The 144,179-nt window shown below is 42.7% G+C and overlaps 2 protein-coding genes across 2 annotated transcripts; one reads left to right on the forward strand and one right to left on the reverse strand.

The window, feature by feature from the left end:
- Window positions 1-2,534: 2,534 nt before the first annotated feature.
- Window positions 2,535-61,195, forward strand: NCALD (neurocalcin delta). Its single transcript, XM_036378574.2, has 4 exons — window positions 2,535-2,701; window positions 43,831-44,227; window positions 50,760-50,865; window positions 51,058-61,195. The coding sequence occupies exons 2-4, from the start codon at window positions 43,850-43,852 to the stop codon at window positions 51,153-51,155; spliced, it is 582 nt and encodes a 193-aa protein (XP_036234467.1). The 5' UTR covers window positions 2,535-2,701; window positions 43,831-43,849; the 3' UTR covers window positions 51,156-61,195.
- A 6,626-nt stretch (window positions 61,196-67,821) lies between these two features.
- GRHL2 (grainyhead like transcription factor 2) lies at window positions 67,822-120,845 on the reverse strand. The gene is made up of 16 exons (XM_054515264.1): window positions 120,733-120,845; window positions 115,341-115,530; window positions 112,332-112,399; window positions 110,383-110,767; window positions 107,838-107,890; window positions 104,488-104,644; window positions 102,118-102,229; window positions 97,441-97,535; window positions 88,617-88,775; window positions 83,017-83,104; window positions 82,791-82,930; window positions 80,797-80,828; window positions 79,610-79,704; window positions 74,506-74,591; window positions 69,173-69,237; window positions 67,822-67,943 (listed from the first exon to the last, which is right to left on the reverse strand). Exons 1-16 carry the CDS (start codon window positions 120,843-120,845, stop codon window positions 67,829-67,831), a joined length of 1,953 nt encoding a protein of 650 aa, XP_054371239.1. The 3' UTR covers window positions 67,822-67,828.
- Between the last annotated feature and the right edge of the window lie 23,334 nt (window positions 120,846-144,179).

The raw sequence follows: 144,179 nt of genomic DNA on the forward strand, positions 1-144,179 counted from the left end.
TCTGAAAAGGCTTTTATAAGAATTAAGAACCATTAAAATCTCTCAGGTGCATGCATTTTTGTCAGACCAATAGAAAGAAATGCACTACATAGTGTTGAGAGATAGCTTTTTAAACTGCAAACCCAAATTTTATGTAGTATTGTACAAGCATTGCCATTAAGTGAAAGAATACATCTGTAAGTTATGATACAATTTTATTGGTGGGTGTTGACATGAAGTGTCAGCCTTCTATATTGGATTAATATGTGGGATTATGTGCAACACATGTAGTAATCAGTGGGTTTTTAAAATACATCACATTATTCTTGTTTTGTTAAATAGTCACAGGTTTCCTAGCTAATTGTGAATATCTTCTTTTTATGGCATGAGTTTTAGACAGTGGGGGCTGCCTTACTCTATTGTAATAACTCTTTGTGCTCTCTTCACTGCTTTTCCCCGAGGCCCAGGGGCAGCTCAGGATCTCAGAGGGCTTTGCCCCCTAATACCAGCTGCCCAGGAAAGCTCCAGGGCAGTGCTGGTGCTGGAGAGGTTGTTGGTGAGCTGTGCTGGAGGTGCCCTACTCAGTAAATGCTGTGTAAACCAGCCTTGGCTGTTGTTGATCCCAGGCTCACAGAATGATTAGAAAGGACCACTGAAGGTCATCTAGTTCAACTTCCCTGCTCAAGCAGGGCTCCCCAGAGCACACTACTCAGGATTGTGTCCAAAAAGCTTTTAAATAGCTGCAGAGAAGGAGACTCCACAATCTTTATGGGCAGCCTGTTGCAGTGCTCTGTCACTCTCAGAATAAAGAAGCTTTTCCTCATGTTCAGGTGGAACTTTCTATGCACCAGTTTCTGCCATTGCCTCTTGTCCTATGACCTGGCAACACCAGGAGGAGCCTGGCTGCATCCTTTTGATACCCTCCCTTCAGATACTGATAGACATTAATAAGGTCCCTTCTACAGGCTGTACAGGCCCAGCTCCCTCAGCCATTCCTCAAAACTGAGCTGTTCCAGTCCCCTAATCATCTTTGTGTCCCTTCATTGGACCTATTCCAGGAGTTCCTTGTCTCTCTTGCACTGAGGAGCCCAGAACTGGACAGAGAACTCCAGATGTGGTCTCACTAGAGCTGAGTAGAGGGGCAGGATCACCTCACTGGACCTGCTGGCCGTGCTCTTCGTATCACCCCAGGATGCCTTTGGCCTTCTTGGCCACAAGGGCACCCTGCTGGCTCATGGACATTTTGTTGTCCACCAGGACCTTCTCTGCAGAGCTGTTCCCAGCAGGTCAGCCCCCATCCTGTACTGTGGTCCCTGGGTTCCTCACCAGGTGCAGGATCTTCATTTGCCTTTGTTGGGTTTCAGATGGTTCTCTGCCCATCTCCAGCCTGCCCAGGTCCTTCTGAAGGGCTGCACAGCTCTGTGGGGTATTGGCTGCTCCTCCCAGCTTTGTGCCATCAGTGAACTTGCTGAGGAGGCATCTGCCCCTTTGTTTCATTCATTGATGGATCAGTTAGATGATACTGGACACAGTATTGAGCCTTGGGGAACACCATGAGCTACAGGCCTCCAACTAGACCTTGTGTCACTGACCACAACCTTCTGAGATCTGCTGTTCAGTTTTCTTTCCACCTCACTATGCACTCATGCAGACCTGATGAGCTCAGAAGCATTTTCTTGTTGCTGACACTTTGTCTTTCCTCCCTGCTTCCCACAGGTAAAAGTCTTTCCCTTCTCCAGCATCTTCTGTGTCCTACTCCTGGCGTGTGCATGTGTGGTGGGGCTCTGGTAAGGTGGAGAGAGAGAGAGAGAGAGAGAGAGAGAGAGAGGAAAAAAGGAAATTAGGAGGAAGGAGTGGATTTTAGCTAGAGTTACAAGGAAATTTGAGACACTGGTCTTGTGTCTCTTCCTGCAGGAGAAGGCTGCACAGGTGAGTCAGAATCAGATGGAGGCACGCGCTGCTTTGTCCCCTTTCCCACGATGTTTTTCTGGGAGCAGCTGGAGAAGCATCACATGCAGGCTAGCAGAGGGACCAGGTACTGAGGCCAGGCAGCTCTGGGGCCAGCCCTGCACGGCTGCTGCCCTCATCACTACCGCAGAACCGCTGCTGCCTCGCCCGAATCTGGGCACAGTGTGGGTGACCAAGCATGTGTCACTGTGGCTATGAATAAAACTTCAGCTGTGTGTCATTTCGAAAGACCCTAATTTTAGCTAGCCAGCGTGTCGCTGAGGTGCCCCAGCACCCTCGCAGGGCAGCTTTTGTGCCCCATTATACCAGGTGTATAATGTCTGTTTTCCCGCGGGAGGCTGGGGATGCAGGAGGAAGAGGAGGAGCGGCGCGTGTTCCCACAGGGCCAGGGTTAAGGGAGCAGCCGGCGCGGGCAGCTCCAGCGAGCCCGCGGTGTTTGGCTTGTCCGGGCGCCCGCGCTGGCTGCGGCGTGCGCGCAGTGTGACAGATGACCTATGGAAATCATTTCGGAGCAGGGCTGGCGTTGCCAGGACAACCGCGGCTCCCCGGGCCGGGCCGGGCCGGGCCGGGCCGTGTGACGGCCGCCTGACGTCAGGGGGGCTGAGCCTGCGGCCCCGGCCGCGCCGGCAGAGCCGGGAGAGACGGAGCCCGCTGGATGCTGGAGTCATCCCCGCCACCGCCGCCGCCGCTGCTGCTCAATCCCGGGGGCTGCCGGAGCATGGACTATTAAAAACTTGCATTTCTGCAGTGTGAGGTAACCGTTTGCTTTATGTTCTCATCAGGTTTGGATTATTTTCCCTAAAAAAAAAATAGAATAGAAAGCAGCTTGTATCAGTGACTGATTTTTTTTTTCACTTGTTTGTTTTGGCTGGAAGTTTGCCTTGATGAACAAATCCAGCGCTATCAGATAAATGCAAAGCGGCTTCCAGTTACTAATTCTGTGTGTAGACGGCAAAACGGAGTTAAATATAGATTAATGATCCATGAAAGGAGAATAAAATGATATCGCTCTCATTTGACACTTTAGGGATATAAATGAACGTGAGTAATCCTAGGCTAATGCATTCGGGAGTTAAAAGAAATGATGTTTAGGCACTGTGTTTTTTATACCTCGGCTGGAATGTGTTGTTTTTTAACTCTGCCCTGTTCAGACGGGTTTGTACCCAGTGTGTCCAGTGAGGGGGAAGCCAGCAGCCAATGCAGCCAGGAACAGCTTAAAATCCAACTCTCAAAGTTCAGCATTTAAATCATCTTTGTTCACGCGGGGTCCCTGCACCCTGCGCGCTCCCCGGGCTTTCTGCCGCTCTCCTGGGGCACGCGGCACTCTTGACTGCATGGTATGTACAGAGGAAAGAATCAAAAGCTTCCTGAAAAATTGTCTGAAATATGCCAAGAGAGCAGCGTTGCTGCAACACAGGCTTTTACCCTTTTTCTCACAAGCGCGCACACACACACACAGGGCTTGTTTATTCTCTCTCTCTCTCTTTTTTTTTTTTTTGTTGTGCATTGAGATCAGTTAGAATAGCTAAAAAAAGAACTGCAGCATGAGCAGCATGATTTTTCAATCACCACAGTGATTGAAAAATGAAATGCTATTTGGGTCTTTTTGTCCAAACAAGAGGGAGTTTGTGTCTGTTTCTGTATTGCACTTACTCTGAGGTGGCTGTTGTGGGGAAGGATATCCCAGAGCTCCTGAAGTTTAGTGCCACAGGCTGAGTTTGTTTGTGTGGGAACATATAGATTTGTTTTAGAACAGATTACAGCTGAAGCATCATGTGTGTTGTTTCCTGGAAAAGTGTGTTAGATCTTTCTTATCTTCTCTAATTATACACTCCTATTCCCTTCCTCCCAAAGTTCAAAGGGTTTATCGATAATGGTAATGATTCTCTAAAGCAGCTGCTGGTCTAAAACAGTGTGGAGCTACAAGACAATTTAAAACACAGAGCAGTAAAAGATTAAAAAAATCTACAACAATTATTCTCATGTTATCAAATGCAGCCTAAGTAATTGTTTCTTAGAGAAAGAGAGAAAAGAAAGAGAGCCAAGACAGATATTAAAACTGAAGGCACTTCTCTAAGGAAGTTATGGCTTAGTGCTCTGGATTTCACTGCATTTGGCATTCTTAGCAGAGAACAAGGATAAATGCTGAAACATCTGAAACGTCTAAACCATTTCATTTGGTGTTATCTCATCAATCTTTTCCGATTCAACTGATGCCCTAAGACATTTTTGTTGGGGGGGTGAAATATTTCAAATGGTCTTTATTAAATTCTTCACCTGATGCCAGCCATTGCACCAGTGCATGGGGAATCTCTCCTGGCTCCTCACAGGTGAGTTTTGCCCAGGTTTGCAGGAGCCTGGCAGTGCCGGAGGGGTTGGCAGCCCATGTGCAGCCTTGCCACGGGCAGTGAGCGGGCTCTGGGTGTCCCTGCCCAGTGACCTGCCTGGGCTGAGCTGCTGTGGGGAGCTGTGTGTCAGCCCAGGGCATTCATCCCCCTCCATCTGCATGTGAGCTCCCAGAGTGCAGAGATGGGCTAGCAGGGGAGGACAGGGAGGTGGTTTCTACAGCCCACCACCCTCTGAGGTCTGCTTGTTCCCCAGCTTATACTGCTGGGGTAAGTCTGCAGAGGGAGCAAGGTGTGGAGCGTGGGGACAGATTTGAGCTGAGTGCCACCTGCCATTCAAGAGAAGTCATTCACCCTCACGTCTGCAGGAATTGACTCCATGTATAGCTGCTGTCTCCTCCCAGACTGAACTTGAGTGATGAGGCTCAGTGTGGGCTGAGGCTTATGCTCATTCATTTAGGCTTGAACGGTGTCCTGTAGCATTTGATGCCTTGAAACCACCTGTAAGGGGAAAAATAATTGATGCAACTTTTGCTCAAGAGCCATTCATTAAAAATACCTTCCTCATCTCCAGATGGAATAGAGATATCTTTCTTTAGTGATACTGAGGTAGTCTTAAAAAGCTCTAACTTGATCTTAGAGTGAAGGATGGTAAACTGCTTCACATTTTAGCAGAAGGGTCCTGTACATGCTGTTGCAAGAAGTCTGAGAGGCAATGTCATAGGGGAAGCAGGTAAGTGCCACTGAGGTTGGATGAGTCCTACCTGGCAGAGTGGCAGCTCTGTCCCCTCTTGATGAGTCTTTGGGGGCTTTTGGCATCCCATCACCAGGCTCTACTCATTTTGCCCCTGAGATGGGAATGAGCTGCAGGCAGGCAGCTCACAGGCAGTGCCAGAGTCTGCAACTGGAGGTGACACAGATCCCTGCTTAGGAGAGAAGGGAATGGTGTGTGAGAGTCATCCTGGGGCTGTGTGCCTCTGCTTGATGATTTCATGCTCTTGTTGTCACTGGTCAGCTCTGTAGCACACCCTTTGGACAAGCACTCGGGTTTACCTTGGCAGTGTGTGAAGCTGTCAGGCAAGGTAATGCTAAGCATCCCTCCCTCTCTGAGCTGCCATGCTTGCACCCACCAGGAGAAAAGAGCAAACAGCCTGTGGGTTCCTTCCCAGCACCGAGAGGGGAAGGTGGCTGCATCCTTCACCTTCTGCCCGACGCCACAGCTGACACTGCCAGCTTCCCTGGGCTTGAAATCCTCTGACATAAAGAGAAAAAATGTGAGATACACATGGGCTTGGCAACACTCCACCTTCTTTCAGGGAGTCTAGACTGACCCTCCAACTTCCCATCAGCCTTCATGTCGTTTGCAAATGTCACCCCCTTTGCACACACACGAGGGGGGGATGATCTCTCCCTCCAGACTCCTTGTCCATGGCAAAGGGAGAGCAGAGCAGCAATTCCCGAAGAACTGGAGCACTGCACCTTAGGAAATAGCTTGGCTAAAGTCACATCTGAGATCTCCTCAAGTCACTTCTCACACAACTGCATACAGCAGGGAAATCAAAACCAGATGTGAGCTGTTGATGCCTCTAGCCTCATAATAATAACAACACACTCAGTGTGCTCTACCTTGATCTGGTTGAGCTGATGGGCAATGACAATCTAAATTTAGGCCAGAATCATAATAAAACCTAAAAGCCCCTTGCAGTGCGGAGCACTAATCCTTGAATTTTTTCAAACAGAATGCAATTTCTGCTGTCTTTTTAAAGGTCCAAGCTACTGCTGAGGCAATATTTATGGGGGGAATAAAATCCTCTGTAGAGGGTGGCAGTTGTCAGTGGGAACTGATGCTTCAGTATGGAGTTTCAGGATCTTAAATTACTTATTGCAGAAGTTGGTTCCCACTCTGCTAAAAATCATTACATTGTGCTAATTTAATGTCTGCATCAACATTAGGAACAACTGGCTTAAATGATAGCTGATCTGCAGTAGATTTGGCATTTTAACCAACAGTTGTTTTTCCAATTAAACACAGATACCATACGTAGGGTACTCTGAATGCAAAATAAAAGCTGACCTGGCTGTTGGTTCCAAGCTAAAGCAACAAAAATCCTAACTCTGGAATGTTTTTGATAGTCATATTTTAGAAATAATCTTCTATGGTGAGCCAAAATCTGTACAGACAGCTGTAGTCAGATAACAGTTTAAAAAATGGACTATGTTTTGGCTGTACTTTTGTAGCTGTTAAATTTATCTTCTTAAATAGCAGGGGGTATGAGTTGAGGGTTGAGAAACAGTAATTTTGTAATTATTTTATATGGATTGAATTATTCTGTCATCAAATTTGCATTTCAGACAGCATTACAGTATGAAAATATAATTAGAAACTGTAATTCAGGAATTGCTGAATGTGATATTTCCCAGAGGGAGCACTGTGAAGAAGCTGCCCTTACTACAACTTTAGCAAATGTTGAAATCCTATAGGTGGAAAATGTGAAGGCTGAGTTGTAAAGTTCCTCTCCCTCTGTGGTCTTCATATACTGTCATCTCTCTGCTTAACTTCATTTTTTCATACGATTCATTTCCACAGAATCATCTAATCATTACGAGCTGAAGGGCTCAGATTCTGTTCTGCTGAATTTCAGACTGGCTGTGCTGATAGCTGCTGAATTGCTTTCAGCCACAAAATGACACTGAGATAATGTAAGGATCTGATTTACATGCAGAAAAACCAAGAAGCTTGTAGTTTGGTCAGAAATGCTGGTTTCAATTTGCCCAGCACCTGAAATTCCCAGCCACACCTCCTTTCACAGAAGATAGCTGAGGGTGGGTCTTGGTTTAGCTCTGTTTGTCTTCTTTTGTAGTTCACTATTTTTTGCAGTACCTGTTCATAGTGTTGTGCAAAGTTTTAGCTGTATAAAGCCCACTGATGTCAATCCCTATGTGTTTTATTCTTGTGGTAATCTATGGTTTATCATAGACATACTACCTGGAAACAAACATGTCTTGTGTTTTTTAGCTGGGCTTTGGTTGACAAATCCCATGTGCTTTTGTTTGAGACTTGCACTTTTTAGGAGAGCATCTCCATGGCCAATTTTTTTCTCATCATCTTGTTGGGACATTGGTCAGGTCCTTATGTGAAACCAAGCCTATGATGCACAAAGCAGGGATGGCAGTGGGAGGAGAGAGAAGATGAGGAGCAAGACCATTTCCCATGGCTGCCCAGGGCCACCTTCCTGCACCCAGCCCTGTCACTTTGCCTGGGTGCTGGGGAAGGTGTCTGTCCCATCACTCACATTTTGGGTGATGCACATCCTGCCCCCTGTGTCTGGTATTTGCAATATGAGCATAGGACAGGAGCTTCAGGGTGTCACTGCAGATGGCCATTTCTGTAAGGCAGGGTGCAGTAAGCCAGGTTGGCTCTTTAGGGACAAGTAGCCTTGCTTGAAGTGCAAGTGCTGGTTTACAGGTAGGACATGAGCAGTCCCTGAACATCACAGCTGCATTTTTGCACATTTACTTAGGAACTGCAAAGGAGCAGGAGGCAGCATTTCAACTGACTGTGTCTGCACATGGGAGCTGAAAGGCTTTGAGACAGGTTTATACCTGCCACATGTGTCACAAAGCCTCTTAGCTGTGTGCTGAATTTCACTGTCAAGAGAATGGGCTTTGGGAGCAGGCCAGAGCCAGGCTGTCCAGCCACAGGGGCATGGTGGACCAGGAGGGATGGGATGAGGGGGGAAGGAGAGCCCTTGGCAGGGCTCACTGAGTATGTGCTGGCAGGATGTGTCCAGGGCAGGCTGATGTTCTTGCACTGCTGCATCTGCCCATGCAGGGAGCTCTGGCATCTGCAGAACGGGCCAGACAAGACTTTTTGCTCCATGAAATGGAGCGGTCTGAAGGAGTTGGGGGAGTGAAATACTCTGCCTGTGTTAGCAGTGATGCAGTGATGTTGTTTAGCTGCCATGTGGTGTAGCTGTGACTAACAGGGCTGCTCTCTCTTCTGGGCACTGGCTTCAGAGTAGGGCTGGAGGAGCACTGCACACTCAATCCTTGGGCAGTGCCTGCTACTTGACAGCAATAATTTCATGCTTATACTACTATTATGAATAGAAGAGATCAGCTTTTGGAGACATCCAACATTACTTGTAGAGAGGTTTTATTAGACAAGCAGATCAGGTGGTGGGTTACAGGCTATCACCCAAGAGAAGACAAGTTAAAGCTGAAGAAGGTCAAAGTTGGCTTCTTTCCTTAGCAAATTCCCTCACTCCTAGAGCAGCAAGGTTTCCTGATCATGCCTCACACAATCTTTCTGCGTCTCCTCCAGGACTGCAAAACCACAATGGATCCACATATGAAGTGTCTAACTTCAGCTGAATAACACTTAAAGAGATTTCATGAAGCAATTCAGCCTGAGAGCCTTTAACTCTAAAGAAATATTCTGCTCACGTTGTGCTCGCAAATCCAAGATGCCAGGGGGACGTGAGCACAAAGCTGTTGATTATTTCCACAACTGCTGTGTGCTTCCTATCACAACAGTATTCTTTTGTGCAGAATGGCAGCAAGATTGCAGAGTCCTCTTTAGCTTTGCCATCTTCACAAGCCCAGGTCCAATTAGAGCAATTATATCTCAACAGAAGCACTGTCTGTTGTCCTCTGGACCTGTCTATCAAGCATCCTATTCATCGCTGTTTATCATGTATGAGGCTTTTCATGTAAAGTCATTCTGACCCTACTGAAACAGTCCCACTAGAAGGGTGGCCTATGTTTTTATTTCACAGGCTGATGTGGATGAGAAGTGTGCAAAATTATGGCTGGCCAAGGATACATCTTTCAGTCTAACCACGTTCTCCTCTCACTTGAATATTATTGCTGGTTTGACACAGTACACAGCTTTCATGTTCAATTATTTCACTTCATCCTTCATTTTCAATTACTTTACTGCTAAAAATTGAGAACATTATCAGAATTCACAGTTCTTCCTTGCCACGTTCAAGGGTTTCCTTAATCAAAATCCCCAATGTGAATTGCAAGGCATGTGATGTTTGATGGCACATGATATTAAACCACTTAGAGCTCTGATGTCTGTGGGGACTCTCTGGTCTCTTGAGTTACTGGGTAGTGGGAACTTTTGCAGAAAGACCACTTGGGTTTTGCTTTGCCTCTCCTGACAGGGCCTGATGAAGGAGCTGAATGACTCCTGCTAAGGAAGTCCCCTTTGTCACCACTAAGGTAGAAGCTGAAAAGCAGAACTCAATGAAAGGCAGAAGTGTTGGGACTTGGGAAGGTCAGAGGGAATGCAAAGAGGAACTCTTTCTGAACAAAAAATAGATATTTATTTTCTCATACTGCTATTGGAAAGGAAAATCCAGGGAGCAGTGTTTAGAGTCATCTTTATGAAACAAAGAGAATTCTTTCTGACAATTCAGAAATGAGATTGCCTGTGAGAGGGCATCCCCTGTCCCTGCTGCTACCTCCATGGCATCCATGGGAGTCCTGGCCAACATGCACAGCAGCACTTGGGCAGAATAAGATTGCTTTAGGAACTGAAAACATGAGCTCAGACTTCGGTTGTTCTTACTCCAGTATCATCAGACCAGTGGTTTCCCCAAGTTTGTTTCCTTTTTTGCCTCTCTTCTGCTAGGTTTTAGCCCAGAAGGGCTGCTTCTGTCAGGAGGAACTGCAGGGCCATCTGCAGTAGTGCTCCAGATGTCACCTGTGCCTTCCCTTGGCACAGGATGCTGCAGGCAGGAGAGCTATGCCAGCCCTGACCAGGGCTGCAAAGAGACCTGGCTGATTTGGCCACACCAGCGGCAAGAAAAAGTGAGAGCTGATGAAACAGCAGTATAACATGCTCCACATCTGCTCCATGGGGTTCTTGGTGAATTTGTTAAAGATGAGTTTATACTGCTTAACTGGATCTGCAGCCTTGGCAGGTCTTGCAGAGATGGTGTTTTTGCTGAGAGCCTGGGGCAGGGTTCTCTGCTGCTGTGCAGAGTCAGAACCCTCCACTCACCATGGACACATAATGTTTGTGATGCTTCAATTAGAAAAATACAATTCTTTCAGAGATAGCAGAAGGTGACAGAAGCACTAGCAGGGTGACTGCTTGCCTGACTTTCATTCTTTTTGTTAGACACTGGGACCTTTGCAGAAACCCCTGCCTCAATTCAAGGAATCTGATTGGAAATTGAGGAGTATTTCACTATTAGTTCACCATGTGCCAGTTATTAGTAGGCTGTGGTGTTGCTCCAAGAGCCTGTAGTTAGGCACACCCTTCTGCATGCCACTCCCACCAGGCTTGCAGATGGCACCCCAAACAGGGTGTCGGGGAGGCAGCTGGGAGAGAAGGAGTTAAAACAGGCCACAATTACCAGTTTGAGACTTTCTCAAAAATAGCAGCTTTTCTTTTGTTTGCTGAATTCCCCATGCTTTACAGTGCTATTCCCATTATTCATTTCTTTCCCAAAATAACATTTTAAGCAGAAGAATGACTTGAGTGGGGAGAAGAGGGGATCTGCAGGCTGACTGGGACAGCTGCATGCCCCTGTGTCTGCAGTGAGGCATATTTCAGTATTTCAGGCAATTTTGCTTCTTCACTGGCAAGCCCAGTAATTCCTCCCTAAGTCCGTGCTTCCCAGGGGCAAGTGCTCATGCTGTTGATTGTTTTTATAGCCTAACTTGAAGCATCTCTTGCTGGTGGATGCTGCTTTGAAGAAGAAGGAAAGGATGCTTTTGGAAAAATAACCCCATGGAGCCTGGCTCCAGGACTAGTGATGCAGGCAGATCCCACTGAGGTGGGATGCAGCCCTCAAAGCACCTTGTGTGTCCCACCCTTGACTGCTGGTCCAGGAAAGCTGCTGCTCTGGAGGGGCTCCGTGACAGCACCCACCAGGGCTCCCTTACCCCTCACAGTCAGGCAGGCAGCCAAACACAAACAAGGTGAGCTCCAGAAACAGGTGCCAGCAGCCTTCCCCTAGGGCTACAGGGAGGGATGGTAGCAAAGAAGCCCTGAGAGGAATTAAAAATTAAATGCTCGTGGCAGTGGCTTCTTGTCACCACATCTCAGCAGTTCACCTTCACTGTGGCTGGCTGGCTGCCCAAGCACTGAGCAGGAGCAGAGAGAGGAGCATCCCATTCTCACTGCCTTCCCTGGAGATCAGCCAGCACTCCTGTGGCCCTGGTGGGAGGATGAGGAGGAGCTGCTTCACTGCTGCATGCACACAGAACTGACCAGAACAAGCAGCATGTGCCTCTTTGTGGGAATCCCCTGAGCCCTGCTGAAGGCATCACACCCGGAGGTGGCCAGGCCCAGATGAGTCAGATGCCTCTGAACAGGTGCAGCTGTCCAAGTGTGGGGTGCTGAGAAGCTGAACTGGCCATACCACAGCCCTCTCTGGAGTTTGCAATAACCCCAGCAACAGGTGTGCTTAGTGCAGGTGGGGGCTGAGCCCACCAAGGCTGGCATTTGGGCTGCAAGGGTCAAGCCAGCCAAGGCTGGGATTTGGAGGTAGAAGGGCTAAGCTCCATGGGGGCATTTGGCCCTCCTTGGCATCCAGTCCAGCTCCTTGGTGTGCACATGCCCTGAAACCCCTTCAGAGCCCCAGCAAATTCATCACTGAGACCAAGGCCCCTTGTAGAGCATGTCCCAGATGACTTGAACTTGGGGTCTAGTTCATAATCCCCTCTTAATATCCCACACTAGGTAAGCATTTACTTCCCCCAAGCCTTGATAATTTCTTGTTTTTACACTAGCATTCAAGTAGGTGACAAGCTATCCAGCTTCTTGAGATATTGGCTGTGTCTGTACTATGGCCACTGGCTGTGTCCATAATAAATGAAATAGTGGGCAACCCCAGTACCAGAGCTCAGAAGCCAAAATCTCTCTCTGCCGAGCAGTCCCTATCCCAGTCCAGCTCCCAATCAGTTCCTGTCTCCCCAGCCTGCCCACTGGCCCATTCCAGGGGGCAAATGGCACAGAGTCAGTTTTCAGGAGAGTGCAGAGTTCAATAGCACAGACAAGGGAACTTGTGTGCCAGTTGGCCCCATGCTGGGCAATGCACCCACATGCCTTTGCTCCATAGTCACAGGTGATGTGGTAAATGTCATTGTGCATAACGGGGTGAGAATCCTTGGGAGGAAAAAAGAGCCTTAAAATAGAAAAGTGTTTTTTTCTGAAGCCCAGGTCTAGGTAGAGCTCATGAGCTGCAGGCTCTTGCTCCAGCCAGGAAATCAGCCCATTGGAGCATGACAAAAAGGCTGGCAACTCCAGTCTGTCAAAAACAGCAGTGGGGTTCTAATAGGACCAAAGTGGAGGAAATGAGGAACATGGCTGGAAAAAAGGATAAAGAAAAGCCTTTGGTCCACAGAGCACCAGGCTCTTTACTCCTCTGTTTGTACAGAGAAACATTATCATGTACACTGCTGACCTGACTCTTTACAAGAGTGGGTTTGATGCTGATTTCATGTTGTTTCTCAGTATATACTCTTTCCCCTGTGAGGCTCATTTTTAATTATTTTCTAGTTTACAAACCATTCATTTTTAAGATATGAAAAATGCATAGGTCAGTATCCACTACTGTTCTGCCATTCTTCCAGAATAAGTAAATTGTTATCTGTATTAGCCTTCTCAGCAAGAGACCAACATGTTCCACTTTTCTAATGCTGTCTCATGCCTAAAATCTGTTTCCCAAATCCTCCTTTGCCTGAAGTGAATGCTGTGCACTGCACAATGCACTCTCCAGCTCCCTAGGGACTGCCCAGCCCCACGTACAGCACTGCCTTTGCCACACAGCACTGTCAGGAATTTCACATTTCACTCTGCAAAGAGAAAAGTGATGTCCAGGTGCTGTCCTCATAAAACTTCAGGGTTGAAAGAGGTCAAAAGCAAAGGACACTTCTGAATGCAGTTTTCTCCCAGTACTTGTGGTTTTGTTGAATTCAACCTTTATGTTTTTGACCTTGGAGCATAATGTCAGAAGGGTTTGAGAGAGCCAGGGGAACATTTGCCTATCTCTTTGCCTGCAGCTTTTCAGGTAGGTTTGATTATTTTAATTACTTCCTCTGTTAGACATGAAGTGTCTTCCACTTTCCCTGAATTTCCCAGTCATGTCTGGTCACAGATCACTTAGTGCTACATGGAAGCCATCATATGCAACTCTGATATTATATGCAGATTTACATCAAAGTCCTGAAAAGCATGAGGATACTGGCTGAAAACTTTTGAACAGTGGGGTTTAGTAAAGCAAGACTTGGGCATGACTGTGTGAAAGTGTAAAGTTTTCCCTTTTCACTTGCAAACAGGAGTTACTGTGCTTGTATTGCTCCAAATAATACAGGGGATTTGGGAAGACTAGCATTAAGACAGTTTTTCAGAGTCATTGAATATGTTTTAATCCTTACTAGCCTTGAGCAATTAGCTCCCAGTGAGCTCACGGAAGGAGAGGTATAATTAAAGATCTGTCTTGCGTGGCCTGCTGTGCATTTATAGCTCTGCAACTGCTCTCAGTAGTAAAATAGAAATATGTCTTTCAAAGGAAAGCTCAACAACAGGAAATATTTCTTTCAGAAATATGAACACAAGTGTTTGTTCCAAGAATCATCAGATAAAAGCAAAAATGTTCTTAAATTTCTAGTACCACTAAGCACCTGGCTCTAATCTGTAGTTGCGTGACTTTGTTCATTTTTTAACCCAAATGGGATCCTATTTTAAGGCACTGTTATTTCATCTGATAATAAAAGTCTATTCAACCATTCATGTGTTTCATCAGTGTTTGCTTTTCTTGTTCCTTACCATATTTTGTATTTTTCTCCAACCTTTCCACTGAAGAATCAGTGTTGTCCAAATTGCTGCTGCTCAACTGGACATAACTCCCTGTTCCTTGCTCTTTGGAGTTGGTTACCTAATTCTGCTGGTAGGTAATTTTGATAAAGATTTCACAGAGTGCTAACTTTGTCTGCACAGATGATAGAATGACAGATTTTTCTCCCAGCCATTGCAGAGGTTTATGATTGCTCCTTCTCAGGTGTCTGGCACAAATGGAAGTGGCACCGTTGTGGGACATGCTTGTTATTCAGGCATTAGCCTTGAAAAACCCTGGATTACTGATTGCATGGTTTGTCATGTCTGTTTAAGCACACTATTTCTGAAACTGCTCCTCCTCCAATCAAGTAGCAACTCCGTTAAACTGGATGAACATATTAAGAAAAGCAAGAGATTTACTCAAGGAATCTTTATTGCATTTCATTATAACCTACTGAATCTAATATACAAAGAAGATTGCTTTAATTATAAATGGACAAAAGAAAGATTTACTCCATGTTCCCACTAGGCAACTATCAGCAACATGCACCTTCTTCATCTAATGCAGACATAACAAGTAATTAGGTTTGGTAGTTCTCCTGGGAACAGCAGATAACTGCATTACAGAACCCCCAAGAGACAATGACATCAGGTGGGTTTGTTAGGTTTTGTGGTATCTGCTCTCAGCTGTTTTTTCTTGCCCTGAGGAGGCTCATGACACAGCCATAATGCAGGCAGAGGGTTCAGATGGTGAGCTGTTGATCTCCCCATCTCATCTCCAGCCAGTTTCACTGCACTGGGCGCTGCCCTCTGGAAGCTCAACGGATGGCAGAGAACTCTGGTGGCCCTCTGTGCTTGCAGACACATGCATGGCTGGTTTTGGTTGTGCAGGGGGAAGTGCCTGGTGCCATTCACTGTTTTGTACTTTAGTACTATTTCAAACCCCAAGCAAACAGTTTTCAGAGGAGAAGAAGGAAAAGGTCAGTTCAAGGTGGTGTCCTAGAACAAGAGCTCCCTGCTGCCTGTGTTCTTCACTGTTAGGTGGACATTTGAAAAGTGAGTGAAGGTCTGATAAGCAGAGGAATTCCTCCATATCTGTCATGGTGTGGCTTGGGAGGGAGCATGGGGCAACATGGTGCCTTCCCAGTGTCACAACTGAGACAGTGCTGGGCATGCCTTGAGGCAGAAGGAGGCTGCCAGGAGGTTCAGGTGCCTCTGAGCCCAGGTAGGGTCAAGAAGTGCCTGATGAGAGTCTGTTCTGTGCCATCCTCCTGTGAGTCTCTGCCAACCCAGGAATCTTGAAAACTGACCCCAGCTAGCCCAGGAGCACATGGCCAGCGGATAAAAAAGTCATACAGATGAAAAAATCCTTTCTTCCCTCTTCCTGTGCCTCTGTTCAGTCAACACTGTAGTGCAGCTGTCACCCAGTAATTTTAGTGAAGTCATCAGAACTCTTCAGAAGAAAAGAATAGTATTAATAAATTATTGTGTTCCTTAGAGGAGACAAAAGGATGACAATAAAGAGGTGAAATTTTGTAAAAAGCTTGAATTACTCAATACTGAATAGAGACCAGGCACTTCAGTAATTCACTTTCGAAGAAAATATAAAACTTACTATTTCATGATTTGGACAACAGCCTGCTAATCCTCTTGACTCCAAGGTTAAGCCCAACCAGCTGTGAATTTTATTGAGGTTACTTGTAAATCCTAATTTCATTTAAATTTTTTGCAATAATGTATTGCTGCTCTCAGTGCTGTCCGATGCTTGATGTGACAGAGCTTGCCAGCTTTCCTGACCTGTCTGTTGCATCCTGGCACTTGTTCCTCTGCTTGCCCAAACCTCCCCTCACACTCCTGCCCATCACTGACATGTTGTGGGGGGTGATTACATGGTGCAGAGGAAGATAAAGATATCACAAACTTGTTTACTCAATATCACTGCCTTTGGCTCTCCTCATGGTGATCCTCTGTGCCAGAAAAACTGCCTGCTGTAAGAAGCATCCTTGATTTTTTTGGATGCTGTTTCACTTCCAGAAGTCAGGACAGTAGGGGCCTTCCCAACTCCCCCAGTCCACTGCAGGTATCCATGTCATATAGACCCTATTTGTGGAGTTTTTAAATTGCATTTTCCCATGACTTTGGCTCTTTGTCTTGTGATCTTTGAAGAAGGCTGTTCCACAGACTTTGCTGCTCTAGTGGTTTGAGATTTGCTTCTCATTCCCAGCCAAAATTTATTATGGCTAGTTTATACCCATTTGTTCTTTTGCCAGCATTGTCCTGCAGTTTAAACAGCTTTTCTCCTTCCCTGGTGTTTACCCCCTCTGATGTATTTATAGACTTCAACCATATCCCCTCTTGGCCTTTCTTTAGCAAGGCTAAACATCCAAGTGCCTCTGGTCTCCTCTGAGAGCACAGGCTTTCCATTCCCTTATTTGGCTTAATAGCCCTGCTCTGCAGCCACTGCAGGCCAAAATCCCTTTTCCTCAGCGTGTTTTCCTGGCTATGTACTACAGTAATCCAGGTGAGCCCTCATTTTTCCAAAACCTGCTCATTAAGAGTATTGGTATTTCACCCTCCCTGAACTCAACAGATTGGTCTCAGCAGGTTCATTAGAAAGCATCACTTGTGTCCTGCAGGACACATCATATTGGTATTTTCCTGTTACCTTGCGGCTATATAAGTCCTTCAGCTCTTCCTCCTGCTCCATCATTTCTAGTTAAGAACATCAGTTCTTTCCACGTGTCCCTCACATGCTGCATTTTGCAACAAGGAATTTCATCCCTTTGCACTATTCCAGTGATAAGATTGTCCCATTCTTCTTGTGGGGTATCCTGGTGTCCACCTGATGGTGCCTGTCACCTTGGTGTCATCAGTAACTGCACTGCTTTGAGATTATGCATCCTGGTTATTAATGAAAATGTACAACTACATGCATCCCAAGACTCAGCTTGGAAGAACCCTACTGTAACCACCTGCCACCTGAAATTTCTCTTCTGATTTCAATTCATGATCCTGAAAGAGGAAATATCTGCCTTATTCTGTCCAGCACACCCCCAGAGGAGTCATTTGCTTTGATTTTACCCAAGTGGATTTGAATCAGCCTTTCTATATACATCCATGTATCTATTAGAAATGAATGCTTATGTACTGGTTGGAAAGCCAGCACAGGCAGACTTCCTGCAGAGCTTCCATATAAGGTCAGTCCTGCCAAGAAACTTCAGTTTTAACCTCCAACGTTTCTACAGCTTCAGTCTGAGATCTCTCTTCAGCAGCACTTGCCAACTCTGGTGCTCAAGTTGGGGTGTTAGCAGATGTGTTTTGCTCTGCTTCAGTCTCCCAGTGGGTTACAAAGCCAAATTCGTGATTCAAATGACTACACTTATTTTTCAGACTTAGTACCCTTTTTTTTTTTAATGGGAGTTTGGAATGGGGTGAAAATTCTTTTGTGTTCTGGCAAGTGTCCCTCATATCTTGGCCTGCAGAGGAAGAGCAAAAATTATATTTGTACCCTTTACATTCAAAATGTGTGAGATTATAAATATCTTGTAGTTGTAAAACATTCCTGCTTGTTCTTCAGTTGAGAGATTTAACCTGTGAGACTTCTCCCCACACATCTCCCTGTGAAGTCTGACAGACATCTGACTGTCTTCTTCTTTGTGCCAAAGGGCTTAGAGACTTTTGGAGGAGTTGGTGGTGACATCTCACAAGCCAAATAACACAGCTACTTCTCTTTTGGGCTCAATACACCAACAGAGGAGAAATTACAGAATATTAAGCTGCCCTTTTGATGACAGGAAATTAGTCCTTGTCCTCCTTCCCATGAGTAGTTCAGGTTTTGTATCTCTCTCAATGTTATCAGCTACTTTTTCTGAATATGTTGTATAAATGAGAATTGAATGAACTGAATGAGAACTAGTTCCTTTAAAAAGAAGAAGAAAAAGAAGAAGAAAGGCCTTCCCTTCAGAAATAGCAAGTCAGTCCAGTTAAGTTTGTTCCCTGCTTATAATTTAACTATTTTATATGAACATTAGAGTATTCTCTGATCTGAGCAATAAGCTTTCACCTTTTCATATTGTGGGCTGGCTGAAAAGCCTTTGCCTAGTGCCTACATCTGAGATGTTGTAAAACCAAAGACCAGATGCTCCTGTAACATTCCAGACTTCATCTTACTTGTTTGGTGGACCAATTATCCTGGATGCTGCTCAAAGAATAATTGATTTGAGGATTTGTCAGCTGAGCAATCAGGTAGAAAAGTCTATTTTGTCATGAGGTTTCATTTTCCAGCTATTTTTGTTAAAATCAAGGAACTTTGCATCAAGAAGGAATTATATAACTCAATCTGACACTCCATGTTGAGCAAACTGAGACTGTGGTCTGCTCAAGCAATTCTGTGAAACTAGACTCCCATATTTCTGGTTCTGCCAACCATAAATTTGGAATTTGCTCACTCACTCTCTAGATTACATTTAGAGATGGTATTGACTAGATTTCTCCAGCTTGCATAGAGACAGTAAAATTTAGATTTCTGAATCTGGAGTTTTCTGTAGGTAAGTAATGTGGAGAGTTTGATATTAAAACAATCCCCTCCTGAGCTGTTGTTGGAGGATGTATCTTGCAAAAGGTTGATTCTAGATTCAGAGCACTCAGTGTGTCCCTGCACACATTCTCTGAGCCAGCCCAGCCCCCTTGTTCTGTTCAGGTAGAACTGGGGCTGTGAGTGCCCAGCGGTGAATCCCTTCCACCAAGGAAGCTCCCTGCTGATCTGAACCTTCAGAGGGAACACTTTGGCTGGTCTCTGCCTCTCCTGTCACTACAGGGCACAGACTGAAGATGAGCAGAGCTGGACAGCTGGGTCCCCAGCACGTGCAGAGCTCGTGGTATCAGTCAGAGAGGTCCCGTGCCAGCCCAGGGGCTAGTGCAGAGTCACAGTGTGCAGCCAGGTGCCTGGAACCAAATGTCTCCCCCCTTTTCTCCCTTCCCACGGCATCATCTCTTACTGACAGGCTTGAATGTAGGAAGCATCCAAACCAGAAGCAGAGGCAGGGGAGTCTGCCAGTCTGCAGCTGCTTAGCATCTCAAAAGGAAGGCTGAATTCCTTGTATCTGACGATCAAGATGCAGGCAGTCACTTTATTGACAGAATTAGTTCATATTCCAGTCCCTCGTGTGTACAGATAATGCACTGTGGGATTAAGCTACTGTAGCGATAAATTTCCTAACCTAATTTTAAAAGATAAAAGCTCCAGTGAAGTGAGGCTTCATGGCACACTCCACTCCATCCAATTTCCAGTCCTTCAGGAGAGCAGGCAAGAACACCCTCCCTCAGGTTGCTGCTCTGTGTCTCTGACCTCCTCCTACAAAAGCAAATTTTCCAGGGAAGGAAATGGAGCAGCACTAAATCTCCCTCCCTCTGGCTACCAGCATCTGCTGTCACTCTTTGCAGCTCACGTGAAAGGTCATGTGGAGCAGGGCTCTGAGAAGCCCTCCAAATAAAACAGGGAATGCTGTCTGGCCCCTTCTCTGCTTCCTCCCCTCTTGTGCAGCAGTTCCTGACCACCCTACTCTCCCAAGGAGTTTCAGAGAGCCACAAGCACTGCCAGTCCACTGCACCTTTGATCTGGAAGCAGGAGTGGCTTCTGAGTACTGGTGGCACATGAGATGCTGATTCCAGCCTGTGGCACAGTGATGCTGGGTAGACATCTCAGGCCTTTGTTCATGTTTTGGGCTCAGGGAGGGCTGAATGCACTGGGCATTGCACGAGGTCTGCTGGTGTCTGGGGATTGCTCAATACCCACAGGCCTCCTGTGGCAGCAGCTGAGGGACAGGCATTGCAGCCAGTGAGGAAAGCCCAAGAGCTGAGCATTTTAGGCAGGATGGCAGCTTACACCTCAGCAGTGCAGCTGCTGAACTCGTGCATCTCTGCAGCCCCAGAGATGGGAATGGCTCTGCTGCAGTGTGGTCAGGCCCCAGGGAGCAAGGTGGCTGCATGTGCATGGAGCAGCTGTGCAGAGGGGCAGACAGGTGCCCCTGGAGGCATCACAAGTCAGAATCAGTGAATAGCTGAGGTTGGGAAGGACCCTTAAAGGTCATCTAGTCCAACCCCCACGTCTTAACAGGTCATTGATTTCCATTCATGATTGAGCTGCCTTGCACTGCTAGTGAGACCAGAGTCTCTTGGAACTTCACTGAATTAAATTTTCTTCTGGCCAGGCTGCTAGGATGGTATTGTTAGAAACCACAGGCATGAAGCCCATGTAATGCTGGTGGCAGTAGCTTTATTTCTCTTGGCCGTGCTAGAGGAGTTCTCAAGCTCCACAAGACTTGTCTGAGAAATTGGTTGTCTTCATGTTTGAAAAGGCAGCACTTACATTGCAGCTCCAGCAATGTGCTTGATATGTGCTAGTTTAATATAATTTTAAACTGTTTATCAGGACGAAAAGGAATCCCTGTGTTGGTGTGTTGTCTTCCTTTTTGAAGGCCAAAATGTTTGATGCTCCAAACAGTATGCTAAAATCATCTGTAATAAGGAGACAGTTGCATCTCGTTCACTTGGAAACTCCTGGAAAAAAATTATTCATGGCTTCTATATTAACAAAATCCAAATAAATTAGTACTTTTTGTGCTGTTTGAGTTCTTAAAGGGCAGTTCAAAAGGAAAGTCACACCAAAAAATGTAACATTTTCAGGTGCTCATACCCTGCCCATAATTATTGCCTGCACAGAAGACTGCTACAACCTATTTACTTGCACCAGCCTCACAGCTGGCCTCCAGCCAGCAGCTGAGGCTCACCCCAGTTCTAGATGTGAACCTCAGACAAGGTTTACAGGAAGCCTTCAGAAAATACGAGTTGGTGGTTTCAGTAGGGCTCAGCAGCACCAGCTCCCCGGGCCTTCCTTTGTCAGCTCATTTTCATATCATATTTTACCATCTGCATTTCAAAGAGAAGTGTTTGCAATTTTTTTATGAACCAAGGTTGATATTAGACACTAAAATGGACAAATGCTGTTTGCTTGGATTCTTTGGCCAATGTGCACATTGCTCACAAGTTCCCATTTGAAACAGTTGTCACACAGGTGTGCAAAACACTCTGCAAACCCTTTCCTTCACTGCTGGCTCTTGCTGCAAGCAGTTCCAGTCATCATGCAGAGCTCCAGGAGCTGCTCTTCATCTCTGTGCACAGCACAGCCATGTTACCCACCTCCACCTCTGTCTCAGCTTATCTTCCCTGTCTCTGCTGCCATTCTTATTTTATTGGGCTTTGTTTGGTAAATGGCCTTGTTCTCCTCCACTTGCATGTGTCTGAGGAACTGCAGTGCCTGGTGGGGTGCAAGGTGGGATGGACTGTGGCCACAGACAGGACAGAGTTTGGGGAGGCACCAGAGGCAGTAGGCCAGGTAGTAGGGTGTGACAAGGTCAGGTGTTTTTGAGGAATCTAATCAGTTCTGTCAGTTCTCTCTCAGCCAGGCCAAGGAGGGCTCTAGGCTCAGTTCTGCAGGATGTTCCAGAAATGCTGCTGGACATCACTCTGATGTAAGCAGTGATTACTTTGCTGATGTGAGGGAGGGAGACAGCTGCATGTTAGGGAAGTCTGGCCCATTTCCATCATGCTGCATTGTCATTTTCCACAAAAGTATTTACCAGCAGTTGCTCCAGCCACTTGCCAAAAAAAGAACAGTTTTTCTTCCTCCAAACAAGAGTGAATGGAGCATTGGAACTACATATATATATTTTTATACTTGGTAGTTTCTCACAATAAATGTGCCACATGGCATAGGATGAAATTGTATTAGAGGAACCAGCACACACATCAAAGCTTTGATTGTAAACTTCCAGCTCAGAGAAGGAGATGAGCAATCTCTATGTTCAATTATAACTGCAGATATTTCCTTTTTCCTAAGCTGGTGTCTGTTACCATGGCCACAACCTTCAGAATTTTCTGACTGTTTTAAAGTCATTACTAGGAGTGAAAGAGCAGATGTTTAATTACATTCTTCTTATTCCATTCATTAGGTATAGCTGACATTTTAGAAGTCCTCAGTAAAAAAAATAAATCCTTTTTTATTGTTTATCATTTTCCTAGAGAAAAATAGCAGAAATTAATTAATGCCAATATGCACTTTGTCTACAACTTTTAAGTAGAGGTGAGGAAAGCAGTTTCCTGACATCTTAAGGCCTGGGTATTAGATTGGTATTAGCAGTAATCAGAGGTAAGTGAGAACCATGCTGTAGAAAATACACCAGTTGTTGTCCTGGTCACTGACAACCCCAAAGGATTGAGAATGTCCTTTGAACACTCTGGTTTCTACCCAAAGAAGCACTGTTAAGCCAGAGCCATGCATTTGTGCATCACCAGCAGAGTCCTGCACAGGCCCTGCTGCCCAGTGTTGTGACTGTCACTATCCCCACTGTGTGTGCAATCCTCTGGATTTATCAAAACACAAGACTTCACCAGAAACTTCTTCTCCACCACATTGTGGCATTCCTGGTTTGTGGATAGACACAATAATTGCTCAGGAAATTGCTCAGCCAACAGGACTGCAGGGAACGTGGTCCCCTGGATGTCTCATGGATTGTTCATACATGTTCCTCTTTACTTAGACAACCTGACCACTTGTGTCACAGAATACAAGATTTGTTCATTAAAGCTTCCTGTGCTCAGGGTTGCCTAAGTTTAGCATTTTGTCTGTAATGTTGGTGACTCTAGTATGTGATGCAGCCTTTGTCATTTCCCTGTGCACGCCCCTCCCCACTAGATTCTTCTCAGGCCGAAAGAACAACTTGATTATAAGATCAAGTATGAGGTAGGTCCTGAATCATACTGAGAATGGTATGTAACTTGGTTTATACTGAAAAATGTCACAAAAAGGCAGGCCTGTGATGTCAGCCCACTTCCAGGGCTGCTGAGCAGGGACTTGGGGGTGTTTGGCTTGAGCATGTTTGGATAGAGCAACCCTACTTCTCATCCCACTCTTACCTTCAGTGTCTAAACTTATTTGGATCTGTGTTTTGTTGCTCTGTGCCTGAACTCTTCACCAAAGACTTCCTTGATGTACTGAAGTGTTGGGAAGGTGAATGCACTAAAGAAATGAAAGATGTGAATTCATATCTCCATATTCAGGCTGCTCTCCCCTTCCCTTCTACAGATAGGTGCTCTAGACCAATGCTGTTAAACACCCTCCTAAGTTTTCTTGAATCAGAGCTCCTAGGTATCAGCTTCCTAATGTGTTATGAGATATCACTGTTCAGCTATTTTGCATAGCCCCTCTTGGTGGTGGAGTTTGCTCTAACTAGTACTGCTACTAACTTGAAGCTATTCGTGTATTAAGAGGATCATAATCTCATCAACAATTATGCTGATGAACACTGATTTAAAGATTTTGCAAACTGGAGCAAAAGACAGTGCTATCTCCCCCTCAAAAGCAGAGCACACACTATGGAGGGAGACCCAGAATGGGACTGGAACCCCAAATGGAAGCAGAGATGCCAAAAGAGGGAGTTTAGTTCAGGGTCAATGGCTGCAGAAAATCCCATGATAGGCAATGTGTTCAGTGTCCAGCAGCTTCTCAGCATCCTTCCTGCTGTGGGATGCTTCCAGAATGTCCACACACAGCTGCTGCTGGGAAGGCTGGGGAGAGCTGGCCAACAATGGACATGCCTCTCAGCCACTGTGAAGAGAGTGCTGGCTGCCCAACAGTCCCTTCTCCTCTGACCATGTGAAGCTTGGCTGTCATGTTTTTGCCTTTGTTTTTGGTTATGCAATTATTTTGCTAAGTTGCAATCTCTTGTGTTGCTGTAAAAGCTGCTCTTGCCTGTGCAGAGTCTGTAATTAAATATGATTCCCCCTCATATTGTGCCTACAGTACACCATGCACTATGCAAAACTCTCAGGTTCCTGACACTTTTTCACATTCACTTGTTTCTCAGAGACGTCAGTGTCATTTCTGTGGTTGCAGGGAGTTCAGCAATAGAAGGTTGATCTTTGGGCTTTAGGAACTATTTCCTTCTAGAATAGTAATATAATGCTGCAGACTTAGCCTAAGTAATCCAGCCACGTAGTGTGGCTGAGCCAGTGGAGGACAGAAACAGACTTCTGCCTACATAGAGGCATAATCACCCTTGAACAGGAAAGGAGACAGGAGAGCATCCATAAAGAGGACAGCACATTTTTAGGCAATCCCTTACTTAGGGCATGTCTTTAGTTTGCAGTGTGGAAGAGAAGTGCCTTGGTTACAACATCTGCTTCACACTCCATGCATGACTGATCACATCCCCCACTGCAGCAGCTCTGAGAGCTGCAGTGCCAAGGTCATGCGAAGGTGCAGGGGGATCTGTGCTGAGCAGCTGGGACAGCTGACCTCAGATCGGTCCCGTCCACCAGCTCTGAAGGACCCATTTGGTTCTGTCTTCAGGGCACTCACAATTCAGTGTGGCATCCACCTCTGCACCCTGCTCCCCACTCTGGGTTCTACTAGCCTGCATGGTAACCTAACCAGGGGGTGTCTTGTCTTCTCCTCTTGAAAGTGTGTCCCCCTAGTTAATGCTGTACATATTCACATATGTCATATTTGTAGTTCGTACATGTACATATGCATATATTTCATGAAAAGATAAAGGTGAATTTTCAAATTCAAGTAGTTGGAAAAGTTGAAATTTGGGTGATCTGTGCTTTCTCTCTCAACTCTTCTAGTGTGCATCTCTTTCATATAATAGGAACATATATATGTTAGTGCAGTCAGTTTCCAATATGCTTTCTAATATGCTTCATTTTTGTGACACCCCTTGGAAAGTGGTTGCAGAAATCCAAGAGTGGGGTCTGTGAGAGATAACTGCTCACTTTGAAAATTTAAAAAGGTTTATGAAACCTTAACAAAAATACAACAAAGGATTGTATGCAGTGCTGGGCACTGCCCCTTGCGCATACCACATGGCCAGTTCATGTTCAAAAGGGATGCTCAGTCTTTTATACCCCTGGGGGTTGCATCAGCCAGCCCTGGCCCCTCCCAAAGTCTGTCAGTCAGCTCTTCTTTGCCATTTATCAGTGGAGACTGCTTTCTTGTAACTTGATTGGAGGTCAGGTGTTGCCATGCCTCACCCCCTAAGCACCCCCAAGCTTTTCCATTCCCAACTGCCCCACGCAAGGGACACGTGTGCAGCTTCTTTGCACCTGTGCTGGACAACCCTGGCTGTCTGATGGCAACAATACAGGGGGAGGAAAAGGGAACTATGGGGAAAACAGAGGACATCTAAACTACGATAACATAACTATACATCACTAAAGCTTTTATTAATATTCACACAATAGTTATATTTTAATTGTGAGAGCCAATCATCTCATTATCCATCTATAACAGGTCTCTTTGTGAATAAGGAAGATGGCTTCAGCCAGGGGCAATCTACTTACAATTCAACAACTGCACACCCCAGAGTCTTTTATTCAGTGCATCCTCAAGCAGAAAGGGTCCTGCAGATCAGTGGAATCTTTTCAGCATCACACCACAACTCTCCCTGCAGATAACTTGAGTGTACAAGGGGCTTATATGTATTACTGTCCTTGAAAGTGTAACTTTGCCCATTGGCTCAAGTCCTATCACTATCTCAAAAAGTATCTGGAGAGTTTTCCATTTTGAACAGTCCTATGTGTCTTTCTCAGAATGAAGAAGATGCATCCTTGTTCCATAGTCATTACAATGCACCTTTCAGTGGTGTCTCTGTGTTTCTAGATCATCTCATCAAGGACCTGTAGTTTCTTCTGTGAATGTGCTATTCTTGACATTTTTGGACAAATTTTAGTTAAATATGCTTCTGTTATCAGCTAGCTTTGTAAATGAAAGGGATCAGAATATATAAAAGCTTCAGAGTTTCCAGATGAAAAAGTTGATGTCTCAAATGTCCATTCAATAGATGCAGGAGTGATAATGTGCTGAGATAGACTCCTGCAGGAAAAAAAAATCAACAGAATAATGCTTTTTTGTTTGTGACTGCTTTCAAAGTTCACATACAGAGGCTCCTTTCCTTTCTTTGAACATCTCACACATATTCTGAAGAAAGAATATTTTAATGATAAACCTGAGCTGTCTGATCTTCCCTGAGCACCCTTGTTTACTTTGGGCCCACTTCAAAGCTGTGCTTAAAAGATCTAGTATTTTTTTAGCAAAGAGTAAAACTAGCTTCTAGGTGAAATGTGTAAAATACTGGGATGTCCATGCTTGTGACTGTGCAAGGGCAGCTGGACAGCACATTGTGTGTTCAGTGTAAGCCCCACATGCTGCCTGGTGCAGAGGGCATGCAGAGGTTTGTCCCCACTGGGCAGGCCAGTTCTGCCTTCTGCCTTGGGGCAGAAGGAAATAAATCCCCTGCATGTGTTCATACATGAACAACATAAAGTTGAACATGAGCCAGCAGTGCCCTGGCAGCCAGGAGGGCCAAGTGTGTTCTGGGGGGCATCAGGCACAGCATCACCAGCTGGGCAAGGGAGGGGATTGTCCTGCTCTGCTCTGCTCTGGAGCAGCCTCACCTCGAGTGCTGGGGGCAGTTTTGGGTGCCACAATAAAAGAAAGATAGAAAGGCATCAGAGGGCACCCAAATGATGGCAACAGAGACAGGGAAGGGCCTTGAGGGGAAGCTGTATGAGGAGCAGATGAGATCACTTGTGTTCAACCTGGAGAAGAGAACACTGAGGAGACACTTCAACTTCCTCATGAAGGGAAGAGGAGGGGCAGACACTGATCCCTGTTCTGTGGTCCCCATGACAGGACCTGAGGGAATGGCCTGAAGTTAATCAAGGGAGGTTTAGGCTGGATTATTAGAAAAAGGTTTTCTCCCAGAGGCTTGTTGGGCACTGGAACAGCTCCCCAGGGAAGCGGTCACAGCACCAAGTCTGACAGAGTTAAAGAAGCATTTGGACAATGCTCTTGGGCACATGGTGTGATTTCTGGGCATGGTGCTGAGCAGGGCCTGAAGTTGGACAGTTGGACTTGGTGTTCATTGTGGGTCCTTTCCAACTCAGTTTATTCTGTGATTCTCTGACTAACACCTCCTAGTTGTTAAGATGATGGCAAAATCTGCTTGTCTGCAAGATGAGTTCCCATTCAGGATTGCCTTCTGCCTTTTCTTCATGCTATATTTCATTGTCATCAGTCAAGAATTAGAGAAGTGATCACATGGTGCATGGACATTCGTGCTCATACAGTGTGAAACAGGCGCTGTCATCAGGATGGTTTCACAGAAAAGAGACTTGTAAAGGAGATGATATATTTTTATTACATGAGTTTATAAGCTGTGAAACAGCAGAACCTACCTTTGGTGTACATTATTGAGTGTTGCAGGCTGGCATCTACATGAACAGATCATTCAAGAATTTCTGTCTGAGCTGGAATGAGGTCACACCTGGAAATGAGTTTTTTCCTCAGGTCTGTCACTTGGTTTCAAGCAGCCCCCCTCCTTTCCCAGTTCATCAGCTGAATTCAATTGTCCCAAGAACCAAGAAGTGTCAGGTGAGATCAGGCCTTGCCAAGGCCCCCAGAGTCTTCAAAACCAGTGGATTCCAGATGTATTTGTCACCAGATATGATACAGATCTTCTAATGCACCATCTGCCTCCTTTAAAATGAAGGTGGGACTGTTCCACAGAGGTCAGTGACAACCTCCTTCTCCACCTATATATCCATATATATATATCCATCCTATATCCATCTCTGCTCCAAATGTGCTAATTACCCTTTTCTGTAATGCCTATAGTGCATTAACAATGACAAATTTGCAGGCCACCTGTTTCTCTCCTATGTTTATCTCAGGGCTTACTGCTCTGTTTGACCTGCTAAGGCACTTGAGAGAGTCCATTTATTAGAGATCTCATTAGGGGGTCAAATAAAAGATTTGTTATGACCCTCCTTCACAAACACAGCTTCTTAGCAGCAGTATTTAACCCATCTCATGCAGTTCTGCAGTATTTAGCCTTTTCACATGCAGAAGTTGGTGAGGACACCCAAGCTCTGTGCTAGTGAGAGCAGCCAAGCTTGTGCTGGTGAGGATTGTCTCCTGGTACTCTGCCCAGGAGCAGCACATGCAGCCTCTCAGGAGCACTAATGCAGATCTTTGGTCAGAAGACAGCCCCATTATTGGATTCCCAGGTGAATAACTAAGCAGTGAGTGGAGAAGGGTACACAGAACTTGTTTAGAAAGACCTTTTTTTTTTTTTCCTGAATAAGGAACAGGAAAAATCTAAGTGGTGAGATGTGCATTATTTCACTACAGCTTTCCACTTTGTGCTTGAGGTAGAAACAACTGCTGTGCCAGGGCTCCATCAGACCATGTCACTGCCAGCACACGTCCTCAGCCCCTGGCCCATACAGGTTTGTTACCACTTGCTGGCCACATGCTGCACTTTGTTATGGCTAGCCAGCATCATGGGACAAGTCTTGACAAGCAGGAGGAGAGAGACATTTAAAATACAAGACCTTTCTTTTTATAAGGCATGACACAGAGAGTGCAAGAGGTTATTACTGTAGTAAGAATGGGTCATATGGGGCATACAGAGCAAGAAAAGAAACTGGAACAAATGTCAGAGACAGAAGTCCTTTGGTGAGATTGTGACTATGTAAGAGCATATGTCACTGAAAGGATCTGAATACTGGCCATCAGGTAACTGGTAAATCTTTCATTAGCCACAGGCAAAATATTCTCATTAGTCAGCCTCTCTCATGCCAGTAGTCCCTGCTAGGGATCCTAGCATGTCCATGTCCTCACCTCCTTTGGAAGGATCTATGGATATGTGGCATGAAGACTGCTGCTAGGTCTCTGTGAGATAAATCAGGATTTATTCAGGGACTGGGAATGGAGGGCTCAGCATGGGACAGCCTTGCCCACACAGCAGTGGTGCACACTTGTTTCTGTGCACATATAAAACTGAGAGCAGAGAGATCCCATCATTTAAGTGAAGTACATGTAGTCGAACTTTGGCCTCCACTGCTTTGACTACAGAAGAAAACAAGGGTCTAAAAATAAGGAAATGTTTGCCTCTTGGAAATTTTCTAAGCAATTAGTCTAAGAATTATTGATGTTTCTAATTTTGTCAGAAGAGGGAGGACCATCAGTCACACTCAAAAATACCAGCTCTTTGCTGATAACTCATAAAGTGGAATGGCTTTTTAATGAAGTTTTAGAAGAAAGGTTTGCTGCCAAAATCAAGGATATTGCTCTATCCCACTCATACTGCTTCATCAAGGAAACTTCCAAGAAAATTTTGACTTTCTCCCAAAGCTGTTGTGTGGGATTTTTCTTTTTTCCTTTTTATTTTCTTTTTTTTTTTTTTTTTTTTTGAGTGCCTGAAAGCCAACTCCAAAGCCAACTTTACTGCCAAACTTTTAAAAGAAGTAATGACAATATATGCTAATAGGAGGTTTCACAAATCAGTATGAGATCACTGAAACCAGTTCCCATCTGATCACACATGAATGAACAATGTGTGGGTTTGAACTGTGTTCATGATATGTTGATAGCTCCACCTTTCATTCCGATTGAGATCAAATGACTATTGCCAAGTGCTGGGTGGTAAACTGCTGATAAGTCACTGTTTTATCATCCTGTGGAGACTAATTTGAAAACATCCTGGTTTTAATGTAACCGAGAGATAGATTTTAAAGCACCTCTCAATGAAATGGATACTGTTGCTTATTGTGGCTCCCTTCCCTAGCACATTCCTTTAAAATCAGTGAGCCTCATAGGGTACATCCTGCTTTTAATAAAGAAAAAACAAGTAGAAAATCAGAAGTTTTTGGTATATATTTGCATAGTTATCAATCTTTAAATCTTTTTTGGAGGATTCCTTTGGTAATTCACAGGAGGATCCCTGTGTTGCTCTCTGGCTTAAGTGACTTTTCAGTGAATTCATTAGAAGATCAAGATCTGAGACTTGTTTGGTGGAACAGGATGTGCTTTCTTTATTGAATAAGTGATTTATATGGTGATTTTATATGGCACTTTACAAACAGTGGGCTGATTCTTCAGTGTTCATCCTGTTTCTAGGCAGTGGAGCTTCACTGGTTTTCATAACATGGGTAGCAGAGGAGAGAATTAGGAAATACTTGATGCATGAAGTGAGAGGAAGCATGGAACGTCTGAGGAGTGGGTTGGGACAGAAATTATTGGTGAAAGTGATGTGGAAGGGAGAATTGTCAGCTGAAGATAATATAAGGACATCTTAAAAGCTATATGTAGCAAGCAGGAGGAGAGAGACATTTAAAATACAAGACCTTTCTTTTTATAAGGCATGACACAGAGAGTGCAAGAGGTTGTTACTGTAGTAAGAATGGGTCATATGGGGCATACAGAGCAAGAAAAGAAACTGGAACAAATGTCAGAGACAGAAGTCCTTTGGTGAGATTGTGATTATGTAAGAGCATATGTCACTGAAAGGATCTGAAATATTGGCCATCAGGTAACTGGTAAATCTTTCATTAGCCACAGGCAAAATATTCTCATTACAGTCAGCATCTCTCATGCTTATGTACATTTTTACTCCTCTCCATGTCTGAAAAGTAATGCTTCCCAGGAAAAGGAATCAGATCATCAAAATCTGAATTTGTAGCTGACATTGGTGATGATGCTGTTCAGAGTTCAGAAACTGCTCTTAAAAACAGCAGTACCAGTACTCTACCATTAAGGCAAAAGCAGCAAGGCAAATCATGGTAGATGAAATGGTAACAGTTTTCTATTAATTAGATACCAAATACATCTTTGCTACATATTTCTTTTGGATGATTTAACCAGAGAGAGACACAGAGATTAAGCTATAGATGGTCTTCTTCCAAGGTTTCCAACCCCTGCTGCTTCAGAGATTATATATTTCATTGTTAGGATATAGTTTTGATGGTGCATGGCATCAAAAATGCCATTATTTGCAAATGCTAGTAGTAGGAATGGACATGCATGGGAAATGGAGAAAAACTTAAGAGAAATTATGTGACAGAGTTTTTCAAAGACAGTAGGAAAAATAAGAAAGATTGTGTTTGTTTTAGGGAGCTAAGGAATAGTAGTGGAAAGTAAGAGATAGGAGAAAAAGAAAGAAAGGACAAGGTTTTATATACTAACACAATAAATCAAAGTTCTAGAAAATGAAAAATGGGGAAAGGCACTAAAACTCACATACAAGAAATCTCAGAGAAGCTGACATCTTGAGAACAGCAAAGAGGCAAAAGTACACTGGCCTAAAAATGTAACAGGATCAGCTTTTCTGTTTATTTACAGTCACTAGGAAGTGGTGAATAGTGACATTTTGTCTCATGTTGGATAGAATCTGGTTTTCCTAAAGTTAAACTTTGGAAAGAAGCTTTCTACTGGCACTCCTTCTTTTCTACAAGAGTGATACAAATTGTTTGTTGTTCACATGAGAAAAAACAGTTCGTTTGTTTGAAGACAGTTATCTGATGGACTTTGTTTACTTCCTCAAAGGATGTTAGTAGTGAAGGAAGAAGTGCTGTTAACCCTTTCTTTTGTGAAGGAGTTCATCTTAGTTGAATTTACTCAAAATTTTCAGTGATGGCAGAAAATATTTCAATCTCATAATTCCTATTTTTCTGTCTAGACTTTGTCCTGGGTTTTATACATTATTTCTTGTTGCAATTTGTGCAATGCTATAAACTTGTAAAAAATTTCTTGAATTCATGCACACAATTTTTTACTACACTCTGTTTAATGACTGTATGATTCATGACATTTCAAAAGTCCCTTTGTAAACCAGTACTGTATATGAGTGTCTACTACCTAACTTAATATTGAGAACTGCTATGGTTTTGTTTACTGATAACAAACAATAGTAACAACATCAAGATTATACAAGCATTTGTTTACATGTGTGTGACAGACAGACAGAGAAGCATGGCAAATTATTTTTACACTTAATTTGTCAAATGTTTTTCTATGCCTCTTAAGGGAGTTTGCTTACCGACCTTTACCATGTTGTTCAAACTCCCAAATTCATTCCTGTTGAGTAATTTCTAAAATCAGGCAGCACACTGTGTTATGCATGAAACAGCAGTTGGGTAAGACACAGCACTGGGTTTTTCACAGCAGGTTGTCAAGACTGGATGTCATTCTGACTTTCAAAGTGAATACAAATCAAAATCTTCTTCCAGGAACTTTATAGATTATATCCAAGCTAAGTTTCCTGAGCTAGGGTTTTTTCAGGTTTGTGTACAAATGGCGCTCAGAGGGAGCGGAATCTCCCCATTAAATGCCTGCTGTACACCCCCAGATCCATCCATCCCTCCCAGGTCAGCTGTCCACATAGAATGTGGAGGAGGAGGTGCTGTATGGTGATTTGGTTAATCATCAGATTGTCAGGAAAAAGAAGAGATACTGTCATCACCCATGGTAACCACATCCTTGCCCATGGAAACTTTTCAGGGGGCACAGCAAAGCAGCTGAACGGGGACCCATGGCTGAGCTTTGCAAGCTGACTGCATTGCTGGACCAGCTCAGGGGCAATTATCTTATACTCTATGGTTTTCCTGTACCTTATCTGCAGTGCAAAGGTTGTATGTGAAGACAGGGAAGAGGTCTTAGGAAAAAACAGCAAAGACATTGTTTTAAAACAAAATTTAAATATTACTTTCATTTGTGCTAAAATCCTTCATGTCAGCATGTCTTCTCAAATAGAATTCATATTAGGACTCATCTGAATGAAGTTAACTTTTGAAATAAAATATATTTATTTAACTGTTAATGTTCAAAAATGGGCATTTATCACAGAGCAAATATTCTATTTAAATTATCAGTTTAAAACCTTTGTAAAATGGAAGTAGCTTGCTGCACTGCAGTTTGGGAATTACGAGTTCCTTTCGAATGTAGGAGCTGTAGGCTGTGCCATATGTCACTGGGAGGATGTTTTCTCATATATTCACAGGAAAATCTTGGATTTGCAAGATGAATCCATGAACTTGGCAATAGAACATGAGGAATAAAATAGAAGTGGCTAGCCTCAAACTCCCCTAGACAACCAGAAGCTAGAAACTTGCCATATGTCATTGACTTCCATGAGCAATGCTGAGCAGTGGAATATCACCCTCTCTTGCAGCATTAAACACTGCCCTAAGTCATTAATACAAAGCAGATGGCTTTGTTGTTGATTAGAGCTGGTTAGGATCTGAAATTCCCATTCCAAAGGAAATTTTGACATTTGTATTTATTTTCACTGCCTATTGGAACAAAACATCAAAATTTCCCAGTGGGATGGATATTAAAACTGCTCTGGAAATACCAAGTTATTTCACTTCATTGGTATTGAATTGTTTTCTCAATAATACCAAACCAGTGTAATTCTAAAATTAATCAAATATAAATGCCAGAACAAAATTAATAAACATATAAAGTAACACTGAAACATTTTGCCACGTTAAAAGGAAAAGATTAAATTAAAAACATAAATTCTGACATTTTTACAAAATTTGTTTTCTTGAATGTGACAAAACATTTTGATTTCAGCTAAGCTGCATTACCCTAATGGAAATGGGCTCTAGTGAAAAAATGCTCACCCAGTGCTGTTTGTCCAGGGCCAGTAATGTACAGGATCATCTTGCAAGTTCAAGGATGTAAAAATTCTGAGAAATAAGACATGCACAAAGAGAAAATTAACACTGTATATGCAGTTTGGGAACATCTTTGAAGACTGCCTTAAAAATTCCTACAACTCCCACAAAATTGCTTTAGTCATCTAGATGTCTCTTACATTAGCTCTCTTTTGTTCAGGCACACTTGAGAGTGTTAAATGCTGGACAAATCATCCCTGGCACAGACCTTCATATTTATGAACTTGTAAACTGTGACATTATCTTAGTGAGTCTTGTTTCCATCTCCTTAGCAAAATTCTGGTCCTGACTGCCAGAACCTCCCACTCCCAATCTCCAGTTGCCTACTTTCCTGGAGAAAGTTCCAATAACTCTCTTCAATATGGAACAAAAACTCACAGTTACTGTCCAGGTAGGAACCTTCACAATCATTCCTTTCCCTATCATAAGAACATCTTTAAAAATATCTAGTTTGCCAGCTAATGGCTCCATTTTTTCCAGTATCACGATTTCTTTTTTTTTTCTGTCAACACCAAGTCTCTGCTGTGGGATAGGAGACCATCTGGTAACAATTTTTTTAAGGGGAGTCTAAGCACAAATGTCAGTCTTTGGGAGTCACATGCTATTTATTTACAAAAATAAAAAAAATCAATATCATGAATTCACATCAGCTTCTCGTCTTACTTTGTGCAACAGTAGCTTTCTGCTTTAGTTTCCACTACCCTCCACCGAGGTATTGCATATAAGATTACATAAAAGGACCAAACAAGATGCAGGACAGATTAGAAACCCGATGAAGTAGCTGCTGGATGAGTTTGGTGACTGGTGTGCTCAGGTGCACTGGGGAAGATTATGTTACTACTGGTGAGTGCCCTGCACAAAGAGAGAAGCCCTGTGGAAGAAAGGAGAATGAAGTGGGTTTGACGTGGCTGGACATGTGAGCATCAGGATAAGGACCAACAGCAGTGACGCAGGTGTAGGAAGGGTGGCCTTTCTAAAGCACTCAGGCCCTCAGCAGGTACCAAAATCAGTGGTGCTACTTTCTGGCAGGTCTCAGTTTACTGGATACAGATGCTTTTTGAGAAACTACCTATTGCACAGGTGCCCAAAGGGAAGGTGTGTTCTGTTTGAGAAGCCCAAGTTTAATTGTGGGTACTAGGAACTTCGAAAAATGTGACCTTGAGCTTTTTAGGAAATGTGGCCCAGAAAGATATTGTTAACCAAAGAGACTTTAGGCTCACAAGTTGCTTAATAGGAAACACAGTAACTGCAGAAAATTTCCATCATTTGGATCTTGATGTATGGTGTTCTGAAAGAATGTTGATAGGTAAAGTCACCTCCAGATGGAACAGGTGAGAGATTTTGCCAACTCCCCTGCTGTCAGCTTAACACTCATGTTTATAAATACTGCAGATGTCCTGTGCTTAATGAAACAGCTGAATGCAGTAAAATCTGGAAAGGCAGCCCCTTGAGGGTGGATGTTCTAATGCACTGTTAGCAAAGTCTCTCTTGCCCTTTGCCATACAAAATTAGGCAAAGGCAAACATACTTTTACAAAAATACTATTTCCTTAGAGTTTTAAGAAATCAAATACATAAATATATATATCTAATTCCCAAAAGAGTCATCTAAAGCCTGCCAAGACAAAGAGTAGTTATTTTAAAGACCTTAGATCGTTCTACCCAGGGTTAAAACAAAATGTTGTGGTTTTTTCTTATACACCATATGGTAAAGTGTTGTTTCTCAACTTCACAAATGAATGATTATGAACCAAAAAAGCATGTGAATATTGGCATGGTTTTTATTGTTGTGAGTTCTAAAAGAATTAGGAAGAAATGAAATTAAATAGCAAGACCTTTTCTGAGTGTAAGAGGAGGGGTAAACAAATCTGTATGAGTTCTTCCTCTTTTGCGTGGTTTCTCTTTTTTTTTTTTTTTTTTGTTTGCTCATTTCTCATTAAGGAAGAAAGGGTTACTTTCAAGCCTTTCTGGATGGGTGAAGCCTTTGCTGGCCCTGGGGAATGACTGTCCACCACTTACTGCATCATTTTTTGCCCTGCTCATACAGTGATGGCAGCACATCCCATAGGGACTGCAGACAAAGCCAGGACACTGAGAAAGGCTGAAGTGCTGGATGCCTCACTGTGTGCTCAGAGGAGCCCACATCTACACCCTCTTACACTTTGGAGGGTCACTGTAGGATCTGGAAACATGGATTGCTTTATTTGTTTCTCCAGCAGCCCCTTTTCCATGTGTCTCCACTGCTTGATGGTAACTGAGCAGACAATCTTTTTACAGATCCCTAGGTATGCTGTCTAAGCAGCAGAGATTTTGTATAAAGTGAGAGAGCTTCATCCCCCTCTGTGGTAGCCAAGCTGTTGATGCAGCAGCAGCAAGTACCTGACTCCAAAAGGTTAATGACAGACCTGATTGCCCCATGCAATCCAAATCTAATGGGTAGAGGTAGCCCATTACAGACACTCCTCTTTGGTGGATAGATGCACACCAAATTTCAGCCAGGAGCAGCTTCAGAAACAAGCTCTGAGTCCTACAGAGCTTTAAGATGGGAAGAGTGATTAGCCATGAACGAGAGAGGACTCACTGCACAGTGTGACATGCAGTACAAATGCACATAACATGCTCTTTTCCCCAGCTCCCAATATTGGAAATACTCGTGTGCCTAGTCATGCTTCTTGTGCCACACACTCCCCCTTTCAGGAAATGCTTTGGAAACAGAGACCTTTTCTGGAAGCCCCAGTGATGCTGAAGGTGATGCAAAGTGAGGGATGTGCACATCAGCCCTTCCTGTGACTGAGGCACTGTGTATTGGTCTCTAAACACCTCCAGCCAAGACTGGAGCATTGCTGAGAGTAACATGACAAGCACTAGGCTGTTGTCTCGTTAACCCAGTGGTGCTGAAGACCCCAGCATTTATTGATGGGACACTGCCTTTCTGCTGCATCCCCCTCCTACACCCACCCCCACACCAGCCCTCACTGCTAAAATGCATAAAGGAATTATGATAAAGAGAAACAGGAGATGAAGTCCAGCAGCTGTAGCATTTCTCTGCCAGAGCAAATCTGAAGGGAGAAGAGCCTGGGCTTTTGATGTTACCCATGAGTACCTCCAAGTCTGAAACATGGGAACTGTGCAGCTGCTCCTGCGTGGACTGCCCGCCTCAACCAAAACACAGAGCTATAAAGGATTTGCTTTTGTTTCTTGTTTTGAGTTTCTCCTGGGGTAGCAGGAAAGCAGAAATTCTGTCAGGAAAGAACAAATACTGTCAAAGGAGAAGTTAAGGACACCTTTGGTAGGGGAAGGATTCCCAGTAAGGGGCTAAAGAAACAGGAAGGTGGCACTAAACAAAACAGGAACTTAGAGCAGTGAAAATGTCAGGATCCTGGAACCAAACTAAGATCCTAATACAAAAGATCAGTAAATACTATGATGAACATGTTTGGAAGTGCTAGTGGGCAACTGGGTAGCACATGACCCCTCTTCCTTCTATTGATAAATAAAGCATAAATACTGAATGATTATCCTATCCACACCTCTTCCTTGGGTTTTTTCCTCTTTATTTCTTCATCAGTCTTCATTCCTCTTCTTTGATGTCAGCTATAGTTTTAGCCAGATGTATTTGTACTTGTTTTACTCCACTGCAAATCTGTTTACTGCTGTTTCTTCTGAATACTGTAATAGAATGTCAGATTTTTTTTAATCTTGCTCATAAATTTCATTCATTTTTTGCTTTTTGCCAATAGAAAGAGATAAAGGGAGGGTGGCAAGGCTCAAATTTTTTTTTCTGCATGTATTTATTTTTTTGTTAAGTCCCTGTGTGGTTTTTAATAAATTTGTTTTTCTTTCAAAAATATGTTCCAAGATGCTGTTAAAAAAAATTAAGCAAAAACTTTTCTTGGCAAGCATCTCCACACTGGTTACTCAAATGAATGTGTGAAAACAAACTAGAAATGGCCAGAAGGAAGCAAAGTGGCTGCTTCCAAGAGCCTGAGCGGTTGTTTTCTGTGGGATGGAAATAAAAAAAAAAATCTCTTGACCAGGTAGTGCTTACACGTGACAGCAGGAGACTGAAACCAGAGGATTTGTTCTTCCCAGCACAGGTGCTGCTGCTGCTGCTCTCACGATGCACAGTGTCCCACCAGCGGGATCCTGCACTGGAATTTCCAGTGGGACAGTGGAGAGTGGTGGCTCTGAGGCTGTGAATGGGGAGCTCAGGGACTGGTCACAGAGTCTCCTGGGCTGGAGCACACCAGAGATCAATGAGTGCATCCCTGCTTTGCTCAAGTCTCACTGGAGAGCCCCAAGATCACAAGACAGTGCCTTGTCCAACCCAACATTTACTGTTGGGTTTGCATTCATGATGAGGCCATGGCCACATTGGTGTTCCAGCCACAGGGAAGCAGCACTCACAGATGGGGAGGGAATGTATTTGAGATAGCTCTTGCTCTGAACTGTCTCATTACATAGCTCATACAGCAGTTAGCAGTATTACAGCCCAAAGGAATAACTGACCTTATGAAAGAAACTTAGCTTTTATATCAGATTGTGTTCACCAAGCCTTGACTTTTGTAAATGCACATAACTTCCCCCTTTCTGTAAGGGCATGGACATAGATGAACCAGTGCTGCATTTGGAAGCATGTGTACACTGTATGTGTACAAATAACAACAGAGTTTGCAGACACTGACACATTGTGGTGAACTGGTACTTGGTATTATCTGAAGCTTTACCAAGCAATGAGAGCAGCTGGCAGAGGGGAAGGAAGATAGTTGTTCTCATGCAGTGAAGTTCAATAACAGGGCAAAATTTTGGCCAGGAAACCCTGGGGACACATCCCCAGACAGGTCCCATGCTTTGAGATGCACCTCAGTCTCCCCTTGATATCCCTCCACTTATTGCAGGGGTGCTGTACTGCAAGGTTTGGTCAACCAGGACAGAGCAGCACCCCTACTCTGAGCTTGTGACAGAGCTGAGTGGCACAGTGGCATCAGAGAAAGAACTGGTAGGGGTGCCAGAAAGCGATGGCAGAGGAATTTAGCTTGCCAGAGCCCTATCTCTTGTGCTGTGGAGGCTGGTATGCAGTGACAGGAGAAGACTGCTGGTGGGTAGAACATGAAAGAAGGTGAGATCCCTGCCATTTCCAGATGTGCAGGCAGCTTAAGAGATAGATGGTGTATATGAGTCCACTTGTCACACATCCAAGTTTTCAGTAATGATCTGACAGGAGGAAAAACCACAGCAGTGATGGTGAGTGGAGAATCATACATGCCTCAGAGTGCCATTGCCACAGGGGACTGACTCATGCTGGAGCATTGCTTTCTCACCATTGTCAGGTAGCAGAGCTGGCTCAGTGATGCTGTTGTCCTTTTCAGCCTTTAGTTCTTTCCAGCAGTCATCAGGATCTTGTGCAGCTGCTTGGCAGAGATTGAAATCCCACAATTGCTAGTCTCGGGAAAATTCTCAAATTATGTGTTAGAAATATATTAAAGACAGCATTGCACCCATAAGTGGATTATTTCTTGGAAACAGGTCAAACTGTGTGTTAGAAACCAAGAAACAGAAGTTTCTGAAGACAAAAATCACAAAATGGAACTTTCATAGCTTCTTTCTAAAGTTTTCTGCTTTCATTTTTACAGAATAGGTGTCTGTAGCCAAGCCTGTGGTGATTCACCTTGCTGTTCCCACCAGAAACAGATCAGGCAGGACTTGTTTTCAAAGTGGTTCTTTAGACCTTTGAGGTACTTTGTGCCCTGTTAGGTCTGAAGTACCCAATAGCCTAAAACTTCCATTTTTAGAACAAGGCTTCCCTGCACAAATACCCCCTTCTCATAATGCTTTTTCCCAGAAGGGGACTTCCCCTCAGATTTAAGCCTAAATGAAAATGAAGAAGTCTTGTTGTCTTATAATATGTTTAGATGTTTGCATTGCATTTTACTGCACTCGTTGCAGTGGGTTGGCTGCATGCTGCATCTTTCTAGCTCCTGCAAGGTTGTTGCTTAAGCAGGCAGTGTTTGCCTTACTCTGAGGTTTCAGGTTGAGCTAACAAGTGTGTGTGAGCAGCAGCAAGCTGCTGGCAAAGAGACACGTGGTAGCAGAGGTGTTCACTGCCCCGGTGCCTAGTCAGAGCTCCCTGTGTGCGGAGAAGGCTGAACCTGCCCACACCGGATCTGCTGCACTGCAGGAAAGCCATCGGTGCAGGGTCACTCTTGGCTTGTGCTGAATTGTCACAGGCCAGCTGTCTGACAAACAACTCTGTCATCTTTACCTTAAAAACTCCACACGTGGACCTGAATAGAGGAACCTGAAGTATTTCCTTTCAGGAGCATCTCCTATGACATTTCCTCCCATAATCAGTGAGCAGGGATTCCTTCCATAGCAGCCGCACAGCAGTGACGCTTTACTTGCTGATATTCTGTAGTTGTTGGCTGAAATGATACCAACCTTTCAAGCCATAAACACATCACATTCTTTTACCAAAAACTATTGCCTTAAAAATTAAGACCTTGATATTTTAATATGTTGTTCTATGTAGCAAGTCATTAATATATATTATATCTAACACCATTGTATCAGAGGAAGAAATTGAAGAAATGCAATTAAACATATTCACTGAACACTTAATTTGTCTTTCTTTTTGTACTCCTACAACATCAATTTCTCAGTATTGTCAATATTTTACTTTGCCATTATGATTGCTGTTCACTATTTACTTGCTGTATTTCGAACTTTTAGTCATTTATTAGAGATTTGAAAGATCTACAGGAATGATAAAGTATGAAAAGGTGTGAAAATCAATTTCATTTTGTTTCAATTTCATTTTGTTCTGTGCATGTATTGCTGTCATTGTTAGCAGACATCCTCTTATCTTACTGCACTCTGCCCACAATCTAATCTATCTTCAAGAGTCAGACAGCAGTCTATGAAGTAATTGTAAGGATCTTCAAGTGTCTTCAATGATTTTCTGTACTAGGACTGCAAAAGCATTTTGTTGTTGATAGATAGAATAGGCACAATAAATCCCATTGTCGTGGTTCCTAGAACACCACCTATTAAAAAGGAACAATCTGGAAGGCAAAGAACATGATGAAAATTCATCACAAGTGGACTGAGGAATAATGCTACGAGTTTTGACTGCGTCACCTGGCATCACAACAGCTGTGGATTTCAACCTCGTACTGCAAGTCACATATGGTTAGCTCTCCCTTTCTGCCTGGAGAACACAGGTGCTCTGCAATGCACTGCACTCTACTCTTCTGTGGGTTTTATTATTTGGTGAAAATATATTGCACCTACAACACTGGGCAGCTCTAAAGGCATTAATTTTTAGAGAGAAATACAGTCTTTTTGACCACCTCTTGAAGGACACTGCCTGCATCTTACCTCAGAATTTCATTTTTCAGAAGACTCTCAACTAGAAATGTGCAAGCTGAGTTTTCCATTTTCAAATGTTTGAGTTATTAAAAAGCAGAGGGGATTATATGGCTAATTCTAGCTCATTCCCACCACAGCTGGCTTGCACCTTAGTCAGCAATCTTCCCTCCCTGCTCTCTGGTCTGGAAAGTGTGCTGCCCCTGGCACTGGGGAGGGACTGCTGGCCAGGGGTGTGGGCAGCTGCTCCCTACGCTGGGGATTTTACTGGGGGGTTTGTGTTAAACTGCTGCCACTATAAACGGACCCTGGCCACTTCCAGTTGCTCTTCCATCCCACTGGCAGACCCTGATCATGTTGTTTTGCCTGACATAAAGCCCTCTGGCTGCTCTAATGTAATCAATTCCCTCAGCTAATTCCCAGGTTGTTTATTATGGGCCCCATCCAACACCCATGGAAGGCAGCACAACATTCAGCTGCCTTGGCAGCTGTTGCACTGGGCCTATGAAACAAGGACTTTTTTGCTATTTTCAGGGCATGAAGAGCTTGGATTGCTTAAAAACTGTACAGCATGTTTTGATCGGGATGAAAAGACAAAAGGTAGCAGAAAAAATTATCTTTGAGGTGGCATCTTCCACTTTTCAAGTATTTTGGAGGCACTTTGGAGGAAAATATATTGTTTGGTCAACATAGTCAACCAAGCCCCTGAAATTGCCAGGAGATGGACAGGCCCCCATGGGGCAGAATTCTTTACCCTTCCCATCCTTCTGTCTGTGAACAGGGAAGCCTGTTCTCCATGAACCATGCAGGCAATGTGTTTACAGGACATATAGTTACCAAACTATGATTCCGTTCGTTTTTTGCCTTTTTTCATTTATATGTTCTCTGTATTCTTCACACATATATTTGTAACTCTGTAGCCTATTGTATTAGTGACTAGTTTTCCCAGTACTTTTCCATAGCCTTTCCCTAGGCAAAAAGAACAAATTCCAGAACTCCAAGCCCCTGGAGTACAAGGCCCGAGGGCTATCTTGGTTCTTCCTGGGAACCAAGGCTGAGAGTGCTGAGGAGAAAACTCCAAAGAAAGGGCTTCACCTGAAGGAAAATGGCATCATCACTTGCATGTCCTCCTAACTGATGCTTTTTATCAATGATGCTAATTTCCTAAAACCCATAAAATGTATTCACCCCTAGAGGGGGTAGACTTTTGTGGACATCTTTCCATAACTGCCCCTGAAGGCCTTCAAATAAATATCTGCTCTTACATTACCTCGTTACTAAAATTATGTTGAGTTTCACTCCCAGGCTGGGAAAAAGGCAACAACTGTATGCTACCAGACAGCCATCAGTGAATCCTGGAGACACAGATGGATCTAGGATGGATCCTGTAGTTTTCCACTTGAGAAATACAGCTTTTTGGACATTCTGGTCCAAGAACACAGGAAATTAAGGAATCAAGCCTCTAGCTGCCTTGGGGAGTTCAAAGTCCTTGGGGAGAAAGGGACCTTCCCATAAGAAAGAAAAGTAGCATCAACCTAGGAGAAGCTCAGTTTCTTCTTCGCAGTGTCAAACAGAAGAGACAGTAGATTAGCTTCAAATGGTGGTGCATTTCTCAGTAGCTGCTTCTGTGATGTATCAATATTGTATTATTCTTTGTCTTTTAAAAGTAATATCTTGGTTAAGAAAGGACATTTTATTAAATGCTCATTAGCCATTCCAGTCATCATTATTAAATCCATCTCTGGGCCAGAGACTCCATTCTGACAACAGTGTGAATCATGTTTAAATTATTTTGCAATTCTACTTAGTTATCCATACATCATATCTTAGTTGTGACTGTCCTTTGCAGGACAAATTCTCAGGCAGGTTTCTGTCAGTAGAGAAGGGCCTTCCCACAAATCAGCACGATGTTAAGCTTCCAGTAAAACTGATGTTGCCTTTTGGAGCCAACACACTCAGGCTCCAAAACTTAAAACCCAAAGGCATCCATCATTAGTAAATGTGCTGCGCAATGTGATATGTACCAACCTGCCTCAAATGAAATATAATTAAGGTGATTTAATAGAGACTGTATCCAATAATACTTCTTAATGGTTAATTTAATGGAAATGAATTTTCAATTTCATTGCCTGGGTACAAAACACAGTAATAGTTTGAGTGGGGGAATCCACTGTTGATAAAATCTCTTCAGATTTTATCTTAATTTTGAAATAAAATGGGAACTTATCTGTGCCAAACAAAAGAGGCAGTTTCTGGGTTGCTTTCTGGTTATAAAGATATATGTAAAAGAGCTTTGGACCTACTGGTGTCAGCATACTCTGCAGTTGCACCTTGATCCCATTTTGGAACAAGACCAAGGGAACACAGACCTTAGTACCAGTCTGGCTTCCACCAGAGATACAAAAATTGTGTCTCATTAGGGCAGGTCCTCAGGACAGTTGGGTGACTGGGATGGAGGATGTGCTGCAGCACACAGCTGCTGTTGGCTGTACCTTGCAACAGCCTTTGCTTGCCTCGTGATTTCAAGGGCAAAATAGGATGGCAATGAATTCTGTGTAATTACTGTTCTCCAGACTCTCAAAAGACAGTTTAATCAACATGTAGATTACGTTTATTAATTTTTCCAGAGTATACCTGTAGTTCTGGACATTGTCCAAGGTTTTGGCTGATTACCAAGAGTGAACAAACTATCATCAGAAAACTCAGAATACAGCATACTGTTCTTCTACAGCCTCCAAGCTAATCAGTATCAATAATTAATAATAATTCATATGTGTTTGGTTTTGCTTTGCAGGTAATACTTTAACTCCAATATGGGAAAGCAAAACAGCAAACTACGCCCTGAAGTCATGCAGGATTTGCTAGAAAGTACAGACTTTACAGAACATGAAATCCAGGAGTGGTACAAAGGCTTCTTGAGAGACTGTCCAAGTGGACATTTATCTATGGAAGAGTTTAAAAAAATATATGGAAACTTTTTTCCTTACGGGGACGCTTCTAAGTTTGCAGAGCACGTATTCCGCACTTTCGACGCCAACGGAGACGGAACAATAGATTTCAGAGAATTCATCATAGCCCTGAGTGTCACGTCGAGAGGAAAACTGGAGCAAAAGCTGAAGTGGGCATTCAGCATGTACGACCTGGATGGGAATGGCTACATCAGCAAGGCAGAGATGCTGGAAATCGTGCAGGTATGTGCTGCTCAGAGGCACCTGGGCTCCCTCCCTGAGAGCGGATTGTGAAGCAGTGTTACACTGAATGAAAAACTGGCAGCACTAGTTTACAGTCTTCTATAACTGCTTGGATATAAAATTGTGTCACAATTCAAACTACAGCTTAATATCCACTGCAAGTTCTTCCTGAGCAACAGGCTGCATGGATATTTCCTCCCTGGGAGCTCTGTTGAGCTCAAGCACAGTAACTAACCTGCTGATAAATGTGATTCTCTAACCTTGTCAATTAATTATGATAAATTGCAGTTGAACCAAGTAGGTATACTAGAGCAACCAAACAGTGTACTTGTAAGAAAGGCAGGCTCCCTCCACAATAAGAAGCAAATCTACTTTGAAATCATGTTATTATGAAGAAGCAGCTCAGCTCACATATTATAAAGGTGTTTTGCTGGCCTAATTCCAGTGAGGTCTGCATTATTAGAATCATACTATCTGTCTTCATACTAAGTTTACATATAGATAAACCTTATCTGAGTAGATGATGATTCTATACATAGCTTCTTTGGTTGTGTTTGCTTGTGATGTTAGTAAGAGTCCCACGTTGCTTTCTCCAACATGTTTTTGCCCTTGAGGCACATCACTCTACTGAAAGATTTAAAACATTTTTATATGGCAGTGTATTTACACAGCTTGAATCTGTATAATGCAGCACTGTTGGAAAAAAAAAAAAAACTGTTATCAAGAGCCTTTCCTTTCCTTGGAAATTTTGAAGTGCTAACAATGTACTGTATTATTCAGACTTGTATTTGCACTGAAAACCAAGGGAAAGTAATGCACACAAATTACACAGTCTGTGATGGCCAGCTGCATGTAGGGAGTCAGCCTAACAGGTGGTGCTCCTGTCTTTCTACCAGAGCCCTTCTCAAATCCTTCAAACAGTGGCCAACAGAGTATGCAGCAGAGCAGGCCCTTTTGCACTCTTCTTTCTAGCCGAATACGCTAATATCATACTCATGAACACGCTTACTACAATTCTGTGCTTTAACCCAAGCCTTTTCAACCCCCCTCAAGAACTATTCCCTGTCATTCTAGCCACAAAAGTCCTGCTTTTATCAGCAGGATTCTTATGGATCTGCGCTTCCTACCCACGATTCCGATACGACCAGTTAATACACCTAACTATGAAAAAATGTCCTGCCACTCACACTAGCCCTGTGCCTCTGACATTCCAGCATAGCAATTTGCTATGCACAAATACCAGCACTTGCACTGCTTCAGCAAGACAGGTCCAGAGCTCAGCTGCAAATCTGGAGTTTGTTGTCTTTCACTTTGGTCTGTTTTGTGCTGCTGTGTCTGAGTTGAGGAGCAGGACCTCCCTGTCTGCGCCTGTGACAAACCCCATGGAATATTTGCATTGGAAGATCCTCTGGTCCTTACAAATCTTCCTCTCCCCCAGGCAGGGTAAACAGACTGTCAATTATTGTTTTTCTGGCTGTATTTCTCCTCATGAAAAAACAAAAAGATTTCCAAAAGGACTAAGTAGTACATAGGAAACACAGGAACCAAAGCTGGGTGACCGCTCACTCCTCTGGAGGAGGAGACACCCCAGGGGCTGCAGGACCCCTCACTGCTGTCGAGGAGCCCAGGAAGGCACTGTGCTGACAGGCAGCACAAACCCCCTGGGCAAGGAGAGCTACAAACAGGCAGAACTTGGCCACAACTTTGTCCATGTCAAATGAAATGAAAATATCGGTGGCTGGATTTTCTGTAGTGAGCTAAACAAGGACCAGCAAAGCTGGAAGCTTTTTCCAGATCTGCTTGCCAGCAAGTCTAGAGGCTGAAATGCTCTGGCTCCTCTTCATATTTATGTCAGTACCAAATCACAGCAATGTCTTTTACAGCCATGGTGCCATCATCAAACAGAATTGCAGCTTTGGGGTCAGTGTCGGGCAGCGTTCTGTCAATGTGTGCATCCAGTGCCAAGCAGCACTTTGGCTGGGCACAGCCCCCAGCCTGGCACTCCAGCAATCCCTCTGCCCTTCTTGAGAGGCTTGACTCTCTCTCCTCTCAGACTGAATGTGAAACTCAACTGCATGATGCTTATAATCTCACCTCATTTTGAAGGACCCAACTTTGGGGACCACACAAAAAGCAATTATGGAAGTGAACAGCCTGAAAAGCAGTTATTTCTGTACCGTGGACTATCAGCAATTTTTAAACCACAAACCCTTTCTGTGATGGAGCAATAAGGCAATGTGCCTATTCTCTTCTTTTTTTTGTTTTTCTGAATGCATTGGTCTCCCTGTATTGCACTGGTCACCAGGAGCTCTTCCCAGTGGGATGGAATTTGTTGTGTAGTCTCTGGAAACATGTTCAGCTGATATCTGAAACTCAAGTAGATGAGCATATTTTCTAGCTTTGTTGAGAAGTTCCTTTGATGTAGAGTGATTAGATACAAAAAGCCAGCAAACAACTATCACTTTCATTTATGAAAGATTATTATTTTTTCATATGGAATGACAAGATTCTGTATCAAATGGCTTCCTGGGGGCCCTCAGCCATCACAGTTTTTCTGAGAGTGAAAATCAGAACTCTGACATATCTCTATGTCTCAAAGGAACCCATTGCTAGTCCCTTATCTAGCATACATTTTCAAATTGATAGAATGGGATTATGTTTTCATTGGGATTTTTCCTGAGACAGTACATCAAAATGAATGCTAAAAGAACACCTTTAGTCTAAAAGTCTTAGTTTAACAGAAAAATACTGTCCCTGTTACTGTGGGATTACTGTATTTTAAATAGCATAGGGGCAATGCACACTTTTCTTCTTTTTCAGTCTGCTTTTTTTTTTTTGTGCTTTGAAATCCCTCTCTCTGCAGTGATTTTCACTGTTGTGCTGATGCTTCCTTGCATTATCTTTCCATTGCTCTGGCCTAGTCTAACAGCCCTGCAGGCATTGCACTCCTGCACTGCATTAAGGAGATTGAGGTAGCAGTGGCAGCAGCAGCCCTGGAACAGCAGAGCTGCTGGTTAAGATGTCCCACAGGAGCCCTCATGACTGGCCAGCTGCCAAGGAGATGAAGGTGAATGGTCCATGACAGCTTTCTCAGGCCTGTTTTCCTTGCTAGATAGCAAAGCACCTGCATTCCTTTAAGCTCTGTACACCATCATGCCCTCAGCCAGCCCAGGGCACTCACCATGCCTGTCCATGAGCATCCCTAGGCCAGTCCCCAAAAATCCCTGCACAGCCTGCTGCACAGTTTGGAAGATGAAGGACTTTAGTGGTATGCTGACAGTTGTAGAGCCTCAAAAAAGAAGGTCCACAGGATACTGCTACACTGACCAGACATAGCACATCTGCAGACTACTGTGGGAAGAGGCTTCATAGCCTGCCCTCTTGACAGACCTTGTCACAGCTCCTCTCAGATTCATGTCTCAAGCTTTTCATGTCTCCCATATGTTTACCTATAATCTAAATAGCCCAGTCCACTCAAAAATAGCTGCAAACCAGTCAGAAGATTTGTTCCCCTTGCTGAAGCAGGACATATTTGGCTAGTCTCTTAAAATAAGAGTTCAAATGGGAGATGGAAACCTTGCTCTAAGGATACATTTTTTCACTGTATGGACTCAAAAGGCATTTTAAGAATACTGAGCAGAGACAAGAATAACACTTCCAGTTTAATAAAAACAGGGCACACACATTTCACTTGCTGGGATAGCTTATTTGCAAGCCAGGATGAAACAGAAGCTGGTATGAGAAGAAGCAAAAGCTGATATGGCTCTGTAAAGGCGGTGTCAAAAATCTCCATGACATTGAGAGGAAAACAATTTTTTGAGACAAGTCATTTACTTCATGAGACTTCTAGCCATTAGAATTTATTTCAAAAGAGTAAAAAGGATCAACTGAAAATGTGTGCTGTCATTGCTGCTGCCATCACGAAAATGAGCTTTTTGACAGTTTGCCAAGTGTACCAGGAAAATGCAGCCCTCACCAAAGCTTCTGGCCTGAGTGCAGCAGTGGCAGCCAGCAACTGGGAGCAAAACCTGTGTGAATGGGCAAAGGGGTGAGACTGCCCTAAAATCACCCATTGCTGTTCATCCACATGGAGCTGGAAAATCAAAGGAGATCAGTAGGGCAGCAGATGAAGCTGGAGCCTGTGCTTGCTCAGGTGACATACCCAGGGCTCTGGAGGCACAATTCCTGGTGGCATTCAGGGTGCCAGGGAGCTATAAGGAGCACACCTGAGAGAAGTTCACTTATTGAAGCTGCCCTGACTCAGGACACTGCTGGCAGGTATCAGCTTCCAGTGCAGAATGCCACTAGCGGTTTTCAGCCAGGTTCTGGGAGGCCAAGGAGTTGCACTCCATGTGGAGTGGGACCCCTGCAGCCTCCCAGTGCCAGGTCCTAGCCCAGGGTTAGCACAGCCCAGCTCTATGTAATTATTGCATGAAACCAAATTCCTTTCAGAGCTTGCTCTTTCAAACATACAATAAAGAGTTTTGTGTAGCTGCACTGAATTAATATGGGGCAAGCCTCAAGATTCTTAATCAGCTTTAGCTGGCTTTTACTTTGGGAAAACTTCCCAATGAACTTCTGAGTAAGGACATAAGAATTTGTCCAGAGTAACCATTTTCAGCATGAAAAGAACGCTCACTATGTTATTCCCATCTGGCTTTCCTAGAATATCTCATCTGTTATTCCCTTCACACGCCTCTGTGAAAAGGACCCTGTAGGATGAAGTCATCCTGAAGTGCTTTTTTTGTCCTAAAAATCTGCATATTCTTACTATGGTTACTTTGATCAGGGTAAACATGCCCTCACTCCCGGTCTGGGGCATTCCTCCCACACTTTCAATGCAGATTCTCTGCTTTGCCGTCCTCTCACCCAGAGAGAGGGAGTGACCCCTCCACCTCTCTTCCTACCCCAGACAAAAGCCAGACAGCTTCAAATGCTTAAACACTGGCAGATTTATAAGCCTCATCTCTGCTCTGACCCTTGCAAGCCTTGCATGCTGATGAGGATGAGCAAGGTCTAAATTCTTACTGTCCATTCTCTCCATTTCTTCCTTCCCTATTGCCTCCTTCCCCCAGTTCCCTCATCCCTGTGTTTACATGCTTGCATGTTCATCCTTTCTTCTGTGCTCCTGGTATGAGAGTATCACGGTGGTGTGGACAGCATCCCTGCCTCTCCTGAGGCTCTGCCCAGTACTCTGGAACACTAATTCTCCTGGGAGATGTCAAGGGTGAGCTGTTGGCAGAGGAGAAGCCAGCAAGATGGCCAAGGAAGCGGCTGCTCCCTAGTCTGAGTGTAAAATGTCTGTGCTGCTTAGTGGCTTCCTCCATCTGTGCTGTTACGTTCCTGGAGCCAGTCCTTGGGGATCCTGAGCCAGATAATCTGAGCTGCTAGGCAGAGTGACTTCATGAAGGGAAAGAGGGGAGAGGAGTAACCCAGTGAGAAATCTTGGATTGCATGAAGGACCCCCTCCCAAAGCAGGAGGAAGGGAAGAACAAATAACTAAAGCAGCCAGGTGACAGCAGGTGACAGCCAATGAGTTGCAGTGGGCAGCAGAAGGGGCCAGTTGGACCAGGGCAATGCTGCCTTGGGCTGGGATGTGCTGCTCCTCCACATGGCTGGGAGGAAACCCCAAGGCCACCACCCTGCAGCCCTCTGAGTGCTGCTGCTCTCCCAGGTGTGGCACTGCAGAGACACCTGACACAAAGCCCTGGTGCTTCTGGTGCTGCATGCTTATGTTCACCAGCAAGGTCTGGATAACCAGTGCAGAGATAGATCCTCATCCTTGTTTTAAAATTAACCTTACCCCTCTTTCAGGGGCAGCTGGTAGCAAAAGTGGCTAATGCATCTGTCTGTGCAGAGAATAGCTGTGGGTGGTAGTGGTGCTCTGTAGGACCAGAACATCTGGTCTCTGTGGAGAAAGTGGTGGAAGGGATTTTGAGCTGTGCACACACACCAACCCCCAGTTAAAAGGCCACCTCCTTGATGGTCCAGTCTTTGTTATCTGTGAGATGCTGCAAACGCAAGGAGTCACTGCTCTCCTCACAGAGAGGATGCTTACAGGGAGGGAGAGAAAGGAGATGGGAGAAAAGCAAAGGCGGGGTGGGGAGACAGGTGTGGTGAGGATGAAGCCTGTGTGCCCAAAGCATGGAGATTCATCACAGCATGGGACAAGACCTTGGTGGTCTGGCTGTTCCTCCAGGCTCTGGGAGCTGCCATTGTCCAACATGCTGTACAGGTGATAAATTTGTCCAAAGGCTATTTTAATAAGGAAAAATATAACCCTAGTCCAAACCCACATGGTGTTTGCCCATGACTAAATAAAGAAACACAGTATTTCATAAACAAGTGTGCCACTGAAGAGGGAAGCTGCATGTACTGGTGCCACCCAACACCCTCCAGCATCCAAAGAGCAGGTCTTGCTGGTGCTCTGAGGACATTTTCTGCCTGTTTCTGTCACGAGAGGATCATTGGACCCTTGCATCAAGATGATAATGTGCTTCTTACCAGCTTTTTGCTGCTGTCTATCACACAGGCAATCTACAAGATGGTTTCTTCTGTAATGAAGATGCCAGAGGATGAGTCAACCCCAGAGAAGAGGACCGAGAAGATCTTCCGCCAGATGGACACCAACCGTGACGGTAGGCGCCCCACAGGGCCGCAGGGCTGGGCTGCCCCACCCACGGGACAGGCAGGCAGCTCTGCACCTTGCAGGGCTCCTCTCCCAGGGATTTTCCTGGCTTCCCCAGCTTCCTCCCATCGTGCTTGTCCAGAGGCTTGTCGGGTGTGCTGCAGCCCCCCAGGTGCTCTAAGTTAGCGTGTTTCTTTTCCAGGAAAGCTCTCTCTGGAAGAGTTCATCCGCGGCGCCAAGAGTGACCCGTCCATAGTCCGTCTCCTGCAGTGCGATCCCAGCAGTGCCGGCCAGTTCTGAACCTGTACTTTGGATGAATTATCTATCTGCTTTTTTTTTTTTTATTTTCTTGCCAAACAACATTCATGGTAGTGTTGCCTCTGTATGGCCAATTATGCCTTCATTTGTGGCATCTTATAGCTTATTTTGTTGTGGATTAATTATAAGAATGCTGAATTGCTCTTAAGAATTTGTCCAGAGCATGGGCAGTACTGTTCTAAACAGATATTGTGGTGTTATCATTGTTTTTAAAATTTCATTTTGGTTTTTTGTTTGTTTGTATGTGTTTTGGAAAGTAACATGTTGAGGAGGAGTAAACCAACAACAAACCCCTTGGCAGCAAGACACACTGACAGATTTTAGATTGCTGCTTTAGTTGTTAGGTATTCACCTGCAGGACCTGAAAGTGTAGTAAGGCTGAACCAAAGGGGTTGTGATGGGTGGGGTAGGATTCACCTGGAACCTCCTCTCCTGTCCAGGAGGCACCAGTTAAGATCAAAGACAGGACTGGGAAGAAGTATGAAAGTGCAAAACATGTGTGGGGTGTATTATCCACTCCTATGCCTCATTGTTTCAATGCTGTGAACACTTTCCAGGTTGTGAAGAAGGGACAAAATGAAGGTTGACTTTTTTTACTAGGTTTACAGTGGTTGAAGTCATATGGCTTTATCTGAAAATTCAGCAAGCAATTTGCAATCCTGATCTCCAAATCCACAACTGACAATACCTCTTGCCGTTTGGGATCAGCAAAAGCAGACACAGATATGAAAAGCTGGGTCTTGACAATGAATTTAAGGGAGATACATGTTGAATGTGAAATTTTCAGGTTAGTAATAAAGCAGTTGCTACTAGGGAGAGTGGGCATTCACATGAGGAACTCACAGACACCTGCAAGCAGCTCCAGCTAAGGCACATCTGCTGTTCTCAATGCTCTTGCATAGCAGGAAGTTTCGGGGGTGTTTTTGTCTCTCTCCATGTAGCTAACAGAGTTTCTGGGCCTGCTCTTAGGGGAAGGCTGTCATCAAAACTTGTTTTAAACATAAAATTGTAGCATTTATATTTCATTTATTTTAGTAAAGTTCAAAAAAATCTGTACTGAAATGAGGAAATGGTACGCTTTATGATATATTTATATATATAAAAATTAAAACAAAAAAAGAACAGCTCTTGAGAGAAATGTTGAATGTTTATCTTTCCGCCTAGGTGCAGGAGTATCTGAAATTTGCTGCTGCAAAATTTTATCCTTTGATCAAAGTTGCTGTATGCAAAGCTAATACACACATGTGGGATTTCTTAGGGACTTTACAAGCGCTGTTGCAAGAGAAAAGCTGGAAAAGCTTTAGCAACAGGAGGCATTATGCTGACTAAATTGGCATTAATCAGTCATTAGCTGAAGTCTGCTTTGTGATCCTGCTGGAGAGCTACCCATGCAGGCAGGCACGGTGTTGGGAATTCATGAGCTCGTTAGAGTAACCTTTGTCTGACAGGCAAAGTTGGCATTTTGTCAAGTGACCTTGTAGATGCTAATCCCCAGTAGCCTTAATTTAAAATAAACCAAGTAAAAGAAGTCTGCTTTGCAGATGATGATTAGCTAAGTACTAATTAGAAGTCACGAAGAAGTAGTTGAGCATAAATAATCTTCTGTGGAACACTAGCTAGCATGTACAATAACTGACAGAAGCAATCCTATACTTAATTTTCCCATACCATTTGCTTTGCCAGGTGTTAAGGGCAAAACATTTTAAGAGAAAATAAAAGTAAATTGAAAATAACATTGTTAATCAATTGTACTAAAGTTTTTATGAGTGGCTAATGACACTCAATAAATGTCTTCAAGCACACATTTTTGTCTCAAACAATCACAAAAGTCCAGTTGATGATATATTTCCATTACATTCATCAAAATACTGAGGTGAGCTGAGCTGAGCTGAGCTGAGCTGAGCTGAGCGTGGGAAAATAAGAAAGCAAAGGGGGCTCAGCCACAGACACAAACAGATTTAATACCCAGCACTTTCAGGTGTTACGAGCAACACTGGCAAGTTTTGCACCAATTTTTCTGGCTGATGAAAATATTCTCTATCTCCTTCTCCCAAATCCTAATTAGACACCATGTGCACAAATCCCCTTCAAAGGACAGTCTGTGCCTACCTTCTTCAAGGTAGTTTTCTGCTTTACCTGGAGACGTTCTGGCCCTCTCTTCATGTCCATCACTTCATGGATTTTGAAAGCTACTTGAGGGTTGTTTTTCAGCAGAAGAAGCCTGGCCAGACTCTGGGGATTGCAGAAGGAAGGCCAGTGGGCATGCAGTGATCAGCACACCCCTCTGCCAGATGGGAACGACCCGTGCCACCACCCCAGCCTCTCTGGGGGTGCTCCATCACCACCCCTGCGTGGGCAGGACAAGGTGACACCAGAGGATCCCTGCTGAATTTCCAACCTCCTGGCTCAGTGCAGGCACCCACGTCCAAAGCAGCCCAGACCTGTGGAAGCTGGCATTTACTGGAGCTGAACTTGGATACCTTCTACAGTTCCATCTTCTTCTTAATGCTGTGAAAGCAGCTGCATGTGACTGAAGCTTTTAAAATGTTGCCTTTTCTTTAAGTGACTGCATACCACCTCTTTTTCATTTTACAAGACACTTCTGGCCCAGAACCTAATCTCTCAGTTTGTTTTTGCTCAGTAGTTTTGGGGTGTTGGGACCAGGCTCGCCTCCTGTGCTCCTCCTGTACAGCCTGTGCTGTGACCCCAGCAGAGATGTAATGCATCCCACAGCTCACAACATTTGCAATAATAAGAATTAGCTTACAGCTGCAGAGGACATAGCTGCAGATAAGGCTGTTGTAGAAACATTTACAGAGTGAGCTAGGGTTATTCTTTTACCTGACTGCCACTGATGATTGGTATTATTTTAAATTATTAACTATCCCTTTCTTTCTCTGCCTCTGCATGTACTTAAAGAGTGATTCTTAGCTGAAGTTGTGATAGGTACATTTGCAGACCTCAAATCAGCAGGTCAGCAGTGGTGTGCTGTGCCTCAGATTGAAATTTTCTGCTTTGCTGTCATTTGCATTTGTATTCATAATTGCCTTCATAAAGCTTTTAAAGGCAAAGTGTGAATAGCACAGTAAGTCAGACTTTTGAGTGATTCATTAGCAATATCTCCACACAGGAAGGATGGCAGACAGCACATACTATTTTGTATGACTTCTCAATTTTGTATATGCATTCTCTAGTTTTACTCACATGTGCATGAGGCAGCCTTCACTATGTGTTGTCCAAAGGGATTAATGAGCATATGTCACATGTAGACTGAACTCATGGAAAATGCCAGTCCCATTTATTTGACATTCCCAGTCAGCTTGTCAAACTCTGAGCCATGTGAGGTGAGGACTATGACTTGTGAGGTGAGGACTATGACTGTGAGTTTTGCAATACTGTCCTTGTTATAGGGTGCTTTGGGAGGGGAAAAGGGAACACAACCCTTTTAAAACCAACACGTGTTCTTGTGAGCACTTAGAGTTTGAGAGGGACTGAAGAAATATTTATGTTTCAACATTATTTGAAGCCCTGTCAGTTCACAGTTCAGTGATGTTTCTGAGGTACCCAGAGCTACGCTGTTCCCTTGCAGTTCTTAGGAGCTTATAGGTTTTCTATCCTCTTCCTGGGGCATTCTTTTTTCTTCTGTGTTATAAGTCATAACCTCCACATTTTCTGCTGCTTAAAACAGTAAATCAGAAGTATGTAAACTTCATAGCTGGAGGAGGTCTGTGTGCAGAAATATTGCACACCAGCACAGGAAGCAGTCGCACATGCCCAAGTCGCTGTGGTTTGAGCACTGCCCCTGGGGGATGAGCCCCAGGACTTCTCTCTTTGCTGATGGCAAAAGTGCAATAATGCTGCTTAGCTTGATTTTCTTTCACTGCAGATCAGGTTAAGTTGCATTACCTTGCATTGCTGTGGGTGGAGCCTTGTCTCAGCTGACTCATGGAAACTTGGTGAACTCTGGTAACTTGGTGCTGAGCCCTAATCTGCAGACTAAGCTAAGATGAGAAGATGGCCTTGGCCACATGTCTCAGTACATGTGAACCAGAGAACACGGTGACAACTGGCAGGTGCCTGGGGACATGTGGCAGTGAGAAGGGAATCTCCTGCCCCAGAACAATGCCCTGAGCTGAGCTGCCTCCCCCTTTTAAAACTCTCCCCTTTTTCAGCACCGCTGGTGTCAGATGCAACATGATAGCAATATAGCAGGTCAGGATGGAGGAGGCATCCTTCAGGAGTTTCCTTTTGCAGTTTAGCCTACAAGTGCCAAGTGAAACAGTCAGACAGGTCTGATTGTTGGCTGGACAAGTCTTCCTGAACACCCAGTACACCAGCACCTCCTTTCATCTTCCCCATGGTGCTCCCTCGGTTTCCAGGCATGGCAGCCCTTGGGCTCAGCAGTTAGATGTCAGGTACCCAGTGCAAGACTGGTGGAGAGGAATATTTCACCTGCCCTCTGCAGAAGTACTTGGATGCATTCTTTGTTCTGTGTCTCACTAAGCGGGATGTCATGTAGGAGTCGGAAAGTGGGGAAAGTTGGTTTTCTTGGTATCACAGGCAGAACCTGCACTTAGAAATGTAGAGAAACTTGTCAAGTGCCAGAGAGCTGAGCAGTGCTCAGAGCTGCATGCAGAGTTTTCCACTGATTGTGCAGTAGGCAGGTAAGATAAACAGCAGTGATACGTCAGGCACATGGTGCGATGGGTTTCGAGATAGGGCTTGACTAGAAATGGCACCTTCTATGTGAGCAGCTCTGTCTGCTGCATATTCTGTCAGAGGTGCTGACAAAATACACTCCAAAATGAGGGAGCAGAGCTGTTTACCATACCCTGGCAGGTATTGAACAAACAGCTCCCAGGATGAGCATAAGGTTTTCCCTAAGTCCAGCTGAGGACAAACTATTGCCTATGGGAGTTCATTCCTGTTCATGGTGGAAGAGAGAAGAAGGGAAAGCTCCGTTGACTCTCAAAGCCCAGGTGTCATTTTACAGGCTGGGGACGGTGGAATGAACAGCTGTGTTTTAAACACAAAGAAAAGACAGCAGGACTGTAAACTGGCATGGAAATCAGTGACATTAGAAACCAGAACCACTGCTGAGGGATTGCAAAAGCCATTAGGTGCCTCTGCCCTTCAGAGCAGCAGAGCCATCAGCTGGATGCACAGTCAATCTCCTTGCCCCTTGCAGAAAATATGCCTGCATTCTATGGGAATCTAAACAGCATCCCTTATTCCATCCTGGCTTTTGCTGCTGTTGTTTCCCAATTATCCATACTGAGAAGTTATTTCTAGGGTGAGGATTTTCAGAGGATAAGGTACAAAGCTTCCCAGATGTACTGTCCATATTTTAACAAGCTGGAAAGGCCAGATGCAAGGGGCTTCTCATTGGTTTCCCACAGGTTGTGTTGTTTCAATGTGTAGCTGGGATTAAGCTGTCACCTCTAAAATGCTGACTAATTCTGACTAATAAGTAAAGCAAAAAAGGACCTTGAGTAGTAGCGAACAATGTGAAAAGACTAGAGAAATGAAAACCTGTGAGGACATCCCTGCCTGTAGCCCAGGGTCTGAATTTGCACAGTGAAACCCTCTTAGCAGTAGCCAGCACAGAAAAGCTGCTCTACTCCAGCCCAGTCAATGGTACCTCCTGGGCTGCTTCAGCCCTGTGTGGTGAGGCTGGGGACTCTGGGCCCTGCCACAGACATGGTCATCTGAGATTATCAGGCAGGCTGAGGGCTCCCTGGATCTCGAGGCACACAACAGCCACCCACCCTCTGCACAGTATTCACTTACTGTGCACCTGAGATGTTTTAGATCTTCCCCTCTTGCCCTGACCTTATACCAAAGATATTCTCACCTTCCCAGGGCATGTGCTCAGGGTGTCCAGCTCTCCAAGTCTTTGCAGCCACCTCCCAGCTGCCGTTCCCAGCCTCTGTGTGAACAAATAACAAACAACAGCCCTTGACATGTGGAGGAGCCAAGCTTAATGCACTTAAATGGAGCAGCTTCTGATTTGGTTTCCCATCTTTGGCCCACCTCTGAGTACCACACTATTTATTTCTTATTATTAAGTAATGGCAGTATTAAACATTTTAAGGCCACACTGAACGTGCCTGGGGGCTCGCTCTCCACTGCCCTGTTTACTCCACAGAGAGCTGGTTTCTTCCAGCAGCAGCACCTCCCAAGCATCCCCATGCAGTGTGCAGGTGCCCCAGGCCTGCAGGAGCACCCAGGTGCTGTGGACCAAGAGATAATTTTGGCACAGTTATATCAGGCAGAAACTCTTCCTGCTCTCTGTCAAAAACGAGTGTTGGGGGTGTGACCTCTGGTTTTCTCCTCCCTGGGGACAGGGGTTCCTGCGGTGCTCAGGGCTGGCCTCACATTTCCCCACCAAATGGGATGGCAGGATGATGGTGATCAGTAAACCCCCCTGAGAAAATCCTCTTAGATTCTAAACTTCATTTGCAGCCAATTTGTTCATTGGCTGCACTCAGAGGGAAGATTCATGGGTCCAGTGTGGTAGTCTGGGGGAGAACTTGCAGTTCCTTGCCACCACCACCTTTTTATTTCCTGTCATTATTCGCATTTCCAAGGCAACCAAATAGTTTTTTGTTAGTATCTGAAGAAAAAGAAAAATGACATCCAGGGTTTCAATCCAATAAGGATCTAAGGAAGGTTACTAAAGACATCATGCTCAATGTTAGTCATACAAATGTTCCACAAAGTAATGTTTCATTGGTATTTTGTGTTTAATTTTCTTATTCATGTGGCAGGCATGTTTTATTTCATTATTTTGGATCCTCTTAGATTTAGCCCTGCTGGTCCTTCAGCTCTTATGCAGAAGTCCCAAAGACCCCAGGAGCAGAACTGACTGAGCAATTACCAGTGAGGTGGGCACATAGTGCCTGGTAAAAATGAAGAGCTTAATTACCTTAGGGATTTTCTTTGTGTGCACACTTGCTTCAAGGAGACAAACTGAGCTGCATTGCAATATGTTTATCTCTTCCACTTGCTCACTTCTATACCAAGCAGTCTTGTAGTTAATATTTGTATATTCAGCATTATTTTGCTCTTGAACCTGAAGTGACCAATATTGTCTTCCTCTGACAGGAGTACTTAATACCTTCTGATTTTTAAATATTGCTGAGTGATGTGATGGATGCAAAAATAGTTATACATTTGTGTGCTGGCTTTGGCTATGATATAGTTAATTTTCCTCACAGTAGCTAGAATGAGGGTCAGTTTTGGATTTGTGCTGGAAACAGTGTTGATAACAGAGGGATGTCTTCATTATTGCTGAGCAGTGCTCACATGGTGTCAAGGACTATCCTGCTTCCCACCCCATCAGCAAGGGAGCTCGGGGTGCACAAGGGAGATGGGATGGGACACAGCCAGGACAGCTGACCCCAACTGACCCCAGGGATATCCCAGACCTTGCTATCATGCTCAGCATGTAAAGAGGTGGGGGAAAGAAGGAGGAAGAGGGTGACAAGTTCAGAGTGATGTCATTTGTCTCCCCAAGTCACCACTACTTGTGATGGAGCCCTGTTTTTCTGGGGACGGCTGAATACCTGGCTGCCCCTGGGAACTGGTGATTGAATGCCTTGCTTTGCTTATGCATGGGGCTTTTGTGTTCCCTATTAAACTGTCTTTATCTCAACTCATGGTTTTCTCACTTTTGCCCTTCCAATCCTCTTCTACATCCCACTAGAAGGGAGTGAATGAGTGGCTTCGTGGGACTTAGTTGCTGGTTGGGATTAAATCACAACAATTTGTTTAAATTTGGGTAGATATTTTTGATGCTGCAGAAACTAATAAATTGAGATAAAACATGACCAAGAGCTGAATGGATCAAAGTGCCCAGTTCCTATTTAAGTCCGTGACCATTCCACAGGGAGAGCTTTCCCTGTTCCCTCAGGCTGTTGCCTCATTGCAGCACAGAATAGACACAACAAATCGAACTTGTAATGATCTACTACGAGCAGACTCACTGCAGCAGCATGGAGTTCAGTATATCCTGTGTCTTGGCAAAATTAGATACCTCTCTAGATCTAGATGAATGCTTTGTAAGCAAACCTACATATCCTAAGGAAGACTTTTACTATTCAGAAAGGAGAGAGACAACTATGAATTAAATTAATTTGGTCCACATATTTTTCTTACAGCTGTCTAGAATTGCAAGTGTCCTGTGTGTTGTTGCCTGTAGCTGTTGTGATGTGTTAATTTCCCCCCCTGGTTCTGTTGTAAGCTCATCTGGTGGTATCCTGAGTCTCCAGCTGGTTCTCTGCCAGGCAAAGCCCACGAGAAGGACGCGTAGAGGCGAGTGGCTTCCAGGCACAGCAGGGGCAGCTTTTGGGGACATGGCCCTGTGCTGCTCCATGCTCTGGGAGTCTGTACCTGCAGAGCAACATGTTAAACCTACCTGATACAATGAAAGTTGACGATCAGGCCACCGAAGGAGACGGAGAATTTGGCGGAGGGTTGTGTATGTTTTGTGCCCCCCAGCACGTGCACGGTTCCCCAGCTATTAACTTCCAGTTAGGACCTTTCCTGAGCTCTTAGTGTTAGAATAAAGTTTTCTTCTGCTGATAATGTATTTGTATTATGCAACGTACTCAGAAAACAGAAAATTATCTCTCTATGACTGTCCTCTCCTCTCAAGAAGCTCTTCTCCTCTGTACATATGATATGCAGAATGTATGGGAGTCTTACCAGCGTTGGTTTGCATTTTTAAGACTGTACTAATTAATGTGTGATACTATTGTGTTTTTGTAGTGGCATCTTTGATGTAAGATGTAAAAACTATTTAAATTTTTTTGTTATTGTTCAGCTTTTAGAGATAGCACCAAGGACTGCATGTTCACTAGAATCAGCCCTTTCCAGGGGCTGTCAGAGCTGCACGCAGGCACCGGTGTTTCACCCGGCATGTAGCACCTGCGTTCCTCTCTTAATAGGGGTCAGTTTGGAGTGGAGATGAATTCTTCCTGAAAAGTCTAGTTTTGTCTTTCCCTCTCTCAGATTCAAGCTGTGTGATTCCCTCCCATGCTGTGTGCCAGCCCTGGCCCCAGGAGGAGACCTGGGAGGAATGGCCCCTGACCCAGGGCACCCCGCTGGCATCGGGCTCCCTCACCCCATGGCTCACCCAATGCATTCTCCTAGGAACTTGGTTTTCCTTGGAACTGCTGGCTGTGCCAGCACAACAACAGTGGGCTCACATTGCAAGACAATTTGTGCAAGTGACTTTAAAATGAATTCACTAAAATTGAGGGGAATTAAGGAAAAGAAGAGCCTGAGCAGCAATTTTAGGGTCAGAATCTTATTGGGGTGCTTAATATAGCAAGAACTTGGGGCCAGTCCCTAAAAGGTAGGACCATTTGAATGGCTTAGGTCGACATTTCTTGTCAGGTTTGGAAAATGAAGTGGGGCTCAGATCCAGCCTTTCAGGCAGGGTTGACTTACTGGATAGACTGAGTCTGAGATGCTTCTCCAGATTGTGTCGTGGGCCAAAAGACAAGACATGCTGCAGCTTAGGAGTTATTTTTCTTTCAGGTTATTTTTTTTTTCCTTTTTAATGGAGAAAGCAGTTCAAACTGCACCTGGCAAAATGACTGACTTCAAAAGCATGTTTTTCCTTGTTATATAGACACTCACAAAACAGCATCGTGTGGCTAAAAAGGCACATTTGTGACAGTTTCTTTCTGAGTGCCAAAATATATAAGCAGTATTGTTTGAAGGGAAATAAAAATTTTTTTACTGTATTGTTATTACTGTTGAACAAATATATTGTTTTTAAATGTTAGATTTTGAAGACTTTTGTATTGTAAATTGTTTTGTGACACGGTGCTTTTTCATACTGGAATTACTGATTGCACCTAAATATTAATTATTGCTTTCTTATATAAATATGTGACCTTGAACAATCTTGATGAAAACCAATGTGTGGTGGATACCAACAGTTCAAAAAAATTCACCTACTGAAATCCCCTAAATGTTCTTTCCTACTAATAAACATTCTGCTGCAGCTAGTGATGGTGTGCCATGTGCTTTACTCCCTTCATGGTGGAGCCTTAAAGCCTCATGTAGCTCCTTGGTCTGGGGAGAAAATCCCAGAGAAGCCTTTGCCTGCTGCCTTCACTGCCTTCCTGTCCTGCTCACTGCTGTGGGCACAGAGTCAGAGCTGTGCAAGCCAATCTGGAGGGCTCAGCCAGGGCTGGAGCTGTGCACAGGCGTTGGGCTGGCACACTGCAGCCAGCTGGATGCTCCATTGCTAACACAGATTTTGTTCCAGCAGCTAAAGCCAGCAGCTGGGCAAGGAGTAGGACATCATGGAGTGGGTTATAAAAGCAAAGGAAGGACAGCACAAAGTTGAGAGTCCTGGTACTCTGAAGCTGGAAAGAGCAGCTTAGCTGACTGACAGCAACTTTCCCTGTGATAGATAAATCCCTCTCCAGGTTTAGGGGAGTTTTTTATCCCCTAATGATAAGGGGATAAAATGATAAGCATCAAGGGAGCGGGATTTGCCAAGAGAGCATGGGCATGTAGTTGTGGTTAGTTGCTCTGAGATGTGGATGATGAGGCTGCAGCAGAGCTTGTTACAGCAGGGACTCCTGCCAGCCTCAGACAGGCTCTGGAGGGGGCTGGCTGATGCTTCTGTGCATGCTCCTTAAGCTCCCCAAATTTTCACCTCGGTTAAATTTGGAGCTGGGATTAGCTGAGTGCAAAAAGTAGTTTAAAGCCTACTGGAAAGTAGCATAAACCAGTGCCTACTTCCTTTTCAGATTAAACAAAAATGCCTATTTGTGGAACTGCACATTAATCTGAGCTTGAGACAGGCTGGAGCCTGAATGAAGCATCATTTGCAGTATTCAGGTATCTCCTGTGCTCAGTGCAAACAAGCTTTATTACACAAGTTTCCAGTGTAATAAAGACTCCCTGTGATGTACATTCCCCCCACCCTCCCCTTAAGGCCATCATACGATTTAGCATAAAAAGACTGGGTGTAAGGAGGCGTTTATTTGTACAGGGGGGCTAAAATCCTCCACGTTCCACCCTTGCTGTCCCTCCTCTCACTGTGCAAAGCCATCTGCCCCAGGCACTGCAGCTCGCTGCACTCCCACAATCCCTGGACCTCCCACCACCTCAGGGAGGAGGGAACTGTGATCCTGCAGCTCATGGCTGCGTTTGGGAAGTGGCGTGCTCCAGAATCTGTCAGTGTTTTCTGCAGCACAAATTGAGCCAAGAGACTGAGAAGGTGCCGAAAAGGACAGCTTTGCTGCCCCGGTGAGTCCCCTAAGGTTTCAGTTTCAGTTTCAGTTGGGTCAGTTCTTCTCAATGACCTTTAATCAAGGTGACCCGAGCCACCTTGCTGGAGCCTGGCTCAGCCATGCCAGACACAGCCCAAGCCCTGAGCACACAGCGGGTGCAGGGGGTCCCATCAGCCCGCACACTTCTCCTCACCCCTCCATGGCCCCGCAGATGGAGCGCTGCCAACCACGCAGCTTTCAAGCATTTGCATCCTAAGAGCCACTCAGTAAAACCACTTCCTATAAAACATAATTAAACATCTATCACAGGCAGTGCTCAGGAAATGTGATTACCTTAAAGGGCTCCGTGGGAGCTGATCCTGGCTCACCCTGCACTGCTCATCCAGAGCACTGAACTCCTGCACCCCACTGTAAGACAGGGCTGTCCTGCTATTGCCTGGGGAATCAACCTTTGCTGAGGAAAATGCTTTCCCAAGCAATTTCCCACCTACTTAGATGTTCTCACCTCCTGAATCTTGTTTGAAAAGCCAAACTGAACTGGTGGAGAATAAAATGTTTGATGAAAATGTTTTACTGCAAGACATGTGGCCAGGTATGCTTCAGTGCTTTTGGAGTAGGTGTGGGTAAGGATCTCAACTCAGGTGCCCAGGAGTCACAAAGAAGTTACTGTCAGTGCTTCCAGCCAGGTTCCCAGGACACTCCAACATGTCACAGAATAGTTGGGGTAGGAAGGGATTTCTGTAGTTCATCTGGTCCAATCCCCCTGCTCAAGTAGGGCAAACAAGAGTTGGTTGTCCAGGACCATGTCAAGGCAGCTTTTAAATATCTACAGGGATAGAGACTCCACAACCTCTCTGGGCACCCTACACCTGCTTAGTCACACAGTAAAAAGCATTCCCTGACTTCAGAGGGAACCTCCTGTGTTTTAGTGTGTGTCCACTTGCCTCTGGTCCTGTCACTGGGCACCATTTAGAAGAGTCTGACTCCATCCTCTCTGCACCCCCTTCAGGCACTGGTACATACTGATACCCTCTCTCCTGGAGAGATGTAGTAATACACACCACAGCAACAGAAATATTGTCTCATACATAGGAATATTTATTTTTTTCCTTCTTAAAAATGTACAAAAAATAAAATAACTGTATTTACAGCTTATCAAACCCCTCTCCCAATTGCAACACTATTAAGTTACATGAGCTATATTCTTAATATAAAAGCACACTATTTATACATTAAGTTTCCTTGTTTGCCAGAAAGACGGCTTGTCACAACCTTTGGCACAAACATTCTTGTTTGTATCTTGTCTCAATTAATAGGAAATGGAAGAGCATAAAAACATTTAATAAGCTTTACATTTTATAAGTCATAAGATACTCCTTTCCAGTTCCACTTCAATCAATATACAGCATCTCTGACAGCTAGAGAGTTTAGATTTTACTTGTTTGAATTAATTTACATTTAAACAATTCATAGAACGAAAGAGAAAAATATATAAGAAAGATATTTGATCTCTGAATTCCATTGACCAAAAACTTTGTGAGAGAGGACACACATGAAAAAACCCATTCTTTTCTTTGTACTTTACACTCAGTGTTAGAAATCCTCCAAAATGTCTTGATGGGGTGATCATAGTACATCCACAAAACTTCACTCAAGGGATGCACTTTATTTTGGGAATACCAGCACCTGACTGTGAGAAAGAACTAGAATTTGAGAATTTGAATGGGATTTCATAATAAAACATCAAATGGACGGACAAAGTGCCAAGTCTGTAGCAGGAACCAAAATTAGAAGACTGTTCTCCTTTTGTACATCTCTAGAGTTTTTCAAAACATAACATCTACAGACACTGCATTTTCTTCATAGGGAAAATGCACTGAGCAGCAAGCCACTCTTCAGGCTGTACTAATTAAGATTCAAGATTGCTGCCTTGAAGAAGAGAAGGAAATAATTTTGTTCCTTTAAATAAATAACCACAGCAGTTCCACAAAGAGACAAAAGGAGGCAAGACAGATATTCCTGTCCCCTGCTGAACAGTAGACAAATCTTACTTCCATTTAACTCATAATATTTGGAAGATCCAGCATTAATCTATATTTTTTTATCAAACAGAAGCAACATGCATATTTTAAACAATATACACGTAAGCAACTGTGTACTCCTCAGGATATCTGATCAAGCAGGGCACAAGGCAGCCACTGCTTCAGAAGTTTGTATTACTCATACCACTCTTGCCCCTTTCCCACCACTCTGATGCGCTGATTTGGACCAAAAGGTGAAGCCTGAGAGCTTGGAGCTTGCCACAACCAGCATCCAAGGTTCAGTGCTCCTCCAGCAGCTGATGCTACAACTACAACTGAAGGGATGCAGCATGGATACTCAGTGCTTGTGAGGCACCTGCATCTGGAGCAGAGAAACAAAGCCCTCAGACCCTGGCAGATAAAGTAAAGGGTGATCATCCTTACCTAGCTTTAGCTGTTGTTCTAAAATAATCTTGCCACAAATCTAGGCACCTTCCTGATAACTTCACTGAGACTGTAAGAGGAACTAAAGGCAGGAGTATTAGCTTTCTACTATCAGAATTTGCACACTTTAAGATGTATTTAAAATAGCTTTCAGTTAATCTTGGAAGCAACTTTCCTTTTCTGGACAGTGGCTGACTGAAGGCTCCTAAAATGACAATGGATAACTCCTTAAGTCCCACTATTCCTGGAGCACTGCTCTTCTCACTGATCCTATACTGCTCCTAATGACAGGATGCTGCAGCACCCAACAGATCTCAGCTCATCTAGACCCAAATGTAAGACAAAACCATCCTATTAACCTGAGTGCTGGTGCTGCCAGGACTGCCTGTCCTTCTCTGTGATCCCTAAATTCTCACTGGCCTTTCTTAATGCAGCACATTCCAACCCAGGCCAGCCCCAAGCACTCCCTTGGACAGCACGTTTGTTGGGGGCAGAACTAGGGCTCAACTCCTGCATAAATTTACTCCTTTGCTTCACCTGCAGCTTCTGCCCAGACATGGTGACCAGCTGAGAGATCCCAGATGATATTCTGAGGATTCCAAACACCAACAGAGAAATACAAGAACTGACAGTATTGCTTACCAGTCCTGTGTGCTGGTCCCAGTTCCTAATGACTCCTGTACCAACTGTCCTCTTTTTTTCTTTAAGAAAAAATTATCTGGGATAAGTCAGCATAGACTTTTTATATCAGTCTGAGCCAAGTAGAAAGAAACAGAACCATCATAAATCTCTTGTATTCCCAGATTGTTTGCTCTTGAGCAGCATAGCAAGAGCATCTTTGCTGGAGTGCATTTTTATATAAAGTTAAGAAAATTACAACAGAACTCTGCATCAGAAGGGGAAAGAGTGCATGACAAAAGAAAAGGGCAGGAGAAAGACAGAATACACACTTTGCTTTACAGGCATATGTGAATTCTGGGTATGTTAGTGCTGATGCTACCAGCCTGAACCTTTTATAGGTTCTGCTCCCACAGAAACCTTGACATGTACTTAACATTTCTATTAAAGGAAGAGATTTTAATGGGATGCTACTGCTAATGAAGTTTAGAAAGTGTTCATGAACTTACAGGACAATTCATGCAGATATGGCCAAATTAGACTGGTCAGTTATCCCAGCTACTTTGCTTGAATGTAAATAGCTCCACACATGAGCCCTGTTAAATATGGCAGTGTTTCTTTCTGCCATTAACCACCAAATAATAAAGGTTGTGTGACTAAATGAGGAAAGGTTTTAGAAAGAAAAGAATAAACTCTAAAGGCTGCATGTAGGAAAGGATCCCACTTCTGTATGTAATACAGAATCCATGTACAGTGGTAGAGAATAAATTTCAACTGAAACTCATGGAATTATATGCTAAGTGAGGAGCTCTTCACAACAGCCAGAGGAGCTGGAATGGAGAGAAAGAGATGCTGGGTTTGGATGTCATAGGGACATTCAGGCCTTGAACCCCTTTCCTGGTATGATTTTAGCCTGCACAACTTCATCTCTTCACAGAATTCATAAGGCAGGTATGGAATTTGATGAATAACCATGTAGTTCAACTTGGGTTCAGATGCAGCCCTTGAGAGAGAGACCAATCTCCACTCCTCAGTTGTGGGATACTCAGTCTCCAGTGGAAAAAATGTTCCAGTTTGATAAAATATTTACATCAAGCCCAGGCTTATACATCACCCAAGTGCCCTAGGAATCACAGCTGAATCATTCAATGGAGATACAAGAGCAAATACACTTAAAAGGAAGAGTCTGAAGTCCTGTTTCTTACAGTCTAGAGGAATGCTTTGATGCACAGGCTGCAGCAGAAAGAACCTTCCCACCACAGGTTTGAGAAAATACCACTTTAGGAGCCTCTGCTTCATCAAAGGAAGACAACCAGGAAGAAGTCCCTTTTGTACGTCTTGGCAAAGCAGGCAGCAGACACACAGTGTCTCTTGGATTTTGTTACAGCTGGATAGGAGACTCAGGTTCTACAGCTGGGACTTGGGCTCCTAAGGTGGGCCCCATTATGCCAGAGTGTCCAAGACCCAGTAGCAGAGTCTGCTCTAATATTTCAATATACAATTGTGTGAGCAAGGATGGAGCATATTGAGTACAGATTCAGTTATCAGCTTCTCAGTACACACTCTTTAACAGATTGCAGCAATTTAATCCTCTAGGAAAGATTCTATGAAACCCTAACCCAAATACATACAAAAACATAGTGGCAGTAAACATGCCCACATACAGTAGTTAAAATATATTATTGCATATTATAAACATTATATACAAGGTTAAAATGGTTTCTTTACCATTTACTTACAAGTGACATTTGTAACTGAATGCCTTACTTACAAGTCCTCATTGCTACATGCTGAGAACTACCAGAGGTATTTGGCAAGACTATACAGGAGACAGAGATATGGATCAGTCTGAGCAAGTGAACTGTCAGCCACTTTGCCCATCTTTAGCACTGCAACAGATTTTTAGCAATGACAGAGACAACTACTGGTAAAGTGATTTATACCAGATTTCTGAAATTAGACCAGCATAGTTACTGAATGTGTTTTAGAATGAGCTTATCCACACTGAAGTGTGGATTAAAATGCTGCATTTCACATTTGCAGTGGGTCATCTGGTTACAAATCTGGGGGCTGGTAACTGCTTGTACACTAGAGTGAGGAACAATAAATAAGGGACCAGGTTACTGTAAATGGCCTTGTGCTTGACAAACCCAAGTCTATCTGCAGGGGACTGCAGATGTGCAGAATGGACAGTATTTTCAATGCAGTCTTGTAACAGTTTCTCTGATCAATGTCTGTCAAGTTTATGGGGAATCTGCTTTCCAAGAAGGATGAAATGCTGTGGTTCCTTACAAAATGGCTCTGCCTGAGGCTAGATCTCTGTCAGTGTGATCTTGAAGCCTTCAACCATGCTCTCCATGTTCAGGATGAATGTGTCCTCGTTGGAGTAGTGCTCAATAATGTTGTCATCCATGTTTACCAGGATGCTGGTGACAAAGGTAGAAATCAATGTTTTTATGTACCAGGACACTGAAAGGAAAAGCTATACACTGCCACATGTACTTGCTTCTCTACAACACAAAACCAGACTCCAGCACATGCCAGTACAGGCTCACCAGTAGGAATCACCAGCAAGATCTGCCCTGTAGTCCCTTGTAGTCTTTGGATTAGAGGCTGCTCCTGCCAGAGCAGTTAAGGGACATGCCAGTGGTGGGATGTTTACACACTTAGGCTACCTACAGATGAGCTGCACTTCAGATCCCTGGAAGACCCAGCTAGCTGGTGCTTCCCAATGCCTGGTGGTGGCTCCCACAGGGACACATCTGTGCTACTCCTCAGAAACACCATGTGAGCTGCTGCACCTCTGTGGTGGGAGGGAAGCACAGGGAAGCAGTGGAATTTGTGCTTTGCACACAGCTCACAGACTTAGAACTCAGCTTAGATGCGAGACTATCAACAATGACTACACAATTGTGTAATTGTGTAATGCACAATTTCAAGTGTATATGAGTGCTTTCCTCACTCTTTACCTCCAAGTGTTTCTTCTGTCACTTAGAAAGAAGCAAAACATGAGAAGTTTCACCTGTCTTCTCAAAAGCTAAAGAAATTCCCAGACAACAATGCCCTAAGCTAGCTACAGCTGAAAATAAATGACTGGTTTAAAATTATATTGCTACAATATTGTGGTTAAATAGAACTTTAAAAATAGTTGAAGTGGAGAGATTTAGTTTTATGGCAAGGAGCAGAAGCCTAGCTATTCTAAAAGTCCAGCTGTGATGTTCATGTCTAAATTTATTCAACTGAAATGCCTGCAGCAAACATTGCCTGTCTTTCAGAGTAAGAAAGTGGCCTATTTCTCCCTAACACTGCAGGAAAACTCCACACTGCATTCACAGCAAAGGCAGCATCTCCCATGCTGGCTCTCCATGATGTTATTAAGCATATTGTCTACAAAACAGACTTTATCCACATATCTTATCCACAAACCCTTCCTTCACAGTAAGCTTAGGCATACTGGTCAGACAAAGTTTGGAGATCCATGTTTCCTCTTTTGCCATCCCTTACAGTCTCCATAGACATGAAGATTTCAAGCACATGGGTTTGTCTCCTGAAGGAGTTTGTACTGCCCAGCATCATGAGGCCCCAGGTAAAACTGGGATCTGTGACTACTTCTAAAGGATCCTGCAATAGATCCTTAGTTAGGTAACTAACTTACCCCTTTTTACTCTTCTTATAAAGTTTTGCAATCTTTTCAACTGGCAGCCCATATTTCTCAGAGATCTGAAATAATAAAAATAAAATAAATATCACTAAAGATGAATGAGAAATATAAAAATATCACCTCTTACCTTACATAAGACATTAAAACAAAAACTCTGCAAACTTTGACAGGATAGCTATAGAGAAAAGTCTGTTACAACCATATCATGCTTTCATTTAATGATGACTTGGGGAGCAAGAATCCTGAACAGCTTAATCAAATCCCACAATTGTCTCCATCCAGAAATTCAGATACTATAGTTTTCATAGGGTGTGAGCCATCAGAACTGCCCCAGCATCTCCTAGTGCTCTGCTCAAAGAGTCAATGCTCTTCCCAGCTTCAGATTTTACCAGGGAATTTCAATCTGATCTTTCTGTTGTTTCTTAATCTGATTTTTTGGGCTCATGGAAGCAAAGACTTCTCCCACCAGGCAGAAGGCAGGCACATGGCAACCCAACAGGAGCTGATGGACCGATGGAATAACAAAAAAATACACATTTCTATTTCTCAAAGACATTTCAAGGTTTATTAAGCTAACAGGACTCTCCATGGTGGTACTTCTGTCTGAAAAGTGTCTTCAAGGTACCTTTAATTGTGGGAAGGCTACCAACATCAAACACAAAGAACTAAGAAGCTTCTGTATTGTTGGGAAGGTGACTCAGTCTTAGTTACTACAGTAGCAAAATGAAACCCTGTTTGATTCACAAAACCTCATCTGAGTGTAACAGATAACGAGCTGTCACAGAGAAGTGTGTTATCAAGGTAAAGGACTTGTAAAATAAACTTCTTGCTAAAGCAACTAAAACAATAAAGCAGAAAATACACTAAAACTTTAGAAGGAAGAACAGCTTAGCTGACAAATTACCCATGCCAACAAATACTTCACATGAATGCTTTGGCATTGCTTTGCAACAGTGTACTAGTAACTTTTTGGGATGTCTATTCTGCAGTGAGTCTGTGGTGTGCTTACGAAGATGGTGTCCCTGGGCCCTTCATCTGAGCCAGGTTTGCTTTCCAAATAATGATTCTTCTTTGAGGGAACAGGTCTCACAGTTCACATTTTAGAAGAGGATTGTCCCAAAAAGCAAAATAGTTACAGAAAAATTACTTTTTTTTTCCGACAGTGATTAATGTTCTGTGGTGTTCTACTGCCAAGCAAAGTAAGTTTACAGCTCTTCCCAAGTGAAATGAAGTTGCAGCTAAATAGCTGACTACTTATCTTTTGCATTAGAGAACTGAAATGCATAATTAAAAATCCATTTAAAGACTGGCAAACATCAGGCACTGTAAAATCCTTTCTTTGTGTTGGCATTCAGAGTTCTGTTGAGAAAAGGTATTTTAGGGAAGTACATTAAAGCAATTATCACAAAAGAGAAAATGAAATGGATAAACTCAGCACTGAGGACAGATTCAAAGAGCCACAGGTTGAACACCAAGCAGGGCTCCCATCCAGACAGCCAAGATTTTCTGAAAGAGAGAATTAATTAGCCTATACTTGTCTACAGCACCTATAATAGTATAATTGTCATCGTAGCCCAGATGCAATTTTGTACTTAAAAACTACCCCTAATAATGCACAAGGCTATCAGCTTGACTGGCATTCTATAGCTAAACTCCAAGATTCTGAAGAACCAATAAAGTTTCTCATACACTGAAAACAGTGTCCTCTGACTATTAGCATACATCAGTGGCTAACAGAAAGGGGAATAACTGATGGGGTACAATAGACCCATCCACTCCCTAAATTTTCCACCTAGCAGAGAACAAAATACAAACTGAATTTGGGTGATATTTGCTACTTCAGTTTTGCTTGCACCAGCATGTTTCGCTGTTCATTTACTCTTTATTATCCTCTGGCTTTGCTTATCATGAAGAGAATGACATCAGATAAACAATCTGGTGTTGAATTTTTGTATCTGTGCTTCTGTTGTACCCCTAACTTTAGGTTTTCACGTAAAGCAATAATAAAAATGGATCAATTTCATCAGACATTTGAAAAAAATCCTTTGCAACAGGCATTGGAGAAAAACTGGCAACCCAAAACTGCAGAAAGTGTCACAAGTGTGTGAACACGAGGAAATGATCTCCCTCTCTGGGTTGTTAAGTCTGAAGCCCAGAGATACTGTAAAGACCAGCACTTGAAGACACTTTTCACTGACTCCATGCAAATAAACAAGCCGAGCAAAACATTTCTTGCCAAGGAGGCTTAATAGCAGCTAATATACAGCATTCTGCACATTCCAGCATAAATCTTCCCTAGGATATTTGGCATACCTAACACTCATGCATTCCAAATGTTGCTCAAAGTAGTTTGGGACTCTGGGACACCACTTCCTACATAAACTATGAGAGGCTGGGATGAGAAAGCCTTGCCTGTCACACTGCCTATGACAGGTGTAGGATTTATATAACATGCAGGGATTACTGAGCTTTGCAAAAGTCTTCCAGCTGACTGAATAAGCACATTTCTCAGGAACTCCTGGGATTCGATCAATTATACCAAACAGAAAACTGTGGAAGCAAGGCTTAAAGTGGGGGCATGGGAGAGCCTCCCCCTCAAAGTCTCTAGTACAAATGTGCTAAGTCCTGATGCAGAACTGGAGAAAGCATAGGGCAAGCATCTGCTAGGACATCTCACTTAACACTCTCTTCTTGGAGTGTTTGCTGCCAGCACAGGAGGACCACCACTTACTGCCAACTTCCATACAAAACTACAGGATTTCTCACCTGAACCCAAGCAGGCTACATTAAATTTTAAAAAGGTGTCTTTATTTGGAGCAGTATTTTTCCTTATCATCTCAATTTTCCATTTGTCAATCTTCTGAGCAGAAATTTATTTCTGTTAGGATGCCTGAAGCAGTGCAACAGCCTACTGAGTGGCACTGAAATACCGTCTGGGCGTCCCATTGGGCTGCAGTCCCCTGGCACGGCAAGTTTGTCTGATTGCACAAGCCACCAGAAATGCTCTCTGCTGGAGTCAGGAAACCAGAAAGGGCAATATCTGGGTGGGTCAAGGCATGTAGGAAAACACTTTGCCAGCTTATTTCTATTAAATAATCTGTCTGTTGCCCTACACTGGCTGGAAGATCACATACATATTGGCAGGTATCTAATAGTCTAAGCTAGATCTACTGAACTCAGCTGTTGGCTTTTAATTATTGAAAGATTTTGGGAGATGCTTGAATTTCCCAGTTTGAACTGCCTTCTGTAATTTGAATAAATATGCAATTCTGCACAATGTAAGACTGAGGTACCTACTGAGATCCACAGTTATCCTGACTTTGGATCAGGCTGAAATCAGGATGTAGAGCTGGTCAGTCACACATATAAGTGATGTTTTGCTATTTTCACTTGATCAAGAATGATTAGCAAAAACCAAACATCTGAGTTGCTTCCTGAGACATGCTGCATTTCTGAAACCCAAAACCTCTAGGTATTTGCCAAAAGAAAGATATCTGAAAAGGAATCTAATTGTAAATTTGGAATGGGGGTGTATGTGAGAATAAAATAAACATAGGATCTGAGAAAACCATATCATTAATAACAGAAAGTTAGGGGAGAAGTCAAAGATCAGGAATAATGACTAACAAAAAGAAAAAAGAGTAAAATGCATAAACAGAGAAGGAGAGTATGGCTGAGGATCACTGGAGCTCCCTTTCAGATCTGGGGCTCTGTAATACTCAGAGGCTCAGTTCCTAAATTCTTAATACTGAGAAGAGAATGACGCATTTAGGATATGCACAATTACAAAATTACATGATTTGCTGCAATGATTGTAGAGACAATATTTAAGAATATGCAGTTTGACAGCTTTTTGGCATTGTTTTATCCACAATATCCTACCAAAGAGAATTCAAATTTTCTGAATGTGTTCCTTCCAGTGAACTGGGACATTTTACAACAGATCAGATTTCTCTGGTGCCGAAAACATGCCAGTGAGTCAGCAGCTGCACTGACTGAGGCATGCAGAAACCCTTCCTGCTTCTGCACCAGCTTTGTTTTTGTTACATGGTGGCTGGAGAACAGGCATGGAGAGGCACAGACTACTAGAGATAAAATATTCATACTAGCTTGAACAGATTATAACATACTTTTAACTTCCATACAAAGACAAGATGAAATTGTGTTGCAGCTTACCATGAATCAAACTGCTGCCTCTTCAAGCAAAGCCTGGTTTTTGTTATCCATGTGCTCTGCCTGACAGCTGAGCTGCAGTCACAGCTAACAAACAGCATCAGCAGAAGCATGGTTAGGACATCCTTAGCGTGCCACTGACTCTCCTCAGAGATACCCCCATCTAAATAGGTGCTTTAAGCAACTTCACTAACCCACAAATCTTCTTCTGCCTTCTGCTACTGGCCAAATATTGACCAAATAACTCAATTTTTACTGCATTAAAAGTGTTCAGTAAATGTAACAAGATACTGTGATGGTTTTTAGAGAGTATAAATATACACACTTCTAGCACTTGGCTGAGTTCTCTAGGGGCACTTTCATCCATTTCCGTCTTCTCCCCTACAAGTAAACAAGGCTGGAAATCAACTCAGCATCCCACATGTCAATCTCACATTCCTCCACTGAAGCAGTGAGACACATGATTATTTCTTAACTCTTCCCTTACCAAATTTCATGAGCCATCAGCTCATATAAACAAGATTAAACATGGAAACAGCAACTCTTATGATGACAGCTAATGGATAACAAGCAAAAACTCAACTCAAAGAAGCAGCAAAGAGGCAAGTGGTAGGTAGGTCACACTGTAAGTGAGGACTAGGGAAGGAATTTGAGACAACATATGAATGACAAGTCTGCACTGGCTCAGCACCTGCCTCTTACATGCTGAACAGCAATTGCACAAAGGCCACATGAAATTCCCACAGAAACACTGCATCCTTGGGCCTCTTCTTGGAAACCAGGCTGGGAATGTACTGACAAGCATTACAGGAAAAGATTCAACAGGCTCTGAACCATCAGTTCAGAAAGAAGCATTTCAGAAAATGAAGCCTGCACTTCTCTCCTTCCCTGACACTGGTTAACTACTGCAATTCCTCAAAGCTCAAGTCTCCAATAATCAGCTCTGTGATGCTGTTTAAATCCAGTAACCTACTGATAACACTGAATTAGGAAAATGCCAGCATTTCAGGGTTCCAGAAAGCTTTAAGAAATGCTTTAAATGCGCTTGAAAATAACTTCATCTTTATATAGTGGTTTATCTCAATAATACATGGAAAGCCTCAAGATTTTTCTTGCCAAGAAAGACAAACAATATGAGGACATTAGATACTTACAGCTTCCATTAGCCCCTTGACCGTGGGTGATTTCAGCATCAAAGCATCAAACACCTCATCTGTCTCCTTCCTCACATACAAAAGCACTGAAATAGGGAAAAAAAATCAAACTTGGAGCAGGTTCAGTCAATTCCACAGATGAAATACCCCATGCTGAATAAAAAAACAAATATTAATCCATGACAGATAAAATGAAGCACTGAAGATGGTTTGCACTTAAAAAGATGTACCTTTAATATCATCAGTGATCTAGACATGGACAATACATTGGAGTTGCATTGAAAATACAGTATTGAAAATTTAATCTAATGTGAAGAATCTCTATCTTCCAGGATCTAAATCTCCATTTACAGAAAGAAGCTAAAAAGCTCTGGGGCCTTGTCCCTTGGTTATAGGGCAAAACACACAATCTAGGTCTTCTTAAACCTCTGAATTGGCTTGTACCTCTCCAGGTTTCATCTAAAAGGCTTGGAAAGGACATTCAAAAAAGGCAAGTCTGTGCTGCCTTTAGATGTGCCTTTGAGAGCAAAATCAAAGAAAAGGTAAAGAAATAGTTGTCTCTGACATTACCATAGAGATGCCTGCAAATGGCCTGACCAGTATGAAAATAAACACTGGGAAAAAGGAGCTCAAAGTAATTTCAGACTTTACAGGGGAGACATTCAAGAGCACAGCTGGCAGGCAGGCATTTACCAGTGTGCCCACCTGCTTAGGTACCCAAATGCCATTTTCCTCTTCCTCCCTCAGATGTTAGCTGCTAGCTGTCCACAGGCACAGTGCCCTGCTCTCTTTAGCTTTTGTTTTCTTCACACTTGTTCAGGTAAATAGAGGAACCTTGCTATAACATGGCAGAAGCAAAGCAGACAGATACAAAGCATAGAAGCATAGACACTAGAAAAGTATTTTAGGCATCTTCTGACATGACTGATAAGTAACAGGTTGAATAAGAGATTCTGCAATATATTTTGTTTCTTAAATGAACTGCCTTTTCAAATAACACTGCTGCACATGAGGTACAAACACACATGCACTGTCATGTCTGTGGGACAAATTACATTGGTAACCCATTTTTTTTTGGGGGGGGGGGGGGGTGGGTAGACAGAAAAGGGCATCTTTTGAAACTACAAATTCTCATGGTCCAAGAGATATCTTCACCACATAACTCAATAGATGACATGCAGATGAACCAAAAAATATGATGGTATTTTTCACATAGAAGTAATTGTGTAAAGTTAATTCTCAGGCCAAGACTAGCAGGATGGACTCAGGCCCATTTGTGGAGAATTGTAGTTTCTTTGCCCAAGTTTTGAAATGACTGGAAAAAAATAATGGGTAGTTCAGTTCCCTCACTGGGCCTACAAACCAAACATGCAGGACAATGTTGGGTTTTTTTGCATCTTTAATTCAGAAATATAAGCCACTAAACTGCAACCACAGCATGCAGAGCCTCATCCTTTTCACCTATATTTTGGCACCTCTTTGGGGCCTGGCCTGAGAACATCGTTTTAATGGATTTAGAAGCAGAGACAACTTTGGGTCACAACTTAAACTGTCAAAACATAGAAGAAAAAATAATTCCACACCAGCAGTTAAATTTTACCATGCCTGATATGCTTAATCACATGAACAAGCTGTCACTCAATGGACTAATTTTACCAGTACTAACACATATAATAATTTAGTAAACCTTTTCCTTGTGACTAGAGGGTTGCCCTGTAACACCTGGCTTTACAAACATCTGGAGCTCTGCCAGCCTTAACAATTACAAATATATCTGAAAGGAGAAAAACAAATCACTTGGGCCAAGGTTAAACTTGGGTACATGACACAATCCTGGTGCTGAGCTTTACATCTCTGTTGTGCTTGGTGTGCCAAGCAACATTATACACATGGAGAGACAGGATTAGTAAGCACATGGGGGGTTGTTAGGCTTTCCTTTACCCTGACAGGTGTGAAACTCCTGGCTTTGATTCAGTAGAGCACTCTTCCACAAATGACTTGTGGTGACAGTGATGCCTTAGGAAGTTCCTGTCTCATCCCTACCCTTAGACCCTCTTATTCTGGCTCGTCTCAACAAATTTTCCTGGATGAAAAACTTTCTCAAAGAGCAGATGTAAGTGAAAAAACAACCCCTTTTTTGAGTTATTCTTCAGACAGATCAGATCCCTGCCTCAATGTACAATGCAGCCCCACAAGCCTTCATGCTGGCAGAGCAGCAGAGAGACAGCCACAGTGGGAGGCACAGCCAGAGGGGAGGGAAAAGGGCTGCAAAGGCTCCACTGGGCTCAGCAGCAGCATTGCCACTGAATGACTGTGACCATGTAACACAATTCATGTCCTCTGATCCTACTATCATCACATTCACAGCATCTATATGGACTCAATCTAACAGTACAAATTACAAGATTTGGAGGGGAACAGGGGGGAAATCTTGTAAAAGGTAATGAGCTATTTTTGCCTGAAAGCTACAAATTCAAATTTGTCTGATCTACTCCCTGGTCTTAGTCCTTAACTTTCTTGCCAGCACTGAAATCCACTGCAGACCTTAACATTCTTTAGATGTTAAAAAGAATTGCAAAAGATGGGGGAAGATAAATTTAGTCTTTAGTTACTTAAGAAATAGCCCCAACACACCAAATTGCTGAGGGACAAAGGGATGTTGTTGCACCAGTGAGACTTTTAGAAGCCAGGCTACCAAACTGAGGATTTATGTGTGAATGCAGAAGAACAATGTTAGATACCTCTTTTTAAATTGTTAACAACATACATGAGGAAAAATGAAACTAAGGACACAATGAGTCAGTAAGACCTGGGGCATTAGGAAGGTCTGAGCCTGGGCACTACCAGTGCTGTGACTGGCACCCTATGAACAATGACTACAGTCTCTGTCAAGTAGTCTCTGGATAAAGATGTGGTACATCTTAGTCAAGGAAAGAAGGGCTGGTAGCTGTAATTTAGCTTTCCTTTCTCACATTTGGAGTTTTTGTTATTGCCAAGGCACAAATTCTCTTGGCTGGCTCTCAACATCCTGATTGCTACGAATCCAAAATGTTTCAGAGTAGTTCAACGTAACTTTCCTAAAAGGCAAAAGCTACCCAAAAAATTACTTTCTTGAAACTGAGAACTGCAGGACTGGAAATCCACCTGTTCTATAATTCAGCTGCTGGATTTATAATTAACAGCAAACTCCCTATGAAATCTGAAAGGGAAAGTGAATTGAAAACTTACTGAGAACTCAAAACAGGAAAAAGCCAAGTCTAGCCAAGTAACTAGCTGTGATGCACATTTGGTACAGATTAACATACTTCACATTTCTGTGTTGGGCACCTGGACTTCCCCTCGAGGTCAAGGAGATGAAAGAATAATTCAAAAAGAGGCAGCTACCTGAGTGAGAATATGACCAGCATTTGCAAATCCCTTCAGACCTGTTCTCTTGAAGGCTGCCTCTTAATATTTTTACTTCCACCAGAGAGTGTTACAAGTAAGTCCAGAAGGCAGGGGTGAGGTCACACACTTCCACTTCAGTCTTCAGTGGAGCCTGGACACCTCACTGGCTGCTATTTACCTGCACTGCTCTCCTAATAAGACACTTTGGGATTACATTGCTTTTAATGTATATTTTAATGTCTATTTTCACATAACAGACCTGCTCCCTCTCAAACATTACACCTGTGCCCCATCTACACCTGCTCTCTAGGAGTTCTTGATTCTGCTGTACCAAACAAACCTTGAGAAAAGAAACTTCTAATATGGCAATGCTGGGGAAAAAAAAAAAACCAAACATTTTAATACCAGTGAATCCTCTGGCAAAGACAGAGTTATCAAATGGGTAGACTCAGCTGAGCTGCACACCACCAGCACAATCCCAGATGCAAGGTTCCGGATGGCAGGAAGTTCACCAGGGCAAAAGCCACACTGGAAAAGCCTTGGCCTCCAGCCAGCATAGTCCAAGATGAGAGAAACACTGAACAGGAAGGGGATGTGAAGAGAGAATCCTCCAGCTTCTCTGCTTCTGTGCCTCTCCTGGATTTAATCATTTTACATAGCTTAGCCACCAGCTAAATTTTCTTTCTTTCTAATCTTACCCTTGAAATACCTGCAAGTCCTGAATGATATCAAAACAACTAACCACAGCAAAGGACAGGAATAATCAAAGCAAACCAATAGCTCCTTGCAGGCAACTTCCTAGGCTTTCAGCTGGGAAACCCAGGTGAAATTCTAGGAAATGACAGTTCTTTATATAGCCCTCATGACTATCACATTCTGCTTGATAGAGCCCTGATAATGTGAATTTGGCCAAGGTCTTGAGTCAACCAAATGCAAGTCCATGGTCAGTGCTAACCTCACATAATTAATTTAAGATTTAATTAAAAGAATCATATGTTCACATTTATTTCAAGAAGGTATCAGTCTCCATCCTATAATCTTCTATGCTTCCCCTGGTTCAAGGAGACCACCCTAACCAACAGAGAAACTTGGCAAATGCAGTCTTGTGGGAAGTTATTTCTATAAAGCTCTGCTGCTACTGTAATAATACCCACCTGGGCAGTAAAAACAGTTAAGGGAAACAAACCCTTAAACAATTCAGTTACATCTGCTGGAAGATGTCTCTGCATGTTTTATATTTCTAATAAGGTAGGAAATTTCTGATTTTATTCCACCCAATCTAAGTGTGCAGTCAGCAGAAGCTCGCCTGTTAAGGTCCCTGTATTTGACCCAATGCATCTTGCATATTTGCTTGTGATCCCAGACAGAACAGAACAGATGAGCAAAAGTTAAAAACAGACCATCACAGATTTGCTACTAGAACTTTAATGAACTTTGTAGCTTGGCCAAGAACCAAGAAACTTTCTAAGTTTTTTCTATACACTTGTGTCCTGATCCCTTCTTGAGAAAGCACAGTCCTTTTTTTTTTCCTCAAGTAATTCTTAGCATTTGTTAAAATGCCTCCTTATAGACTGCAGATGCAAAGATCTCCTCTCCCATCTACCCATATTTGCACTAGCATCCTACAACTGACTTTGTCCAAACCACACCTGCCCTTCCCAGTTTGAGGGTTTGAGTCCCACAGAACGATTTTTAACTGCTAAGAATTGATTGTTACCTCTTTTCAGACCTTCTTCTTTGATTTGTTTCAAAGGGGAAGGACCAAACTCTTCCTCCACAGGCCGGAACATCCTTTTGACCAGGACACTGCTACTAAAATACACAAAACAAGGACCATGTCACAGTAAAACTGTGCTCACAGCAGAAGAGAAGACAACAGCAACAGTCATGACTCACTTTGTACTCTGGCAGAAACACCCACTAGATACTCATGTAGCACCAAAAGCAGAAACTGCAAGGATATAGCTTTTGATGCTTATCTGAACTATCCAGGCCTCTTAAATTGCTGAGACTGACTGGCTGGGACAGGTGACAGGAAAATATGTTCCAATGTTACACACTCATTTGAAAAACCCCAAAGGCCCTTAATTGTTTAAATATTGAGGGAAGGGGGGTGGTTATTGCTTGATGCAATAAACCCCTTTGTTTCTCAAATTCCACTGTAGGCCTTATGAAGAGCATCAGTTTCAAAAAGAAATAAAAAAGGCCTCATGTTTTCAAGTCAGTGTTGACTGCAGGTGCTTGGCCAGTCCCTACTACAGGTCACTTTTTGCAGATTTATGGGAGCTGTTAAGTTACTCCAGAATCTCAGACTTGAGGGTGTTCACTTGGGGATTCAAGCAACTTACAAAAGTATGGGGCTGGCACACAATGTGGCAATGTGGGCTGAAGTTCAGCATCCTTATTTCATGGCACCTCTAACTATTAGAGGGACTTTCATCAATTCTTCCAGTCCCTCCAAAGTCATACAGGGAGTGTTCCCATTTCCAACCTTTGTCCTTCCCAGGTTCTCTCTTCTCTTTCTGCCTTTCTCTTCTGGCACTTGTCTATTCTCTCTGCAGTTCCTGTATTTGTGGCATACACAGGTGTGCACAGCTAAACAGCTTTCAGGAATGCAGTGAAGTTCAGTGCTTCAATAAAAAATTCCCAGTTTTTAAGTTGAGAACCCTCATGCTTACATAGATGGCATTTCATTATCAAATATATTGTCCTCTCCCTGTATCAAAACTTAGGCCTCTTTTACTTGGAAATGTATTAAAACACAGACATAAAAAGCAAACAGTTTACATGGGAGAAATGAGGGAAGGGGGAGAAAGGGGTCAGTTTTATCTGATTTCGTATTTTGTATCAACTTTCTATGAGTTTAAAATGTTAACTGCAAAGCTTGTGAAACAAATATCTTACCCTTCTCTCTCGTCATCTGTATTATAGTAAACCTAGAAGGATGGAAATAAAAATCAATTATTCCCAAAACTCAGACACTTGCTTAACAGAATAACTTCAAAAGGGAGAAAAGACAAGTGTTTTGCAGTTTGTCATATGTTAAAAATCCTTTTCCTCCTATAAAACACAAACACCTCTAGTTCTAACTGTTATCTGGAAGAAGTGTGGCTTTGAGAAACTGCTGTTGAATATCATCTACTGGAAATATATCAAAGTTTATTTGAGAGACATTACCCTCTTCCCTGCTTTATATAATTTTCCCAATTATTTTACAATCCTCTAAATCAGATTGCTACTCACCTAAATAACCCCTAATACAATTTCAGCCACAACACTCAAAAGCTTTTGTATGTATTTAATACTGTCTGAAAAGCTAATTAAACTATAAAGAACAAGATTAAACTACAGGCCTAATGGAAATACAATTACTAAAGGTACAGCTGAACATTTTTTGCACAGGCTGTGGGCAGAAGCCCAAGTCCAGGTTTGTGTAAATCTGCGTAGCTCAGAGTCACCAGGACCAAATTTACAGCAGCAGCAAATGCAGCTGACAGTAGCAGGGGAGGTATAAAATCACAGTCTCTTGTCCAACACTTTACAGAACAGTCAGCCAAACTCCTCACAATGTGCCCACACTGCAGGTCTGCACCAACAAGTGCAGCAGCCCTGCAGGTGCTGAGCTGGGCAGGGTAGGGTAGGGCAAGCCACCCCAGACAGGTCTCCAGCACTGGCTCAGAGCACTCAGAGCACACTTGGCTCTCACTGGGAGCCTTCACTTCTGAAACTGTGCAATGGAAATAGCTCAGAGGTGTGTGTGTGCAAAGCTGAGGGCCGTAACTATGAGTTACAGCAATAAAAGACATGGCTGAATATTGCCTAAGAGCTAGGAAATGGGGATATCTTCCAGTTAGTTTAGAAAATTATTTACAGGATTATATATACTAAGGAATGTTTCCACCATCTCCTGTTTTGAAACAAATCCCCATTTCGGTTTGAAAGCCATGAGGACAGAAGGTACCCAACACTGATATGTGAGTGGGCATCTTTCCAACTTGGGAGAGTAAGCCTGTGACAGCTGTGATTAAACATCTGTGCTCTTTGTGCTTTGCTCAACCACAATTCTCACTGCTTCAAAATTGACAATTCCAACACTCAGTTTCGTTTAATCTTTGTCATTTTAGTATTTTCCAGCAAGATGCATAATAAATTTCCTCATCAACTATTTGTCTTAATAAACACATGCATAACTGTCTCATTCTGCTCCCTGAGATGTTAATAAATAACATGTTCATAGTAAAAAAGTTGTCAGAGCTGACCCTCCAGTTCAGGTTTTCAACTTCCCAACAGGTGATAAAATAGAAAAGAGCCAAGTTAGGAAAGACTTCCTTATGTTTACTAATGATAATAACTACCAATACTGAGTATTTAACATTAGTATGATGGAGTTTTACTTGGAAGGGTGAAATTTTTTTTTTCAAGGAATTTCCAGATCTCTAGGTGACGCCGACAGAAAATGGGTAGTGGTGTTTAGTGACCCTGCTCTTGATCTTTCTACACGGGTATGAGCTTGGACTTTGTTTTCAGCTGTGACAAGGAGGAGGATCTCTGCTACCACAAGGTGGCACTTCATTTCACCAAGCCAAAGAGTGCACTTAAAACCAGATTGTGTTTCAGTCACAAATCAACCTTATACTTGAAAGCAAAAGAATGACAGAACTGTAACAAAACCAAACTCGTCAGTTGTCAAAGAAGTATAAACTCCTCTGCACCCAGAACTCAGAAAGGTACTTGCCTCTTGTAAGGTCCTCTATAAGTGATGTGCCAAAAGTGCATTTACCAAAATGAGAGCTGAAACAAGTGGACCCCAGGAACAGTTATTTACTTCCCTAAAACCTGCCCCAGAGCAGAGGCAGCCAGGTGGCAAGTGGGCACCTGCTCATCTCATTATTTCCTACCTGTCCAGTTCTTTGTAGGTTTCCAAAGTGAACATCTGGTATGAAGAGAACGGGCTGGGAATCCAGGTCAGCCATTGTTTTGAAGAAGGTGATATCACTCTTTTTCTGCAGAGGGAGTGCACTCAACTTCCCTTCAGCTGCTAGGTGGATCACAAAGCACAGAGTTGTGAAGGGAGGCATGTTAAGCATGACTTAGCCCCAGACCAGAAAGGCCCATTTCACTCACCATTATTACATGAGGCTTGGGATGCCTGGCCTTTGCCTTTCTTCCTGTTCTGCTTTCTCTCTTCATCTCGGATTTTCCTTTCTGCTCCCTGATGCAAGAAAGACAACAAACAGAATTAGCCAAAGAGGAACCACCATGAGCTTTGTACTCTGCAATGCCTGCAACTACAGCATCAGACACACAGACATGCTAAAAGAGAAACTGGTTATTTCATTGAAGACAGATCTGTCCAGTCTGTTGGGAAGGTTTTGCATGGATCACCTGTGCCTGAGACTCAGCTGGCACATCCAGCAGCTCCCAGGGCTGCAGACAGCAAGGGGAACATATCCACATGTTGGTTTGGAGGAGCCAGGACAGGCAGTGTGCAGTCTGTAGCAGGACTGATGCCAGCACAGCTTGTACAAAGAGCATCCCAAGCCCAGTGACTCTACAATGGACAGAGTGATCAGGCCAAATATTTTGTGTATATAATGGCATAAAACACCTGCAGGATTGCTATCATTTTACATAATGTCTGTGCTGAGGTTGTCCCTAAACTCTCCTCCACCCACTTTGCCTGGGGGTGGCATTGCTCCACTGTAGCCAGCTGTGCAGAGCTTTGAGAACTGACAGTCCAAAAAGGCTGTGCTGACAGCTTGCCAACATTGCAAGGGTTCTTACAGAAAAATACAGGCATTTCAAACTGGGAGAAGCTCTCCAGAAATAGGAAAGCAATGTAGCACTGCCCTATTAGGTACCAGGAACTCCTGGGAAGTTGCAGGCTTCTGTTATGTAAATACACTCTCAACAAGTTTCAAAAATAAAACTTGTTATTGACATAAAAAGCAGCAACACCTCCTTTGAAGTTCTCCTAATTTACTTTATAAATAATACCTATCACATTGTGAAGGGTAATGAAGATCCATATGCTCCCAGACAGTTGGCAGGCAAGATTACAGAATTTTTTTCCAAATTAAAATTAGAAGTTTCTTGAATAGAAAGGGAGAGGAGGGAGGTAAGGAAAGCAAAAAACACCCACTCAAGATGGCAAAATTCACACATGAGTCAATGAACCAAGTTTAGAAAGAGTGCAAGGAAAGATGTACTCCTGGCTGTGATCTATCAGTAGATTTCCAGAGGCTGAAAGAGCTGGAGGAGGAAATAGCTCTTTAGGAAAACATGAATGTGTCAAACAGAAACACTGCCTCCAGACCACGTCCCAGTCCAGTTGTCACTCACCAACCTCAACCGCAGAAGCCAAGGGATTCAGAGTTGTGCACTTATCAAAATTGTTTCTAGAGGTACATTTGTAACCTTTAAAGCCACCTGTTCTTTCTAAGAAAGGAGCAAAAATACACATCCCAGCCACTGTTCAGCAAAAAGCACATCCTGAGAAACCTGTGCTGCACAAAGGGCTCTGCCAGGTGGCCACAGCCACACCTATCACTCGGTGCTGCCACTCTGCTGCTCACAGGAAACAGGATGAACCATCAAAGTACTTCATACACAGCACCAAGTGCGAGTTTTCTCTCAGGAAAGCAGAAACTGAGGAGGATTCTGCCTTTTATACATAATAAAAAATATATACTTTACTGATTTTCTGTAATATTCTTTGTAACCATGAACTTGGTGACACTTTACAGCTTTCTCTTCAGTCATTCATTCAAGGCAACAGACCCCAAGATCTCTGGGGGGCAGGCAATCCCTGGGCTGGGCAGTCATTCCCATCTACCAGTGTTTATTTGTGCCACAGCCACTTCACAAATGTGGCAACTGCAATACCCACAAAACTACCTACCAGCCCTTTTGAGCTTGGAGCAGCCCACATGGCAGGGCCAGCCCAGCCTACAGAATGGATGTCATAGTCACAGGGATGAGACCACAAAATGATTTTTGCATACTGGAGCATTTCTGCTGCATAGTCTTGACAGCTGAGCCATCTGACACATACCTAATAAACCACAGCTTGCACATCTCTTCAGGACAGAAGAAATTACCCTTCTACTGGGGACTATAAACTATGCTGCAATCAGTGAAATAATGAAATGAGTTCTTTATTTTTTCATTGATATCTGGGCTTTGTATAAATGCAAGGAGTACTTCTGCTACTAATTATTAACAAAATGCAGCCTACGAATTTCAGCTGATTCAAAGTATTTTCTTCCTAATCCTTCAACTCATTTAAACTTAAGTCTTGCACCACTCTGATGCTCATGTGTACTCTTGCTTCTAGTTCCAGGCTAAAGCATTCCACATCTCATTGGGCAGGCACATAGACATAGGCTGATGTCTGTGTGCCTGCCCAATGAGATGTGGAATGCTTTAGCCTGGAAATAGAAGCCCTCTCCAAAGCTGAAGATTAATAGGCAATTACAGTTGCTAAATACTCTATGATAGTCCATTTTCTCTATGATGATCCACATCAAAAACAAGGACGTGAGAACTGCACATATTCCAAAGAACATGTATTTTTCAGGTTAAACAAAACTGGATTAATTTATTCTAATTTGGATCAATGTTATGGTATTTGCCAAGTCAAGTTCTGCTTCTTTTCAGCAAAGATAATGACATATAGAAAATCAAGTAGCTCTGAAGTCCCAGTTCTTTCATACACAGTGGCTAAAGCATTGTGCAATATATAAATATAAATAGGCCTGGTAGCAAGTTTCCCTGACAACCTACTTAAGGAATAAAAATTAGATAAACTTATAATGCAGCATCAGTGACTGCAAGGCAGAGAATTAGCACTGACAAAACAAGATGTGGACTGTAACAAATGCTTTGAAGATTGCCTACTGAAAAACAAACATGGGCAAAAGATTGGATGACAAATAGGGAGTATGGTAAAGTTAAATTTGTTAAGTAACATTTACAGCCTTTGCAACATTTATCTCCATATATTTATGTCACAAGCACATACTGGATGCGAGTTGGTGTTGCTCTCTAGTTTATATGTGAACTAATATTAAAATTAAGGAATTGCCAGAATAAATACTAACTTATATATATATATAATATGTACCACTTAGCTAAATGCAGATTTATTTCTTCAAAGATAACTCTTTCCACAACAGCTACGCTGTGTTGCAGCTACAAGACATTAATTTGTCAGTGAATGTTCTTAAAAACTGGACACCTCCACCTGTGATTTATCTACGTGAATATACAAATACACCTACTGGTTTTAAAGAGGCACCACCACTACAGAAAGAAACATTTTTAATAACACCTCAGGCACGGAAACCTTTATTTCTTCCATGTTGCAGAATGAGAAACATTTCACACTTAGGGAGAGGAATTTACTGTGCAGTTCCACTAGGCCAGGTGATTGTAATAAATCAGGTACTTTTGTCATCAGCTTCTCTTTGAGGCTGTCAGATTGGGGCATAACAGAGCAGTTCACACTTTCAGAATATATAAAGATCATTATATGATTGCTGAGTGGCTTTTTTTATGTTCCTATAGTACCTCTTCAATTCATCAGGACAAGGAGGTAGGCAATAAATAACAGTCACAGCTTCATGGCCTTTCCCAAGGAGGCAGCAAGCTTTGTCCATGTCACTGAGGGGAGAGCCACAGGCTAGCAAGAGAAACTGAACCATTTAGCACCACCTTAACCAGAGCCAGGGGTTTATTTTGACATCTTGAAAAGATGAGGATACCCAGCCACACCAACTACCTTCCTCTGAGCACATTGAATTCTCCCAGTGCCACCAGCAAGTGGAAATTTTCCAAACATTTATTTACTTACAAAAGCCCTGTGACAAATGGATGTTGGTAAAGATCTGGCAACATAAGTTTGGGGAGAAGGAAGAATTTGTCTCTTACCAAGTGCCAATTAGCACAAACTGTCATGTGCATTGACCTCAATAATTTTCATTTGCTCAAGTCACTTTCACACCCGCATTAACTTAAAAAGCTCTACGTGTGTGCATATATTTATATTATACACATATACAGCCTATTATCAATACCCTTGAGCCCTTCAGTTCCCACTTCCAATTTCTGATGTATATAACACTTTAACTACCCCTGTGATCTCTCCTACTTTGAGACAGTTTTGATTAATAGACTCAACAATTATTTCCTGCTTTTTCGTCTGGATACTTGAAGCTCCAATTAAGGCAATAGATGCAATGAACATGTATTATTCAAAATCTCCACCAGTTGTATCTAGAGGTCACCCTTGATGAGTTTGTGCTCTGAATTTCCTTCCTTTTTTTTAATAATTCAAGTTTTTCTAATTGCGCTTCAGAAAGAGGTAGATGAAAACGACTTGGTACTTTGATATTTACTGAGCTTTTAAGATCCAGCTGTAGCTTCAAATCTCTCAATATTTGACATTCAAAGTTACAATTAAAAGCATAGCATTTTGGCTGCAATAAGACCTCAGTGCATACATTTACATTCATTACTTCCAAAGATTTTCCTCCACTAACACAACAGACTGATTAGCCCTCAAGATGTCGTTGTCAAAACGGCAACAGGGGAATGAACTGAAAAGGGGGAAGGAGCAGCAACACAGAGACCTGAAACAGTTGAACTCTTCCCTTTCCATTAAAAAGTTAATGTTATGTTTTGCCTGGGGCATGGCCTTTTGTCTCTCTATTCCCACCTGTAGGATGGCAAGACTAATTTGGATAAAATTCCAAGTCACTTAAATAGATGTAGGCTCCTGAATCCCTGAACCTTGACTAGAATCCAGGCATCAGCTCCCCTATGAAAGATGTTTCTCAGCATGGAGAAAGTCATCAGTTAACAGATGCTAAACAAAACTGAAAAGTGGTCACACTCTCTTTGAAGAATCATCACTGACATTTCTGAGGAACTGTTTCTACCTGCTGATATACACTGCTGACCATGACACTGTCTAATTCATTCAGGCGTGATCTATGTCTGGGTGCTGAAACATCTTACTAGTCTCCACAGAGGAGCAGTCATACCTACAGCAAAAAACCAAAATTTTGCTTAAGAGGGTGTGAACATACACAAAAAAATAGTTACTGAATTACAAAATGGGAATGGCTAATATATTTTTTGTATTTTACTTTTGATAAGAAAATCCTAGCAACATAAGAGTTTCTAAAATAACTGTAAGTAAAGCAAGGGGAAAACCCATCAGCTGTGTCACTGGAATTTGCTGGTTTCCATTGCATTATAAGAAGGAGCTTGGCAGACCCTCACAGAAAAGTGCATTTTTTCTATCAGAGAAACTGACATGAAGTTTACCTGCTATCTATCCTGGCTGTCAGTTAGAAGGGAGGACATCAGCAGACTGCCACTTGTGTAAGTGAGCCTGTGATCAGCACTGACCTTCCAAATAGAGATATTTGCATTTTCTATTACTTTATTGATATTCCATAATCATGACCTGTAACATGCTGTCCTTAAACAGTCCAACTATTGCTCACAAGCTGAGAAATCAGGGCCAAAAAGGCTGCAAAGCAGTAAAATAATGACATGATAATCAGTTAGATTTGTGATACAGCTGGACCAAATGCTATGATGAAATACAATTCTTTAAGGTAAGAAACAGCATTTAATTAGGTCTAATATACAGCAACAATAAACTGCCTAACAAGATTCCTCCTTTATCCATGGTAACTGTGCTTTGCACTTACCTTGTCACAAAAAACCTTGATCTGGCAGTAGGCTCGGTGGATAGGTTTATTGCTGCGGTTGTTGTAGCTGTAAGTATCGATCTGAATCATCAAAGGAAGCCCTTTTACTCCTTTTTGTGAGGAGAAGTCTGTGCTCAAGCAATTCACTGTGATGAAAATCTGTGTGCCAGAGAGATTACTTTTTAAAATGTGGTGCAAACAACAATTAAACTTCCAGAAATACATTACAAGAAATGGGAAAATAAAATAAAAAGGTTTTAATTCAGCTATGATGCACGCTCTGGCAATTCACACATTTATCCTCCACTTCTGTCCAGCAAAGACACTCTATCCTGGGAAGAACAAACTTGAAAACCATATATTGCTGCTTCAGTTTGGATCAGAAGTTCACATTTGAGGTGAATCATTTGGTTCTCCCAACTTACCGTGCTTTGGTTCACACCAGAGGCTCAGAATACATGAACTGGATACTTTTTGGAAGAGCCAGACCAGAAAGATATGCTCCAGGAGCACTCAGATCCTCCAGCTGCTCATAGTTGCTTAGTTCATGGGAACTGACTAAAGATAATCTGAGATAAAACCTCCTAAAACGTGCCTTATGTGGATGTCAGGTCTTTAGCCCTTACTTGTTCCACCCCTCAACCCTGCTCTGTATGTTTGCACTATTTGTTGATACAGATCATCTTGCTTCACCCTTTCCAGCTGCCTTAGGTATGGCTTGCTCATCTGACAGCTCATTCAAATTCAGTAGGACAAAGATAAACTCTACTCCTTTTATTTTAAACATTTTCTTCACAGACTCATTGACACTACTGCTTTCTCCATCCCATCAATAGATACTCCCGTGTTTCACTTTAAGGGCCCTTCACAGTCATTCCTCCTTTTCAAAGATGCATCTCACCCTGTGTTTCAAACTGGGAAGGAATTTTTCAAATATTCATAAAACTACTCCCTACCTCTTCTCAGAAGTTCTCTTTGTTCCACAGCATCCACATAACTTGACACTGCATTCAGAGAGTCACAGAGTCATCTGAGCTGAAAGGGACTGGGAAGCATCATCGGGCCCAGCTCTTAATGGCCCATCCAGGGATGGAACCCACAACCTCAGCATTAACCAACTGAGCTAGCAAGTCCCCTGCTTCAGAAATCCATCTCTTTCTCTCCTTCTACAACAAAAACTTACAACTTGATAGTCACTAATCATCTCCCTCTCATTAACTCAATTGGCACCATGGGACAAGGTGTGTGTCATCTGTACAGGACTGGGGAGAAGGGTCTCCCACCACCAAAGTCTTCCAAGGACTATTCTGAGGTAAAGCAAACATTATGAACTGAAATACCACCAATAGCTTTCAGTCAGGATGGCATTCATAAAACTCAAGAGAAGAAACTAGATAAAAAATCTAATTTTCAGCCCAGTGAGGAATATGTGCATTACATAATAATTTGGGGCAATTATGTATTGATTCTACTTTTCACTTGCCCTTAGTTTTAAAAAGCAACAACAAAACACCAAACAAAACAAAACCCCAAAAGTGTGAACCATGGAAAAGGACTGAGAAAACCAGCAGTACATACTCCTGAACCAGGAGGATGTGAAACCTGCTCCAGAAGAATAAGGACACTCAGGAAAGAAGAGATCTCAAACTGGTCTCTCAAACAGACCTGATGCACCCCTCACAGGGCAGAGGAGAGGGCAGCAGGCCCCTGGGGTCTGGGAGGATTCCTGAAGGAAGAGCATGAAGGACATCCCCCCCTCCTGCCCCTCCATTCCACAAACAGGGAAAATAAACTAACAGCATGAGCGACCAGAATGCAACATCCCTAAGAAAGACAACTGAATATAAAGAAGGGCTCCAGCAGGGCTGGTGGGGGATACTTTACCCTCCTGGCAGAAGTTAACATTACAGTCAGGGTCTTTATGATGGAGCCAGAGCAGCTTGTTTGCCTGACTGAGCTAATGGCCCCTCCTCTCTGCTTCTGATTGTATCACAGAGCTGCATTTACAAATGAAATAGTTGAACTTTAACTGCCGAGAGAAGAGGGAGGCAGGGAAAGGCCCTAGGTGAAACTCTGATTTTGAAGCTGATAGTGTTATTTCTGTTTCAAATTACAAGTTGATCTCCTCCAGCTCCAAAGATAAGTGTAGACACAGAGAATACCCTTTGAAATACAACAGCCTGAATTTTTATTTGCCTTCAGAATCATTTATGGTGTCAGGGCAACGGTTTAAAGTGTGTGTGAACACACAGTAGTGGAAGGAAGTCTAGCATAAAACAGAATCTGGTCTCCCTATATTTTAGCCCATACTTCTGCACAGGGATTTTCCAAAATGTACATTCAAATGTGAGAAGACATGCAGGCTTTGCATCTACCTAGCAGTTTGTACTACTTCCACCCTTGCTGCACACTCAGCTGAGAAGCAAAAAAGATATCTTGTCCCACCTTAATCAACTACATACACTGTGTCATCTCTTCCACTGCCTCCACAATCACAGAGCAGAGTAGGAACGGCTGGGGAAGACAGACTTTATGGTTTCAAGAGTCCCCATACAGCAATAACAGATTATTCAGCATGAATAATAGATAGATGCTGTAGGACTCAGTGTCTTGTCCTGACACTGTAATACATCAGGACCTCTCTGAGGAGCAATGACTGTACATTCATGCACATGAAGCGTACTACACTTTCTGTCATATCATTTGCACCCCACAAATAGACAGATGGATTTGAATTAACACAGATCATTGATACTGGGGAAATTTTCTGTCTCCATGCAATGTTCTATTAGCTTTCCTGTAAAGCACCGCACTGACTTTGGATTTGGAAAACACAGGGGTGTATAGAGGGAAAGGGAAGAGGGCATAGCTTCCGTTATTTATTTTAGGGGGTTTCTTCTTTGCATGACCAAAGATTTGCACCAGTGCAGCAGGCTGCTATGGTGAAGAGGACCTGAAGAAACATCTGGACAGTCCCCTTCTCTCTCCCCTGGTCTGACCAGACACTATCTTCCCAAAGCAGTGACCTGCTCTGAGCAGCACTGATTTGAGCCATTTGTCCAAACACATCCTACTTTGCCCTTTGCAACTCTCATCTTCCCCCTCTTTCCAGCTCCTGTCCATAATGCATGTACTCCTACTCTTGATGAGACAAGGGGCAAAACAACTCCACGGTCAGTCACAAAACGGAGAGCTTTTCTACTTTTCTTAGAAGATACCCAGATTTAAGATCTCCTTTGCTGTGGTATTTTGCATAGTAGAATGAACATGGTTAGAAAATGTAGAGTTAAGTAGAAATTACAGTAGCAGGAAGAGAAATCACTGTCTCCCTCCCAATCCCTGTCTACACTTGTCATAGAACTGTATTAATAAAAGTTAGTGTGAAGTACCCGAATTCAGAGGCAACTTTTTTTCGTGTGCAAACTGGATTTTAGCAATGTTTTGCTATCTGGAACTCATTGTATAATTGTCATTATAGTGATATCTTTTTTTTTTAATGTCAGCATATCTTAGATTAGAGCAATTAATGGCAGAGTTCCACCCACCTAGTCTCCAGCTCAGGCACACCATTGGCAATTAAATACTAATTTAGAGAACCATTTAGTGCTGAGAAAGGTTCAGAAGTGGCCCAAGATAACAACAGCTCTTCTATTTGTTATAGAGCACGTCTAGAAAAAGCACTCTGTCTTTTGGGGACTACTCCTCCATGGTGTAGCTGCTATTATAAGAATTACTGTTTGTTAAATACTGCAGCATAATTAGGGATGTACAAGACACAAACACAGTAAGCTGCCTTAAGGGAAAGCAAGGCTCAGAAGTGCATTTCCCTTTTTATCATTTAATTCAGCCAACATGACTCTTGCTGCGGTCTCTCAGCTTATACACTAAAGGTCTACAGCTATGAAACTTCTAATATAAGCCTTTTATTGCTATTTACATTTCTGGCTCCCATTGTCTCAGAAACTGCCAAGGGCAGAAGGGAGGCACAAAATAAGAAACTTAGAGCAATTTCTCTAATGAATACTGGCAATACATAGAACCCGGGTGACGGGTCTCTTAAAAGTCTGCTTTAAAAGGTTCCTCCCTCCAGACCCTAACAACAAAGAGTTAACTGACTTGTCTCTCAAATGACTAACATCAATCCCATCATTCTTCATACACACAGAAAGTGTGGGGTTATAGTTTCTCCTACCAGCCGTTACCTTATAAATCCCACACAAAGGTAAGACCTTTGTTTTATTTCAATACAAATGTCTCCAGCAAATGTTTACACTACTCTTTTGAAGCTTCCTCAACCCACACCACACCCCGGCAACTACATAAAAATGCCATTTGCTTTGAATCCCAGATGCATACTTACCAAGCCATTTGTATACACTGAATTTCAACAATATGTGCTACCACAGGTTAACTCTTCTCTAATATATACACGTGTGTGTGCATGTCTTGCATCTATATATACACTCATATATATATATATATGCACACTTGCACACACAGACATGGTTTATTAAAGTAGCTGCCAAGTTTAATCCTACATAATTTCTGCTACTAACTCCCCAAAATGAAGCATCTTTTCCTTCAACCTTTACATTTTTAGAGTAGAGAAGACATTAATTTCCTTCCTAATTAAATTAAATTTGATGTAACTTGAGAAGGAAATTCACAATTAAGGAAAAAAAATCTTATACTAGTCAAAGCCTGGCCTAAGTATCACTAATGATGTTTAAGAAATATGGATTGCCACAATACGAATTACTGCTAGAGATAGTGCTGTTCTATAAACTTAATTTTACCATTGTACCCACTGGAATTGGAGCTTACTTTGGCCCATGATATCCAAGAACCTAATCCTGCAAATCAGTCACTCTTTGAAAACAGCTTATTACTGTATGAGCCATGCCAAAACTCATTAAATAACTGGAAAGGTTCCCAGAGGCTTCAGCATACTTTGGATTAAAGATCTACATTTCAGTTAAATATAGCAGGGCAGTTATTGCACGCAAGTATACACAACAACTGCTCAGCACACAACTCCTGCACTCACTGAAATCATCTCACTCATTTGCCAGCACCTGCCTGAATAACACAGCCACAAACATGTCTGTTTATTGCGTGTCCAAGTTGCAGTGCTTAGCAGAAATCTGTAATCTCTTGATATCACTGAAAACTGCTTGTCTCTTTAAGGAGACATATTTTGTTAGCAACTGCTCACTGAAGTAATATCTTTGATTTCAAGATTAAAAAATACTTTCCATAAAAATATACAATTGTTTCAAGAAGTAACACCATCACAGCCAATGTAAATGCACCGAATACCTACCAGAGAGAAGTCATATCTCAAGGAGGTGGTATGGTTTATGACAAATATATTATCCTTTGACCAAGACAATTCTGTCTCTTTAAGTATCTTTCTTGCAAACTAACTTCTGTTAGTGCTAACACTGCAAGCAGACAGATGAATGTCTATCAGAAATGAAGCTGAGTCTGTTCAAGAGCCTCCACTAGAACTTTGTCCACTTGCCAGATGCTGCAGCAAAATCATCTACAGGGCAACAGCAAGGCAACTACATAGCTTCTAGCATATTATAAAGACACTTTCAAAAGACAGTTAAAATGTCAGCCAGTTGTTAATTGTTGTTTGTTTCTTCATCTTTTCTTAAAGAACTCCTTTAAAAATACCAAACATAGCATTTGGGCTCAACCAAAGGGAGACAACAAATCACCTTACACATAAACATTACATATTTATAACAGAATTAAATATGGGAGGGAAACAAAGATGGATTGTACAAAACTGTTCTTCTCTTCCTACCCCTGCTCCCTTACAGCAATATCTTTGTTTTAAGAAAGCACTGACTTTGACATGGCTATAGAGCCTTCCCCTCATTTCCCTGGATCCTGCTCTGAGCCACAAGCCCCACAGTGACCTCTAGATAAGAGCCCCAGCAGAAAAGGATGCTGTTGTAGAAAAGGGTAAGGATGTGCCAGGACTAACTCTCCTCTGCCAGAGGTAAGGGAACTGCTGCTGTCAACCAGGCACAGCAGAGAGAACACTAGCAGAGTGGTGTTTCTGACTTTGGTGCTGTTTCCTTAGATCACAGAAAGCAACAGTGTGATGATTCCACCTCTTGAAATGCACTGTACAAGATTCTTGTTCTGCCAAGCAGCAGCTGGAAGATGACACACCAAGCATGGTGAACTGGAGCCAACAGCCCAGTTCCACTGACATTACTGGGGCAACAGAGAGAGGCCTCTGCCTGTACCCTCTGCATTCCTGTTTATTCCACTAAGACCCAGCATGAGATGCTGCCTTAACCAGCCCTTAGCAGGCTCACTGGTAGCTGGCAAATTCTGACTGCCACACCCATTCTCTGATACCCTCATCCTGAAGGGCTGCAAGGGGAAGGCCTGCTCTGTGTGTGAGAGGAAAAGTCTGACTTCAAATGAGGAGAAACATGGTTTTGAATTAGCTGCTATCCAGGTGGAGTAGGAAAGTGACAAACCCGATGTTCAAAATAGGTCTTCTAAATGTGGGATTTAGTTTCCCAGGAGAGAGAGATCTATTTGGTTAGGATTTCTACTACTTCTGTTTGATTTTCCACACTCCCCAGTGCACTTCCAACAAGAAGTTTTTCTTTGCTTCTTCCAGGGCCAGTAGAGTGCTTCATCACATCCCAACTCAGAGGCCCTGAAAAGAACTGTTGTGTGCCACTTTTGTCTAACTTGATTAAAAAAAAAGGCTTTTGTGCCTCTGAGAGGGTTAAGTTTTAATCTTGAAATTGTGGTGAAAATGGAAAATAATACCAAACAGAAACAATAGAGGCAGTTGAAAGATCATCATTCAAAAAGCTTAGGAAAAGGGAGTCTGTAATTATTCTTCATCTCCCATGGATGAGGTAATTGCTGGAGAAAAAACAGCCTTCAGTGACGTGCCTCAGAACCCACAGCTTTCCAACACCGCAGGGGCATCCTATGGGAATCCCCAGACCCAGTGCAAGCAGTTACTGTATCAAACTTCCCAACAGGAGCAAGCACGTACACAGACGTGTGTGTGTGTGTGTGTGTGTGGGGAGGGAAACATTGGAGCACAGACAAAGTGATAAACTTTCACATACAATCTGATTTATGCTTGATAGCCAAAACTAAAGCATGTTATAAATCCTCTTTTATCAATACATTTACAGTTCAAGCTCCTAAAAGATCAGATATTTAATACCCCAAAATAAATATGCATAAGCCAATTTGCATTTTAATCACTATTTCCTGCAGAAATACAAGCAGCCTAAATTTCACTCCTAGCACTTTTTTAATTCAGAAAGAGTCTTTACTTTAAAATCTCAGCTTGTTTTGTTTCCAGTGATCATTGCAAAATTTGTGTTTATAATGTTCTGGCACCCAAGGCAAGAGCCAGGTGAATGGTGTGAGATTAGGAAAAAACGTCTGAGGTTAACAGCTGACATTAATGGATGTGACTTCCTTGTTCCTAGATCAACATGGGTGTCTTGCTAAGTCTGGCTTGGAGCTGCAAATGCAAATGACAGAGAGCTGCCAGCCCTGGGACAAGACTGCCAGGTTCTAGCCCTGGTAGTGCTTCTGTAAAGGTCCTCGAGGAGGACTGCAGTGTTGCAGATCCCAAATCGGTGTTTGCTTGCACAGTGATCACACACACACACAGCAGTTGCCTGTTGTGACTGCAGAAGACAACCTACAGATGTATTTTGAAATGGAAACACATAATAGGGAAAATCTGGGCCGTTGAAAAGGTAATCTCTACATGAGTAAATACAGCACCATTAGCAACTGGGCCAAGTACAACTCTGTTTATCAAGGCCTGCTTTTGAAAGAGCTAGGTGATTTTCAGAACTATTGTCTTTCCTTTTAAGATGCACATCAGAGATTAAATCCCTGTTACTATAAACAGTCAGTACCTTCAGTCAGGAGTCAGGACAGTGAGTGTTAATGCTACCACTCAGTGTTCAGTACAAGTTCTCAGAGGACTCACTCGGAGGATGCAACCTCTCTATTGCTGCTGGAAATGCAGTGGGCAATTATGCATGAAGAGGTCTTTGTATTTGAAAGATTCATAGCTCTACTTAAGCACTGGACATTTTGTGTTCAACATGAAAACACTATCAGGAGTTTGCCGAGCTCAGTGTTTGCTGTTTATTAACTACATCCCCAAGAGTACTGCATTACCCTCACTCATTTTACACAGCCTATTTCCCTTGTTGTTTGCTTTCCGGGGGCCAACTTCTTATAATTACCGGCAGTTTTTCATTTCTCCCACACTAGTCTATGCAGCTGAAGCACTCTGACAGCCTTTGTACAACCTTATCTGTAAGAAACTAGTTAAGGTGTTCTGATGTCCTGCTTTATAGGTCCACTTAAGAGCCACATTCCTGAATGAAAACCCCATGCCTGAGGGTACTTGACCATTAAAAAAGGGAAAAGAAAAAAAAAAAAAAACCAAACCAAAAAACGTCTCAGTCCTCAAAAATACATTCATTCCAAATTGCAAAGATGGTCTGTGTAACAATATAAAATAAATGGCACCAACACAAGGAAGGCATAGTCTAACTTACAGAATATGGATTATTGGAGATGCTGATAGTGTAGAAAGTAAGTTGACAGTTTGGAGAAAGAAAAGACTCAGCTTGTGTCTTACACCTGGCTTTGCAAATAGGAAAAAAATCTTTTACTTTCTCAGGCTGGGCACCTACCAACAAGCCCTCTTACTTCTCAGAAAGGAGAGAAGTGGAGCAGTGCCCAACGATGGATGGTACTTATATAAATGGATGCCATCTGCATGGCTTTTCCTCACCTTTGCCTCCTCATTGACATCCCAAGTAAAGGACACAGCATTGAATGCAATTTCTTCAATATTCCCAATGGTATTAAAACTCTCCTTGTAATCAGCTGCAAGAAAAAACAAGAGTCATGAAAAAACTTGAACTGTTTTACAACTCATAGTGCTTCTTTGCTTCTTAAGCTGAGTTGTCTAGTGCATCAAAACCACCTCTTGTATTGTTTATGATTAATTATGAATAATCTTTATTACAAAGAGGTAATATAATGCAACCTGAATCTTAAGCATAGTATATCACTAGCTAATGTGATACTACAGTATCTGCACCTTCTTCTCACTTCTTCCCCACTGCTGTTATTATTATCATCAATAAACTAGCATTTTGGAAGGAATGAAAAGCAAAAGGGAGGAAGATTTCAAAGTTTACTAACCCTCCCCCAAAACAGTAAGACAAAACTATATAAAACAGACAACTCCCAAGTCCTCTTTATAATTGAAAAAAGGAACAAGCACTGCTTTTCTCTCGCTTTGCTGGACAGTTTAACACCTTTTATTCTTTTTGATGACAGATTAAGAGAGATACCAGGTAATAGCTGCTTGATTAAAGGAACTTCCAGATCGTTCACACTAATGGAATAACTCTCTCTGGGACAAACATTTCCTAAGAATTCCTCGAGGGCTGTAATTGGACTCAGTGCCAGAGGGCTGAGATTACACTCCTGATCTAAAGTTTGCCCAAATCCGTGCTTCAGAAGCATGCTGATTCTTAGCTTTGTAATCAGTTATAGAAAGAGGGTGTTTTTGTATTCTGTGCGACACACAAATGATTCCAATATTCATTCCCTTTGCCTAAACTGTTGATCTCTAAAAAATAAGTTATAGATAATAACTGTTTTAAAATAATTTATAAGAAAAAACATTGCTACAAGAATAATTACTTCATGTTTGAGACTGGCAATCAGTATACTTTTCTCTCATTTGAAACACAAGAATGCTGGCATCTCATTCGGTAAATAAAATTGTGTTCCTGGGATCCATGAATGATTTTAGATACAGTAAAAAAAAAATCACTTTAGACCATAAGAACAGCACGAGATATTTGGTGATGTAGCAAATTAGCAAAGTGTTTGAGAGAGCAGGCAGGCTTTCATTCCCACCTTGAACTCAGGTCTCCTTTTTAACTGAAGTCATTGGCTTCACTATCTAAATTCAGTGTAGGGATGCAAATGAGAGGAATTAGAAGACACATAAGTAGTTTAATATGCATGTGCACACATCCACCCACCTCTTAAATTTATGATTCACCAGAAAGTGCCTCGTGCAACTGACTGCTGCATATGGGCGTGCTGTGTAGGTGCACTTTGGAAAGACATGAACAAGATGTCTTGTAAAGACACCTGTTTTCTTGTCTTAAAAGGCTGTCAGAACCTCACATCCCACCAACCCTTCCTTTCTCTCAACACATGCCTGTCCTTTAATTGCTATACACAAATCTCATGGAGTGTCTATGTGACACCGTTAAAAAGCAGAAGTGCATCCTATTCCCCTCAATTTACATCCAATTAAAGAAGGATCCTCAGTTGATTAAGAAACCGTTTACACCTCAGAATATTTGAAAGCTGTTAGAGTGACTACAACTTTTCCACTTCTCCTGCTGTGAGTTACCAGAAAGAGAAAATCAGCATGTTCAATAAGCAAAAAATGGTTGCACAGGAGTTATTTCCTCTTTTGTTACATAAATTGCATATAAAACAATGGCAAATTTTTAATGCTAAACATTTATCATGCATTACATGTCATTGCATACTTTTGTATTGTGCACATAAATAATACAAACTATCCTGAAAAAAACAAGGGCAAGTTTCTATGGAGCGCAAAGTTTCCACACCCATACTTCATATTTGAACCTGTTCTAGTATGTCATATTATTGTACTTATTCTGAATAATCAATATCCACTGAAATTAAGTATTGTATTCTTTACATTACAATTATTTTAAAAGAAAAGTTTAGTGATCCAGTGTCACAGCACTGTGAAAATAAAGCTGTTTTCCCCCTGCCCATCTTATTCCTCCTACAAAAAAACAAACATTCACCTTACTCCTTCTTCAGAAAAATCCTTTACAGTACATAGCCTAAATTTTGGAAAATATCTTACCTTCTTGCTTAATAAGAGTCAAGCCCTCAGGTTTATTCCTCAAGCACTAAGGACTTGAATACAAGTACACGTTTATTAATATCAACACATCTTCAGACTTGTCACTCCACCTAATCCACTGAAGCATCCTTCCTCCTAGGAGGTGCCCCAGCAAGCACACAAAACAAATTAAAGCAGTGACCCGTGTTTGTCTGGAGTGAAGGAGCGAGCCACTATTTCCTCTGATGTCCAGAATATAACTGCAGGCCAGAAAGCAGACAGACAGATCTCTTCCACAATGGAAAGCAGCACAAGCATAACCCCCCTGTCCATCTGAGATCTGAACAGCTGGAACTGGAGCATCCCAAATTAATTTGATCCTCTGCCTGCTAAGGACCACATCATGGTCTAGATTAAAAGTGCATTCATAAACAATTAGAAAGGATTCACAGATGTTAAACATGCTACAAACATCAAATCAAAATAAGAGTAACATCTATAGAACAGGTGATGCAGAGTTTTGGACACTTAATTTTCTTTTTATACAGGGCCTGGACATTAACTCCAAGTATTTAGAGGACCCCTTCAGGTATCTGAATTTTTAACGTAAAGGGAAATCTTCATAGAGTCATTCAAAATAATTTTTGCATCGAAGGGACGCCTGGGGGTTATCTGGTTCAAGCAGGGCCAGCTTCAAATTTGGATTAAGTTGCTCAGTTAGATAATTTGATGATAAAACTAGAAGACTTTGCTAAATGCAGTTTGATACTTGGAGCCATTCTGGCCTAATAAGCCAGTTAACCGTGCCAAAGAAAATGAAATGTACTTCAGAAACACCATACTTGTAAGATGTAAGGCTATATTTCAGTTGTTCTCAAGAAAACACTACTGAGCAACATTTAGGTCTCTTTTTTGCTGAAAACTGAGGTGAACCATGCTCTTACAGCTCTTACATCTGACAAGAAGGGCTATATCAGTAAGTCTTACTACACTGTGCTTTGCTCATGTTTGCACTGCAAATAAAGAATATGCACCTCAGTATTCAAAAGTGCCTCAAAAGTCAGAGCAGAGCTATTTCACCTCAAACTAATGGAAAATTAAAAGACATTCATTTTAACACAGGTAAACATACAGCTCATGCACAGCACTTATTTTGCAGAGCACTATTTTTCAGAATATGTATTGTAAGTTAACTTTTTGGGGTAAGGCAACTGAAATGTGCCAGGACACCACAAGAGCAGTGGAGTCAGAGGGTGCTGACACTACAGTGGAGCGAGCTGCTCAGCACATACTTTTCAAAGGTATGAGCACTACTACCACAAGCTTGTAGGGACTAGCACAAAAAAACCAGGCAGCCTTCAGAAAGAGCTGTGAAGTGGCCTGTTTCTTCTTTTAAGGTGTCATGATAAAAGTAATTTGTTCTGGGGGGGCGGTTTTACTGAGTTAGGTACCCTAATGGACAAGAAGAGAAAATGGGGGCAAGGGAGAAAAGAATGAAGTTCATGAAACAGTTCAGCCAGAAAAAGTATGCTAAGACAAGAGGCAGCGAAGATATTCTGGAAGAACTGCTTGGAGAAAATACACTTGACCTTAAGTAACACCAGGCCTCAGTGGAAACTACAGCATTTGAAAATCTACGGGGCAGCACAGTGATTAGCACCGCTTGGGGACAGATTCCCTGATCATCCAGTTCAATCGTCCCCTGATGTGTCAGAATGTTCTCTACAAGTAACCCTGCTTTGGTTTAGCCCCCGTCTCTGCCCCCTCTCATTCCTGCCATTCAATGGTTTGGTTCCCTCAGGCGGTCAAAACAAGATAGACTTTGTCTGCTTTGGTCTTGCCGACTCCTTTGACTGGAATCCGTGCAGATGGGTGCATGTGTAAACTGCACGTGGGAGGGGAGGAACGCTTGATGTCTAGACACTGCCACTGACTTCAACTTCAGGCTCTTGGCAGCAAGTACGTGTTCTTCCTCTGCTAAAATCTCCCGAGCATGCAGATAGGACAGCTGAGGCTCAAATGGGCTAGTAGATACTTTAGATGGGATGAACGATAAACAGGTCTCTCAGGATAGCACACCAGAGCTTGCCTCTCCCTCACTGCTGACACTGACTCACTCTAGGGGTGTAGGAATCCTGCACACTCCTCTGCAGTCACCACAATGATGACATCTGCACTCTCAGGCTGCAATTCCACATCAATTGGCTAACATAACTGTTGCTGGATCAAAGACTGGATCACCCTTTGAAAAAGTAAAGGGAACAGATACTCTGCCACACCTGAGGAGGTGCAGACCTTGATTTCCCAGAAGGAGGTACCATTAAATACACATGCAAGGGGCAGCTCTTCTGTGTAAATACTGAGAACCATTCTTTCTGCATGGTCCCTACCCAGCTCCATAGACCCCACAGTCCTAGCAGCAATGAGCCATTGCTAAAAACTGGTACAAGCCAAGAAGCCATTGCCAATATATTCCACCATAATCCTGTGCAAGGCACCAGAGCTTTCCATATCTGAAATCTTCCCTGAAACATCTGGAGATGTTCTTACACTCACCAATGTCAAGGACTCTCTGTTTAGCTGTATGCTGCCGGGAATGCCAGTACTTCCAATATTTCAGCTGTTCATCTCTGTTTTTATCCTCACTGAAAACAACCATGACCACACTCTATGAAAAACAATACCAGAGCCACATTAGTTAAAATAATTAATAGTCAGGAACACAAAAATTAAAATCTCCATATGTCTCTAATTCTGATCCAGCTACTCTCACATACTTTGATGTAGAAGACTGGGTTTTAATCAGTCCAGTACTACAGTGTACTTAAAAACTCAGGACAAAAGAAATGTAGTTGTAAAATAATGCAAAGCCCAGGATTATGTTCTTGATAGTCCAAATAAAAATTAATCCTATTCTTAGTTTTAAAAAGTCACCTTCACTGGCTAAAGGCAAGACATTTTCAATTTAGTATACACAAATACTCTTTTTGGGAGCAGGACTCTTATACATATGTGTTTAATGACAAATTCAGTGTAACTGAATTTTGCTGAGGTTTACAATTCACGTTCTGAATTCACTTTGTTAAACTGTGATTCAAAGGAAACAGATTGAATTTTTATGCAAAATTTTACACAAGCAATATAGGCTTTTTGAATAAGCCCTGCTGTAGGCAAGCAAAACAACACAAAACAATGGAAGAATGATCATACCAATTACAATTAAGTGAAAATAAACCAGAGAAAAAAAACTTCACTTTTGAATGTTCATTTTCACCCTGAGACAGTAGGCACAAAAAATCACTATCGAGCTGCTTTATAAGCCAAGGAGGTAGATGATCATCATCTGTGTCCCTCCAAAAACCACCATCACAATCCTTCATGCACTCTGTGACCTTCTGCATTCCACCTATAAAAGGTGACCACCATCACCACATCTTCCTCTCCATGCCACGAGGCAGTACACACCGTGGAGGAGTCCTGGGTTATGCCTGTATATACTGGCTGGGCACCAGGTGTGTGTGGCTGGCCAGCTGAGGCACTAACCAGAACTGGCCATGCAGATTGGCATTCCCACCAAGGAAAGCACTAATGTTTTTATTAACCACTTACAGGGAACTTGTAGAGGTTTAATACCTTCAAAACCTCTTGCCCCTCTGTTAGCTTTGGATGGAATGGGCAATAAATTCAACAGTCACTTGAGTAGAGCTCTGGCAAACAGAACATGATTGTGAAAGTTGCACACAGTTTCACAATCTTCTGTCAACTACATCCTCCAGAAGGATGCAATCTCACCTCTCCTTTATAATTTCCACCCTTCTGCTGCCACAGCTTCAAAACTCGTGTGGCAGTGCACTGAACCAGGTATATGAGGATTGGTTTTCAGTCAGACCAGTGACCTCCTGACTCCTGTTTCAGCTCTACAAGTGCTAGAGCTGGAACCACAAAATGGGAAGGAATGGGTGGCAGGGAAAGAGATTGTACAGCAACAGAGCAGTCTTACATCAGATTCAGCCAATAGCCTCATGTCTCAAGGAAACCAGGCTAAAAATTAACTACTAATTTAGGTTTCCAAATCATTGCCGTCTGTTTAGGAAGAGTCTCTAAAAACTTCATGTATGATAGAAACATATAGGTTGTTGTTTGCTTCACTGCTCACGTTGACTTTCGTTGCTTCCTTTGACTAAAGTCACAACATTTTTAGAGAATTTCATGTATTTGGATGGAAACATTTTTGTGGCTTCATACATACGCAGCCCTAACAGCTTCAGGGTAAAATTTACAGGGCTCATTTTTCATTCCAAAGTTACTGGGTTAGGATTTATCAATTCAAAAGCATTACCAAGGAAATCAGGAGGCTCACTCACCAGGCAGATGTTGCTGAATACACAAGCTACAGTTCTATGCATAGAATCTAAGATGCAAATAATTCATTTTATTACACTTCTGTGTGAATGTCAAGTGAAAGCTCACACTTAGACAAGGAAAATTATTTAAAATTTATGTCACAAAGGATGGATTCAACTCTTCATGTTTTCCCTGAAATGCACTGGAAAGCAGCTGATGAAATGCATCAGTGAGTAAAGATGGACTACACAAAGTACATGTGGCAGATCTTGAACTTCTTTGCTTTATTCATGGCAATAAGTTCACCAGTGTTAAGTGTAGTGTCTGTGTAACCACCATTCTGCCAAACCATAAACTGAGGCTATCATTAACTCATAAGATCACACTCTGAAAAAACTGGACAGCAAAACATTTGTTACCATCAATAAGGTGCTATCTCACCTTTACATTGAGCATGAGAATAAGCTTGCTCTGTCCTTCCTCCCCCCCCCCCCAAAAAAAAATTAAATTAAAAGCCCATCAACCACAACCACAACTATCTGCAGAGCTACATTCCCATCTAGGAAAGAAATGTGACTATACCCTGACTTTGCTGATGGGATGCCGGAAGCATTTGTTGTCACCCGTCTCGCTCAGGGTGATGGCGTAGAACTGTCCTTTGTTCAAGTAGGTCATGGGTCCTTCCCCTTGCTTCTGACGCAGAGACTTGGTAGCTTCTAGCGTGTACTGAAAAGTGCTGCTGAAAAGACAAGGAGAGAAACAGCCACAAAATCCATATCACTTTCCCCTTTTTTATTATGTAATTATTGCATTGAATAAGGCATAAGGAGCTAATAACAAAACTCCAGGCAACTGTGACATAGCAATTTAAAATTGCAATTTTCTTTTTTTGACTTCATCAGATCCCACAATCAAGCGTAAAACTATCTGGACTGCAAGTTTCTTGGATCAAAGGTACTATCTCTGAAAGGAACCATTATGAATTATGAGACTGTGTACCTCACAATGAGAGTGTCAATTACCAAAAGGGGATTCAGTATGATTTGCAGAAAATCATCAACTCCCCGAACATTTAAACTTAGAAGAAAGTTGCAGAAAGAGAAATAAATAAATAGTTTTTTTAAAAACCCAACTAGAATAAAACAAGTTGTAAAAGATGAACAGAAAGAATGGAAAGTCCAACTGCTACTTTCAGCACAGTTCAAAGAAGGAATACAAAGAGAATGGACAGTAAGTACATTTGTGCAAAGACAACATGCAAATCAAGGTTTTTATAAGCTTTCTTTTCAAAATTAGTCACACTGAATGAAGTGCCTACATTTAGCTTTATCTTCAATCAATAACCTCCCTTTAGAAAAATGTCAGGCAAAAACAGCTCTTGTGTTGAAATTTTAGGTTTTAAAAAGACCCTCCTTCACAGAAGAACCTTCCAACTTCAAAGCACTTCTCAAACCATGAAAAGTTAAGGCTCCATTAACTAGTGAACTGTTAGCTGGAAACAATTCTCACTGAGCCTCTTCAGCCACCACCTCCAATAATGGGCTTGAACAATAATCCAATAAAAATGATGCCTGCAGCTCCTCACATTCTCTTACATTAAAATAACATTGATCTTGTAAAAAAAAAATTTCAAACTGCATAGGAACCTTAATGCAAAGTACTCATGAACTGGAGATACAGTGGAAGCATTTTCACAAAGGTTCTAATTCAGAAAAGTATTTAACCAGTGCCAGAGCAGAATCAAAAGGAGGAATATGTTGGTCCAAAACAACAGTGTATCCCTAACTTTCTAATTCAAGCAAATACTCAAGATCATCATAGTGATAATCATCGCTGCCATAGCGATATAGAAATAAAGGGAAAATAAAAGATATTTTAACTATCCAATGGAAAAAAAACCACAACAAAACACGTAACTAATAATTACATTTAAATCCCCACTTGAAGAGAAGGTAGAAAAAACCCAACAGATCCAGTCTTTCCATCCAAAAGGAGCTTCAGACAGCTTAGTATCAATTATTCAGTTTATCTGCAATCATTCAATCAAATGAAGACAACTTATAAGTTCTTCTTAGCTTATAAATTGAAGTCCAATCATTTTTCTAGTTGCTTAAAAGTTACAAGTCAAAGCAAAACTAAGGTAATAAGCAAACACTCGTCTATACCTATCCAACCCACCAATGGCAGCACTGGTGCTTCCACACAGGGCAGCTGGGGCCACCATGAAGGCTCCTGCACGCAGTGGGAAAGCAGCACAAGGCACCGCTGTCCCCTCTGCTGCGGGGTGTGCTGGCACAGCCCCTGTCCTGTGTGCAAGGGGGACAGAGGCACTGCCAACATTGGCAAGTGTGGACCTGTCTGAAGTGGACTGGAAGAGCTGTACCAGCAGTGCTGCAGAACCAGCATCCATCTGGCTGCACCACTTTTAGAGGTAGGGGCACAGCCTTGATTTAGCATCACACGTAAGGACTGCAGATTTTGTGCTCAAGACCACTTCATAATACACATCAAAGCACACTGAGTGTCCTGGGAAATGTGCCTCAAAACCTCACACCAGACAGAAGAACTAGCAGGGATGTGTGCTGAGAAGGGCTTAGAATGATCAAAGTCAGACACACACAATGTCTGAACAGAACTGCCTGCAGTCTGCCACAGGCTGGTCTTCTGTTCCCTGGCATTCTGTATGTTTCAGTCAAAAAATGTAAATCCCAGACACATTGCACTTGGCCAGTTTTGGAGCCTCTGTGTAGTGCCATTTCAGAGTTTTCTTCTCGTTTTCAGTTGGGAAGCAAAGCATGCCCTATAGCAGGAGGATTACTCTCACTCTTAAAACCTATTGCAGTCACTCAATTATTACAATACTATTATGAACCTCACCATGAGCCTCAACTAAACCCCTGTGTAGTCACTAAAAGATCTTCTAGCAAGCTTCCAATTACTTGCATATTCACCACTTCTTTTTTCAATCTGAAATTCTCATTTCTGAGCCTTCCACTTCCAGGTAAACTAAATACATCTTTCCTGGGAGTTTTCTTAATGTCCATTCAGAGCTTTCATTCTTAAGGTAACCTGGGCCGTAGCATGAAAGACTTAAATGTGTGAAATTTGTTAACAACATCAATGCTTCAGGATTCAATTTTAAAAATGTTCAGTGTAGTAAGCGAGCAGCCTTTGCTAAATATCAGTTTCATATCTTCTGTCTAAATAATGATTCAGTTCTGAGCTCACTGCAAGTTAATGATTGTTTTAACATTCTTCAGAAAAAATATCAAGCTGTAAGGAGCCTTCACCACAGTCAGGGCCATATGCCTAATCCACGAAAACTACATAGGCATGTTCCTGACTCTAAAGTGAGAGTAATCTCTCAGATATAAACAGAACCATTCATAAGTATGAAATAAAGCATCAGTTTAAAATCTTTAGTGATTGCAGTCTTTCCTAGACAAAGGGACTCTGCAGTGTTTGCCCATGCTACACGCACATTCTTCTGTGCTTAGGCAGAACAGTATTCTTTTCAAACTTTAATTTTTGAAACTTTTTCTTGAAGCTTTTCAACTGTCCTGGACATTTGACTTGTGCATCCTGAAAAGATTTTTTATGAGCTGGTTGTCAAAGCTATACTCTTTTACCTGGGGAACCTCTCAACAGTTTTCATCTTGCATACCTTGGGCAGGGGGGCTTCAGAGGAATTATGAGTTTAAAGCAATGCTGAGGGAAGGCAACAGATGAAGACATAAACTGTCCAGATCTAAGAGCTAGATGAGAGGAGACTGAGCAGGAGAAAAAGGGGAGAATAATGCTTGGCAGCATTAAGGGAGCCCTGCAGGTACCCCAGGGGGAAGAAAGGAAGGGCGGGAAGTGGACACAGGCAGCTACTCCTCAATACATTCCTGCCTGATGCCAGTCAGCACACTGCAAAGCTTATGCCATACCTTGTTTGTTCATAAATATATTCTTCAGCCCCCACTGACACACTCCGATACTTCTGAAAAATAAGACCAATTAAATACTCTTGGATAAAATCAAAATGCAAATACCAACAAAAGTGCAACTATGTTTATTTAAAGATAAACTCAGAAAAAAAATCAACCCTTTAAAACTCAAAATACCTAAAAACTAGAGTGGATATTAATAAGCTAGTCACATTTTATATATAAGTTAAGAGGTTGACATTGTAAAAAACATACAATGATGTTGTATGGTTTTTTTGTACCTAACGTCAAAGAATTTGTTTATACTATAGAGAACTAACAAACTTAGCACAGCTAAACAAAAAAATGAAAGAGATTAGAACAGCATATTTATAATTGTTACAAAGAACACAGCAAGAGATTGACCAAAGTGTCCACTACCACAGCAATCTATAAAAGCTTAGCACTCCTTCAGTACAATACAACTACGTCACTTCATACATGCTTTGAAAGCATTCCTAAATATGTATTATAATGTGTTTGAAAATTGAGTAAGTATTAGACCAAATCCAAACCCAGTCATTCTCACCAGTACTTAGGAAATACTTGGTAAGCACTCAGGAAAACTAGTAAGAACAACTGCCTCCTACCTCTAAACACTAACTTTGCCTAAGTTTCTTTTGGTATGTTTTGACATTTTACCTTATGGTTTCCCCACACGTGCTCCATCCAGCTGTGCCTACACAACAGTGGCTGGAGGAGCAGTCAGAGCACAGCCAGGCTAAGCACATCCTGGGGTTTGGGCAGTTGAGAAAAACAAAGCGACAGGCTCGGTGCTGAGTGAGGCTGAGCAGGGCGGCAAAGCTCTGACTGCTCCCATGCCACATGCACGTGAACCCTTGGGGCTAGAAGGCCACCAACAGTGGCACACATCTCCCCAACAACTAAGGCTGGGGACATAAAATTAATTCTACAAAGGACACTGGACAATTAACAAGGGAGGTGAAGATGGAGAGGAGTGAATGCACTTAGAAAACCCCTCCATCCAGTTTTGGCAAACAGATTTGAACTGATTCTTTTTCCATAGACTGCAGAGAAATCCTAGATGGCAAGTGCACCCTGTTATTAACCAATCATTTTAAAAACATATAACAATATATTACAAAAAAAACATGTAACAAAGTTACTATAACACAAAATTTGGGATGCAAAGCCAAGATGTAGATGTAAAGTTTCTTTTTACACCCAAATTTAACAAGTTTGCATGTTTGACAGCTCTCTGCACAGGGCAGATGTTTGGGAACCTCTCAGCATCATGTCCCAGAACAAACCAAGGGAATGGAATCACTGCTCCAGCACCACAGGGAAAGCCATGGGTATGGTACCATAAGAGCCATTTCCCAGTAACACATAAAAACTGCCAAACTAATATTGTTTGATAATGCCAGAAGAGTGTTTCTAATCCAAGGTTTGGTCCTACTGATTTTACAATGGGAAGCTAGATTTCTTCATTATTTATTTATTTAGTTGACCTACATGTGTTCTTTATCTGAAAACAAATTTCACCTCCAGACATCCTGGATCTGTGTCACTCATGGAGACAATGGACTTTTCTATACTACACAAACACACAGTAAATTTCTCATGTACTAAATCAGGGCAGTTCAGCCTTAATGTAGCTTGCCTTGCACTTTTGTTATGTTTACAATTTTGTAGAGTTGGGAGGATAAAAATCCTAGGGGAGTTTTACCATCTAATATCTCTAATTATTTGCAGAGGTACTGTCAGCTTTAAATTGTCTTTACCTTTCTACAATTCCAGCTTGCTTGCCTTATTCTGCAGCAGGGAAAAGCAACCAGAGGGTACTCACCATACTAAAGCTGCCTGTAAAATTACTTTGGTTGTAGCATAACTGTAAAATAGTTAGAAGGAGCTCTCCTTGCCTTTTTTCTCCTCATTCCTGTACATATACACACAGTTGTTCCTTGCCTGTTAAATTCTCTGTTCCCCTCTATCAGTCTAATTCTTCTACCTTTTCTCACTTGCTTGTGTTGCAGAAAAGAGCTTAGTGCAACAAACAGCTTCTGAATAAATTACTTGGGTTTTTATCCAGCAGCAGAGGCTGCTGCTACTCATTTGCATTTTCAAAAGAACATCTAGAATTTCCCTGTTACAAAGTGGCTATTTCTTACTATTCTGAAGGTAGATCTTGTTAATGGTAAATAAAACTTCTTTCAGAATAACAGCTATCTTCTACTTGACACAATATCCCCAAAGACAAAAAAAAAAAAAAAAAATCAGTGTTTATTATTCTCAGAATTTTCAATAAACATCTTTAAAATTGTCTTCTGAAATGTCTCATGATGCTCCCCTTTAATCAGAGCACAGACTGATGGAAACACAGCAAGAAGCAGAAATTAATTTGTTGAAACAAGCATCACTATTCTTCTAATGGCACTTGTGGACAGTTCAAATCTCCTTATCTTGTTTACAAGCTCAAATATCCTTATCTTGTTTACAGCTTTTTATTGCATTCTTAGAAGCTAATTTGAGGTGAAAAACTTACTTCTGTTCCTCCATCTTTGAAGGTGTCACTGTAGGTACTGTCAGGAGTACTGCGCTGATCATCTTTAAGATAATTTGTGTGGGGAGCAATGTTGGACACTTCGTATGGTTCAAAGATAACACCTCGGTGCTCCTCATTTTCTCCTCTTGCATAGTGTGTTTGTGGAGTCATAAAAACAGGGGTGAATTCCTCTGCTTTAACCACAGTCACTGCAGACCCTGTGATGGGTGTTGAGCTCCCAGACACATTTGTGTTGTATTCCCTTTTGGATGACTCCAAAGGATCTTGGTTCAAGGAAAGGTTAACTGGCACTGTCTTCAGGACTTGCACACGGTTCTCTCCCCCACTTAAGTTATTCTGAGTTTCCGTGGTATTAAGACAATTTCTGTGAGACAAAACCAAAAGATGTTATGAAGTGTCCTGATAGAGGAAATCTCCTTCTTAAATAGCTTGATGGTCTTAAATGTCAGGGAAGGAGATTTTTCAATTCTGATAAGCCACTGCCATAAGAAGTAATACATTAACAAATACTAGGCAAAAGAAATTCTGAGGCAAGCAGAGGTCGAGAGCTCTTTAACAAATGGAGAAAGATAATACATTTGATTTGACTTGTTACAATAAACTCTGGGTATTTAGGGTTGCTCTTGCCTTAGCTTATAATTTGGATGCAAAATCAATCCAGCAGTATAACAGCCTTTAGACACAAAATAAGAATGAAGAGTAAGGCAGGGCATGGATTACTCACAGTAGATATTTTGCACATGAAATAGGCAGAATATCAACAGCAAAATTCATACGCAGATGGCATGCTCTTTCAGGCTGTTGACAGGCCACTACTGTTTGCTTAACTCTGGTAGCAATGCTGTTCTAAAAGAGCAAGCCCAGGAATTCCATTGTAGCAGAGTAGATCAGTAACTATAGTGGCTGCAAGGTAACCTCAGCAGCATTCCCACATCTACCCACAGTTGCTGTTGAAAGCAATCTGACTGCTGATAGTAGTTACACTGACATAAAACTGTTAACTCATAGAACTTTCAGTAGGTATAACATTGCTTTGTTATCAACCCAGGAGAAATGCTCTGACACTACCCAGTGCCCAGTTCCTCTCTCTTGGCTTTCCACTGAAGGCGAATTTTGTCAATCACACTCAGTTTAGGAACTGAAAATCAGGAATTTCTCTGGTTTGCACAAGAAAAACTGTCCAAAAACCAGTTCATAGCCTGTTTTGAAACAGTAAATTTATACTACTACCTACTGAAACATTCACCTTATGAACAGCTAGTGGAGACCATCTAAGGCTGTCACAAATTAGCTACATTGAAATAAACCTTACATAGCTCATCTCTGTCATAATTTTATGGAGATACTTCCAGTATGTAAAAACTTCTTTGTTTCTAAAAAAATATACACTCTTTCTTTTCTTTTAATAGTAGGAGGCAGCTTCCTTTGACTCAAGTCACTTTTAGCCTACAGAGAAAAGCTGAAATCTGAGAGGAATGAGAAAAACATTCTAAGCAAATTATTTTAAGAGTTAATTTATTTGCTGGGTAGATCTTAAATTATGTTAAATAAGACTCTATAAATGAGATTACTGAGGCCAAACTACTCACTTTTTGCCCTACAACAAGAAAACAAAGAAAAAAAGCCAATAGCCAGCTGTCAAGATAATCTGATTTTACTAATCTCAGCAGAAGCAGCAAAACAACACCACCAAACACAAACAAGGAGTGAAACTCTCAGCTACCTTCCAAACTGCATGTTTGAGAATACCATCCATTTTTTCTAATCAATTGAAAGTAAAAAGGAGTAAAATGTGCTTCCCAAAACAGCCTTCATTCTTTTAACTTTTGAAAGAAAACCATCAACGCCTCAGGCTCTCACAGTTCCTTCAGTTCACAACTGATCAACACTTTCAGTAGCTGGGTATATGATTTTGAATAATACTGTACCTTTTATCTTGGTCTTCTTGATTATCACTCACTTTGTTAAGAGACAACAGCCTTTTATCTCTGGGAACCTGAGAACAACACCAGGCATGGGGTCAGGTAAATGCAACTGTCAGGCATTTGCAGCTTCAGACTGCTCTACAGCAACAACTAGAAAAATGTAACTCTATCAGTGTTGTCTAGTTCACAGATGCCAGAGCTGTTTTTCTTTGGGTGACTGATTGTGAACAGAAAGATAATTTCCAAAGACAAAAAAAATAGGAATTTCTTTCTTTTCTAGTTCTTGGGCACACCAGTTAGCAGCAAAGCACTCTTCTTTATGTCCTATCTTTTGAATATCAAGCTAGGCCAAGCTATCTCAAAATCAAAGCTCATATTATTCCAAAAACACACACACACACTTTTCACCGAATACAACAAGATGAGAAGGAAGATATGATGCCTTGATGAGCTGTACACTGAGACCATTTTAGTTCAGACAAAAAAGGCTTTTCAATTAAACCATAAGCGCCAGGTAAGTCCTCCTGTAAGAGAGAAGCCTGGAGAGTGCAGGATTCACACTTAGAGAAAGTTTGTGGATCTTTCCCTTTCTTAGTATGGGGACAGGTCAGGGCATGCTGGTATGTCATCAGAAACACTGACTTCTGCTTTGCTGACTGCATCAATAGCTATGAGAGGTAAAAACCCAGACAAATCTGGCCCCTTGACAGACTCAGAATTGACATCAAGCGACTTTAAAGATTTGTATTCCTACACACCAGTGTCCTGACACCAGCACAGATATAAAATCACTAAGGGAAAAGTTGCTGCCATGACCATATTTTCTTTTTTTGCTGAGCCATTAATTTGGGAGCTAAGACTTCTAATCTATCTTTTGCACAAGACATATCCACTCCATTGCAGCAATTAACTCAGGATTAAAGAGCAAGAATAGAAAGAATAGACCTATGAATAGGCTAAAGCCGTGCTTTTTACTTTTAAATATTTTAAAGAAACATCAGAAAAATATTTGACTTTAGAGGAAAAAAAGTATTACAGTGCACTCCAGTAGCCAATGATAACATCAACAATAACTGCAAGAGAGCAGCACAGTCACAGAGCTCTATGCAGAGCTGTTCTTTCTTTTAGGAACATCCCCTTTTCATATTAAGCATCCTGCTGGCTAAAAAACCGTTTTCATTTATTTTTTTGAACTGGGATAAAAGCCACAGTTTACGTATGCTGATTCCCCTTTTAAGATTATGTATTTTTCTCTGAATGATGTTCTATGTTTAGGTAAAATATCACTACAAGGAAAAGGAAAAGTTAAAAAAACTCAGACAGTTAAATTCAAATAATTCCTATTGACTGGACACAGTAGTTCAAAAATATTATCCAGCACGTTACAGCTAATGAGCCAGATTATAAATAAGGACAATTCAAGAGTCTCGTGCATTGGAAGTCCTCTACACTTCCCCATTACAGCATAGAGGTTAAGTTTTAAGTTTGTGTTTGGGAGTATCAACAAGACTTATCATTTTATCCCTATTTAAGACAAAAATAGATATGATTGAATGCTGGAAATGGTTTTGAGATGTTAATCCCACCTTATTCCATCTGAACCCCAAGTCTTTAGCAACTACCTGGAACAAGGAGCAGATATGTCTTTTAGAACATGGTTTTGAGAAGGAAAAGGGCAATTTCCTGGTTTTATTACAAAAATCCATCAGATTAATGAACTGCTACATACAAAGGTATTACTAAGACAGAAGCCAATACTCCAGATGCTCATAGACATCCTGAATTTTATGAATCCATATTAATTTCAAAGACTCTGGCACTGTGGTAACTATGTCAAGCAGAGAAAAGGACCTTTTGTTCTTGCTCACTGGGAACAGTTTTCTCTACTGACAACAACACACAAAAGCAAGGAATATAATCAGCAAAGCAATTAAAACAATATTTAACCATAAGGTTGGTATATGGCATCTTCCCTACAATCTCTTCTCCTGAACACTCAATTAATGTCACAGAGATTAAAAAGAGGAGTCCATTCATTAAAGCATTTATACTAATAAATACTAAAAGAATAGGTTTTTAATTCCCATTCCTGTTACTTCTTCAGGAATTACAAGGGGACCTGGCATCACTGTGCTGGCTTTCACAGAAGATCATCTGTCCAAGGCAGCCATAACTGATTTCAGGGGTATGGAGATAGTTGCAGTGAAATGAATTTCACACTCTAGTGCTTGGGAGGCAACACTGATTCTGTTTGCAGAGTACCAAGGGGTCAGTATGGGCTTCAGAATGACATTTTTGCATTACACAGAGATGCATTCTCTAGGAGTCTCCTCTGCTTTCAGCAAAAATTTCAAACATAGCTTTACTTAAACACTATGAAATATATATATATATTTTAAAAAAAAAGTTACTAAAATTGTATGTAAAGCCCTGGGTTTAGAACACGACAAACTGAAGCTACATCAGTGCTTTTCCTGTAAACTGACTTAGATCTCTGGCTCTGTGTCCAGCTTCATTTCTGTCCTGCAAACTGCCAGTGCAAGGGCTAGCCCTCACTGTATGTTTGTATACAGCCTACTGCAATCATTATACAAACAAAAATAACATGGGAAATTGTCAGATGAGAGATACCCCAGTTAAAGAGCAAACTAAAACATGTGTGGAATGAACCAGAAAAGCAGACAAATGCACAGATGGACAAGGCCTCCCCTTTTACACTTAAGTATTTCAAGCATCATCCAATGTCCTTGCAAAGGAAGAACACTATGCTCAAAAAAAAAAAAAAAAGGTATAAAATTTAATATGGGAATTCTGAGATTGTTTTTTTCTCTCCAGAATTAAATACATCAAAACAGTTTCAGACAGGCTTTCTATAAATAATGGGTGCATGATGGGAACATTAGAGAGAAAAGAAGATGCAGTGACTTTTTTCTTTGAAAACCGGTTCTTTTGTTGCCTCTTAGAGTGGTCCCTGCTAGTGCAGCAGGGAGGGATAATGACAGAATTACCTACTTTATAATAGTCATACAATAGGCCAAGAGCAGCAGCACTGTCCTCATCACCATTTATGCTCATCATAGCCTTGGTAGCTGCTGTTAGGGGATTCTCCAAATACGACTTCCAGGCTTCATCTTCACTGGTGTAGGCTCGTCTGGTGTTGAATGAAGTGTCATTTGGCACTAAGGCCACAAGCCGCTTGTTACTGCATAGACAGGAAGAATAAAATTGTGATCCAGAAGGGGTTACTTTATTCACAAGGCATGGTAAAGAACATCAAATAGCTCAATTAAAGTTATATGATTACATCAAGCAAGTGTCTCTGTATTACACTTGGTGACATAAATATTTATCAGTATTAGCTATCTTCAGTACTTAAAAAAAAAATTCAATTGCGCGCAGATCTTGTGATAATAATTCAAATTTATTTTTGCTAATATACAAATAGAGTTACAAAAATATTTTAAAACTATTTGGAAAAAAATGAAGCAACAATATAAGAACATTCTGCCCCAGTATTCTTGCTATGTGTACACTTGACTAGGGAAAAACAATGTGACATTTAACTGACATAAGACATGAATGAAAAACAAGAAAAAGCATCTAATACTAATCTAGGGTTCACCTAAACAGAGTATAGTTCAGTATTTATTAAGCGGGTACACCTTAAAATTAAGCTATTCTCTGCTTTTAGAATGCAACTTGTCAGTAATTTCAGAGAAGTTTTTTGTACCAGGACATGAGCAATAGGTCCAGTGGATGGGACAGAAGTAAACATATTTGGTCTCAATGCACACTTTATCACTCACTGCATCTAATTACAAACCCATGGTAACACACACAAGACCATCAGTGAGTGGCATTTGCAGCCAAAGCAGTTTCCTCCAGCCTGGAAGTGGTGCAAACTGACCTGTGCCCGTGTATACTGCATGAGAAGCTACCGCACCACAGCTATGGCTGAAATTTCCAGTATAATGGAAACACAAATGAAGATAATAGCACCTGCTTTTGCAAACTGTTCAATAAACTTATTGATAAAACAACTGCATTAAAAAAGGTTGCATAAGATAGTAGGCAAACAGATTAGGCATGGGAAATAGTGGAGTGAGGAGTGTGCTGCTTCATGGGTGTTACAAGAGCACTGTCAAGAACTGTGGCTCAAGTTAGAATTATGACAACAAAACTTTTAACGCATTACACCTTACAAATGTGAAAGTTGCAGAGATGGTATTATAACTAAATATACCAAGTGGTAAACTAGTAGTTATTCCTGGTGACTTTTATGAAACACTTTTTGCCATCTTCCACATAAAAGCCAGTTTAGTAGTCAGCCTCCTCTTTCTGTTCTGGCTTACCTGCACCAGTGCCAGCTCCACAGATCTAACCCAACCAACTGCTGCTGTTGCACAGAGAGTGGCATTTAAACTGTGCAAACAAGACTTTTATTTGTTTTCCGAAATAGGATTTGATAAAAGCACAACTGAACCCAGTAAATGCTCTCAGATGCTGGGAGCATGCCTTGCCTGGCCCCCAAGCTGCAGTGACCAGCACCTTGGGGTAGCACCAGATCTCTGCTGTGGTGCAAATCCAACCTGCAAAGTTGGTGCTCCAGTGCTTAAGGAAGAAGAAGGAGGGTGGTAGAGATTATAATCTCTATGGTACAGAGCACTGTTTACAAGTTTCTTTATTTAATGAAAAACAAAATAATCCATCTGGTACACAGAGCACAATTTTATGAGCTCTGGGGAGAAAGAGAGCATTTCATAGCTTCATATCAGAAAATACAGCCAGTTACAGTACCGGTTCTATTTTTCTTTCATATAAAGTAACTGGATTTTTGGAAACTACCTTTTTGTTTGGTTGGTTTTTGGTTATTGACAACACTTCTGCCTGGCCTTTTGCTGAAGATTTTTGTCCCTCTTTTTTTCACATATACATTTGTGTTGTTACAGGTTTGCTTCAGCAAGTGTGGTTGAACATAAACTAGCAGTCTAAGGAAATACAGAGGCAACTGCTAGGCCTGCCTGCCTTTTCAATACCTTATTGTTAGCAACTCAAATCAGATTTGCAACAGCCCTGCTGTTTGTGCCAAAGGTAGCTGAGGACCTGTTTCCACTCTGGAGTAGTCAATTCTCCCTGGCTCAGATGCAATTATTCCAAGCAAGGATTCTCCTTTCCTCAACAAAGCTCCCCTTCAGCTAAATCTGGGCTGCTTCACCGCATGGGCTGCTGCCCATTGCAACGCAGAAAATCCCACTCACCCTTCCTCCTGTAGCAATCTTCCCTTAAAATCAATAACTGCCTTTTGTTCTGAGCACTCACAGTGTGCAACAGTCATAACTGATTTATGAGCACTACAGTCAGACAGCAAGATCCCTTTAAAAATACACCTTTTATGACTTGGGCTGTGCTTGTCTGTAAAAATGCTGGAGGGGAGGAGTCAATCTCTGTTGCTCTAACTTAGCCAAGATGATCTTAAAGCAATGACCAGAGTGCAGTCTCACAGAGGTGCATATCTGATTGTCTTGGGGAGAAGCCAAAGCAAAGGGAATAAATGCTCTAGAAACAGCAACTCAGTAAGTAAGCAGTTGGGATGGTTGGAAAGGCACAAGTGCATAGACTTAGAGTCTTCCCAACATCTCTTCAGACATGTTTTTTTTTCCTGAAACTCAGGTTTTCACATTTGAAAGCAAAGTATCTGTCTCCTCTGCTTTGAGAGATGGTCTGCAGCATAATCAACTGCCACACTCATTGTGTTTACTCTGCAAACAGACTGAAACAATAGCACTAAGAAAAATAAAAAACTTCCTCATCACCCCTATCCCTGTAATCAGCTCTGCAGGAGGTTAATGGTCAGAGCTAATTATCATGACTTAACATAGTCAATCATTTCAAAGATTATAGCCAAAGTAGTCAGCCAAAACAATTGGGCCCACTTAAAGAAAACTTCTCTATTAAATAAGGCCGTTTGGATGAGAGGAAGAGTTTCTCTGAAGAAATGAGACTGGGCATGCACACACATTCCCTTTCCTTTTTGCACAACTGCTGAACCTCCTTGGACGATTTCAGCTAAATGTGACAGAGCAAAATCCTCCATAACCAGAGGAGATAAATACACTGTATTTTAATATACACCAAGAAAACCCAGCATCCTAAGTGAGGCTCCACACAGATAAGCTCCCTGGTCTTGTCAGTCATACTTCCATGCCAGGGCAGCCCCAGCTGTTCCAGCTGTGCAATTGATGACAGCTGGCAGCTGCTAGGGAGGAAAGTGACTCCGGTGGTACCTGGACCAGTGCAGAAGACAAAGGGTGACACCTACAAGTAACAGCAATCCCACTGTAGAGCTGCCCTGACCATCCCAGCAGAAAGAAAAGCCTAACTTGGAACCTGCAATTAGTAGATCCATAGATCTTTGAATCTTATCAAAAGCTGAAAATCCATCAGTGAACACATCCACCAAGAACTACGCACTTAAGGAAAAAAGATAGGCCAAGGTTGAAAGACTCCCACTCAACCTGACCAACAACAGCAGCAAATACCTGCTGTAGCCCCAGCCACACCTAAAAACCTGCAAAAGAGCAGAGAACAAGAGCAACGCCTGCTGTGCCCATTCCTCACCCGGGCCAGCCCACCACCCCTCTATCTGGGAGTCAGGATGTGTGCTAACCAGAACTCAGCTGTGCGGGACACACTGGTACAAGCTGAAAGCACATCCTCGTTTTATCGTGGAGAAAGAGATGAAGAATTAGGATACTTGGTATCTAAAAAGTAAATGTTTCCTTTCAAGCTACCACTTGAGCTCCTCATGAATGCAAAATGTTTCCATTGTATTATGTCAAACAGTAGTAAGTGTGCAAGAATGAAAGGTATTTTCTGGGCAATGGTCTAGCTAGGAGCCAGATTGCTCTGACACGGGAGCATTTATGTCAAAACTAAAACTTCAGATGACCTTTATTTTGCAAAATCTTTTTTTCCCTCCACTGCTTAGTAGAGATTTTCCTGTTCTTACCATCCAAAGTGATTTGTGTGTTTTCATAAGACATACATAAATTTTCCAAATTAACAGCAGTTACAGTGATTTTTTTTGAACTTTTTTACAATTAAGAATATAGAATTTCATAAAATCTATACAAGTGTAGCATATAAAGATATCCAAAACTTAGTTTCATTTCAGTTACTGCAATGTAAATTGGAAAGGTACATTGTACTTAACATCAATAATGCTAAATGGAAAAGGCCAGCCTTTCAAGCTCTTCCTCGGATTAAAGATAATGAACGTACAAGAGCCAGCCCTTGGGGCTACAAAATCCTACTACAGGCAAATTCTCACCCAACTTGATGCAATTTGCGAATTAGCTCACAATGAATCAGAACTGCCCATTAACACACTTGTGAACAGTGGTAAAAGGCTTGGTGACCAGAGCTTCCTTTCTATTCAGAAACAAGGTGTCCTGCCTGCCAGTCTCTCAAAACCAGTTTTGATGCTCAAGAGCTTTCTTTTGAATTTGCAAAGCTCAAGCAGCCCTCAACTTCTCAGCTGTATCTGCCACTGAACATAAAGCAGACTCAGGCAGCCATGCTGCATCAAGTACATATGCATCCTGCTGCATCATATGCTCAGCATTACAACCTGATCCAGTTGGAACTAGTGGGAAAGAAAGCCTCTTCCTACCTGCCCCACATCTCTTGCCTTGCTCAGGAAATTCAACCCTGAAATCCAAAGCAGATTGTTTAAACTGCCAAGGTGGGCACCCAGCCCAGGCATTTCCATTTTTAACTGTGGGGTGTTGTTTTGTTTGGTTTTTTCGTTTCTTTTTCTTTTCTTTTTTTTTTTTTTTTTTGACATTGCATTTGTTCTTAAAAAAACAAAGTTACAATCAAGCTGCTCCATGAATATACCTGCAGACTTCTTCACCCTGTGACAATGCAGGAAGACTTTCCCCTCCCTGCAGAGGCTAGGTGCCAGATGGGAACACACAAGCAATGTGTGTGAGGCAGGAGAATGGGAGAGGCTCCAATTCCCAGGTTTCAGCCCAGGCCTGAGCCTGTCCATTCTTACACAGGTGAGACAAAAGAGCACCAGGCACTTCTGCACACATCATCTGCAAACTGTTCCTTCAGGAGAAGGGATACAAGGCTTTGGTCCATACAGATGTTATAAAACATCCAGAAATTTTGGCACTAGTCAAATAACTAGAAAAGGCAAGACAGACTCACATCACCCTTGTTCCCAGCCCAGCACATCAAGGTCATAGGATATTTATCATAAGCTCCTTGTTAGTTCCATGATAAGAAGGTGACCAGGGCAACTGTCTCTAATCTGCAAATGCTGGGAGAAACAAAATCTAAAACAAGATTCTAGCAAAGGGACCACTTCTGTTGCACACAGACATGCATCACACACCACGGTGCACTCTGGTCTTTCCTCCAGTGCAAAGTCAAAGAAATGGTGAACTTGTAAAACACCCACGTTTCCTTTGGTGAGACAAAAGGTACAGGAGCATGCTCCAGACACATCCAAGAACCAAAAAATAGAGCAGAAGTTCCCACTCCAGTTTTGACACCAGTAAGAAGGTCAGAGTATGATCACGTACAAATATTTCAGTGGTTCTCAAACCCTCTGTAAGTTTATTTTACATTTACACAAATCTTAGTTCAGCTGTAAGACGACTATAAAAGAGATCCAGAACAGATGTTCATGCAATTTGTCTTAAAACTAATGCACATACATATGAATTCATAGGCACAAAATTAAGTACTATGACCATTTAAAATGCAGGACAGATCCCACAGAAGTTGCATAAGTTAAACTTCAGATTCCAGATAATAAACTTCTGCCTGAAGTATAAATCAAAGCTAGTCCTAGCACTTTAAATCATTTGTTTCAAAGAGTCTACTGTTTGTTTTGGCCCAAGTTTACTACCTTCAGAAAACTACTTTGCCTACTTGACATCAAGTTAAAAACAAAACAAAAGCAAAAAACAAAAAAAAAAAATTTAAAAACCACCCCACAACTTGTGTGGCTCATTGCAAGTTTTGATTTATTTGATTAAAAAAAAAAAACCAAAAAAAATCCAAAACTTGAGACTCATCAGGATTTATTGCCAAAGGTATAATTAAGTAGTCTCCAATACTGTTGTTTCAATTAGATAATAGGGTTCTGTTAAAACTACAAAGGAGCATAAATATTTAATGAACAGGAAAATTATGGCCCATGTTTCTCAGCATTTTGTCTTTCAGAGCTGACAATCACATCATTCCCAGCACAACAGATCTCCAAAATGTACTTAACCTAATCCAGTGACTATATAAACACAAAAATGAACTGAGAGTGAAGGAAAAAGAAAAAACCAAAACACCAAATCATTTAGACCACCAGGAAACAAAAAGGTAAGATGCCCTCTGGCCCACAAATCCATACCAAGGAAAAAGTTCCCATTAAAGAGGCTGAGTAATTTTGCCTTCTAATGAATGCATGTTTGGGACTCTTGCAGTTTTGGGACAATTATACTTTTTGAGCACAAGATGAATCTGAACAAGATTACACACATGAAATGATTACAAGAAATTATTTTACCATTACTAAACGGTCTGAGAGGAAATAAAATAATATATTAAGAACAGCAACAATGAATGGCAAAACAGACTAGTTTAACAATTAGATGCCTAGTAGAAGTTTTATTTGTTTTTACTCTGAACCAAAATAACTTGAGCATGCAGTAGTGATCAAGAGATTAGAACAAATAGGTGATTCATTAACATTGACAAAAAATTATTATTAACTATGTCAAAGAGGAAGTATGAAAAAGAAATCTGACACAAGGATTAAATACATACAATAAATGCCTACTGAGGACTAGTTCAAGGAGGCGATTACTTACCCCGGGACAGACTTTTTATATCTATGATTTCAGAGGCTTTTTTTTGTTTCACTTGTAATAAAATATTATTTCCACCAGATAATCTTGTGTTACTTGTATACTAAGGCTGTTGCTTTTATTTTTTTAATCATGACTAAGATTCTCAAAAAAATGACAGGTTTCAGCACATTTGTAAAAAAATCAAAATGAGGAAAACCTGAAGGTCATAGCATTTCTGCAGGAGCTGACAGAGTTGATCAGAATTAGCAATTATTTAGTAGCTTCATGAGAGGCCATGCTGTTTTCCTAAGAAGAGTACTTCGTGTGCATAGCACCTGAGGTTGTTTTAGCTGACTTGAAGCAGCCAGAAGCAGGCTGTAAAATTAAAAACAGGTCATGACAAGGCTGCCCAGACCTCCTACAATTTAACCTGACCCTTGGCCCCGTGGTCCGTGTTCATTCACTGCTTCCACAGAGTTAATGGAAATGGAATCGTTTCTTCACTGATAGCACTGATTGCTTTTTTTTCAGGATATTAAACCTTTTATGTAGCTAGAAGGAAAACATGACTTGAACAAGCAGAGCTGGGAGTCAAGATTTCCCACAAACATTTTTTAGAAGTATACAAACCCAAAAATATACTTTATAGAACTACTTACATACATCATTAAGGAATATACCATTGCCTCTCCAAATTAGGAATATTAACAAATCTATATATAAAAATATATAGCTATAAATAGATAAATATATATATAAAAGAAATATATATGTAATCTTTGATGTTTGAGACACTCTTAAGCTATAGATACATTGCAATATTTGACTTCACAGTTCAGATGTATTTAATATAGTTTCCTTGGTTAAATACTGTGTAAGCAACAACTGTCTTTTTTATTGTGTCAGCACTGTAGAAGAACAGAACAGTATCCCTGTATACTAAGATGTCTGAAGTAATTACTTCTCTTCTTTTAACTAGTTAGTACTGTCCTAATCAATGATCAAAAAGCTAATGAAGATGCACCCCAGGATTAATTCCTAGATCAGCATTTGAAAGTGCTATTTTGTGTATATACAAAGAACAGCAGCTTAATTTGCTGCTTCCTAATTAAAAAAATACTTAAGGTAACCACTGCACTGGATTAATATTCGTGAAATGTTTGGCAACAAATGTCAACTGGTGTAATATCATTTCCCCTTCAGATGTCCCAGCCAAAACAGGGACAATGATGTCCCTGCTGACCCTTGCACAGGGAAGAGGTTATGTGACCATTACAATCAACTTAAAGCGACCTGGGAAAATCCCCTCCCTCCTCCTCTTCGGCTTTGATCTTCAGCCTGGTCTCAGACTCCAGCGCCAGAGAGACAGTAGTGTAAACAGCAAGTCCTAACCATTTGATACTCTTACTCCTCTTAGCTAAGCTTATGGTTGCAAGCTCTATGAGGTTCTGCACGCTGATTTTTCACCTTCCTTACCCAGAAATGGTTTTCTAGGGAACATCTGTGACAGTATGTCTGGCATTCAAAAAGCACAAGAACCAAACACATCCAATTCCTGTTTCTGCATTCATTCCCAGATGAGAACACTTTGGAAAATTAATCTCACTGGATGCTCCATACAGACAATTGGTTGAGGAGAAAAAAAAATAATTGATTTGTCACCTAATTGCTACTTAATATCTGCTGATGGAAAAAGTGTTTGACCCTCAAGAAAAAATTAAGAACAAAACACAGAATCGCATTGTAAATGACAAACCCCCCTTCTGTTACAGCACTAGATGCTTAAGTTAAATATTATGAAGGCAGTAAATTTACACACTGAGGAGAAAACAGTAAATCAAAATTACCCTGTGAAGAGCCCAGTATCAACTTCTGCCACAGATACTACCAAGCAGCAAGCTGGACGTGAACATGCCTCCACTGACACATGGGAACAGGTCTGAACCCATTCCCACCTACGGGTTCCTCTCCACTCAGTTATTTACCTACATGCACACCTTCTGCTGCAGACCCAGGCTGCCCCAAACCCTCCTTTATGCGGGCAGTCAGAGCATGCCCCAGCTCCCTGGTGTCCTGAGTAGCTCTGCACAGCCTGGGCTGTTGGGAGGCTGGCAGGGGGCAGGCAGGCAGCAGAGAGCCAGGGCAGCCCGCAGAGAGAGCCAGGGCAGCCAGCGTGCCGGGGCCTGCCACCAGCCTGCCCTTCCTGCAACTGCTGTCCCAGCCCACCGCGGCCTTCACACAGCTCCGGGAGCAGCAGGGACACAACTGTGCCATTTACAAGACAGATCCCACATGGTTCTACAATTGCTGCTCCTCATTCACAGAAGTGCTGTGAATTTCTAAAACCTAGTTAAGTTTCACAAGTAGCAAGCTCACTGATTTGCTCCACTAATGCACTAGAGCAGTGACTCTGGAGTTTTGTGTTGATCACATTTTTGTATACTACTGAAGAACAACTTTAGCCTATAAATGCAGAAGTGTACCCTAGAAAATCTTTTCACCTTGCAAAGGGATGCTCACTCCTTCCCACCCTGTGTCCCTCAGCCTCCCCCTCAAAGGATCTGGAAACTGGATAATAACAGAAGCAGCAGTACAGACCTAGAAAACACTCAGAGTGGGAGGGGGACACATTTCCTTCTGCAGAGATTATAGTTTGAACAGTTATTTTCTTAACAGCTGTTATGTGCTTGCAGCCCTGCTGCATATGAACCTAGACCAATGAAAAACGGATGTCAAAAATAACATCAACTCTGAGCCAGTTCTCTAGCTGCACAACAGCTCTACTGACACAGCTGAAAGGTTGGAACAGAGGCAGGAACAAGTGGCCACAGCCTGCTTCAGTCGGTATTACCTCTGAAAAACGCATATGCAATCATGCCTTATCTCTCCTGACCCCAGAGTTTGTGGAAACAAGCAGACAAGACCCACTTTAGGCAGAAAGTCTAAAGGGAAAGACAGGGAGATAGTACACCTATCTCAAGGATAATCTCCCCTTCGAAGCTCCTCAATTAGCATTAGAATCAAACACCTGGTTCTTTAGCATTTTCACCTGTCCACCTTCCTCCCTTAAAGCATTACAGAACCTGTCCCCACTGCTCCCTCCCAAGACAGACACTGCAGGCAGCTCTGCATAGTACAGAAGGGTCTATCACCTCTCCAGCAAGGTGAGTCCCACAGAATGTATTCTATATCCTTCTATATCCCCACCCCTGCTTAGTCCTCTACACCAGAACTTTAGTAGCACAAGATCCACAAAAACACGTCCAATGACTCTGACAAATTAACTGACTTCAAAATAATGAGCTCCACTCTCCAGTCTTGCCTGTAGGGAAGATCTAGTTTTAAGTAAAAGAAAGGCCATGTGGAGGAGAATAATTTACTCTCTGGATTAGGTTCTAATAGGATATAATTAGAACCTAAAAGGAAAAAAACAAAAAACCACTGAAAACCCTCCCATGCAAACTCTTCACACCAGTCTATTATCTCATTCCATGTGGTCATCTCTTCTGGAAACAAATGTATTTGTCTTCTCATGTTTACACTTGTCTCTAGAGAGCACAGGGGATTTCTTTACTCTTCATTTCCTTTTCAAACCCTTACCTATCACCTATAAATTCTCTAAACGCCTTAACCAGAAACAGATCACAGGCATACCTGCAATGGAGCAAGTGCTGTTACTTGAGGTTGCGTGCTCTGCACTGCTCTTAAGTTCCTCACAGTGGTAACAGCAGCAGCACTACACAGAGCAGGGGATTAATCTCCAGTCTCAGTAGTTTACACGTTTGCCATATTGTTGCTGTTGGAAAGGAAGGATAGTCCAGTATCTCAGTAACATCCCAGACCCAGAGGGAAACCACTTTAGCCCTAGTTTCTTACATGAGTTAGGTTTCCTCTCCACTGTTCTTCTGATTCAAAGCCGACTGTGGTGCGAAGTTGCTCTTCTGACGCTCCCGCCTTTCCATATTCCCCTGTCACTCCCATTAACTGCCCTTGATCTGCCGCAGCCTAGTTTCTGGCTGCTGGAACTACTGGCAGCTAGACTTAGCCAGGAAATAACTTACAGGCCCCTTTCACCTTCCCGCCGTCCTGGAACTGCCCATTGCTTTGGGATGCCCTCTATCACTGCCTATCAGCTCTTCCACAGTTAATTTGGTTCCCCTCTCAACTGAACGACTGCTCTTTCAGCTGCTCTTTCACTCACCCGCACCCCTCAGGGCTCTGTCGTTATTCTCTTCCTCGCACTTTAATCATTTACTGCGCTAATCTGGCCACCTAAGGCATTAGTTCCCATCCCAGCTCAAATGAACTCCTAAATGCCACTCTCAGCTCCTACTCAAATCGTTTCTATTTCATGTCAGTAGCTACCTTCGTATAATCCCACCGTCAGCTGATGTTTGAAAAGGCCAGGCCTAATATTTTTGTTTACTCTTTCCCCTCTGAACCGTCCTATCCTGTCTCTTCCCTGTCGGGGGACCCAGCCCTGCTGTTTTCTTTGGCCGGGTAATCTCCTTCTTTCACTCTTTGACAGGCAGGTTGTCACCAAGCCTCTCTCCAACCTCAGGCTCCTCCTCTCCACCTCCTCTGGCACAAAGGCTCTGGGCAGCCCAACCAGGGCTAGCACCTGAGCAACACCAAACGTAGCCGAGATCACACCCGTGTTTGGGGCACTCCTACCTGTATCAGGGCAGCAGTGAAACAACACAGCCACCTCCCGCCCTCCATCTTCCTTACCCCGTAACTCTCGCCAGCCGCCTCCTGCAGAAACACTAATCACCCGAGCAGGGAAAATGGCCTTCCCGCCTGGCTGCCTCACGGCGCCTCTGGGCGCCACGCCGAGCCACCCGCCGCCATGGCGGGAGCGCAGCATCGCCTGGGCGAGTTATTAACCAGGGGTCGGTAACCCAGCCCCGGCCTCGGCCGCTCGGCACCGGGCGCTGCCGGAGCCGCGGTGGCGGGAGCGGCGCACGCCGCGGCCTCCGCGCCCACCGACGGCTCCCGGCGGCGCTCCCCGTCCCGGGGACACCGAGCCCACCGCGGTCCTGCGAGCCCCGGGGGGAACACAGCACCACGGCCGGCGGCCCCAGGAGACAACGGGAGTACCCCCGCACCGCCGCTCTGTCCCGGCCTCGCTACCGCCAGGCCGGGCGGGAGAGGAGCTGCGGCGGGCCCGGGGCCGGCAGGAGCGGGAGGCTTCCCTCTCTTCTTCATCCTTCTCCTTCGGCCCCGCTACTGGGAAAGTTACTTTTTAACCCCACCGGTCTCCGGGCAGCCGCGGGCCCGCCCGGGCGTCCCGCCGGGAAAACAAGGTCAGGACGGCGAGGCAGAAGGCGCCGCATGGAGCGGCCGGGGAGCAGCTGGGCCGAGGCAGGGCCTTCCTCCCGCCGCCTGGGCCCCCTACCCCGCCGGCCCCGGCCGAGGGGAGGAAGATGGCCGTCCCCGGCCCTCTGGGGATAAAAGCCCTTTGTTGCGCCAACACAAAAGCCAAGAAGCTCTTTACGTCCGAGGCCTTCGGCGGGCGGAGGCCGCTCCGCTCTTCCAGGGTGAGGAGCTCTCTGTCACGAAAAGCGACCCTCGAGGTGAGGGGGGAAAAACAAAACAACACAAACAAATAAACAAAACAAAACAAAAAAAAACAACCCTGAACTAAAAGGGGAGTTAAACAAATAATCGCGCAGCTCCACGGCCAGGCGGAGAGCGAGGCGCGGGGCCGCGAGCCGCAGCCTCGTCCTCGGGCTCTCCGGAGTGTGTGTGCGCCCGCTCCGGCGTCGCTGCAGGAGGAGAAGAGGGAGAAGCGCCGTCCCGGCGGGTCCGCGTCCGCCACCGGCGAAGGGGAGCACGGCCAGCCCGGCGGGCCGCCCCGCGCAGCGGGCGCAGCGGCGTGCCTGCGATCACTTACTTGTCCGTCTCTTGTGACATGTTTGATCCAATGAACTCTCTCCCCTTTTCCCGGTGCCTCCGTCTGCCTGGCGGAACTGGACTTTCAGGTCTGTGCAGGTGAAGGTGTGCGTGTGAACGCCCGGGACGGCAGAACCAGAGCTACTGGTAATTCTGCTTTCCTTCCCCCCCTCTCCCGGCTCCACAGCCAGCCGCCGAGGCAGGACAGGTAGAGCCCCCTCCCCCTGGCATGTGGGGAGCGGCGGGGCTGGGGCGCCGGCGGGGCTCGGCACGGGAGAGCGGCCGGGCCGGGCGCGCACAGGTAACTTTCCCGAGCGGCGCTGGATTCTTTCACTAAAGGAGCGGGGAGAGGGACGAGCCGCGCGCTGATTGGGCGGCGCGGCCGCCAGGTGCGCTGCCATTGGCAGAGGCGCGCACAGGTGAGGACGGAGCCGCCGCCGAGCGCCAGGTAACGAACGCAGCGCGCGCCCGCGCCGGGAGGCACCGCGGGGCCGCCGCCGGCGGGAAAGGAACGGAAAGAAAAGAGGGGGAAAAAAAAAAAAGGAAAAGGGGAGCCGGCGCTCGGGCGGCGGGCAGTTCCACCGTCCAACAACGCCTCCTGCCCCGCCGCAGACGGAGGGGCCCGGCCGGCCGCGCTGAGGAGGCGAGGAGCGGCGCAGGGCCGTGTGTGCCCGTGGGGCTGAAGCGGCCCCTGCGCGGTCCGCCCTGCCTCACCTGTCGGGCTGCTCCGCGCCCGAAATGCCCGGCTTCGCTGGCCTGTGGCTGCCGTCGAATAATGCTCAGGGAGGTGTCGCCCTTCGCAGGACAGTTTGGAAGACTGATTTTTTTTTCTTGGGACTGGGGACTCTTCCCCCCCCCCCTTTTTTTTTTCTTTCCTTTTTTTTTTTTTTTCTCTCGATCTTACTACGGTTGGGACCAGCTGAGTTTGACGTTGGTGAATATATTTCTGCAGAAAGCATCTCACGGCAGCAGGATGAGGTGGTGCCAGCTGATGACACCCACTGTGTAGATCTAAGAGCTGATACCTGAACCGGGGATGTTGATGACGGGTGTTGAGGGGTCTGTTTTGTCAGCAGGGGAAAGCTGGAAGAGAATGGAAAAGCTGGAATGGAGCATTTATCGAGGCTCTGTCATGCAGGGATGAAGTGAATGGAGAGGACTGCAGATCCATCAGACACCCTTCAGCCCAGTACAACCTACTGTGTACTTTGCCAGAGGACCAAAGTGGGTTTACAAGGGACAACCAGACCGGGCTGTGGGGGCAGCAGCTTTGACCCTGATGGAGAAGGTGGGGATGGGGACCTCCGTGGGTCAGTTTGAGAACAGGGAGTGGAAGGGTAGCAACGAGGCTTCCACCTGCCATCACCCATTCTCAGTCCCCGTTCCTCCATCAGAGACAGGCCAGGACTGCATTAATCCTTCCTGCTGCCACCTGCCCTCCTGGAAACAGCTTTGTGTACTGGGCATCCAGCTTGACTGCTGACAACCTCTGCTGTACAAATCGTGCTGAATGTGTGAAAAATGTACCATTATGTGGGGTAGACCATTATGTAACTTAGCCATCTTTGCAAGACAATTACCTAAATTATTACAAACCCATCAAATTGATAATGTCTTAGGTAAAGAGAATTTTCCATTTTCTACATTTGATTTCATAAAATCATAGAATACCCTGAGTTGGAAGGGATGCTCAAGGATCTTCAAGTCCAACTTCTGAACAAGGGAATTTCCCTTGACAGGGGAATGTAGTAGGAGGGATATTGATGGAAATACATATGTGTATAACCAAATATATATGTATACACACAGACACATATATACATACATAGGTGTAAAACATGTTATGTTGGTCTGGGGCCTCATCTTCATTTGCTTACTGCTGCAGTTGAAATCAAATTTGATTTCCAACTCTGCTAAGTCTGTGGTATTATGGGATCACAATCAGGCACAAATATCTATTACTGGGTATCATTCCTTATCTGTTCATAGTAACTAATCAAATAAAAATATCAGTATAAATCAGTTTTAAGTCAGCTTAAACATAGTCCTATTAAGATTTGTCACTTTAACTAAACAGAAATAGAAAAATTCTTTACCTAGATCAATGACTCTTTGATTGAACACAAGATATTAGTTAGCCAATCTCTTTGTCCATTTACCAGTTCATAGGAGAGAAATATACAATCCAGTCAAAAGTTGTCAAGTGTGGCCATTGTTCATGGCAATGCTTATATGAATTGTTTTGTATGGCTCATTTTGAGGAAGCTATAAGGCTTCATAAAACACAAGAGAAACAGAGTTACTTCTTCATAGCACATGAAGCAGTCATTTTGAATACAGAATTCTATATAATCTTAAAATAAGTTGGACTTCTCAAATACATTACTATATACTGCTTTCAAGAAATAGTGGTTGAATGCTATAACAGTTTAAGTTACTGAAGCTCTCCCTGTTAACTGCAGAAGTTATAAGGTTTCTTTCCCAAATAGTTATGCTGAAAGAAACTTTGAGACCTGAAAAGGTTACCTGTTTGAGCACCATCAATAGGATTAATGCTAGTCAGGTATCCTCTTTCTCTTTTTTAATTTTTCAGTTTTAAGAAACATTTGGATGTTGTTGTGTTCATCCCCCTCCTCAATTTTTCCCATATGAAACACATAGGAAGAAGGAGAGGAAGATCAGTGATGAGCACATTTAAAAATGCCACCTTCCCCAAGGTAGAAATGCTGCTGATATGTGATTTTACAAGAAAGAAAACTGCATTTGATGCCATCTGTAGTCCTGGACCAAACCCAAGCTGTAACTCAAACTGAAATGGAGTTTGTTGTTCTAGTACTGGGTCAAATACAAAACTGCCTTTAGCAGCCTGCTCTCAGGAGAGATCCTCTTAGAATGAGGTAGTCAGGAGACTGAATTACTGCTCACTGTCTTAGGAGTAGTTCCAAGGTCAAAGTTAGGAATATAAGTGGAAAATGCAGTAATGAACTCTTGATTTGAGGTAGTTGGAGATGACAGCTGTTATTTAGTTAGGAGTTGCTTATATAGAAAAATATACCCTGAAAATTATTTTAACTAGGAAGGTAGGCATGGGGCTCAGAGTTTCCTGGATGAGCCTTTTGCTTCACACTGCAGGCTGAAATTAAATTGTCAGAGTCCACATCTAGCTGAACAGGTCAAACAAGTCCTACTTAATCCAGCCTGATGCTCATTCTTCATGATCTACAAGATTATTATAAACTAATCTGTTAGTCATTGAAACATCAGATAATGTTATTTCTGGGCAGACCAGTCTCTCTACCTGTAGAATCCAAGGCTGTGTACAGCAAAAATAGAATAGTCATGCCATACATTATTGAAAATCTAGGACTTGTCTTTGGAGAGTACAGGAAATATTTAAGATGGTAGGCTGCTCTTTTTCATACTGTGCTTGCTTCTTTGCTTGCACAGTAGCTGATAGTTTTTTGTAGCATTGTAAGGATTCAGTGTAGAATTCAACTGTCTAAAGCTTTACCTCATGTTTATGCTATCCACTCCATAGCAGTGAATATCATTTGGACGTGCCAGCACTGGGTGAAGGAAATCAAGTGTACAAATAAGGCTTAACTAGGCTTACTAATTGCAGCAAGCACTTAAAATACACTTAAGAAAACTATTAAAAGAAGTCTATGAGATAAAAGATGTTGGAGAGATATTTATGTCAAAACAGTGTTGTAAAGCAGTTCAGTGAGAGAGCAGATGTTTGAAAACAACTGTTTTCAGTAGGCAGCAATTACCACATATTTTTATTTGTGTCTTTCTGTCACCGATGGCTGTTGATATAAAATGTATTCTCTCACAGTAAGTTCAAAGACAACCACCTACTTACTAGTTTTGTGATATGCAACATTTACTGTTAATCTTCCCTACAGCTCTTCCTTTGTAGTCTTCTGTATGAAACTATATTGGAATTTGTGCAGACCTTGATCCTCAACTGACTTCAATGAAGCCATCGTGTACATCAAAATAAGCTTAAAAGATTGCAGTGCAACCTTCCTATACCCCAAAACAGGTCATTCTTCTGCTCTAAGAATGAATTGCTGTGCACTGTTAGCTTCAAGAAAGTGATCCTAAGTAACCATGATCCTGGTAACAGTTGACTTCTAATGCTTCTCAATTAACTATAAAATTCCTATTGGAATAGGAGATTTTGTGATTAATTGCAAGTACTTGTGGATTTCCATAATGCTGCTGGAAACTGCAGTGTGTGCTCCCCAAACAGGCCTGCTGGGAGCCTTTTAACAACCACGAGCGCTCAAGTACCTCCACATCATGTATGACAGCAGCAGCTCAGCCATGTGGAGGATCATGGAATATCAAGCATTTCCTGGCCACAGAGTAAGGTGTGAAGCTGAGTGTGGCACTTTCTATATGAAATGCTGATTTGCATTTCTTTTAGATTCATCAAAGCAATATGTAAATATATAAGGGAGAAAAAAAGAAGATTTATTTTTAGTTTGCTCATTTTGAATGCAGATGTCACAGTTCTGAAACACAACAGAGTTATAACATGACTATCCTATATATCTGCACTGAGGCAGTGTGGCACACACAGTGTTGTTTCAGCTTAAAACAGAAGTAATTTTTAATGATGAAAACACCTCACAGTATGTCAGTCCTTTCAGGATTGACACTGAGACACTGATACAGGTGAGAAGGTGGCAAAGCCTGACAATTGATTGGAACATTAGGTGCAACCTTGATTAGCAGACATTAAAGTACCAATCTATTTCATAAAGATTGCTCATAGTTTTGGATCAAATTCAATAGAACTTAATATAGAATGATGGCTTTTCTGCAGATGCTTTGATCTGCCTGATAGAGTTTTTTAGTGATTCATACAACCATTTTTAAACACTGGGAAAATATAGTTAGGTGTCCTAATGATGGTACTTTTGCTGTTACTGTAAAACTGTAGTGTGAAAAAAAGATTAAGGAGACATCTCTGAAAGACAATTTCATGTGACATGGGAGCCAAGAAATCCATGAATTATGCTGACATTGAAATTGTATCCTGTATTTATGGGGCAGTCCTAGAGAATGTAAATCACCTGACCAGTGAGAAAAATGTTGAGAGTGCATCTTCCTAAAGCTTTGCCCATCTTCTTGTGTTAATTGACAAGGTCTTTGCATCATCATAGAACAAAATTGCAAATTCATAGATGCATTTTGAGTCATCCTAATTCAAACTGGTTTGAGATAAAGGTCAAGTGCTATTTGTTTGTGTTGGTTGTAAACAGCTCCCAGGGAATGTAAGAAGACTGTCCTAATACCTATATATTGTCATTATAGTGCAAGAGTTCTACTATCATTATATTACAAAGGTTCCATATTACCAGAATTTCATACCTCCTTGATGTTTCTTGTTGGCAGCTCCTCTAGGCACTGACTCCAGTTCCCCTGCAGCCACCAATCCACTCTTTTATAAAACTCTTCTGATTGGCTACAGCTGCAGCCTGTTAACATCAGGCCTGCTCCTAATCCTTAATAATTGGCTCAGCTGCAACTCTTTAGGGGGTAAGATTACTTTCTAAACTATCTTTATTTTCTTATATTGTATCCCCCTACACCTGTATATGTATCTTTTTTTTCTTTAATTATTAGATCATTTTTAACTGCCAGTAATACTTTAAAGCCAACTTTTTGTCAAAATTTTTACTTTTTTTCTTATTTTTCTTTTTTTCTCCTTCTTCTTTTATCAAAATTTTAATTTTCTCCTTTTTCTTTTTTCTCTTTCTTATTTTTCCTTTTTCTCTTTTTTCCTTTATCCCTCTCTTCATTTTCTTTTTTCCTCTCTATCTTATCTTTCTCTTTTTCTCTTTATTTGATACCTTTTTTTTCTTTTTTTTTTTCCTCCCCTTCTCTTCTCACCTTCTTTTCCTCTTGACAAGGTGGAATTCCCTCAGTTGTACAAAATCAGCCCAGGTTTGTTCTTGGTACTGCAGTGGGGGCTGGTGTTCTCCAAGTTCCACGGAGGCCCAGACTGAAGGCTCTGGCTGCAGAGTGGGAATGGCTAGGTCTATGTTTGCCACCAGGGATGCTGCTCCCAGCTCACATCAGTCAGTCCTTGAACCATTATGACCAACAGAGCACCATTTTAAAGGAACCTGAAATAGGGATGTGATCAACATGGGGCAAAACCAAGAGCTTCAAATGTGTTTGCATTGGTTATAAGTGTTGAGAGTTTAAAAAAATAGAGAGGCTCCACAGGTCTAAAATATTGTCCTGCAACAATAAGCTTTCTAAAAGCCATGATGAATGTGCCTTTTTGCTCCAGCAGTCTGTCTTAAAATAGGCATAAGTGTTCCAGAAGGCAGAAGGTGAAGGATGGCATATAAACAATTGCTTGTTTACTTTTCCCACACTCAAGAACTAGAGTAAATGCAGCCCATCAGTATCCACAGAAATACTTTAGCACTAGGAGTTGGGAACCAGAGCCATGGACTCACCAACCTGTTTGCTTAAAATCAGTGTAGTTTTCCCTTAAAATAGGTCAATACTATAATCAAAGAGAAAGGTATTTAAAAAATGACAGCAAGTAGAAAAAGCTGCTTTCAGAATTCACTGAATTCTGAAAAGGGTGAGGTTGACAGTCACTAGGCTATTGCTCATTTTTCCTTGTGGATGCCCTCAGAAGCAAGCAAATGTTATTTTATTTGAAGGGCAGAGGATAAAGAGGATTGTCTGGTGGCACAAAAGGAACCAGTGTTGGAGCCAGGGCACCTCTGCAGTGCCTTGTTCTGTGGAAAGGTCACCAGACCCCGTGTCTCTGTGTTTCTGTTTAAGCTTTGTCAGCTCTGCCTTTAGTACCCTTACAGACAGGTGCAGCAGTGTCACTTTCTACAACTTTTTGGTATTCTCTTTAGAAATACAGGAGTATTTCAGAAGAAAGCCTCCAACTGGTTTCATTCATAAACCTGAAGGCAGTGTATAATATTACTCCATGGAGCATTTTTGGGATCACAGCTTGTTACCATAACCTTTGGCCTTTCTTACTGCCTAGGTTTGGTTCTTCAGCGCTCAGGAGCTTCAAGACCACTTAGTCCATGGCTTGGGGAAGACCCCAGCTTAGATCCCCTGCAGCTGCTTCGTCAGCCTGTCCTATCAGGTTTGCCATCTCAGTGATACCATGTTTATACAATGCACATGCCCTGCATGCACCTACAAGCCTGCTTTATCTCTACTCAGAGTGCTGCAAAAGTAGATTTTGCTATTCCTCTGCTGCTGGAAGGGCTTCCCTGACACCCAGGGAGACGTGATAATTATTCTCTCTCGTTCTGCCCATGTGTTGTGGCATAGCCAGACCCAGAAATCAGGCTCTCAGTGCCTCACTTTGATGAGTTGGTTCCAAGTTGCTTTGCACCTCATTTTTTGTTTGCAGTAACTCTGTTACCTGTCTGCACTATTACACTGCCTAATTCACTATTGATTTTTTCATTGTCTTTTAATGCAGATTGAGGATACTATGTAATTCCAATTTTTTGGAATGTTACATGCCTGTAAGGTATGCTGCTTTTACCCTACCTTTTTTTCTCTTAGTTCCTAGTTTAAGAAATGATCAGACAAAGCATCCATGGTTTTTGGGTTTTTTTGTCATGACCTAGACACTGTCTGTAAATAGGAATTGCACTGCAAATTTTCCCTCCTTTGTTTCAGTAGAGAAACCAAATCTTTTAGAATAAACAAATTCACGATATCTATGCTTTTCCCTTACAGTTTTATTTCTATTCCTTTTTCCCAAGTAAGAGGAAATTTTAGCTATAAAAAAGAATCAAGGTGAAAGCATTCTGCAGCGAGGAAGTTCTGACTCCAGGACAGAGATGTTGAGTATTTGCTTGTCTCTATTTGACTTGAAAACAGTACCTGGAGATGGCTGTTTGTTTATGTGGAGTGTCTGGGTGTGAGGGGAAAAGCATTTACATTTCTTCACTGCTTTTTTCTCTAGCTCCCACACATGACCAATAGCCCTGCAGGGAAGGGTGGGGCAAGTTGTGCATGTTGCTCTTTATTTCACCATAAACTTTGCTCTGAGTGCTAGGACTTTTAAGGGGAAGGCAGACTCTGCTTTAACACCATTGGAAGTGTGAGTTACCTCTTTGCAGAATCAATACCATGGTTAATATGCTCAGGGAGAAAGGTAAGTTAAAATCTGTGTAATTCCAGAATGAACTAGGTGCAGGAGGACACTTTCAAAGGTTCAGGAAACCTTCATGAGAGGGAGCCCAAACTGACACCACAGGCTCCCAGCCCCAAGACAGAGGCATTTGGTATCAGAGAAAAGCTGTTCGAACTCTTTCAGCCCAGGCACCATCTGCCAGAGACAGTTCTTGAGCTTTGACACTTTCAGGGAAGGTGTGCAAGCAGCACCTCTCCATTTTATATGTGAGGTTTTTGAGCAACAGACTTGCCAAAGGTTATATGGGGAGCATGTACAAAGCCAGGGATTTATTAGCCCTTGCCCAAATCTCAGGCTGATGCCAAATACAGCTGGGGAGTTTGCTGAATGCCTCAGCCTGACTCCTGGAAAGTACTCTTGCATTCCCAGTGAAACCAGTGAGTTCCCCAGTTTAGAGTGCATTTATTTTTAAACTGCACAGACAGGGAATATGTTTTGACAAACATGAAACCTGTTTTGAAACGTGTGCCAGAGTGTTGAGTGCTTTGTGGATTCTTAGCCCCTGAAACATCATCGTGCCTAACCTCTCATTAAACCTGCTGCCTGGCAGCATCCATCAGTCCTCCTGAGCTCCCAGGCAGAGCCTGAGAGAGTGTGAGGTGCCTTTCTTAATCTAGCCTTGCCAATTTTTTTGTTTCAAGCACTAGCAAAGCTTAAAGTGGAGCTTACAGAGGGAGAAAAATTCCAGGTGAGTTCCATTCACAAAATTGACAAACTACATATGAAATGTGATATTTTAAACTTCGTTTAAAATCTCATTTTATCAGGGCTAATTGGTTCATCCTATTGGTGCAGCATAGGTTGAATTTTGAATGTTGCATTGATAACTCCAAACTGACACCAGTATCTACACAGGACAGCTGATGATGCGGTATCAAATTTGGCTTCCAGTACACATCTTACCTTGGGCAGAGTGGAGCCCTCTCTCACCACAGTTTTATAACTCTTGATGAAATCTTTCTCAGTGTAATGTATGTATGAAGTGCAGGTGGTGGACACTGAGCTTGGTACCACTATGTGGAGCAAAGTAATCCCATAACAGTGATTCTATCACTGAGGTCACAGTGATGAGCAGGCAGCAACTTGAGTAAAAAAGGAAGACACAAAAATATGTCAGAAGGTCCTGTAACCTTAGTTATCTGATCTTATTTGTAAGGTGAGGGGGAATAACTGCATACTTCTACCCTCCTCCTTAGAGTGGGGTTGAGTAAAGCACATCTGTTTGAGATCCCCAAGAAATCAATGTGTTGGGATTACCACTGGTTGACTGAGCTGGGCAGAAGAGTGTGTGGCTGTCCAACGGGGCTTTTTCTCTCTCTTACCCAGGTCATGCATTTCTGCCCTCTGGTGTCCCAGCAGGAGCCTTGCTCTTTCATCTGCCTGAAACCTCTTTTCATTTGGTTTGGTTTTTTTTTAATAGCGTTAGTTTTCAGGCAGGTACATAGGTTGGTTTGACCTCTTAAAATTCCATTGCCAAACTGTGGGAATGCTGGACCCAACAAAAGGAAAGAGGCCCACCTCTTTTGGCAGCAACCCAATTTTAGCTTTGAGTTAAAGTGATTGTGAAAGTGCATGCAAAGCAGTCTCTTCTGTTCAGGGCAAACTAAAGCCTTCCAAGTGTAAGCATAGGGAATTAATTACAGCATTTGCACAGCCCTTTTCTCCTAGAGACTCACACATGGCTGGACCACATGATGGTTCTTGGCATTACCAGCAGATGAGCCATCACCAGCAGCTCTGGCAGCACCCATTTCTTCTATGTTTCAGCTCCTCCAGTGGCTGGAGTGGTGGTGAATCTCTGCAAGTGCAAGACAAGATCAGCATCATGCAGTACCAGTGAAGCTTCTGAATTCACACAAGTGTACGGACGTGTAGTTATCTGGGCAATAAGGTATTCCATTAGCCACAGGTGAAATTACCATCTTTTCATTGAAGGATGTACATACAGAGGGTGTTTTAATAGATAGTATCATGAAGAATGCTATTCATTTAAGTTGTCCTTTGCACTACATGTCTATTCTTTGCTTTGGCAGTGACTCCATTGCTGGTTAGTGCTCCGATTTTGTAAGGTTTAGATGCCTGAAGTTAAATTTGATGCTATGGCACTCCAAACACCCTTGCAACATGGGGGATGGGAAGTAGGGATTTCCCCTTGATCTGTGCTGCTCCCTTTGGGTTCCAGAGCTTCCATCAGGGCAGGGAGGGGGAAGGGAGATTAAGGATATCTGAAAATCTTCATTGTCAACAAGGCCAATTATACACATGCCAATTACCTCAGTTTAAACAACCAATCACACTATAATGGGGAGAACCTTTAGAGCCTGAGGAAGGTGCTTTGAAATGCCTCTGCTCAGAGATTCCCTATTAATGCAGAGAATTGCCCCAGCAGCAGTTCTTGGCTCCAGTGACTGGAGTCTGGTAACAATGACAATGGAGCTGGGTGGATTGGGAGATGGATGGGAGCGGTATGACAGTACAGGAGTTGAAATTTCAACAGCAATGAAGCAGTAGCCAGTAGCAATCTGGCTGCAGGATTCCTGTATCAGCCAACACAAATCCTTGATAGCAGTGTGAAGGAATTGGAATTTTTTGTTACATGTAGGTGTAGTCATTGTCTTTGTGTCCAGGAAATTGCTTAACCTGCACTTTACTGACCAGTCACTTTCCCAAGAATTCTGCAGCTTCCTCTAGCTTTGGGTCTTTCTAAGCCTCAAGTATAATTTTCTCCTTTGAACACTATACTGCTTTTTTAGAAGGCCTGATCTGTCGTGGATGGAGTCCACTGAGAATCCTTCTAATTTTGTGAGCTACTGATCAGGCCCTATATGGTTGAATTCAGTCTGTTTGCAGGTGAGTGCTGCTACTTGCTTAGTAAGGCTCCTCACCCTGGTCTCTGGTTTTAGAAGAGGATCTTCCCATGCCACATGACTGCTTCTCTTTCAAACTTCCCAAACATTCACTGCATGTAGTCCCTGCTCAGTCTGGGACTGATGTGCTGGCTTTGTCCTCCTTTGCTCAGCAGAGCTGCATCATCTACATCTAGAGGTGACACATCAGTGCAATAAGGGCAGACATTTTTCCTGTACATGTAGAAGTGAATTCCAGTTTTAAGGCAGTACTTGTGTGATGTGTCACATTTTCTGTGAAAGAATACAAGTAAATCACACCCAGGTAATATAAGTGTGTCTAACTGTCAGCTGGCAGAGGACTATGTCAGTTTAGGCTAATAGCTGCCAAATAATAGATACACAGATGCTCTAAAATTGGTTTAATTTATGTATGCTGGCCCTGACAATTGCAATAAAGATAAATATACACAAAGCCTTCAAAGCTTGAGGTGTTGTGATGCTAATTGAAAAGTCACCAAAGGAAGCCTGCATGGTGTGTGGGAATCCTAGTGCCTGAGATTAGTGGCTAATTAGTGGCTGGGAGCTGGAGGGCACTCCTCCCAGCTAGCTCACATTGAGAACAGGCAGCTTGGCCCTGGCAGGCAATTCTTGCTCTGATACTGGCAGTGAAGCAAGTGTTGTGGACAGCAGGTATTTGTGGAGATGGGAAGATACACGTAGTGTCAGTGCTGCAACAGATTCTCCGTACGTGCACAGAAGCAGTGCCAGAGATGCTGCTGTCTCTGTGGCTTGCTGTGTCCTGAGCCACAGCACAGATCCAGGCATCTGAGAACTGAGGTCTTTTTTTCTTTTTAACAAATGCACAATTCCTGTTATCTTACTTTCTGCTTCTTTTATGCTGTGTTTGCAGCAGATGACAACACACTCTGGAGGCCCTCAGCTTCAAGCCTTGCTTTAAAGTCTGAAGTGAATGCATACAGATGGTGGCACCCCCTTCTTTGCATCGTGCTTTAGAATCATGACATTTTAAAAATAGAGGTTTCATCTGTCTGCCAGTGTCTCAGTATTTCCCTCTAAAGCTTTTCCCTGAAGTACAAATGAAGTATGAGAATCAGAGATTTAAAGAACACACTTCTGTCATATGACACTGTGTGAGGGTGGCCTTTAGAAAATTGCAGGAATTGGCATCGCTGATGCATCACTGACACCACTGAACTAACCAGGGCTTGCTTTGATTAGGCACGCAGCTCTTTTTCTCACTTGTTTGGCATCCATTTGTGATAATCCCTTGTTTATTTCTGAAATTAAGAAAGGTTGTTTTGTAACTCTAAAGAGTTACACTTTTTCTTCTTTTTGTTACATTTGCTTTTCCAAATCTGAAATGTGTAAAAGACTGCTTTAAGTTATTGCACAACCTCTCGATTAAACTAACTGGTACCAAACCTACACAGGCATCAAGTACCAATACCAGGATGGGTCACTTCTGAACATCACAGAAGCTACAAAACTTTCTGTGTCACCAGCTCTGTGAATAACACTGTTTTGCTCAAGCTGGAGTCACAAATGAGAAATTGTCATAAGCCTGTGGCCACCAGCAGTGGCTTGGGACCGTGTGAGGTTGGTTGTAGTCAGATTTTCTTGTGGTCAGTGCATGAGAACATCTAGTCCAGTTTCCTTAACCCTCAAGTCAATCAACCCTCTTCAAAAGCTGTTAAAAAAAAAAACAAAAAAACCAGCTGAATCACCAGTAAGAGCTAATTACAAAGTGGACATCCTCTATATCGTAGCTATGTTGTAAAATTGATGCTATGAGGAGAGATAAGGTTTGCTGGCAGGGCTAATACATAGTTGTGAAAAGGTAACAGGCTTTCAGACACAGAAGTTCTTCTATGAGTCTGAAAGAAAAAACCAAGTTATTCTGGCCCATTCTCAAAAATTCTACAGAAAGAACAGGCATGACAGCCCTAGACATGGACAGTCAGCTCTGTCACAGATAACACCAGCTTGCAGGGCAGCCTGGAGAGCCCAGGTGCTCCAGGAATCTTAATAGCCTGTGTGAAGCAACAAATTCCTGAAACCTTGCTCTTCGTTCAGTAAATGTTTGTCAAACCAGGAATGAGAGACACAGGAAAAATCAGCACTTTCTGGCAAAATTATTTCCAGCTGGTTCTAGGTGGGTATTAGTAATGCAGCTATCAGTTTCCACATGATGGCTTTTGAACAGACACCCTTTTATTAGTCATCTTTTAAGGTATTTTCCCTTTTTATCTTAAGCAAAATACCTATGGGTACCATTATTGATGGTTTCAGATCCTAGTGGACAGTAACATTAAGATGACACCCATGGAAGCTGGTCACCTCAGTGATTGATGCAGCATGGGAATCTGGTGACAGTGCTGCAAGCTGAAAGACACTTCATGCTGGAACCTGGCACACAGCTGGGAGCAGATAAGGCATCTGAATAATCTCCCTGTAAGGTGAAAAGGGAGAAGAATCCCAAATCAAATATATTCAGCTGAATAGAGCTTGTGAAGGGACCACTGTTTGCTTGAATAGCTTTGGAGAGGAATCTTGAGAGGACAGACTGGCCTGGAAGGCAGGTTGCCTCTGCCAAGATGCTGCTTCCTTTTGAGAACCACAAGAGAAAACATTTCCCCTTTTCTTCTGGCCATATTGGAATAGCCCCTTCTCCTTCCCTCCTGCTCCCTGCCAGGCTTGGGATATCTCTTGCTAGTGGGTGAGGAGAAGTAGGGTCAGACCAGCTACTTCTTCACAGCATCCATTTAAAGTCAAGGCTTGCCAATGGATGTGTGCCCATGGGTTCCTCTTTGCTTGGGAAAGGTCCTGTCACGAGAGCATTCAGATGATGCAGGTGGGTGTCAGCTGACCACAGCCTTCCCCCAGAGTGCAGAAGAGGCTCTGGGAGAGGGACTCATCCATGTCTTGATCTCCAGATGCTATGTCTGAGCAGTTCCTGTCTTGCTGAGGAGTTTTGTGGGGGTTTGTGGGGTTCTGACAGAGGACAGGAGAGTATTGTGAAGGAGCTAAAGAGAAGGAATTGCAGAGGAGTTTCCAGCTTCTGAAGGAAATGTGCATGCCCCTATGGGTCTGCAGGAGCCCAAAGCTGTGCTCAGCTCCATGAAACCTGTTAGCTCAGATGTAGATACCAGGATTTCTTCTGGTTTCTGAGTCATTTCCTCATCATTTAGAGAAGGTACTGGACTGAGCTGAAGTCCTGCAAGCATATCTGGTTTCATGTCAGCTAAAAAATCCTCAAGATCAGCACAAAGTGCTAGCCAGCTCCAAAGAAAAGCACCAGACCTCATTCTGCAGCTTTTGTGGCAGAAATGCCATTAAGATGTTCAGAGGGCTGGAGCACTTCTTCTATGAAGATGGGCTGAGAGATTTGGGGTTGTTCAGCCTGGAGAAGAGCAGACTCTGGAGAGACCTTTTAGGTGGCCTTCCAGTACCTAAATCTGGAAGATTTAGGTACTGGAAGAGAGAACTGGAGATGAACTTTTGAAAGGGCATTTAGTGATAGGACAAAGAGGAATGGCTTTAAACTGAAAACTGATTTTGACTAGGTATTAGGAAGAAATTTTTCCCTGTGAGGTGGTGAGGCACTGGAACAGGTTGCCCAGAGAAGCTGAGGATGCCCTATCTGTGGAAGAGTTCAAGGCCAGACTGGATGGGGCTGTGAGCCAACCTGGTTTAGTGGAAAGTGCCCCAAACTAGATAGTCTTTCACCAAAACCATTCTGTGATTATATACAATAAAAAAAAATTGCAATGCTTCTTGAAAGAAGGTATAGAAGCCAGTTTGCCTTGCAAAAGCTCTCTCTAACAACTGCTTTCTCCTGGTAACTTCCAAAATAAAACTCAGCTATTCCAAAATTAAAAACAATAATTTCACCTATAAAAATGTTAAAAATTATCCATTCCAAAATAAAATTCAGTGTTTAAGAGGACATCTGAGAGATCTCAAGTCTGGTTTAACTGGAGCAAAGCTAAGGTGAGAGACAGGTCAAAATCAAGTTTACCATGGAGGCTCTCTGCAACCTTTGCAGAGAAAGCTTACCTTCTTACTGGACAGATCATGTTTCTGTTATTACCAATAACAATCTGGTTTATACTGCTTACTCTCCCCTCTTTCCTAAGCTATTGCCTCTGACACAACACCTGGGGTGAAGCTCTGATGAGACTGAGTCATGTCACTGATTCAGAAGTGTCCCAGATCATATCACCAACTGTGAGAATGTCTGTGTCCTCTCCCCAAGGTACTCATCCTCCAAGCCAGAGAGATTGTAAGGAGGGGGGTCATGGTAGAGTAGGGATAGCTCTGCTATTTTGAATGTTGTGATTTATAGCTGTAGTTTTTCAATGAAACCTGTTTGGTTTTTTTTTACCTGCATTCTGATGTTAAAGCATATGAAGTCTTACAGATATCTAGTGAAAACAGCCTGCCTTTCCATTTATGCTGTGAGGGAATGTCTTTTCTATGCAATTAGCTAGGAAGATCAAACTTTATGATGGAGCAGTTTGGACTGAGCTGCTTTCTCTCACTGGCCTGCTCAGAAAGCTCTAAGAGGGGCAAAGCCAGACATCCTTCCAGCCTCAGTGGGTGACAGGAACAGGCTGCTGCCTCTGGCTGTGTGCAGAGACCTCCTCCTCCACAGGAGCTGATCCTGTTATGCTCAGTGGAACAAGTCTGAACAGGGTGAAATGAAGAGGAAATGCCAGTTCCAGGCCTCCCAGATGGCTCTGAGTTACTCTGTACACTAACTTTTTCACCCTCAGGAGGTTTTGCATATTAGCTCCTCACCATCTACAAACTGCTTTTGGATCAGCACTGGAAAGCCACCCCACTCTGGGATTTGGGGGACGTGAGCTCTGTCGTGTTTGCTGGGCTGCCTCTCTGCTCTCCCGTGTTGGTAAATCCTCTGCTCTCCTGCAGGTATTGACACGTACAAGAAAGCCTCCTCACAATAAATAATACCACAACTTGCCACTTTTTTCTGTCCCTCAAAGATACCATC

This window comes from Molothrus ater, chromosome 1, assembly GCF_012460135.2.
Source record: "Molothrus ater isolate BHLD 08-10-18 breed brown headed cowbird chromosome 1, BPBGC_Mater_1.1, whole genome shotgun sequence".
NCBI classification, from domain to species: Eukaryota; Metazoa; Chordata; class Aves; order Passeriformes; family Icteridae; genus Molothrus; species Molothrus ater.

What these genes read in the sequence shown, in the direction of transcription:
- NCALD (XM_036378574.2), top strand. Translation starts at nt 43,850, where the DNA reads ATGGGAAAGCAAAACAGCAAACTACGCCCTGAAGTCATGCAGGATTTG. An exon ending in AGATGCTGGAAATCGTGCAG is followed by an intron (nt 44,228 to 50,759) that starts GTATGTGCTGCT and finishes TCTATCACACAG; the next exon opens with GCAATCTACAAGATGGTTTC. An exon ending in GATGGACACCAACCGTGACG is followed by an intron (nt 50,866 to 51,057) that starts GTAGGCGCCCCA and finishes TTTCTTTTCCAG; the next exon opens with GAAAGCTCTCTCTGGAAGAG.
- GRHL2 (XM_054515264.1), bottom strand. Translation starts at nt 120,845, where the DNA reads ATGTGTCTGGAGCATGCTCCTGTACCTTTTGTCTCACCAAAGGAAACG. An exon ending in TATATTTATGAACAAACAAG is followed by an intron (nt 104,645 to 107,837) that starts GTATGGCATAAG and finishes TTGTCTTTTCAG; the next exon opens with CAGCACTTTTCAGTACACGC. An exon ending in AGAAGAAGGTCTGAAAAGAG is followed by an intron (nt 74,592 to 79,609) that starts GTAACAATCAAT and finishes TCCCTATTTCAG; the next exon opens with TGCTTTTGTATGTGAGGAAG.